Raw genomic sequence first — 144,179 nt, 5'->3', positions numbered from 1 at the left:
GCAGGAAAATGTGAATAACAATTGGTTTTTCTCCTCATTTTGAATATACTCTTCAGAATTTTATCCTGTAAACTCAGAACAACACATCTTCCAGTTGTGTCTTCTCTTGAACTCTTTAGGACATAATCACTGAATTCACAGAGTGATATCTTTCCATGTTGACCTCCCCCTGCCTCTCACACATGGCCACCAGCCAGGAGGATAGGGGACGGACCATGGACAGAGCAAGAAAAATGGTCTCGGTTGTGTAAAAATGTCCATTCCCACCTGCAGCAAGGCTTAAGACCAACTCTTGAGGACACGACTTCACCACATCGAGGGGAAGCAGAAGGGCCCGTGGTTGATGAGAAGCAACGGCCTCAAAAGCCTTTGAAAAGGGCGGTTGCCCCTGGAGGTTTGCCTCATGGGTGGCATGGAGCTTGCTGAGCAAGTGGGCAGCACAGAGGCTGGGGACACACACGGCAAAGGCCGCTTTCCTCCACCCCTCCTCTTGTGGTGCTGTAGACCTGAAGTGGTATCATGAAGGAAACACCGATGGGCCAGACCTCATGCGAGAGCTCAAACCTACAGCGCAAGCCCCAGGGTTGGTGATCGCCAATAAGCTAGCCCAGAACCCTGAGCTGGTGCTGTGTTCAGGTGAGAGGGGCACCCTGAGTAGGCATGTCAGCATGATCCCGACTGCCCAGTCCTGCACAAGAAATACCTTTCTACCCAGCGGGAAGTGGTCCATTGGTCATGCTGCCCTCCTCGACCTGATCTGACAGTAGAATCCCAAAATAATTCTATAGACTGGCGCCCCAGAGCTCTTCGTGGTGTCTGGTTGACTTCATTGGTGGCTGGGCTAGGGAATCAGAGAGTAGAACCTGGAAAGGGAGAAAGGACTATCCCTTTTACCAGGCTGGGAGTGTCTCTCCTGAAAAGCACTGGTGGGAGGAGGGTATGAAAAATTTTGAGGAAGGCACTCCAAAGTGCAGCAGTGTCTGGGTACTGGACCTAGTTCAAGAAGAAATAAAACAACCCCCCCCCCAAAAAAAACAAAAAACAAACCACAGCTTTTTCCCAAGTGGTAACAGGAAGGAGTTGAGCCAAGCCTAATTGCATATTCTCCCCAGTTTTGCCTATTTATTAAATTGTCCCATGTCCTCTGGGCAGAGTGGGGGGTAAGGAAAGAATCCAGGAGAATTTAGGGAAAATCTCTCCTCATGGAAACACAAAATATGTGGGAAAATGTTGGTCCTTAACAGTAGAGATACTTACATTTTCCTTCAGTCACTGTTTTACTCCGTTTTGTGTTGCTGTAACAGAAATACCTGAGACTGGGTAATTTATAAGGAAAAGAGGTTTATTTGGCTTACGATTCTGGGACAGCTGCATCTGGCATGGGCCTCAGGCTGCTTCTACTCATGGTGGAAAGTGGCAGGCTGCCGGCGGGTACAAGCAGATCACATGGCAAGAGGAAGCAAGAGAGAGAAGCAAGAGAGAGAGAGAAGGTGCCAGGGTCTTTTTAAGCAACAAGCTCTCACGGGAACTAATAGAGTGAGAACTCACTCATTACTCCCCCCTCCCCCATTAATCCATTCATGAGGGATCTGCCCCATGACTCAATCAGTTTCCAACACTGCCACATTGGAGATCAAATTTCCACATGAGTTTTGGAGGGGACAACACATCCAAACTCCATCATTCTGCCCCTGGCCACCCAAAACTCATGTCACTGTCATATACAAAGTACAATCATTCTATCCCAACAGTCCCAGAAGTCTTAGATTGCTCTAGCACCAACTTAAAAGTCCAAAGTCCAAAGTCTCCTCTGAGGCCAAATGCAAACGTCCTTCCAGCTTTGAACCTGTAAAAGTCAAAACCAAATTTATCTACTGCCAAGATACAATGGTGGAACAGGCATTGGGTATACATTCCCATTCCAAAAGGTAAGAATAGACCAAAAGAAAGGAAAAACAGGTCCCAAACAAGTCTGAAACCCAGCAGGGCAGGCCTTAAATCTCAAGGCTGGTGAACCTTGATTCCATGTTCAACTGCCTCTGCACACTGGTGTGGGGGTTGGGTCCCAAGTCCTTGGGCAGCTCCGCTCCTATGGCTTTCCTGGTCTCGGGCCACACTTCACCTCCCCCAGGCTGGTGTTCCACTCTGGTAGCTTCACAGGTCTGGGGTCTCCATGGAGGTCCTGCTCCCACATCTCCACTAAGCATGGTGCTATTGGGGTTTCTCTGCTGCAACTCTGACCCCACTTTTCTGCTCTGTGTTGCTCTAGTAGATGGCCTCTGCAGTGGCTCCACCCCTGAGGCAGGTCTCTGCCTGGGTCCCCAGGCTTTTCTATACATCCTCTGGAATCTGGGTGGAGGCTGCCATGCCTCCACTGCTCTCACATCCTGCCAGCCTGCAGACTTAACACAACATGGATGCCACTGAGGTTTCGGGCCTCTACTCTCCAGGGCTGCTCTATGGACCACACTTTGGGCTACTCCAGCTGGAGCAGCTGGGATGCAGGGAGCAGGATCCCGAAGGCAGCTGCACCCCAGGTCTGTCCTCCAGGATAACTCAGTCCTTCTAGGCCTCAGGGTCTGTAATGGGAGGGCACCCTTCCAGGCTTCTCAAATGCCGGCAGGGCTTTCCTCTCATTTTCTTCGCTATTAGCATCTGGCTGCCTCACTGCCAAGATAATGTCTTTAGCAACCAGTTTATCTGCTTCGCCCTTGCATTGTTCGCCAGCTCTCTGCTTCTTTACTGCATGGCCAAACCTTACTGCAAATTTTCCAAACCTTTATGCTCTGCTTCCCTTTTAAATTCTGGCTTTACATCATGATTCTGCCACCATTAAGTCAGAGTAGGCTCTTAAAAGCAACCATGCAGCTTGCTTAATGCTTTGCTGCTTAGAAATTTCTTTGGCCACATGTTCTGGTTCACAGCTCTTAAGTTCCAACTTCCACAAAGTCCAAGAGCATAGACACAATGCGGCCAAATTCCTTGCTATGGTGTAGCAAGGGTGGTCTTCTGTCCAATTCCCAATATGTTCCTCATTTCTGTCTGAGACCTCATCATCCGCATGGCCTTTACTGTCCACATTTCTATCAGCATTCTGCTCGCCACCACATAAGTCTCTAAGACATTCCAAACTTTCCCTTGTCTTTTTCTCTTCTTCTAAGTCCTCCAAACTCCTCCAACCTTTGCTCATTACCCAGTTCCAAAGCTGCATCCACATTTTCAAGTATCTGTATAGCAACACCCCACTCCTTGGTACCAATTTTCTGTTTTAGTCCATTTTGTGTTGCTATAACAGAAATACCTGAGACTGGGTAATTTATAAGGAAAAGAGGTTTATTTGGCTTACGATTCTGGGACAGCTGCATCTGGCACAGGCCTCAGACTGCTTCTACTCATGGTGGAAAGTGGCAGGCAGCCAGCAGGTACAAGCAGATCACATGGCGAGAGGAAGCAAGAGAGAGAAGCAAGAGAGAGAGATAAGTTGCCAGGGTTCTTTTAAGCAATGAGCTCTCGCGAGAACTAATAGAGTGAGAACTCATTACTCTCCCCTCCCTCAGGGAGAAAATTAATCCATCCATGAGGGATCCGCTTCCATGACCCAATCAGTTTCCAACACTGCCACATTGGGGATCAAATCTCCACATGAGTTTTGGAGGGGACAACACATCCAAACTCCATCAGTCACCAAAATGAAATTTGGAAGTTCAAACACTTCTACTCCTTACCTGCAAACACCTTGGTTTCTATTATCCGAATCTCAAAGCAATATATATAGGATAGAAAGCGTTTCTTTTTCCTCCCATTTCTCAATTCTTATTTTCTTCCAACCATCTTATAAATAATGCCTAAGAAAACGGCTAATTTCAATGATAATTTTTGACTCCCTCACACCCTTGTGAAGGTACAAATACCTCAGCTGTGCACGTGCATCTCCCTCTGTCAACAGTGTGGCACTGCATATTAAAAGGTACCCAATTTAAAATCACCTGGAAAAGGCTAAAATTTACTTCTTTCCTGCTTTAACTGACCTCCATTTTATGACTCCTCATAGCCACAAACCTCCTGTGACTTGTGAGGGGAGAGTAGCCTTCAAACTCATGTTTGAAGCATTGTCATACATTTCTGAGGTAAAGCTCCCCACCCGTTTGGGATCTATGCCACAGAACCCATAAACAGGGATTTACACAAGGCTCTATTTTTGTCTAGGTAGTAAATTGTGACTGTAAAAGTGAAATACACAATTCCCAGTGCCATTTAAATATATAAATATGCACAGCAGCTCAGTGTGCTTTTCGCTGGATTAACAACATGCTGCTGCACCGTGATACTGCCAAAGGAGCTGATATTTCAAAGCAGGACACATTAGTGCTAGAAAAAGAGGAACAGCAGCTCTAGGGTATGTCCATAATCCCTCTGTGAGTATGTTGTCTGCTTCATCGCCTAAGGCAGAACAAAAGAACTTGGCCTTGGATCAGCCCAGCTTGGGTCCTCAGTCCCAACCTATGGCCTTTGGGATTCTGTTTCCTCATCTGCAAAGTGAATGCTGTTATTATTAACACCCAACACAATTCAGAGGATTGAATGAGGTTAATTAATTTAAAGCACTTAGGTCACAGCCTGGGCCATAACAGGATATCAATAAACACTTATCATTAGTGTTAGCAATCTTTTCATTTGAGTGATAGAATGACAGTATATTTATATCTTGCATATTTATAGGACTAATGTAAAGGAAACTATTTTTCATTAAATAGTCCAAGGTGATAAAAGAAATAGAAAATAAAATAGTAACATTGTAATTTCCTTTAACTTGTGTTTGTTTGACACCAGCCATCTGGACATTTCAGAGAGGTTAGTGCAGTAGTTCTCCAAGTGTGGTTTTCAGGCCACCAGCATCAGCATCACCTGGGGAATGAGTTAGAAATGTAAATTCTCAGGCCCATTGTGCTTAACATCATCTATAGGATAAAAAAAAGGAATCTAATATTGATACATACTTTCTTCATGTTTAAATGTTTCTTCTCATAGAAACCAGATCTGATTGGATTGTTAAAATGAAAGTTGTAAATTATTTTACGATATATTCTGTACTGTGTTCTATGCTTATGGAAATACTCGGAAATACTCACCCTGGAACCCAACTGTACACCACGGTCACCCTGTTTTCTGCCTATACCTCTCATACATCCCTCTTCTCATCTCCCTTCCCCTTTGACCCCTAGTCTCCTCCCCTGCTCTCTCAGAACTCTTTGGAGCCCTTAGCCTGTTCTTCTTTACCCTTCCATCTAAATATGCTAACCAACACAGTCAGCTTTTGCCTCTTCTCTGTACCCTGGAGCTTCCATTGCTGCATTGGAACCCAGAGAGGCTTCCCAATCCCATTATCCCAAAGATGAAGTCTATGGAATGCAAGATTCTCTATCCTAGTGGTCGTGGCTCTGTTTTCATGCTGTTCCTCCTGCCTAGAACAGTATTTTTTCATATTTTCACATCTCCACTCTATCTCTTCAGCAGATTCTTTGCTTAGGTATCACCTTCTCAGGAGGCCTTCTCTGACCACCTCACCAAAATGGTCACTCTCCCCCTGCTAGGAACTCTCCAACTCATTTTTCTGCTTTTTTCCTTTCTAAATTAATTATCTCCATCTTATATCATATGTAATTGTTGACTTCCTCTGCAAGTAGATTATAGGTAGGACCTTTGTTCCAAAATAGCAAATGCATATATTGGGCACACAATAAGCACCAGCATTTTGAGTTAAAATTTTGAAATGCCTTTTCTTGCAAAATAGTATATACATAGTGCTTACTTCAGTTCAACAAATATGTATTAAGTGCCTAATACCATCTAGGCATCAGACAAAGCAAGCAATGGGGTAGAAATAATAACAGTATTTTCTCCCTACACTGCAATAGTGTACACCCAAATAGGGGAGACAGATACATAACAGATCCTTACACATATGTCATAGGTGTAGCTGCAGAAGAGTATGCGCTGTGGTTTAGGAATACTAAGGCTGGCTTCTGAGTTCGGTAAAGGTTTTTAGGAGGAAATGATGATGAGCTGAATCTATTTTAAAACTGCTAAGTATGTTTTCAAAGGGCAATAAACATTCATATGTTCCATAAATATTATAAATAGCATTCTTACCCAAATTATCTCAGATCATGTTCTCAAAAGAAAAATAAATTTAAGTCTCACTTGTTCTTTCCTTCAAATAAAAAGTTAATTAAGTTAAAAGCATACCAAATACACCTTGCAGCCATCTTCTTGTTGGAGGCCCTTAATATCTTCATAGACTCCCAGCACAGAAATCAGTAAGCCGTTTTGACTGCTTCTTCTCCCTCCGTTTTCACATCCAAGCTATCCTTAAGTCATATCCATTGTATCTCCAAAGTTTACCAAATCCATTTTCTCCTTACAGCCCCATTGTCAGTGCCTTCTCTTTAGCTCTCACAATTTCTTTCTAGACAAATATAATGTCATAATTGCTTTCCCTGAATCTAGCTTTCATCTCCTCCAAACATCTGCAGGATAAAATCACAGTGCTCTTTAAAAAAAAAAAAAAATCAGGTAACATTTTTCTGTTGTTTAAGCCCTTTATCATCCCCCCTTACCAGAATGACCATTCATTCCAGTGTGTCCAAATGTAGACAGTCCAGTTTTATACCTGCTGACCTTGTATAATTATCAGTAGTGTCCCATTTCCCTCTAAGTGCCTGGTCTGAGTAGTAGGTTATATGGTTACCCTCTCATTGTCACTATTATTTAAATTCTATGATCTTACATACAAAGTCTTCATTCATAATATGAGTCCTCTAATCAAGAGATGCAAGTTTGATCTCACACCCTGCACTACTCTTGTTCAATCTAAGTGGATCAAAATCATGGATTGTGTCTTAAATGTATCTAGTATTCAACATCATGTCTGGCATTGAATATGCACATAATGATGATTATTGAATTTTTAATAGTTGTATTTAAAATGAAAGTTTTATTATTAATCATATTCCATATGAATCATCTTTAGATTATTGAATACAGCCATATAGTTTTTGGCATTCTTTTTAACATGTTTATTTACATAAAACTATCATTGACTACCTAATATGAGCAATGCCCTGGTGATGCTTGGACAAATGAAGCTGAGAAAACAAACATGTAACTAAATAAGGACACAAATCTCCCAAGAAGATGCTGGATGTGATTCAAGATATTTTGAGGACACAAAAGAGGAAGTGATCAACTCTCAGGGTGTGAAGGGGAAAGACCAGCTTCACACACAAAAAAAGGAGTTGGCCTGAGTCCTTGAGGATGAGCTGTTGTTTCTCTGACAGACAATTAGTTTCTCTGACAGACTTTCTTGCTCCAAGAAAGTCACCCTAACTCTGAGTGACTTTCTTGGAGCAAGCTCCAACTTAGCAAACGGATCTTTCCTTATGTGGAAGGCAGAAAGAAATGACTGTGTCTTTAAGTGAATTCTGGGGCAAGATATATAGTCTTAGCTGTTGGTGAATCTCTTCAAAAGGTGGGTGCTCGTGCTTTTTTTCCTCAGTTTTGGGTCTTTGAAAAAACTTTGGAAATTGGAGTATGTCATACTCAACAGCCCATTAAATAAATAATTATAAAATACTATATTCTATATAATTATTTTATCATAAGCTCTCTGCCCAGTAATGGCTAATTCCCGTGGGCCTGGAATTGTTGTGAGTTGTTTTGTTCACTGGAATTAGCAGTTATTGGACTGAGGATTTATAAAAAAATAATTTAGGAGGTTTAATCACTTTTATACTGCCTGGTCTAAAATTCTGACAGCAACAGTTGGTGACAATATTGAATTTAACCAGTAGTAACAATTTAGCTATTTTAAACATGTACATATGTTATCTAAAGCTTAATAATGTTTTCTGAGGAAGAAGGGGTTTGGAGATGGGAGAAGAGATACTTCCTGACTCTGACCCTGTGTGATGACATCTTCATGAAGGTCTTCAGCCAGGATGAAATTGGATTCCTGAGTAGTCTTACATGGAGTTAGTAATTTGGAGGAAAACTTTACCCACTTGAAATGTTACTCTTCTTCTTTTGTGAACATACTGTGTTTACCAAGGAGGTTGCTGGAAGTGATCTTTTATCATTTTGGTCACATAAAATCTACCTTTAAATCTAGCATTATAAACTCACTTCTACTTTTATAGATTAGCTTTTACCACTAGTTCCTCTGAATTCAGCATATTCCCTGGATAGAAACTATCTGGCACTTTGTTCTGTGGGAATTCCTCTTACTTTAAGTAAACACTGAGTGTTAATGCATGCCAACTCTCCTTTTGCCATTTTGAGATTTTTAACACCTTGCTAGCTTTGAAAGTTAAATCAGGTGAAAAACACTGCAACATTTTAAAAACTTGAATCTCAAAGATCTCAAAACATACTTCAAGATTTGAAAAAGTTAAATGTTTTCCCGATAAACAACTATCGATAATTTGTTGTTTTAAAGAACAACAAAAACAACAAAGAGTGTGTGACATAACTGAAGCATTCAGGCAATGGCTCTATTAGGTCCCTAAAATGAGTTTAAAGAAACATAAGAGCTACGTATTAATTTGCCTTACTGATAGAGTTTGGATGTGTTGTTCCCCAAAGATCATTTTGGAATCTGATCCCCCATGTGGCAGTGTTGGGAGCTGTTTGGGTCATGGGAGGAGATCCCTCATGAATGGATTAATCCCTCTCCCTGGAGGGGGGGGCCTGAGTGAGTTCTCACTCTATTAGTTCCTGTGAGAGCTGGTTGTTTAAAGGACCCTGGGCCCTGGCATCTCCCCCCACCTCTCTCTTGCTTCCTCTTTCCATGCATTTTCAGCCATGAGTAGAAGCAGCCTGAGGCCCACACCAGATGCAGCTGTCCCAGGATTGTAAGCCGAATATACCTCTGTTCTTTATAAATTACCCAGTCTCAGGTATTCTTTTATGGCAACACAAAAATGAACAAATACACTGACTGTTTCCAGAAAAGATATGAGTTAAAACTATTCTCACCAATTGGTCTTAAACAAAATGTTTGTTCAGACACAAAAGAGAAAATTTAATTGGTATTCTTAGTTAAAATCATAGTTTTGCATTATATGCCACTTAAAAATAAATGGGACTACTGTGAGATTAGCGATTTTAGAAACTAATGTAGGTGATAAAAATTGTGGCTGTTGAATTAAGTTGTATGAATTCCTACTGGTCAATGAGTTGAGCATAAGAACATATACATATATATGTATATACACATACACAATAAATGCTGTACACTACATGAATTTAAAAAAACTGCATTAGTGGGAAATTAGCTCTTAACTTTTCACAGATTTTAAATGCAAACCATTTGAGAAACGAATGAAGAGAAGCTAGAGGGGAAGAAGAAGCTGGAGAAGGAGAAGGGAGGAAGTAGGGATGGGGGGTGAGAAATACACCTTGGATAAACCAAGTGTGATAAATTGGTGCAATCTGGGGGTAAAAAAGCTATGTGCTAGAGAACCAACCCATATCAGCAACTAGGGATTTGACTTGTTATTTCATGCTCTTTCATGATTAAGCACTAACTAGGCTAATAAGGCATTATTAGAAGAAGCACAGGCATTGGAGGCAGGAGACCTGGGTTCAAATCCTGAACCTCCACTTAAAGCTCCCTAAGGACTCAGTTTCCTCATGTTCCCAGTAAAAAGGTGAAAGGAATATATGATTCTTACCTCAAAGGTTAATGTGGGTAATAAATTCTTGTGACGCAAGGTGCATATTGCCTGCTGCAAGTTAGTGCTCAAAAAGTGCTATCTCTTTCTTTTCTTTCTCCATATGAGAGGTGGTGGGTTCCTAATCTTTGTACATTTTCTTGTTTGTTTTACATACAGGTAGAAGAAATGCAAGACACTATGGAGTCATTTTAATCTATGATTTGGAGAAAAGGTGGTTTCAATCAAATTATCCTTGTCCACTGACTTTGCTGTACTAGATATTATGAGTGCTAGTTCACAGACTTGGTGCAACAACAATAAAATGCAATTCTATGTATCTACAAGTATAAGCAGGATTTCCACTGTGTAATTCTATAACATTCCTGTTGTTGTTCAGACCTTCCTAGTTCAAATTTTTTAAATCAGTTATTGAGGTAGAGACTAAAGTTTAATTTTTCTCACCTTACTTGCAAGAACTACAACAATAACATCAAAAACACTTACTAGAAATATTTTTGCACATTTGATTTTTAATAAGTTTCTTATCAATTATTTTAGGTATTAAATAAACTAATAGTCTAAAATCTTTGTTTTTTCAATATGTTTTTATGTTTTAAGATAAGCATTTTGTAAATTCTGTAATTTTATTTTCATTAATTCAGAATAGTCTTACCCATATTTTATACAAATCACTGAGTGTATCAGTAAAGTCTAAGAAAAACAGGAACAATAGTAGGTTTCAACACAGAGTATTTAATATGGGAATTCATTCAATTGTATTGAAGGGCTGCAAAAGGACATAATGGGGTAACACAAAGATTAATAAGCAGGGATTTCCCCTAAGACTGGGGCAGCAAAGCTTGGAGTCATCAGGACCCAAAAGGTTAAAGCAGGACTCCTATAGAGGTGGCTCACACTTCTAAGGGGAGTGTGCCACCAGGCTTGTGCTGGCCCCTCAGAAGCTCAAAAGAGAAGCCTTGCAGGGTTGCAGTCAGACCCATGAGACGAACACACTGCTTGGAGAGCTGGTGCTGATAACTCAGAAGCCCAGGGAAAGAGTTTCACAGTGCAGGGCTCAGACATCTGAGGAGAGGGCACTGCACTCCTTGTCCTGGAGTCCCTGAGGAGAGCAATAAGACTAATTCTGGAGATGGAGAAAGAAGCTACGATAGGCTGGAACCAGGTGCTGCTTTTAGAATGAAGGAAATGCCTGGAGTGGGTGACACTGACAATAATGACCATCAAATAAGAAAGATCATATCCCTTTTCCCCTGCTTTCCTCTATCCTTACAAGACCCTCAATAGGAAGAAACTTGTGGAAAGTCAGTTGGCAAAGAAACATCCTTTGTAGGTCCTAGCCCCAATGCCAGAAGGAAAAGAAAGGAAAGATACACTTGGACTAAAAGAGCAGTAACTTCGTAACTGGCATAGTGATGTTTCCTAAGTTCAGAAAATCTTTCTCATCATCACTTTTGTTTAGCAAATTCTCTTATTCAGGTATTAATGTGTTGGTTTCGTGATAGTCCATCAACAAAGAATTGAGTATTTGGTATTTATGGAAAGCAAATAAATATCTTAGTGTTATTATCAATTCAATATTAAATGTCGATTTAAATACAGAGAACTGTTGAATATCATCATCTGTCCAACTGACTATCTAAATATAACAATCTAATTGTAAAACTGGCATTAATTCTGATAATTATTACTTTTTATCAAAAATTTAAATATTCATTAGTAAGATACATCTTTTATTTCAGGACTCTATGAAAATGAATAATAAATGATTTATTATTATTATCTACTGTGCAACTACCCTGCTGTGATATTTATTTAAACAGCAGTATCTTGTAAGCTGAATCAGTCCAATGTTGAAATTAATCTCCTCTATTTACCGTGGTCAGTGGTGGAAAATGTGACTGTGATTTGATCTGGCTCGTAAATATTTGTTTTTAGTATTCAAAGGAGACTAGCTCTTCATGTTGCCAAAATCCTTCCTGCTCCTGTATTCATCTTTATTACTGGTTTTTTGTTGTTGTTGTTGTTGTTGTTTTAACACCTATAAAACTGTATTTAATTTAACGTTACATCTGAATCCCAATTTTGCCAATGAGTATATACACAGCAGGACACAAAGCATACTCTATCACAGTTGGAAGGACAGGAAATTTGAAAAGTATAGCATAAAACTAATGTAGTAGCCAGAGTCATCTAATTTTTCCTGGAGGATCCATGAATCTACACCGTAGTGGTTAGCTGCTCGCAAGTTTTCATTTTCTTTGCAATGTCCAAGAGTTCTGTCATTGAAAAGTTTCTGCCAGGATTGACAGGTTCTGAACAGAGTCTAGGAAATAAACAATCCAACATCGAAGTAAAAAGAATGGAGAAAGATGAGCAAGTTCTTCAAAATTATCTTTTCTTACTTTGACAAGTTGCTTTACCCTATACAAATAAATAATTCTATTTTCTGGATAAATTTGGTTTACTAATGGGAGAATAAGAATCATAACCAAGAAAGATATTCAGGATAAGAAAAGGGAAAGAATTAAAATGCCTGAGCCAAATTTATTCTCATGAAAATATCAAATAGTCAAACTAGAATGATGTAATAACATTTTGAATCAGTAGTCTTTTCAGGTATGAAGAAGTCTGCATTTAGGAAGACTTTGGAGCAAATTGCCAAGTTCTAAAGACAAGTACTGTCCAGACCAAAGCAGGCCCCTAGTCCTCACAGGGTCTCTTGGGTAAGTAGACACTTTCCTACAGTGAGAAACATTGGAACTGAAGGAGAGGCTGAGTACTATAAACTGAAGATCAGTAGGTAAAGAATCACTTGGGAACCTCCTGGGTGCTGGCTTTGAGCACTGGAGATGTAAAGAAATATGTGGCCCTCAGTTTTTTAATAAATAGCCATTAATATGAACTAGATATTTAGTAATACATCCATCCCCAATAGGAATTTCAAAGCCCAGAAAAAGACATTTCAAAGGCCAATCCTTTACAATATAGCAATATTCTCAGTTGCTTATGCCCTGTGTAGCAGTCAACATGTGCACTTTCTACTGAATTGTCTAGGTAGTTTAGAATGGAAAGTCCTACAGGGTAGGACAATCAAGAGCAGTGGATGATTTCGTTCATGCAGCTGGTTCTAAAAAGGGTGATAAAATCAGATAACTCATCCTTATGTTTTCAGGCCTGAACTTTGTTTACTATGCTGATGATTGTTGAAGTCAATCCCCCCACACCCTTCTTAGAGAGTGAAAACTAAAATGATAACAGATATAAGATATTGACAGGGCTGGTTTTAGAGCCTTGAATTCAAGCTTCAGAATGTTATTTTCAGTTGTGCATATTTATTTTAAAATATTCATAGTGCCAGCTTATGTTCTCTGCCCCCAGATTTTGTTCTCCACCCTCTCAAGCCTGCAGAGTACAAAACAAGCATTTATGAAGGAGACAATGGGATGTTGCTAATTCTATGTATTTTTGTTCCCTGGCATATTTGATTATGAGAGAATGGACAAAGGGATTTGTAGGTCTGATAAAAATATGGCCTCACACCATCCACCTGTGTGATACTGGCTGATTAATCTTGGACTAGTCATGTTGCTTCTACAAACTTTAGGTTCCCCAGACAAAAATGTATGTCATGCTCATCATGTGGCTATATAGTTTTTATTTGAAAATATAAATATTACGCAGTTGTATTGGTTTGCTAGGGCTGCCATAACAAGGTACCACAGACTGTGTGGTTTAAAAAACAGAAATTTAGTTTCTTACAATTCTGGAGGCTAGAAGTCTGTGATCAATGTACAAGCAGGGTTGGTTCCTTCTAAAGCATCTCTCCTTGGCTGTAGATGGATGTCTTCTTCCAGTGTTTGTATGTTGTCTTTACGCTGTGTGTGTCTGTTCTCATCTCCTCTTCTGATAAGGATATCAGTCATATTGGATTAAGGCCAACTCCAATAACCTCATCTAACCTTCATTTTCTCTTTTAAGATCCTATATCCAAATTCAGTCATATTCTGAGGTACTGAGGATTAAGACTTCAACATATAATTTGGGGGAACACAATTCAGTCCAGAATATTTGGGACATTAACTCTACTGACTATTAGTGCTTTGGTGAATGAATGTCAAGACCAACATTTTAAAAGAGAAAGTTTTATTGTTTTTTTCCCCTGAGTTATAGGAAAGGAGATCATGATAAATAAAAGGAAAAGACAGAAAGAGAGACAAAATAAGGTGAAAAAAGGAAGAAAAAAAATGGAGTGAGAGATGTTACCTCTGTTTTATCCTGGCTAAATGAGAAGGCTCCTAATTGTGTGAGGCTTCTAAATTCTATTCTCTGTGTATTCAGAGAGATTTCTGTATTACTCTCTACCTTCATTAAAGGTCTTCATATAATATGTCAATCAGAATATACAATTCTCAAGTGGTAAACTTTCTCCTAATGACTTCTTTAAATCCATAGGGATAAATAAATTTCCATATTTGGCAAATGTGCAAAAGCTCAACATCATTCCAACACTGACGAATAATTCCAAAGGATTTTAGATAAGACTTGTCATATTATTACTGGATCTAATTAGCACTTTAAAAGTATAACATTCTTTGTATGAAATCTGACTCTATTCTAAAGGGTGTTAAAGTCATTTTTTTGTTGGGGGGAATAGTTGTGAGAAAAATCATGAGAAGTAGTAATACTGTGATCATGAGGCTATGAGTCAGTCAATTAGACCAAATAACCAATGCTTTAATAGAGAAAAATGTCATATAAAAATAATTTCATGAATGGTGCTAACTATTTATTATGAGCAGAAATCAGTTGAATACATTTTCTGTAATTTTCTCTGGTCAGGTAGGAATTAAAGAGCACTCTTCTTTCTCTGACAGGGACATGGATCTCCACCTAGACATTTCTCTGTAAAGAGTCGTCTGTGAGATGCTGACCATCTCCACAACAGAGAGGAGCACGTGGCCTGTTTGTGCTTCTCTGCCATTCTGCTAGGCAGTTTTTAGGCTGTGGTAAGATAAGGTACCTGTGAGCCTCTACCACTGCAGATACAGGCTGCATTCTGCAGTGTGTAATACAGATAGAAGAGTCTCACCCCTTGCAATATTCTCAGTCAAGATTCTCAACTCGCTGGGAAAAAAAAGTGTACTTTACATACTCATGCCATCCAACTGTTCTAATTACATACAAATGCAGTCTTGTGCCACATAATGGCATTTCAGTCACCGATGGACCACATATATGACGGTGGCTAGGTTATGCTATCTAGTTTGTGTAAGTACACTCTATGATGTTCACACAATGATGAAATTGCCTAAAGATGCATTGCTCATAACATATATCCATTGTTAAGTGACACATGACTGTATAAAATTATTAATTAAATATTGTATATGAAAAGAAAGTTGAAAGCTCTTCAACTACTTCAATTGATGACTCCCCAATGCACCTGGCTATATTGATGCACTCTGATGGATTTTTGTTTGAAGCTATTCTAACAGAGATGCCATTTATGATAGAGAAGGGAAGAGCATTATTTTAAACAAGACTTTTTAATGTTTTCAAATACTTTCATCTCTGATTTAAATTTTGTCTCTTCCAGTTTGTTTCAAATTTTCACTCTTGCTTAGATTTCCAATTTAAAAGGTGATGGTGCAAATGGTTGGACTCTATCATCTTCATCTTCACATCCTGATGCCTATCACATCTTAAGAAGTTATAATTTTATAGACAACAAAACTGAATGGTTTTTAACAAATTATTTTGAAAAATTGGTAATAAATACAATGCACACTTGGGCCAATTCTCCTTTGCTTCTAGATAGAATCTTTTTAATGCTTCACCTTCGTTTTGGTGTTTTTCTGCCTAACTGGAAAAGCTTTTAGAATCCCAGTTTCTTTTCATTCAGTTAGTAACTCTTCTGTGTCCAGATTTAATCCATTCGTAACTTCCACAGGCATTATTTTGGCATTTGAATCTGTCTCAGTTAGGAAAGGGTGACAAAATGATTATCCTTCTTGTTTCATTCCTAAAATATACTTTTATAAGCTGCTGGGAAAATAGAATAATTTAATCAGGCCCCCCTCACCTTAGGTCTGGTTGGGGGTAGTACAGCACATTCTTTGTAAACAAGTTGTGTGTGGGTGGAATAAGTGCACATGTGTGGCGGCGCAACCTAGCTGGCATTTGCTGCCTTGGGTGTCCATCCTGTGTGGCCATGCTCTCAAACCTATGGCTTTCAAGTACCTTTTCACTGGTTACCCAGCTCATAGACTTGTGTGTGAGGGGTCTGGTGACCCAGCCTGGTGTGTGAGGGGTTTGGGGACCCAGCCTGGCATGTAAAGCGTTTGTGACCCAGTCTGGACAATGGGCTTGAGGGGTCTCTGAGATCCAGACCCAGCCCTAGCTCAATATAAGCTAAGTGAGGTCAGCTTTTACATACCATCATAATAATTATTTACATACATTAAATTAATCTGCTTTCACAAATTTGTGTGGTAGATTTAGTTAACCATCATCTCTTAAATAGCAGAGAGCAAGTAGAGAAAGATTAACTGCAAGAATTTGGAGCTATATTGTGTGCTGCTTAAGAAGAAAGAACATGGGAGTTCTGGTCAAGATAGCAGAGTAGACGGTTCCCAGCGTCACTCTCTCACACAAATCAATCAATTTACAACTATAAAAATGTAACAACAGCCAAGCTGGGGCTGCTGGAGCTCAGGGGAAGAGAAGAAAAGACTTATGGAGTTCATGAAGGAGGAGAAGCCACAATGAGAGAAAGAAAAATCTGCTCAGAGCATTTCATGCCAGGGCCGGTTTAATGCTGGAGCTGCTGAAGCTGCAGCTGTGCCCTTTGGATGGAATTGCTTGGAGGTGGGAGGGAAGAAGAGGGCCTTGGCGGACCCTGGGACAGCAAGACCACTAACAGATTTCCCATGGACCCACACAGGAGCGAGGAGCCACAACAGCTGAAAAAGGGAGCCATTCAGAGGCCAGCGAGTCATCGCAGGGGACTGGCACAGGGCCCATCCCATGGGAAATGTTTGGAGCACGGATGGTGGGGGAGAAGGGCCCACTTGGACACAGCAAGGACAGCCGACCCACCCCGCAATCAGCTCAGGACCACTCAGAGGAGACTGGTCAGGAATATAGAATTGCATGGGGTGCAGTTTGATGAAAAAACTCAGGCCTGGGTCAGAGTTTCTATACAACCCAGGTACACCTGGTGATGGAATTTGGATGTGTTGTCCCCTCCAAAACTCATGTGGTAATTTGATTCCCAATGTGGCAGTGTTGGAAACTGATTGAGTCATGGGGGCAGATCCCTCATGAATGGATTAGTGCTCTCCCTAGGTGGGGGGAGTAATGAGTGAGTTCTCACACTACTAATTCCCGTGAGAGCTGGTTGTTTATAGGACCCTGGCACCTCTTGCTTCTTCTCGCCATGTGATCTGTTTGTACCAACCGGCTGCCTGCCTCTCTCCACCATGAGTAGAAGCAGCCTGAGACCTGTGCCAAATGCAGCTGTCCCAGAATTGTAAGCCAAATAAACCTCTGTTCTTTATAAATTACCCAGTCTCAGGCATTTCTGTTATAGCAACACTAAAAGGACTAATACACCCGGTTTCTGGAGAGCCAGAAGTACCTATAAGGTCAGCCATTAAACCCTGAGCTGCACAAAAAGTCTTCCCTAGGGAAACAGCAGCAAAGCAGCAATTTAACTCAACCACAGAGCTCAAGTTCTGGCTCCCACAAGAAGTTTTCCTGTTTCAGAAGTAAGCAAAAGACAAAAAGTTGGTTCCAGCTCAGACACACCACCAATGCCTGGAGCCAGGGATAGAGCCACCTGTCTACAACCATGCATACCACCAGCACCTTGGGCCCACCCAGGGAACTGAGGCTTGGACACAGGGGCCAGACCCTCCACCCACATCCAGGTACACAGCCAACACCTTGGGGCCCTGCCTGGGGCATGGAGCTAAGGACGGGACCCTGCCTACATCCAGGCAAACTGTCAGCACCTCAGGGCCCACCTGGGGGCCTGGGGATATGGAGACGGGGACTGGAGCCCCACCCACATTGAGGCATACCATCAGCATGTCAGGACCCTGCCCAGGGTATGGAGACAGGGACCAGACCCCCCGCCCACATCCAGGCACACCACCAGTGCCTCAGGGCCTCACCCAGGGCATGGAGATGGAGACCGGACCTCCTGCCCACAACGAGGCACACTGCTAGCTCCAAGGAGCATGCCAAAAACATCACTTCCATGTGGGTGACCCACCACAGCCACCACAGTAACCATGGCTGCTGCAAAAGTGGCTAGATGTCACAACCATCATGCAGATGGTCCACCAACCACTAGAGTACAATAATATAAGGAGAGTCGCCAGCAGAAACCAAAGAAAAGAATAGGATGTCTCTCTCACAAAGCCCATTCCAGAGTGACAGAAGAAGCATCTGCTCTATAATAATATTGGAGGACCTGAACATACTTTTCAGCATTGGACAGATCATCTAGGCAACAAATCAACAGAATAACTATTACTCTTTCAGAGGGAGAGAAGAAATCTAGGGTTATCAGTGGTGGTGAGGGGAGAGAGAGGGGAATGGGGAGAGATTGGACAAGGGCCATAAAGAATAAGTACAAAAAATGTATATACTAGTAATATTGATTTGATCAATATATTGACATATTGATTTGATCAACATATTGACATATTGATTTGATCAACATTGAATCCCCAAAATATGTGTAATCAATTATGATTCAATAAATAAATGAATGAATGGATAGATAGATAGATAAATAAATAAGAAGAAAGAACATGGAGCCAACATACTTTGTCATTTACTAGTTGTATGACATTATATCACATAGAGAGAAAGTGGCCTTAGATAAGTACCTAATCAGAAATTTAACTTGGACAATTGCATTGGTAAAACTTTTTATGTATAAAGTTGTATAAAATGGCATAAAATACATTCATTTCATATATGACATTATTTTCTTAGGATACATTTATGATCACTGAGTCAAGATGCATATTGAATGATTTTTGATATATATTTTTAAAGGATCTTTTAGAAAACATAATTTTAATTGGAAACTCAAAAGGTTATCTCTTGCTGCTGGGTATACTGGTATTTTATTTGTTTTTTTTCCTTTTTCTTGTTTACATTTACTTATTTTTCCTTAATGAGCATATACTATGTGTTGTTTGCATGTACATGTATATTTCTGGAGTGTCATATCAGTTTGTCCTGTCATGGAAATCCACTTTGATTTTTAATTTATCTTGAGAGCATTATTTTAACTTTTTAAATACTCCCTGCAGGTAAAACCATAATCCAAGATGATTAAAGAGATTGAATTCTCATTTAATTGGTTATTGCCACAGATGCTCACACAGAGATAAACAAAGTCATTAAACACAGCTCTCTTTTACACTTGAAAAAAACTGGCAAATCATGTCACTACTGTTCTTTCTTTAGTGTACATAATGTATGCATGGTATGTATGTGTGTGTATTATATTCTTTTGTCTATAGCACACATTGAGTAACATCAGTGCGGTTTTTTTTTTTATGAATCAGTTTTTCCTTTTGAAGAACTACATTGTGAAAATGTTTGATTATTATTTTTTCTTCGTTATATGTATATTCAAAGATATATCTGTAAAACATCCAGCTAAACTTCCTGTAGGAATCAGAAATTTACATATGTAAACAGATCTATTCCTGCACTCTAAATTTTGATAAGTGAAATAAGAATTCACAACTTTATTTTTTAAACACTCTCAAGTGTTCAATAGCCACTACCATCAAAAAAGTCTCTGTGGTTAACCTGATTATCTGAAGTTTCTTTTTATTCTGATCTAACCCCTGCCCCCCACCACACACACACACACAACAACAACTTTAAGTCCAATATTTTAATGAGGAAAGTTAAGGGGAATTTAAATAGAAATGAACTCAGAAAAGAACCTGTGAGACTTAGAGTATGATCATTGAGAAGTTGATCTAAAAGAAACTTATTAATAATATTTAAATATAGATGAAGAATTATTAGACTGAGTGTATAGACAAACGATTACCCTACACTTGTGAAGACAAAAGAGAAATTAAATTCAACTGATGTACATACAAGATAAAACTAAAAATAAATTCAAAACAGATGATTGATTAAATACATGATACAATGTAATATTTTATAGACAAAATGATGTTACAAATCTATATTTATATGTTTTGATACTAAAGTATTTATTAAATAACCACTAAGAAATCATTTCTTTTCTGAATAATTTCCTTTTCTAAATATATTAATAATATATATTTCCAGTTTTATGTGGGATTACAAGCTTTCAAAATATTAATGGTGTTTAGTATTGAAGAAAATTTCTTAAATGTCACTTTTTCCTCTCAAATTATTTAAAGAGGAAAATATATCAGATACTTTTGGGTACTTTTGGTGTTGTATGAAACATGCTCATTTTATTTATTTGATGTGATTTCTCTATTTACAGAGGTATTATAACTTGAGTTCAAAACAATACACAAAACATTATAAATTCCCCTGAGATGTTTTTTCATCCATTTATTTTCTGCCTTTCTGAATACTAATGCTGTTGAAACGTAGATCTGTCCCTGTCTTATCAGTCTGTCAATTCTTCACTCACCTGGAATGTTAGCAGCTGAGTTTATCTCTGAGTTGCATGTTCATTCTGAAGCCTTTCAGAGCTGCTGGTGCAGAGTCTGGCCAGCTTGGAACACCATTTGCAGTACTGATTTATTTTTCTCCCTTGGCAAATCAACATAATTCATACAGAACTCTGCCACTGCCTCTTTAAAAGAACCAGGCTTGAAAATGTGAAAATGTCAATAAAGGAAGCAATTGTTAATTCTGCCACTATTATTATATTTCTTCAGGCTGCTAATGCAAACTTCAACGAGTGATGTTATTGTAACCCACACATTAGGGAGAGCAAGGAGATGTTTGGTGGATTTTTAATTAAATATACCTATCAGTACTCCTTGGTTTCTCCTGCACCATCTCCCCGCAACTTCTATCCCTAGTTGGAAATTTTTTACTTACCACAGTAGGTTGAAGTTATTGACGGGAGGTATCAGATACCTAAAGCATGTTGAAAGTGGAATAGAAGAATGGCGGGGGGGGAGGGGCTTAGAATAAGGTTGCAAACCACTGCAATGGAAAAAAAGTGTTTCCTGGGGCACCTCAAAACATGGGGCTAGGTAATAATAAAGGCTACTTGTATTGGGAGATTCCACTGTGCTTGCCTGGCTCTTTGCTAAGAACCATATTATTTATTCCTTACGGCAATCACACAAGACAAATAAAATATCATTCCCATTTTATAGAGGAGAAAACTAGAAATTAGAGAGATTAGAAACTTTCTCAGAGTCACTGCTAATGAGTAGTAGAACCTTGATAAGACACTGCATTTAAGCTGTACCTAGTACCTTGACTTTCAGAAGTCTACCATGTTCACCAGAGAGTTGAGTGCTTTCTTGGGCTCATCAATGTTTTTTTCCATCTAATACTGAAATCATTTGAACTTTCTAGATCCTAAAATATTTCAATATCTTCTCTATCTAGCTTTAAATTTCTTCTTTAATCTTGAAATCTTCCATGTCTTCATACTGTTAGGACCACAAAAACCACAGGGATATTTAAAATGATATCCAATCGGATTTTATATATTTCACACGGTATTTTTCTGTAGTAACAATTTGTAATCATTCTGCATTGCTGTCCATTATTTTTTGCTGCCTGTGGTATTATAGAAACAATATGAAGTCGTCCAGGGATCGAATTAGAGAATCCTCTTTGGACACTACACTCTCTCTTCACTGTTCTTCATATTTCTTTGTCGTAACCCTATTGTCCTGTCTCAAGCTCACCACCGATCCAAAAGCATGCACAACGTCATCCCAGCTGTAAGCACTAAGCCTTACCTCCTCTGCCTACTATGAAATTCCAAGTAAAGTCTGTCGAGATCTCACAACTTCATATCTCTCATATAGAAATGAGAGGACAATGCAGATAGAGAATAAGAAGCAGATGACCCAAGGATTAACATTACATTGCCCTTGTGTTCACAACAAATAGGAAATATTATCCCCAAATAGTAAAGATTGTATTTTCCCCACCTAAACACATGAAATCAGTTCATTTCCTCTCTTTAATCACTTGGTCATGGGCAGCTTCCTAATTTTCATTGATATCCACTCTACCATCTTTGCTACAGCACAAACTTACCACATAGTATACCTAAAAATTCAGTTAGACTATAGCAAAAACAAAAAAAGTCTAGGTTAAGCATGCATTTCATAAATGTTAATCTATACCTAAATTGATGAATTAAACCCAGATAAAACATCTTGTTAAGAAGTGGTAAAATATTTAGATTTCATTTATCAAAGAGAAGCCAAACACATCTGTGGTAGTTATTAACAAAACGTCACATCACTAATGCTTTCCAGTAGGTTATTCTTCCGTATTCCTTATGAGAATAAGGAATTAGGAACAAGCTATTCAATTAGTTTAAGTTTAGAGTTATATTCAGAGAGGCTAAAGATTTACTCAAGGCTATACTGTCAATCAATGATGAAAAAAAGAAAGAAGGGAAAAAAAAACTCGATTAACCTCTAGCTCCCTTCTTTGTCTTTGATTAACTCTACCTCCTTAAAAATACAGAGCTAAGAGACTATAGATAGAGCATAAGCAATATCGCTACTGAAACTACCTGTAAGGAAAAGTTCACTGAATGCTTACTGTGTTCAAGGCACTTTGAGGAGAGAAAAGAGTAAAACATAGAATTATAATTATAAATCAAAATGGCAAAAAATTATTTTACAATTTCCTTTTTGTATGTGTGTGAGTGGTGAGAAATCATCTCCCCCTACTGAAGAGTACTAACATAGAAAAGACAAAATTTCAAATATAAATGTACCATTTTATAATATAATATAAATTCTTGATTGCCATTGTCATATCCAAATTCAAAGGTTATTTCTAACACAGCTGAGTCCCACCTTTTTCTCTCTACCCTATACCACACTCAGTCTGTGAGGCTTCAGAGAATAACTACCAATTAAGGAGACAATTGTGCCTTCCAGAGCAGTCCCTGCTAGATTATCTCAGCTCTGCCACTTAGGAGCTAAGTGATCTCAGCCTATCACCACTATCACCAAAACTCTGAGCCTCAGATTTCCTGTCTATAAAAGGTACATAAAATTTAACTTACCTGCTTTATTGTGATTAATGACACTGTATATTAGTCTTTCATCAAACCAAACATAAAGTACCATATAAAGGTGTGAAATCACGCTATGTTATAAGAAGCACAACCATCCCCAAATAATTCTCTCATTAGTCAAATATGTCACATGAAGGACTATATTCAATAGTTATCATAAAAGTCTATCAAGGTACCTAGTTCTGAGGGGCCACAGTAGAAAACATTTATTATTGGCAGTAATAAAAAGAGAAGATAAAAAACAATAAAAAGAAATAAATGACTGATTCATGCAACGACATGAATGACACTCAAAAATACTATGCTGAGTAAAAGAAATCAGACAGATCCAAACAAAGTTCATAGTACATAATTCCATTTCTGTGAAGTTCTAGAATATGCACAACTAAGAAAGTTACAATGGAACTTTCTGGGGTGATGAACATGTTCTGTGTCTTCAAAATAGTGTGAGTTACACTAATGAATGGATTTTTCAAAACTGATTTAAAGGGAAACTTAAGATCTGAGCATTTTAATGTATGTTAATATCTAACACTATTGGGGCTATTTTTTAATAGTTTTATTTTATGGATGCATGCTGAAATGTTTACAGGTGAAAATGTATATGTAAAGCTTGAATTTACTAAAAATTAGGGGTTGGTAGTGATAAAGTGGATGGGCTTGTAGATGAGACATGATTAAGCCATGCAGTGAAAAATTGTGAAAGCTGAGTGATATTCATATGAGAGCCCTTTATTCTCTCTAAGTTTGTATATGTTTGAACATTTTCCATAATAAAAAAAATGAAAAGAGAGATCATTTGGGTTTGCCTCCTTATTTACAAAAGAGGAAACTGGAAACAGAAGGAGAACATCATATGTTTAAGGTATCAAGGCAGACAGCAAGCTAGTTCCCAAGTCCAACCTTCTTTCTCTCATCCCAAGGAAACACAAAATACGAGTTACTGCATTATAGAAAGGTTGCTTTTGGAAAAGGCAGACTCAAAGTTCCAGGATGTGTTTAAGCAATAAACATTTGTGACCTCATATTGCACACAGGTATTGATATTCTACTCTGTACCCCACAGATATATGCAATCAACTGTGTTACCATAAAAAATATAAATAAAATACCAGTGACTTTACTTCTTTCACACTCTTCTTTTTTCTACTGAACACATGTGAAGGTATATATATGTCTTACATGTATCTTATATACATCTTTTATCTTTCGTACATCTTTTATATATAATTATTTCTTTCCTGTCCCTTGTGGTTTCAAACGGTTTTTTTGAAGATTTAAATTGCACTTTACCCAAATTTTAGAACCACAATACGTGCAAGGATCAGAGAATGCATTTTTTTTCCTACAAAAATAAAAGCAAAGCAAAATAAAAAGCATAGAGCAAAACTTGTTTTGTTTCGTTTTGTTTTTCTTTTCCAGTACTAAACTCATCTTTATCCAGGCAAAGAGAGGAGAGACATTCTGCTACAGGAAGGAGCTTCGTTCTCCATTTGGTGGAGCCAGGAACAGTTGTGTTCCCCCCAGCTCTGAAAGAGGTGAAAAATGTGTTAAACGATGCAAAAATTGTCTTGAAGTTCACAAGTGTATGTCTGTGTGTGTGGTGGAAAGGAGATGGGGGGGGGGGGGTGTCAGATTCAAGGGCAACGTGACTCGGAAGTCAGAAAGGTGAGTGATGTATAGAATCTACCTTTGAGAAGGGGTGAAGAAGAAATTGGCTGGGATGGTCCCGGAGGGTAAATCAGGCTGGATTTGTCTCCTAGATCATGCATGCACTTGGGTCTGGAAAGTAAGTTTCCTTTGGAGAGCGAGACGCCTTGTGACTGCTTGTTTTCGACGGCTGGGGACTATTTATTCCTTGTTTCACTGATAGGAAAATCAGCGTCTGGCAGCCACCGATTGGTGGAAAAGAAAATGGTGATAGTGGGGTGGGAAGAGGATTTGCTGAACCTCCTCCTGTCTCCTCAACCCGTAACTCTTCCTTAGTAGTCTCCTCTCCACCCGCAGGGCTGTTTCGGGCTCATCCAAGATTAAGAGCAAACGAAAATCTTGAGGGTGTTTGAACAAAAGCGACCCTTAACGTTGTGCCCCACGATCGTTCATCAAATTTCAGTGATCCGAGGGAAACGTGCTCTTGGCGGTGCAGATGTGAGCACGCTTCCCGAGCTCCCTGTCTCCTCCAGCAGCTCCCCAAGAGACAGGCTGCTCCGTAGGCGGTCGACCCCTCAGTCCCCCGGCTCTCCTGGGTTGACTCGAGGAGGGGGTCCCCTTGTGGAAGAGAGGGAAGGCGGAGACACGGAAGGAGGGGGATGGGAAAGAGGGAGCGACAGCCCAAGCCTAACCGCTCCTGACAGCTGCAAGAGTCCCCGTGGCCCTGAACTTGAGGTGAAGCGCTGCACATCCCACCTGCCGCCTCCCGGGACCAGGCGGGCGGCTGGAGTTGCAGGCCCTCCCCGCCCCCACCCCATCCCCATCCAAGAAAAGGAGCCAAGTGCACGCGGCAGGGTAAGCGGCGAGCGCGGGGAGAGGGGCGGGGAGAGGCGCTGACAAATCAGCTGTGGGGGCGGCGAGCCGAGCAGAAGGCGGAGGCAGAGGAGGAGGAGGAGGAGGAGGAAGGCCGCCACGACCAGGAGGGCCCAAGGGAGGGGGCGAGCGACCGAGCGCGGCGACGCGGGACCGAGGTGTGTGCAGGCTTCCGAGCAGACCCGGGCACGGGCGCCGCCTGAGCAGCCTTCGCGCGCTCTCCCTGCCTTCCCTCTCGACCCCCTCTCTCTTTCTCTCGGATCCTCCTGGGCGGGGGACGGGGAGTGGCACTTCGACAACAGGTCCTCGGGGTTGCCTCCCACGCCCCCAGCCTCCCGTCGTCGTCCTGTGCTGGCTGCAGCCTCCTCAGGGAACCGTCCCTCTCCTGGAGCCGCCTCCGCCCTTCCAGTGCGCTCCTTTCCCCCTCTCTTACCATTTAAATAGTATTTGGGAATTGTTTAAATGTTTTAAAAAAAAAAAATAGGGAGGCCGGAATCGGAGTTGTGGAGAAGCAGAGGGACTCAGGTAAGTACCTGCGGATCTCAACGGGCATCTTTGGAAACCCTGGAGGAAAGCTGGAGGGAGCGCAGTCGCCATGGACGGCTGGGGCGGGGGAGGGTGGTGCACGAGGACCCGCTGTCGCGAGTCTCTCGGCGAACGGTCCTGGTGCCTTTGGTGAGCTTCAGGAAATTAAGCCGACCTGGCTTTCCTCCTGCTTCGCGTATTCCCCTCTTCTCCTCTCAAAGGCTGAGAGGTCATGCTGCTTCTCCAGGTACGCTTGTTCTTGGAGATGAGGAAGGATGCTCGGTGGAGCGTGGGCATCCAACTTTTACTTCTCTCTTACCTTAAACCCCCCTCCTCCCCACCCCCGACCGCTTCCTCGATTTTCTCTGTAAAGTAAGCAAACTGCGCTTGGCAATTAAATGGAAGCGCAGGAAGGGCAAGTTAACAGGTGGTAAGGGGTTAACACGTGGGTGCCCGGGATCTGCTAGTTGGCTCTGGCTGAGAACGCCCCCTCGGGTGGCGGGCGCCGGCCTGGAGACGGCCGTGGCTGTGGACCGCGCCTGCTCAGGGCAGATAGCTGAGGGCGGGGGTGGATGGTCTGGTGGATTAGAACAAGCGCCCTTTGCAGTCGCTCTCTCCCCTCCCCTCCACGATCAACCCGTTAGCCCTCTTGCGGATTCTTTTTAACGATGCCCCTGACCCTAAGCCTCCAGCTACCTTTCTTTTCCTGTGACCTTTCTTCCCAACATGCTTCTGACATATACTGTCACCATTTGGACCCTGGGAAGTTGAAAGAGGGTTCCATCTTTTCATGCAACTACACTTCTGAAATGCAGTAAGAACAGCTCAGATGATTCATCCTAGTCCCTGTTTAGAATGGACTAGACTAGACTTTTACTAGCCAAGATGGACGGGAAATGCTAAATTCTGAATGCAAAATCGGTGTGTGGGGGGGTAGGCTGCTTTGTCCAATGGTTGAAATGAGGACACACTTTAAAAAGTCTCACGCTTTGGGGGGTTTCTATTGAGTTTTTAGTGGTTTTTATCTTGGGTGGCTTTAATTATTTTGTGTGTGTGTGTGTGTGTGTGTGTGTGTGTGTGTGTGTGTGTGTGTGTGTGTTTTACCCAAAAGTTCTCATTCAAAGTGTATTTTATGTTTTCCAGTGTGGTGTAAAGGAATTCATTAGCCATGGATGTTTTCATGAAAGGACTTTCAAAGGCCAAGGAGGGAGTAGTGGCTGCTGCTGAAAAAACCAAACAAGGTGTGGCAGAAGCAGCAGGAAAGACAAAAGAGGGTGTTCTCTATGTAGGTAGGTAAACCCCAAATGTCATTTTGATATTTCTTCATGACTGATGGTTTAGGATGATCGATACGCTAAATGCTGGTATTTCTCACTTGATTCATTTTTGCATCATCACTTGTCAAAAGGATGGACTGAGTCATAGGTTTGTGTAGGTAGGTGAATGTGAATGTGTATATTTGAGCTAATAGTAAAAACTGGGGCTAATCTTTTGTTCTTCCAGATCATTTAAGTTTGTGATAATACTCAGGGCTTTCTTTCTTTCTTTTTTTAATGAATATTTCTGTGCATAAGTGACTATATTTCAGAGGACAGTTTTTAAAACTCAGAGTCTTTTTAAAAATAGTCAAGACTATTCCCAAGAATCAAAATCATTCATGGAATTTTGATTTCTCTTATCATCATGAATAATAGTTTCTAATTTTAATGTATCCTGATTTTAAAATAAGACTTTGGGCTGGCTGGTTAGCTCAGTTGATTAGAATTCAGGGTTGTAATATCAAGGTCAAGGGTTTGGATCTCCATACCAGCTAGCCACCAAAAACAAAAACAAAGAACAACAACAAAAAAAAAAAAAGAAAGAAAGAAAGAAAGAAAGAAAAGAAAAAAATGAAATAAGACTTTGTTATGGCACTGTGATGTATAGAAAGAGACCTAGTGTGGCCCTAAAATGGAAAGGACAGATTAGTCTTTGATGGAGTACCTTCTTGTGATCACTTGGTCACTGTGAACACTGGGGACTAAGTGCTCAAGAGAGTGCTTTAGGGCTGCTACTAATCTCAGAAACATTTACACAGTTCATTTATCAAATGAAACAAATAATAAATAATAAGGAGATTGATGCTTACCACCCTACTTTTTCCTATATTCCTGCTATGGACACTAAAACTCTGACTCTCTTTTTTGTATCTTGAACTGTGTTAAATTAGGTGTTATTTCACAAATCACTTCAAATTCTTTGGGGAACGAATACACACACACACACACACACACACACACAGATACATACACTGCCCATTCTTCCTTTCTTCTTTCTCCTCTGCTTCTCTGAGCTCTTCCAAATTCTCTGGTGGCAACTATAGCAGCAGGAGTCACAGGATGAGCAGGCAGGTGGAGGATAAGCATATTGGTTGGCGTAGAAGATACAGGTGCTACACCTGTGTCCTTGGAGTAAAAGAGAGCTACACTCTCTCCCCAACTAGATCAACAGGAAAAAATTCATACTTGGCTAATTTTTTATGAATGCTTCTCATCAAGTTTTCAGCAGATTGTGTTTTTTTCTCAATTTTCACAGACTTTATCTTGACTTGATTGTCCCACAGATCTTCAGCTAAATTACACTTTTTTTCTCTACTTTACAACACATTTTCAGGAAATCATTGAAATAAAGAGTGTTATAGGATGAAAAAAAGTATGAGTTAATTTCAAGTTTTTTGTGAAATATAAATTATATCTTTTTAGATGGAATTTGGAATAATGAGTCAGTGACTTAAAGATAATCGATGTTTTTGTGTTTGTCCTTAGTTTTCCAAGTTCTGCAAGTACAAGCTGGCAACTATTCTTTGCCTTCAGTGACTTTATAACTTAGTAAATTTAAAGATTTTTTAGGTTGCTAATACATGCTCCATTACCTTGTAGCAAATCCAGAAACTATTGAATATTAATTTAATACATTGTTCTTTTCTAGACAATGAACAGGTTGTATCATCTGAAACACTTATTTGTTTTCATTGCCCAAACTATGAGTTTGGGCAAATAAAATGACTTTAATTTTTTTATTTGGTCTGAGATGATTATATATAATTGTAATTTGTTCATGAGTCACATATTTAAAAAGTTATTTTCAGAGCCTATCATGGTTTTCAACACACAGTATATTCTATAAATTATTTATTGTTCTGAAGTTTAATTGAAAGTTGAACTTTTACACGGGATTTAGGATTAAAAATGACCATTTGAAGATACAGTATATAGTTCAGGGGTTGGCAAACTTTTTTTGGTAAAGAACCAGATAGTAAATATTTTAGATTGTGAGATCTCTGTCTCATCTATTCAAATCTGCTGTTGAAGTCTGAAAGCAACAATAACTAGTGTGGCTGTGCTCCAGTAAAACTATTTACCAAAACAAATGGTGGGCTGGAATTGACCTCTTGGCTGTGGTTTTCTGACTCTGGCAAAGTGGAAAGAACATGGACTTGATGTCACACAAACCTAAGTTTTAGTCCAGGCTACATCACTTACTACCTTTTGGGTCTTGGGTCTTTGGTGCTGCAAAAACACCTCATGTTAAAGGAGCTATCAGAGATACCTAATGACACTAAAAGTGCAAAGGGTAACATCTCTAATCATCATTTTCCTCATTTGTAAAAATATGATTTAGAAAAATGCAACTACCTTGCAGAGTTTTTGTGAGAATGTCACAATAAAACAACATATGAGTAATTGAACACACTTTCACATATAGAAATCCTGGTTATTATTATCAAATAAACTCTCCAACAGGAAAATTACTTTGCCAACATGTTTTCTTTTTATCTTTTCATCCTTCATTACAAAAAGTATTATCTATCAATAACTAGTTTGAAAGATTAGAAGTGACCAAAGAATTTCACTTACGGCTGAAGAAGTTTGGCAGAAGCCTCATAAAAAAAGTAATCTCATTCCTTAATAAGAATATATTTTTGGGGCCGAGCCCGTGGCGCACTCGGTAGAGTGCTGCGCTGGGAGCGCAGCGACGCTCCCGCCGCGGGTTCGGATCCTATATAGGAATGACCGGTACACTCACTGGCTGAGTGCCGGTCACGAAAAAACGACAAAAAAAAAAAAAAAGAATATATTTTTGCAACTACCTTTTAACTAATTGAAGAACTACCATAATTATCAGTGCTTTTAAAATGTTTTTTCCTCTTTTTATGATGTCTGTGTACACAAATTTTCAGTCAACATGCTTCAATTTAGTAGACATAAGTTTCCTCAATCAAATTACTCAGAGGTAAAGGGACACGAAAATCATCTACATTGTATATTGATCAATTTTTTTAAAAAAGCAGAAAAATGTAATTATCTTTATATAAAGCCAAGTATAACAACAATAAATGCAAGAACATGATGTTCTTAAAAACTCTTCCAATGCCACTCTGCTCAATAAGCAGCAGTGGTCTTCAGTGTGATTGATATCAGACTCTCAAGTCACAATATGCTTCTCTTCGCCAAGTTGAGAAAGTCAACATAATACGCACAACACAGTAGAGCTGAGTTCTTGCAGCTCCCAGGCATTACGTCTGACCTTTCCACTCTGCATCCTTGTGAGATCATGCAAGACGATACAGTGGCTGTTGGCCACCTCAGCTCAGAGCAGCCAGCACCTATGGTGTCCCTCCAGCTTTTAGTCTTGCTAGTCTCATAACTACTTGGCACTTATTTTGTAGCTATATCTTATCAATTACACTTATCAGATCATTCATGCATTATAAATCGTCAATTACAGATTACAATAAAAAATTATGTCAGCAAAGAATAGGTGATTGGTTTGATACATAACAACCTAATCAGGACCTTCATTTGTCTCTGATTCTAGATACATTCCATGATTTAACCAAAGGTCAAATTCTCAGGTACTACTGAAGCAGAGAAGAAAGACCATAGACCAGCCATTAAACATTTCTTTCTACTAGTCATTTTTTAAAAAATATGGGGTGGAGTGGGTAGGGTGAGGGATAGAGATGGGAAATATTATGTTAAATACAAGCCACTATTATTATGCATGTTTCCAGTATACACAAATTCCAGTTACCACAGCTAATTAAATAACACCAGTACCCTAACAACATAATTCAAATTTCTGTTACCACAGTATGTAAACTAAAAGTAATTGCATAAATTACAAATTTTACTGCTAGCTATTCAGCCCCCAAACCATTACGTAAATAACAGAAACCCATTATAATTTAAGACCAAATTATGTCACTTCTTTCACAGTTCATTGGTGATTGGTCACTTCACATCTGTTAGTTCATACAGACAGCAACTCCCATATTTGTGATGCCTCTTTGTCTCTCAGCGGTAAACCCACGTGATATTTTACTAAAATGCATAATTGAAAGAGGAAACTGGCCAACAAAGATGAAAGTGCAGCAAAGAAATGAAGTGAAATGTGCTGGAAGCAAAGTTTCAATCAAACGTAAATTGATTTATAGAAGAAATAGCCGACTGTGAGGATGTTGTCACTGCTGCAATTCAAGAGCCTCTAGATATGCAGCCAAAGGAACTTGTGGGAAATAAATGTAAGAACGTAAATGGGAAAGTGGTTGTGAACATAGGGTGAAAGTGTCCCAGAGGAAGTGGTGCTGCAAAAACACCTCATGTTAAAGGAGCTATCCAAGATATCTCATGACACTGAAAGTGCAAAAGGTAACATTTTGGAAGCTAATCTAAACTTAGAAAGGAGAATGACAATTCTGTAAGACATATAAAAGATGCCCACTCCATGTGGGAAGTTATGCAGTGAGGAAAAGGCAAAACAGTGTTTAAACTACTCGATAAGTTTCTTGAAAAGAAATAAAACACTCTAATTCTTAATATTTTAAATTATAGTACTGTATCCTAAATAAACATTAGTTTTGGTATTTTTTAAATTTCCTCATATATTTATAAATGACTAAGAATTTTTTAAGTTTTGACAAAAAATTTTAAAGGTCATGAAACAATCATAATTTTTACCACTGATGAGTCATAATTTTTCTCATTGATTATTAAGATTACTTACCACAGCTTCAGCTCAGCTTGCACAGTCATTTTATAATCCCACAGTATCATGCAAAGTAAGCTTTGCCTGTAAAATACACACACATACATATATATATATATAAAATACTATCCTGTGTCCTTGAACATATTTAACAAGTGCACAATTTCATCTAGATGACTTTTATAATTTGGTTATTTGTCTTGTGCTTTAAGCTGCAAATCTCTTTACAAATATTGTATGTGAATAACAGTAATTATAGTTATCACTTATGAAGTATTTGCTATGTACAAAAGAGTTTTAAGAACTTTGTATAAATTATTTTCCTTGATCTTCATATTGACCCAATAACATATATTTGATTATTTTACAGTGAAGTGAAGATTTAAACCCTGACACTCTGAACCCAGAACCTACATTCTTAACTACAAAGCTATAGTTTATTGCATGTTTTATTTTTATTGGAAGTCCTTAAATATATTTAAGTGGAAAGTTCTTAAACATTTTAGAATCATTTTCTTAAAAGAGAAAACTCTTCTTGGCTGTTTTGTACTGTACAGGTTTAAATATGGTGCATGCAAATTTCACTTAATGTCAAATTTATGTATGTTTATGAAAATATTCAATGAACATTTTCAATAAGATCTTGTATTTTTATTTAGATCATGTTATTGATCAACTTATTATTGAGATCATAAAAATGTACTTCTAAATTTGAACAAATTTGGACCCAGAGACTACCTCAGTTCAGTATTTCTCAAAATTTGATCCATGAACTACCTGCATTAGGTCACGAGAGTTGTTAAAAATGCAAATATCTGCTCTTTATATTGGCTGAATATTTGGAGCTCTGACTCTGGTCAGTATTTTTACTAGCACTCCCACCCAAGTGATTATTCTATACTTTACGGTTTTAAAAACCAGTTTCTTTGAGAATAATTAATTAATCTTATCTATTAATTTTACTGAAAAGGAAACTGAGGCTCCCTTACATTTTTTTCCTTGGTTTTAAAAGGTGTTTACAGTTAATCCTTGTATAGTTAGTAAGGAGATTTTAAAACTTAGTGCATTTTAAAACTGAAGGTTTTTAACTATCTTAACATTCACATATAGGTTTAAATCATTCTCAGTTTTCATGTTCTCATGTCCTTATACTTTGCTATGTCTTGATACAACTACATTATTTGAGTTAAAGGGTAATTTTCAAATGAATCTCCAATCTATTGTTGTTATTTTCTTCAAAAACATTTTACTGTAATTAAAAACTTGTGTGAATTACACTAAAAATACAACATTAGAGAGGATATGAATGAAATTGTTAAACTTAGTTTTAATAATACATGTAATAATTATTTGTATACAAGTTTAGTAATGGTCAAAGTTTGGAGAAAATTCTTACCTTGCATAGAGACCTAGTTTGTCGTTTTTTTTTTTTTTCTTTCGTGACCGGCACTCAGCCAGTGAGTGCACCGGTCATTCCTATATAGGATCCGAACCCGCGGTGGGAGCGTTGCCTCGCTCCCAGCGCAGCACTCTACCGAGTGCGCCACGGGCTCGGCCCTAGAGACCTAGTTTGAATGTGCTTATAGCCTGTTATTACATGTGTAACACTAGGCAAATCACTTAACTCTGATTTTTAATTTCTTCATATGTAATGAGCATAATACACTTACATTAAATGGATGTTATAAAGATTAAATGAGATAAGATGTAAAATGTTTTTTACATAATAGGTGTTTAACAAATGTTAATACCTTCTTTCCCTCTCCCTTCTATTTGTGTTTCATGGGTTAACTAATCTCTCTGTTGTGCTATACTTTTAAAGCTTCTACAGTTTTGAATCCAAAATAATCTTCTCACTGAGCTGTAGTGTTATCTCACTTTTTTCCTCTTCTGTAAGTTAATATGTTAAGTGGGAAGCAAGGGGATAAAAGTCATCATTTTGTGCTAAAATTTTAATTGAAGAGAATCTCCTGTTAACTTCGCTTTCTTGTATTTGTTGTAGTGGTTAAGGGATATCTTCATTTAAATTTTTTTTCTTTTTGCCTCCTGAGGATATTATTATATATGGGCTCCTGAACACTGAGATTTTTTAATGTGTTGTACTTAAACTAGCAAATAAGCAATATAAGTCCAGTTTGAGAATTATGTTTTGAATTTGTTTCTGTTTGTAGGTTCCAAAACCAAGGAGGGAGTGGTTCATGGTGTGACAACAGGTAAGCTCCATGAGGCTTACATCCAGGGATGATGTTCAAAATGTCTAGTAATCAGGATGGCCCCAGCATTGGTCATTCAGAATGCAATTTAAAATAACCTTTGTGCCTATAGAGGAGCATTTTAGGGGAATATCAGCCTTGTTTAACCTTAATTATTTATAAAGTATTTTTGAAAATGTAGGTATTTATTATACATAAATAGAACATATTTAATTGCCAAGAATGATGACTTTGAATTGACCCACTGTATTTAATTTATAGTAGTTTGGTATTTGAGTATTCTGACCTACAATGTACTGGCAAACTACTAGCATAAGGAAAAGATAAAGATTGTCACTTTTCAAAGGATTAAAGTAAAATTTTCTCTAGAGTATAATAAAATGTTCTGACCCTAAACTATATTGATTATAATATTTTCTTGATGATTCAGAGTACATTTTAGGGAATACCCTTGGGGTGATCAATAAATTATTTATTGTATTTATCTTTATTTGACTTAATTTTACCAAGAATTTGAATAGGTATATAAGAAGATTTACAATAAAGAAATAGCAAAAATAATGAAAATGATGATAATGATGATGATGAGAAAGATAAGCATGACAGTGATGGAAACAGAAAAATCAAAGAAGAATTAAAATGTAACAAATTATGTATCCATAGTCTTGCTATAGTTGAGTTTCATGTTGTACATACTTCATTCTTCCTTATAGGTGTGGTAAAACAAGAGATACAATCAGAAATAAAATTCACATGATCAGAATGCATTAGACATAATACAGCCTCATAAAAATAACATGTTCCTACCACCAAATTATAAAATAAAAATGGGGAAAATGAAATGGGAAATCTTAATACAGTCTTGTGGATCAGACCATGAATGCTAGAGTCAGACCTCCTTGGCTCAAATTTCTGCTTACCCTTTATTAGCTGTATGATTTTCTGCAAGATTCTTAACCTCTACGTGATTTAGTTTCCTTATCTGTAAAAGAATTGAGTGAATTAATGTACACAAAGCACCTAGAAAACTGAAAGCAAATAGTATGTATTATATAGCTGTTACTTATTGCTTTACAGTGGACCTTTCTTAGGCAACATTCTTACAGCTAACGGAGAAAAGTATTTTATATGACTTTTTTAATGCATACTTTTGATAAAAAATGAGAGTGTAAAAATAAAACAAAATCCTTTGAAACTGATTCTGTTAGAAGCTAATTATGCAGCTTTCGTTTGCTCTGTTGCAATCCAAAATGTAATGCAGAGAACTAGGCAAGCAAATGGACTGTGTTGCCTTCTAGGGACCTTCTATCAGTATGATGATATAAAGCATGATTTTCATAAGAATTGGATAGCAGACAGTTGAAAACTGTAGTATCTAAAGAAGGCCAACCTAGATTAACGGGGTTCTGTTTTGATAGTTGAGGGAGAACCCGTGTGGTTTAGAAAGTAGGTGAGCAAGTGCAAGGTTCTGAGCCTGTGTAAAAATTAAACAGCCCAGCTAATACCGTCATCTAATGGAAGCCACTGAGATGAGCTGCAAAGAGTTTAAGTGTGTGTGTGTGTGTGTGTGTGTGTGTGTGTGTGTGTGAGGGAGAGACAGAGAGAGAGAGAGACTGAAGTTTGTATAATAAAGCAACATTTTACAAAACATTTTCTGAAGGACAGTAGCCCACAAGCTTGTGTTCCCATGGTTTTATAATGTTGGGAAACTTTGCATACTGTATCTTCACTTTAGCATATTAAAGAATCTGAGATGTCCTACAGTGAAGAAATTTGTATAACCTAGTTTAACCCAGGGGTTTTCAAGCTTATTTAACTATTGTAAACTTCTTGCAAAAGTTGCTAGGATCAAATCAAACTAGTGTTCCATGGAAAACTATGGGAAATGGTGCTAAGCCCCAAGAACGTGATGATTTTGGCATGGGCGATGTTTACAGCCATTGCATCAGTTAACCACCCTGGCAGTAGTAAAGTATCAAAAATGTTATCAAAACTAGTCTGGCTATGAGAAACATTGGGAGAAATCAACTGCAATAAGTACTATTCTTCTACCATGTTAGAGGAATGAATTACTTAATTTGTTGAGTAGGATTATTTAATATAAAATTCTATATTTCAATTATGAGGACAAAACGTTTGAGATTATTAGATGGTTAAGGAGAGGGAGAAATGATTGCTTATTATGCTTGGTCTAAAATGTTTATTATGGGTATGTGATAAGTGCTAAATAAATGTTATTTATTAGTGTTATTAATCTTAACACAGGGAAGCAAGAACCTATTATATAATATATAATATTATCTGCTAATGATAAAAGAACAATTTCCCCAAGATTCAGCCCATTAGCTGTTTTTGCAGAGTGTAGTTTCCAGTAAATTTATGCCAGGAGATTTCTACCTACAAAATCCAAGGAAAATAAGTTCTCCTAGGTAGATAATCTCAAGGTAAATTCCAGAAAATTCTGCCTTAAATCCTGGCATTTTGATCTCCAGAAATTATTATTTCAGTTGTCAACTTGATACATCATGTTTATGAAAATGTAATTGGACTTACTGAATGACATGTCTTCAAAGGTGCTTTCAAACATAAATTATGATATAAACTTACTTGTTTGTTTTTCATACAAGCATAGTGTAAAAAAAATCCTAATATTGGAGATTTTCTGAAGGTTTTGATTCTTATAGATAGAAATTTATTACATCATCATGAACAAAACTAATTTTCAACATATCATAAATTAAATATCCTTTGTAGATTGTTTGAATTTTATTTTCCTCAAATCCATCATTTGTATACCAATTCAAAGGTACATCTTTTTAATTTTATAATTTTGTTTAATATCAAAATTTAGATTTACTTTATCTATTCTAAAAGCTGTTGCCACATTTCCTTTTTGGAATTTTATTTTTAACTTAGTTAAAATCAAATATAAATCTAATTATTGAAGTTAATGTATACATTAAAGATAGACAAAATTACTTTTAGTGTATTCTGAATTATTCATTGAGTATCTACTATGAAATAATATAAAGAAAATAAAGCAAGATCCCTGATTTTAAAGAACTCAAAATGGGGTGGTGGAGGTGGGCAGACATATTGGTAAATGAATAATTAAGGCCCATGTAAAAAGTTTGATAGCAGAAATATATCTAAAATTTTATAGGCTCACAGGAGGAGGAACAAAGGCCCTTGTTGGGAGGAGAGGTTTTTAACATGCAATGTTACATTTGAGTTGGCTTTTAACAAAAGAATTGAGTTTGCTAAGTAAATAGGAGTGAGATTTCTGGCCAGACAAGAGCTGTATGAACCAAAATGGGAAAGACTGACATACTGGGGAAAACATACGTGGGTTCAAAATATAGTGTCAATTGGTTGGGAGGAAAGTATCCTTTTTGATCCTGGTTATAAGGTCTTTTTCCCTTAAAAATAAATACTATTTATTAGATCCAAAATGTACTAAGTTGAGTGTCTCCTTTACTTTTGTTTTGTCACCCTTTGTTTGGAATGTCAGTGAAGAGAGAAACAGTTTAAAAGGCCTTAGATGGGGAAAACAGGGTCCCAAGGTCAGTGGAGAGACTACTACAGAAATCTTTTTAAATGTGTTTATTATTGCTACCTGTACACTCTGTAATTTTTTAATGTAACTAATTTATTATAATAATAAAACCTAATGAAATTATGATAATGTACGAAGTAAACTTTACTGTGCAGTAAAGCAATACATTAAAATTTATACCTATATAAAGGAATTTCTAGATACTGTAAAATTCATGGCTGGCAAAAAAACTACGAGTCTATAAAAAAATCAAAACCTATTTTGATCTTGCTTTGAGATTTTATAACAAGAAAATGTTCATTTCAAGAAAAATTTCTTATTCATGTTCTTGGAGAAGAAGAAAATGGCAACTTGAAGCACATGATTCATTCTTTTTAAAGGATCAACATTACAGAAATGTTCGAGGACACAGAATTTCCAGTATAGCTTTTCACTTGCATTTAAATTGAACTTTGAATTGTGAATAGCCGTTTCTCTTTAGGAGGCATGGGAGCTAGTAGGTAAACCTACAAAATTCTAGCCTGAAAGACAGACATAGGATAACATCTGCTGTGGACTCTTTCTGGTTTTAGGCTGTATAGCCACCTCAGGCTTTTCCACTTTGCCTGGAATAAAGAGTAAGCTTCTTGTCCTTATAGACTACTTTAGCTTCCATGACTTAAATTGTCTTTTTGAAAACGATTGTTTGATTATTAGATCTCCAAGTGGTGACATGAAATCTGTACGATATTTATGTGAATAGCACATATTTCTGACATGGTGTAACTCCTTGGGTTGCTCAGACTGAGACTTAACTAGAAAGTATAAAGCATAACAAAAAATGTATATCTTCATTTGCACCTAAGGGAGAATATCTCTCAAAATCCAAAATTACTGCAACTTGAAAAAAAAAGAATGAGTTTGTGGGGCAAAATAAATAGATAAGAGATGCGAGACCTGATGTTTTGTGGCCACAGATGTTTTAGAGGTTTAAATGAACAGTATTGTTTTATTTCTGTACTGACCTTGGAATTATTGAAACAGCAGAATCTCTTATCTTTGCTGCTTTTTCATAGAACTCTTCAGTTAATTTAAATAAATTTTTTTTATTGGAGTTTCTTTTATGTGATTGTATGGATATAATACAGAAAAATCGATTCAGCAGTTAGATATAGTTATAGGATGTTTTGGAGAATTTTTGATGTGAAATTACATCTGTTTATAAATCCAATCCAAACTATTTACATTATCTTCTCTAAATTTTTACACCTATTTAAAAAAATCTACTGAATCATCATATATTTTGTTTTATGAAAAGAAATTGTGTGATCACTACTTTCATACTGTACTTAAAGCCTAGCTCCTTTGTTCTCATTAAAGTTACTGAAAATCAATTTTATTATTAAGAATCTTTCAGTTAAACTACCTGAAATTTTATAAAAGGATCAAAGTTCCTTCATAACCATCCCTTATACTATTGTTTATTTCTGGTAGTAACATGGTGAACACGTAGATAAGCAGCATGTCTTGTGTTATTCAGAAAGCATGCTGAAAATGAAGTTGCTAAGTGAGATCAAAGAATCAGCACTGAAATTGAAATAAAGAAATGCATTTCACGCTGAGTCCAATTTAACTATAACTTCACCTGCAACCCTTGCTTTCTGTAAAGTTTTCTTAATATAAACCAAACCTAAATTGCTCACAGCTCTACATTCATGATCATTAAACTTGAAGCACCTTTTAACATCTGCCTGATTACAACAAAATATCTTAGCAAAAGTTCAATGTTTGACTGAACCACGCTCACTTAGAAATCTTGGTATCGTTTATTTCTTCTGACCCCTCAGTTGTCCATGGTGTGTGTAAATATAGGTATGTAGAAGTTGACGGCTAGTGGAAGTGGAATTATTGTAAATTGCCATCATTCCACGACCTTTAATCGGTTGTGTTGTTCTTCATTTATCCCAGTGGCTGAGAAGACCAAAGAGCAAGTGACAAATGTTGGAGGGGCGGTGGTGACTGGTGTGACAGCAGTAGCCCAGAAGACTGTGGAGGGAGCAGGGAGCATTGCAGCCGCCACTGGCTTTGGCAAAAAGGACCAGCTGGGCAAGGTATGGTTGAGTGGGTTTTATGTTATACTTACATTCTTGCGAGATCACGGTTCATGCTCGAGTGGGGGAGGGCTGTGTGATCCTACCCTCGAAAAAAAAAAAAGAAAAAATACTGCTTTAATATGGGTCTTGTTTTTGAGTTATTAACCCATACAAATGCCATGCAAACTGTACAATAATCACGATTGTTTCAATTTCTGGGAAAAAAAAAAGTCAATGAAATGAACAATGTAGTAAATGACTAAAAGGAACAGTGACATTTCTGAAAGAATGGGTGCTTTCATGTTAACTACGAATCTTGGAATTCCTCTTTGATGGAATAATAAATCTCTTTGTGCCTATTCTTAAATTTCCAAAATGAAGATCTTTTACTTGATTTCTTTATAGTGACATCATCTCCTCTTGAATGGAATGTTTGCATATCACATAACAGTTTCATTACCAAAAATACATTTTTGGGAACAGAGAGACTTAAAATGTAAGCCAACTAGAGATCATGGTTTTGGATGATTTAAAATTCTCGGAATTTTGACTTAGCCTTACTTGACAAGTATGGGACTCTAATAAGATTATACAAAAGACCCTACGACTTTCATTTTAAACATGAAAGTAATAGAATTTGAGGTGTCAACTGGAAGATGAAAGTTTACAAATTTCATGACCACAACAACAGGATGATTTTTGCCTTTTCCCTTCCACATGCCTTGCACATTCCACAAAGGTATGCTTTCCCTTCCACATTCCATGCATTCCACAAAGGTATGCTTGATTCGTTCAAGGAATACATTGAATGAATCAAGCATACCTTTGTCCTATCTCCTCCCTGTCCCTGGAAACCTCTTCCTCAAGACCATGTACTTGGCTTCCCCTCTTTCCTTCTCAGGTCTTTGTTAATGACCTCTTGTTGAGGCCTGCCCTGACCAATGTGAAATTGGAACCATTCCCCTCACTTCTGGTATTCCCAATCTCCTACCCTTCTACCCTTTTTCTTTTTTCTTTTTTTTCCCTTTTTTGCCAAAGTGTTTATCACTCTTAAAACTAACACATAAGTTACTTATTTTTACATATATTGTTTATTTTATTTCTTTCTTCTAGAGTGTAAACACCATGAGGGTGGAATATATTTATTCTATTCACTGATATTTCCCAAGTGTCTAGGAGAGTTCCCAACACATATAGACAATTAACAAATATTTATTAAATGAAGGATAGAAGGAAGAAATGAAATAAGTGAATAAGCAGAATGACTTTTATTTCTGGGTCTCTTAAAATCATATGTATAATATAAGAACAGTGGCTATTCAGTCATCCAAACGTGATCATTGAAATGGTTTTGGAATGGATATCCTAAAAATTGAGAAAGGAGCTTTATTTGCTTGCATATTACTCTTGGTTGTCTCCACCTCATGTAATCCTAAGTAGCAGCCTACCTTGATGGCCCATTAAAACATTGATGATAAAAAGGCAAGACTAAAAATCTGTGATATGTTTAGGTTTACCATGTGTAGTTACATTGTCTGGTGCAATTGATGCTAATTATGGAAAATCTAGAATGGGCTTCTAATGAACTCTTTAGCTAACACTTGAATGTACCATGTGCAGAATGTGCTTTTCAAATAATCTTATTTTTACTAAAAATTGTACTAATTCTTATTTTCCATCTGAAATGATAATTATATTTATAGCTATCTTACATTTCAAAAGTTAGGAGGGACCTCAAATATTATCACAGAGGCAATTAACCTGTTTTGTGTCCCAGACCCTTTTGACAATCTAATAGAAGCTACGAATCCTCTCCCCAGAAAAATCCATACTCACCTACACAGACCAAAGGGCTTAATGGGAAGTCCATCAACAGACCCCATGGTGAGAGCCCATGATTTAAATCAATCCCCTGATTGTACAAATGAGGAAACAGAAATCCACAGATGAGAAATAAGTAGTCCAAGGTCACACAACAAGTTGGAATAGATTGGATACCAGTAGTGCTTTTCACTTCTCCTAATACTTCCTTGAAACCTACCTACCTTTGGGTCTTAATAAATTGAATTATGGACAACCAGATATTAAGTGGAGCATTTTATTGCTTCAGAACATTGAGGAACTAAGGAAACATGTATCATCTTCTATTTGCCCCCATTTAAGGCATACAACATAAATTGTAAATGGATCATGAAAGTGTTCACCTTTTACAAAATTAAGCTTGCTTTTTACCCTTCTAAAAAATACTGCTACATATTTTAATGCTTAAAAGCAGAAATCTAAATGATTTGACCAAATTAGGCATTTGGAGATATTTCTTTAATGTGTATTCCATATTACAAATTTCTAATATAAAAATAAAACCATAAAACTAGAAATTGCAGCATAGCTGTGGAGAGAAACATTGGACGTGGAGTTAAAATGGCTGGTCTTCATCTCTTCTCTATCACTAACCTCCTGGATGACCTTTTGCAGATCTTCTAAGATCCTTTCTTATAGAATGAGGGACCTCTACCAAAAAATTGTTAAAGCCCAATTTAGCAATAAAATTCTGAATTTCTGTAATTCAAGGAATATTCTAATAAATGCCTGTAATTATGGCCATATCTATGGGATGCCAAAAAATCTACAGTTTAAATAAAATCATTGAATTTACTCATTATGAAATTTGAAATAACTTGACTTTTCAGACTCTGATCAACATGATCCTGGTGAATAGAAATAAGCTATTTCTTTTGTTGTTGTTGTTTTGTTGTCTTTATTTTTTTGCTTTAGCTGCTTGTTAGTGACCCCCTTGAACTGTCCATTCATCATTCAAGAAATAATGATTGCTCACCATGTGCCAGAAACCTTGGGGAAGAGGAATGTGACAAGTAGGGCCATTAGATATCTAGCTTGTAAAAGTGGATTAATGGCTACGCCATTCTCCTGGTGGCTGGTGCCTCTTTTTAAGATCAGGAATACTGCAGGAGGAGTGACGGCATTGGTTTTCACCCTTCATGCCCTTTGAGGGTATTTGGCCCACCACTCCCTGGTTGATGAAGAGGCAAACTTCCCTCCCTCCCTTTCTTCCTCCCTCCCTCCCTTCCTCCTTTCCTTCCTTCCTTTCTTCCTTCCCTCCTTCTGGCTCTTTTATGTTTTCTTATTTTCTTTTATTTTGTTTGAAACCAAGAGCTCTAGTAGCTCATTTTTATTATTTCTAAATTGATCCCTTTGGGACATGCTTGCTTTGGTGTACTCTAACTACCTTTGATGTTAAAAGAGAACTATTACCACAGATAAATAAATGGTTTTATTTCCAGCTTTACTGTGGTGTGATAAATAAAAAAATACATATTTGTGGTGTGCACATGATGCTTTAGTGTATGTATACATTGTAAAATGATTACAATAATCAAGATAATTAACATATCCATCACCTGACATAGTTATCTTTTTTCTTTTTGTAGTGACAACATTTAAGAGCTACCCAGCAAATTTCAAGTATATAACACAGTATTATTAACTGCAGTCACCAGGCTGTACATTAGATCTCCAGAACTTATTCATCCTACTTAACTGAAACTTTGTGCACTTTGACCAATATCTCTTCATTCCTTCCTTTCCCCAAGCCCCTGGTAACCACCATTCTACTCTCTGTTTCTATGAATTTGACTTTTTGAGATTCCACATAGAAATGAGATCATGCAGTATTCGTCTTTTTGTGCCTGGCTTATTGCGCCTTGCTCAAGGTGAAAATAATCTCCTCAAGTTTCATCTACATTATGGCAAGTGCAATGATATCCTTATTTTTTAAAGCTAAATAGTATTCGCTTGTGTACACACACACACACACACACACACACACGTATCACATTTTCTTTATCCATTCACTCATTTATGGGCACTTTGGTTTGTTCCATATCTTGGCTATTATGAATAATGCTGCAGTAAACATAAGAGTGCAGCTCTCGTTGACATACTGATTTAATTTCTTTTGGATATATACCCAGAAGTGAGATTGCTGGACAATATGGTAGTTCTGTTCTTAGTTTCTAGGAACCTCAACACTGTTTACCATAGTGGCTATACTAATTTACATTCCTACCAGCAGTGCACAAGAGTTCTCTTTTCTCCACAACCTCGTCAATACTTGTTATGTTTTGTCTTTTTGATAATACCCATTCTTACAGGTGTGAGGTGATATCTCATTTGATGGTTTTGATTTGCATTCACTGATGATTAGTGATATATCTTTTCATATACCTGTTGGCCATTTGTATGTCTTCTTTTGAGAGAGGTTTATTCAGGGCTTTTGCCCATTTTTTTAATTGATTATTTGTTTTCTTGCTATTTAGTTGCCTGCGTTCCTTATATATTTTAGACATTAACCCCTTATCAGATGTATGGTTTGCAAATATTTTATCCCATTTCATAGTTTGTCTTCTCACTCTGTTTGATTGTTTCTTTTGCTGCACAGAAGCTTTCTAGTTTGATGTAATCTCATTTGTCTATTTTTGCTTTTGTTGCTTGTGCTTTGGATGTCACATCCAAAAAATTGCTGAGGCTAGTATCAAGAAGCTTTTATCCTATGTTTTCTTTTAGTAATTTTACAGTTTCAGGTGTTATATTTAAGTCTTTAATCCATTTTGAGTTGATTTTTGCATATGGTGAGAAATAAGAGTCCGATTTTATTTTTCTGTATGTGGATAACCAGTTTTTCCAACACCATTGACTGAAGACTATTGTTTCCCCGTTGTGTGTTCTTGGCATCTTTGTTGATCAATTGTCAGTGTGTGGATTTATTTCTGGGGTCTCTATTCCCTTCCACTGGCCTATATGTCTTTTTTTTATGCCAGTACCATGCTATTTTGATTACTATAGCTTTGTAGTATATTTTTGAAATCAGGTAGTGTGATGCCTCCAGCTTTGATTACTATAGCTTCACTATGACTTTTTGTTCAAGATTGTTTTGGCTATTCAGTGTCTTTTGTTTTGGCTATCTGGAGTTCCATATGAATTTAAGGATTTTTTTTTTTTCTATTTTTGTAAAAAGGCCATTGGAATTTTGATAGAGATTGCATTGAATATGTAGAATGCTTTTGATACTGTGGACCTTCTGACAATATTAATTCTTTCAATTCATGAACATGGGATATCCTCCCATTTCTATCTTTTTCCTTCAGTTTCTTTCTAATGTTTTATAGTTTTCAGTATACAAATTTTTCACCTCCTTGCTTAAATTTATTTCTAAGTATTTTATTTATTTTTTATGATATTGTAAATGGGATTATTGATTTCTCTTTTGGATAGTTTATTGTTAGTATATAAAAATACTACTGATTTTTTTTAACTAATTTTATGTCCTGTGGCTTTTCTGAGTTTGTTTATTAGTTCTAACAGCTTCTTGGTAGTTTTTAGGGTTTTATTTATATAAGATTATGCATCTGCAAATGAGACAATTTTACTTCTTCCTTTATAATTTAGAGATTTTTTTTTCTTTTTCTTGCCTAATTTCTCTGGGTAGTACTTCCAGTACTGTATTGAAATTAAGTGGCAAGAGTGGGCATCCTTGTCTTGTTCATGATCGTAGAGGGAAAGTTTTCAGCTTTTCACCATTGATTATGATGTTTGCTGTGGGCTTGTCATATATTGTCTTTATTATGTTGATGTACATTGTCTCTATACTTAACTTGTTGAGAGTCTTTATCAGGAAAGGATGTTGGATTTCATCAAATGTATCTTCTGCATCTATTGAGATGATTGTATGATGGCAGTAGTAAGTCTTCACCTAGTAATAATTACTTTAAATATAAATGGATTATTCAGTCAAAAGACATTGAGTAGCTGAATGAGTAAAATAACAAGATCCAACTATATGCTGTCTACAAGAGACTCACTTTAGTTTTAAGGACACACACAGGCTGAAAATGAAGAAATGGAAGAAAATATATTCTGTGAAAATGGTAACCAGAAGTAAGCAGGAGTGGCTAGACTTATATCAAACAAAATAGACTTCAAGTCAAAAACTGTCACCAGAGGCAAAGGTTATTATATAATGATAAAGTGGTCAATTCATCAATAGAATATAACAATTTTAAATATGCGGACTCTCATCATCAGAGTACCTAAACATATAGAGCAAACAGTAACAGAATTGAAGAGAGAAATAGACAGCAATGCAATGGAAGCAGACTTCAATACCCCACTTTCAACAATGGATAGATGATGTAAACAAAATGGCAATATGGAAACAGCAAACTCAAACAACACTATACACCATATGGATCTAACTGACATGTATGGAACATTCCATCCAACAGCAGCAGAATACATATTCTTTTCAAGAGCACATGAAATATTTTCCAGGATAGATTACATGTTGGGCCACAAGTCTTAACAAATTTAAAAAAATTGAAATCATATCAAGTTTTTTTTCTGACCATAGTGGTATGACACTAGAAATCAAAAACAGGAGGAAATTGGAAAATTAGCAAATGTATAGACATTAAACAACATGTATGTGAACAACCAATAGGTCAAGAACTCAAAGGGATACCTAAGTGTGTTTGTGAATTTGATCATATGAATGAAGCCACCCTTAGTAATAATTTCTAATTATAAGATGTTAGATTAAAAGACAAATAGGATGTCTTGAATTTTAAGAATTTGTTTTCTCAAGCATTATTAGTGTCCGCATTTAATGCATCAGAATAATAGATCTTTTCACCTATATTTTTACCTGTGTGTGCACAAGATGTTATCAGTCATGCAATTCACTTTCTGAAGCTCATTCATTCCATTGGCATAGTAGAAACAAGCTAAAAATACATTGGCAGAAATTTTAAGTTCAAACCAACAGTGATGTCATATAGATAAATTTATGTTTCCCACTTCTATTGACAAAGAAAGATCTGCATGTCCCAAGAATATTGTACAAAAGAAGTAACTCAAGTCAGAGTTGTTCTGTAGTACCATTAGGTTTATAATGCAGAGCTAGTCACTAGAACGTTTGGTTTATCCCAACCCCTCAACAGTGCCTTGCATGTGGCTACTGATCAAATAAATCCTTGCTGAACAAATAAGCATCTCCTTAATGTTGTCTGAAATGTTCTAGAGGAGTTGGATTCTGAGGTTTTTACATTTTTGTAATTTTCTGGATTTTTAGAGAATGCAAGTCCTGAACAAATTGTGAAGCCACTGCCTGACAAATAGTACAGCACACAGCTTCATTATTATATCACATTTAGCACTGACCTACCTAAATGGAGAAGAATAGCTTTCATGCAAGAAACAAGCTTGAAATATCTGTAGCCTCAGATACTTGAAATACCCAGGTTTTGTGGTGTTACTTATTTTTCTTCATCAAAATAAAGTTCCTAAACAATGCCATTTTTGAAAAATTTGATCAGTAAGCATAAACGATTTTTGAAATCTTGGTTTCAAGTAGGTTAAAGTATGTATGTTTTGTAATTCTGCCTTAATCCATAAGAGTGTAGCTAACTAAGGGTGTGCCAGATGAATAAAACAGGCAGAATGAAAAATGACAGGTTTGACATTATGATCTATAACATTTAAGTATCCTTCTACTTATTTCCTTTGACTTACCAGGGCTGTCATGTTTAGCTTCATGCAAAATGTATTTTTAAACACTTGAGTGTTATGGACTCTCTGATTAAATGATTAATCAGATGATGTATGCTGCCATCAGATGAATTATTTAGTTTTGATTTCGCAAACAAGGCACAGGTTAGAGCCAACTGTTCAGATTTCTGTGAAGAAGGACACACAGATCATAGGCATAATCTTAATATCATTTATAAGAAGATAGTAATAAAAGATATCAAGATTAGTGAAATATTTTAATTTATAGTAAACTTTCTCCTCAAATGTTTAATAATGATTGATAAAATACATTGTCTGAAATAATTAGAAGTTTGATTGCTGTCTTTGTGCTTGACCACAGAAGATAACCAACATGACTGTTAGGTATATTTAAACAAATTAAAAGATTTGTGGCATAATGAATTGCCCAATTTATCTTTGTGATAAAAGCAGCGTATACTATTAACAGTATTGTAATGTTAGATTAAAGCATAATATGGTAAAGAAAAAAAACATGATTGACCCAACTGATTTGTTTCAAAAGATGTATAATCAGAAACATTTTGCAATGTGGTATGTACAAATGGATATTTCATACCTATATGAGAGTCTACTAATGGTACGAAAACTGTCCCCATTTAAAAATTATTATGGCGTCTCTTTGTATTTGACAATATTTCACTGGGTCTGAGATGAATGAATCATAAATCCTCATGACCCTTAATGCTGTAAGGCTCTAAATGAGAAAGTACACTGTAATTATGTGTAAACTTGTAAGGAAAATAGGCTTACTGTTTAATGTTTTCATTAAAATTGAATACTATTCAATCATTTACTAAGTACATTATACGTGCTTGATATTCAGCTGGTCACTTTGGAGAATAAAAAGTGAATCACACATGAATGGCTCCTGTCTTCAAGAAATGTACAGTCCAGGCAGAGAGACCAACATGTTTACCCCTGGGAAAAAAGGAGCATCCCTGCTCTCTGTGAACAATATGTATCTTAACAGTGTATGAGTATCCATTATAGAAAAAAAATTTTTTTTTGTTAGAAATGAGAACAACCTTTCCTCTCAAAAATATTGTACTCAATAAATATTACACTTTAAATTGTGTTTTTGTTAGCAGATTGTGAAATTACCTCACACACATGAGGTAATAGCAACAATATTTTAGCTGTTTAGACATAAGGCCATAAAAATACTTCCACCTGAGTCCTAGGAAAAGTGGTTAACAATCCGAAAGCGTTAGAACCCCATGACATACACATGATGACAAATCCAATTTCAGTCTTCAAAGAACTGATTGTGATAACTTTGTTAGAGAAATGTATAGAAATGTGTTATAGGATGAGTGTGATGGAACTGCCTCGAAGCACACAACAAACAGGTTTATATCATATTTGTGCAATTGGCTTATTCCTTAATAAGAACTTAACATAGATTAAAATTCTGGTGAATGCAATGTGAAGGTGAAGACCATACTTTTATGAACCCATCTTTATTATGCTAACATCTGTTGTTAATGTCCCTTCACAGGCAAGGCTGGCTTCATATTTTTAATAGTGTTTCATTAATCAGATGATATTATATGTAGGATGATTTCAAACTTAGGTGATTTTTAAAATTTATTTTTTATTATACATATTTAAGGTGTACAACATGACGTTTTGATATATTTATCTTGATGTACACGTACATAGTGAAATGATTTCTACAGTCAAGCAAATTAACATACCCATCACCTCATATAGTTACCCTTCTTGTTTATTTCTTTCATTTTTTTTTTTTGTGTGGCAAGAGTACCTAAAATCTACTATCTTGGCAAATTACCAGCATACAAAATAATATTATTAACTATAGTCCTCATGTTGTATATTAGATCTCTAGACTTACCCATCTTTCATAACTTAGGTGGTTTGTTTTTACCTCTGTTACCATCTGAGCCATATGTCCTCTTTGTAATTCAATGGTAAAGCTGAAATGTAAACTTTGAAACATCAGGGTAATGACATTGGTACCTCCTCTCCCACTGAACATCTCAAACTGCTTTTTCTTTTCCCCTTTTAAGTACACAGCCTGGAACAGACAATGGAACACCAGATTGAGTCCTAAGAGTCATATTGTTGTCCTGTTATGAATACTTTTGTGAGCTTGGACAACTTATCTACCCAAGTCTCCTATTTTTAATCTCTAAAATGGGAAGCCTCAACCAGTTAGTGATCATTAATTGCTTTTGGATCACGGGATCATTTTAAAAATCCTGTAAAAGCTGTGGACTCTGGCTCCCCAAAACACACGTTTCACATATGCAGATTTTACTTATCATTTTATGGAGTTAATGAGTGAGCTCCAGATGGTCTAGAAATGACTGTTGAACCCTCCCCTCTCTGAAATCTATGGAACGAGAAGACCATAATATATACCCCAGAGGCAGAAAAATGTAGTGGCTAATGAATGGTCTGTAGGAAGTTCTCCAAGGCAAATGTCCGTTTTGCCAACAAATTAATCGAAACGGGGAAAAAAGAGTGAGGTGGAAGGGGAACCTGAAGGTTAAAAGAGATTCAAGTAACAAGTCAACTAATTGCATTGTGTAGTTCTTTTCCAAGAAGAAATATCAAAAGAGGTTCTATGATTCCAAAGTATTCAAAATATTAAAAAGTCTGGGATAAAATACATTTATTTGATATTCGAGAGAAGAGAAATAAGGCAAATGAGATGCCAGTTGTGTTTGCATGCAAACACATAATTATGGGAACTAGAGTTGGCTGATACAACTCATCAACCTAATTGTTCTCCTACAAGGGGAAAAGAAATGGTTTGCAAACTCATGTATGAGGTACTTCTTTTATAAAAAACTTTATTAAAACTTTTACCAACATTCAATTTTGAAGTTACAATTTAAATATCCCTCTCTACCGGATGATTCTGGAATCACTATACAGACATTTATTAAAACTCCAAAAATAGTATTTAATTCTTTATAAAACTACAGTGTATATTTAATACAAATAACATTGAGCCAGAAATTATTTGTTGAATAAATAAATGATTTGATGAATAAAAGAAAAAAATAGAAAGAAGTAAAATATTTTTTATCTTCCTGATTAAAGATGGAAATCGCGTTACCTTTCTTTAGTGTTCTTCGTACTAACACACTGTGATAAATCTATTTGGAACTCAATTCATATGAATGAATTCAGTTGCAGTTTTATGGGTTGTGAGGAATACTGTGAACTTTTAATTTAAGGAAATTAAATAGATTTTAACTATCTATGCTTGCAAGGAATGATATAAATCTGATTATCTGTAATAGCAAACATCTTCAATTCACATGTACAAGGTACTTCAAAAAGTATGTGGGAAAACTGAAAGATAATATGAATCTTTCCATGAACTTTTTGAAGTACCCTTGTGTACACACTTTTTCCTATTCGATTATTGGGAATTCTCACAAAAATGAAAAATTACCCTGAAAAACGTATGTTATGCTATTTCATGCCACATAGATTTTCTGAGGATGTACATACTGTTTTGCCTTGAGGCTCTAATTATTGCTGTGAATTGTGTATTATTTACTATCTCTAAGGGAACTGGAGAAGGCATGTGCTTCCTACATATGTCACTGAGCTTTGGAGTTAATATAATTGTCATGCAAAGCATCAAATAACATTAAAAATACTTTATCTTTAATCTCAAATATTACAATATATGTGATGTAGGCACCTTTACAGAGTAATCTCTACTACGTACTAATGACTGCTTGTAGTGGTCATCCTTCTTCCATGGTATTCTTCCTGCAAAGGGAAACTAACATTTATGAGTTTGAAACAAAGGCAGTTCGCAAGTGTCTGACTAAAGCTGCTCCGTATCTGTCGTTTGATCACTGTGGTGGGCAGCTGGCCTTTCTCTTCTTAGAGGGCTCCTGATTTACTGGCACCATTTGACCTGGTCATACCTAGGGAAAGCATGGCTTGGTGTAGAGGACATGAGCTTTACGTCAGAACCCATGGAGTTGGTCTTGTCTCTCTCACTGAGCTGGTAGATGCCATCTCACCTTTCTGAGCATGGGTTTTCTCACCTATGAAATTAAAATGTTGAATTAAATGAGTTCAAAATGTTTTGAGTCTGTGTTTAATAGCTTGAATTTTAGGCCAGTTTATTCAGTTATGCATTTCCAGACCCCTGGCAACTCATATAACCTTTCTAAACCAAAACTACTTATCTGTAACAGGCCAGCCAGCCAAGTGCACAGGGATGGAGTGTGAGTGAAATGAGATTATGCAGACAAAAGAAAACAGTAAACTGTAATGTATTATCTAGTTATAACATTTTGCTAAGAAGAGCTTGCATTTTATCTAAAAGGCATATTAGATATGTGATTATAGAAGATTTTTTCCTTATTTATTTATAGTTTGATGATAACTGAACATGCCACTTTATTTACCTAAATAAAATAAAGTCACAGGAATATTACTTTATCGTCAGATTTCCCCAGAGTCATGTCATTCCATTGAATATTACACATATGGTATAAATAGAAAGAATTCTCTCTGCTCAAATAATTTTGGGAAACACTACAGTAAACAAAGTTAAAACTGAGTAAAATTTTAAATGGAAGAAAATCTCAGAGTCCTTAGCAGTGTATTTTAGAGGTATAGTTGTTGTCTTTACTAATGTCTCTCTCGTGCCAAACTCATGGAATAGTTCTGGGTGTTCAATGGAACACAGATTTAAGATGACTGGGGTTAACCGAAACTATCCCCTTGCCCCCTTTTCCTCCTTTTCTTAATAATGGCTGGTTTTGGGTTCAGGATTAAAGGCATTTAGAGAGATTATCAGGACTCAGCATCCAATCTTTTATAACCATTTTCTGTAAAATTCCTTGGGACAAATCCAAAGAAGCTACCCTTTTCATTCATGAGGCTTTCGTACTAAATCCCTGATCCCTAAGACCCAGATGGGGCAACTCTAAGTATATTGTGGCTGTGAATATTGGCTGATGCATCTTCTTGGCCTCTTTTCTTCACACTCAAAGGCAGGGAAGCCCATTAAAAGGAAGGAGGGCAGATGGTTTCTCCTTAAGCTAATTTCCTATGCCAGAACTTTCTAGAATGGGAGCAGCTCCAGAGGGGGAACAACTTCAAGTAGGAGTTCAAAGTCCCTCTCCCCAAGTTCACTTGAAAGTGGAATGGCGTATCTGCAAAGGGGGAAAGGAGGAGGGATAGGAACAGGAATACCCTTGCTGTTGATGTGGTCTGGTTTTTATCCCACACTCCTACCGCACAGCTGCTGGTATCTTGTGGTGACTTTCCTATACATTACATCTTATAGTCTAAGTGTGCTTTGCTGGTCCTCTCCTAACCTCAGGTGTCTACGAGGCATAGCATGATCTCCTATCACTCACTGAATCTGTCCTCCACATTTCGTCCAGCCAGGTCCTGCCTACACTTCTTCCCAAGGCCCGATCTGAGCCCATAGGAAATCTGGGAGTCCCTACCACATCAGCCTCGGCTCTCAGGAACCAGGGTGTGTGGGGGTGAGGGGAGTGAACTTACATTCTCTACTTGGTATGTCGGCCCCCATGTCCATATGGCTGTTAGCTCAAACTCTGTCACAACTGGGAAAGATCTGCAGGTCTTGCTCCTCAGATCTGGCCTCCCACCAGGGAATGAGACACAGGTTGTCCCTGCCTTCAGATAACACCATATCTCATGAGTTTCTACTTCTTTCCACAGAGAAAGGATCAGGGGAGAAGCTAAACTCTAATATTTCACTAGTACTTTCCTTCAAATCTCTTTCCCTGAGAACCTCTCTTCCTTTTTCTTTTTATACTTTAGTGATGGAAAAATAATAAAAGGGAAAATAATGAAAGGGTCTGGTATTTGGATTCTAGAATTGAGTTACATGGCTTTCAACTGCAGTCTTATTCCACAGTGATTCTTGTACTTTCTACTTAGATGTGGGATGGGGATGGGACCAGCCAATTCCCAGGGCCACAGTGCCCTCAGCTGGTGTTTCACACATTTTCAGCAACTGTATGTTAGAGATGTCCATCCATCACTAACAAGAGGTTGGGGAATAAATTGGTACAAATCATTCTTGAGGATATGATAGAAATCTATATGAAAAGCATTGAAATTATGCGTACTCTTTGACTCAGCAATTTCACATCTAAGAATTTAAATTATCATAATTTTTTAAATATAAGGGTGTTCATCACATAAGTGATTATAATACAGAATTAAAAAATGCTATCAGTCTGACCATAGGGACTTCATTAAGTGCATTTTGATAGATTCATAGAGTGGTATGCTGAATGGCCATTAAAATGTTGGTGTAGAATACTTAATAGCAAGGAAGTGTGTTTGTTCTTGCTGCATTAAGTGAAAAGAACAGATTACAAAACAATATGAACAGTTCATATAGAATAACATTTTTATTTTTAAGAAAATCTGTATGTGGTATATGTATGTGCAAAGACCTGAAATAAATGCACCAGGCACTCAGTTTTTCTCAATGAAGCACACTTTGTGTTTTGGGCTGGATAATTCTTTGCTATGGGAAACTGTCTCATTCACTGTAGGATGTTTGCAAGTTCTGGGCCTTACGTGTTAAATCCCAGTAGTGCTCCCCAGGCATTGCGACAACCACAAAAAGGCCTCCCACATTGTCCTTGAGGAAACGCTGAAACAGAGTGACTATTTCTGGGTCATGAATTACAGTCATGTAATTCTTTTCTTGCTTATATATTCTCCAATTTCCTTTAGTAAGTATGTTTTAGATTCATAACAAAAGCATAATAAATGGTGTTTATACTATTCTACACTATTCAAAATTAATGTGACTGAGCATTCGGCTGCTTTAGCCTCAGTTAGATCTTAAACATGTTAGTTTTCCTTTTTAGTGTCCCAGTTCCTACTTACATTTATTCAGCTGAATCAAAATAGTCATCTTAGTTTCATAGGTGCTTAAAAGTACAGTTATAGTATTTGCTATTTATCCATTCACTTATTCATTTATCCATCCTTCCATCTAATCCATATTCATCCTTCCGTCTAATCTATATTTGTTGATGTGTGCTATGTGTAAAATATTTGCCAAGTATCATCAGAAATATAGTGATATCTAAAACTGATTTCTAGTGCTCTGGGCATTGACATATAGCTGTCAATCATAATGACTATGTATAGGAATCCGTTCATCTATTAATATTACAGACTTTACTTGAAGACTTCTTCCCTCGTCTCCATCTCTTCCTCTCAAGTCGGAAGTAAGATTTTCTCTGAGTGAAGTGTTGTAGCACCTTTAGTCCCATTTTTCAAAAAATTATGGTTATAGTATACTTCTTTCATTTATTCCTCTGATCCCAGTTATCAAACCAATCTAAAATACCATTTTGGCAATTCTCTGCTTTGCTATCTAATAATACTGGGTACCACAAACAAATTTCAAGATATATTTTAACAAAAATTTTCCAGGACTAATGGGTTGTACTGCCCGAGTAAATTGAATAATACATTTGCTTTTTGGCAAATGTGGTTTTATTTTTGATCATTTGGGGCCTTACTCCCTACTTGACTTTGCAAATTCTTACAAATCTTTGGGGCTCTGAGAAAGCTGTTGTCTTAGTCTGTTTGTGCTGCTGTAACAAATACATGAGACTGGGTAATATATAAACAACAGAAATTTACTTCTCACAGTTCTGGAGGCTGGGAAGTCCCAGATCAAGGCACTGGCAGGTTCAATGTCAGTGAGGGCTGGGTCTCGGCTTCCAAAATGATGCCTTGTTGCTGTATCCTTCAGAGGGGAGGAATGCTACATTCATACATGGTGGAAGTACAGAAGGGGTGACTCATCCCCTCAAGCCCTTTTACAAGGTCACTAATCCCATTCATAAGGGCTCTGTTCTTATGATTTAACCTCCAAAAGTACCATCAATTAATACTATCACATTGACAATTAAGTTTCAACACATGAATTTGGGGGGACATTCAGATCATAGCAGCTGTCATCCTCTTATTTTCATAAAACTTTGCCTTTGTCTTTTTAATATATTTTATCCAAAGCAGGCCAAAATCCCTCAGCTTACAAATAACCTTCCAATGTTTTTGTTAAGTTGTCTTATAACACAAAGGGTATTCAAAAAATTCATAGAAAGATTTGTATTATCTTTTAATTCCATTTTCTGCAAACTTTTTAAAGCACCCTTGTATATAGGAAGTTGTAAAAGTATATATATATATTTTTCAATAGCCTTTTTACTGTAGTCAGTTTATTTCTACTGTAGTTAGATAACCCCATCCGTGGTGTATGGATTTATATTACGTATGAACAAAGATTTTGTACATAGACTGGCATGACATTTTTTTTTCTTTAGTCCTTCCCTCATAACCTCTGAATATCATCTTGTTAGTAAGTACTGCTTTTTGTTAATAGTAACTAGCATGTCTTATCATCACAAATGTCTAGGTTCACGTTTAAAATAAGTTATATATTTCGACCTAACAGTTCACTGAAATGTAACAAGGACTGAACCGTTGATATGTATATTTGGAAGTCAACTTTAAACAGAAATTTAGTTTTCCAGATTTAAAAAATATATAGTCAACTATGCATTGAAAAATGAAGGTTTTAGGGAAAAAACTTCCCAAAGTGCCTATTTTTTGTGTGATAAATATCCTACAATTATTTGAGAAAAACAATGTGTATTTCCTATATTTAACGAATATTTGTTTTTATTCTTTATTGGGAAAATGAAATTCCTTCTCTTCTTTACACATTTCTCTTTCTCATTAGAAACTAATTGGTGCCCTTATAAAAAGAAACTGCAAAAGACTGACTTTTTTTGGGTAGTTGTTTATGTTGTGACAGGGAGTTTAGTGTTGCATGTGTGTATATATGACTGTCTGTGTGTGGGGGTGTATGGTGTGTGTATGTGTGTGTAATGGAATTCGTTGTAGTGTTTTCCTCAGCAATCTGCTTGGTCTTCTCAGAGTTTGTTCATTTTATAAATGTGCCTGCATGGTTCTCTATCTTTGGAATCCAGGAAATATGTCTTTTTTTTTTTTTTTTTTTTTGTCTTTTTGTGACCGGCCGTACCGCGCTCAGCCAGTGAGCGCACCGGCCATCCTTATATAGGATCCGAACCCGTGGCGGGAGCACTGCTGCGCTCCCAGTGCCGCACTCTCCCGAGTACGCCACGGGGTCAGCCCCAGGAAATGTCTTTTGACAGTACTTCCTATAATATAGTGTGCAGGAAATTTGGAAGTTATTAGCCAGAGCCAGTGGTTTTTCACTACCTATAGAATCAAGGCAAGGCCCTGTTTATCTGGTCTCTCTCTTTTTTCAAACATATATCGCACAATTTCTCAACAAAACTCTTCACTCTGGGTAGAAAAGTATCTTCAAAATACCTCCCAATTACCTCATGCAATATGCAACTTTAACTCTGTCTAACCTCTGAGAAGGCTATTATGCCTCCTTTCTCAATTTCATCTATGCTAGAAAGTTCAGCTCAAGCCTCCAGAACTTCATAAAGCTTCCTCTAACTGCTGGCTTACTTTGATCTTGTACTTTTGCAGATATACTATACACATCTTTGATTCTTTTCTTTTCATACCCTTCATCCAGTCCTTTAGCTAATTATTTTACCTGTATTTAAAAAAATATAATCTTACTTAATCTTACCACATCTCCTCTCCCCACTGCTCCCACCCAAGCCAGGCCTTTGTCCGTTCTCCCCCAGACTCCTTCCCTAGCCTCTTAACTCATCTCCCTGCTTCCACTTGTACATCCCAGCTAGTCTATTCTTGACCAGAATAACTCTGTTAAAAGATAAAGTAGATCATGTGTCTCCCCTCTTCTCAACTATCCACAAGCCATACATAGAGTGAAATCCAAATCTTTACTGTGGTTTGAAGGCCTTACATCATCTGGCCCTCATTAGATCCTTATTTCTGGTTCCCTTTCTCCTTGCACTCTGTCCTCCAGCTCTACTGCCCTCCTCCCTGTTCTTCAGACCTGCAATACTCAATAAATACGTAGAAGATGAGTTATGAGTTAAATGTGGACTGTTTCCTTCTGAAAGCAAAGACAAATAATATAATCTCTTTCCTCAAAAACTGCCCAGAATTCCTGATCTTAATTTTAAAAAGACAAAGTGCCGGAATGTGGAAAATAATAAAGATATTGTCTACATCCAAGTTCCATGTGATTTCATTGCATATTAGTAATTTGGTATATTATAGAATGTCAGCCTATTCTAATGAACTTAACTGTTCATTTTATACTCATCACAAAAGCTCTTGCTTTTCCATGCTTTTATAGCAACTCTAGATATTGTACATGGATGCATGAAATTAATTTTCTCCTTAAGAAGAAAGCAATCATTTCACTCATAAGATAAATCATGGAGATTTTAAAACTGCTTGTAACTATATATTATTCATATTCCATTAAATATTTTCTTAGTAAATCACACAACTTAGAATGACTATTGGACAGATGGGCAGAACCACATGCATCCAATATCAGGCAGTTGGTGAGCATAAGATGCCAGAAAGAAGATTAGGAATATCAAGGCAGAGAGCTTCTGATTGTTCTTGAAAAGGTTGATCCTCTACTCCTGACTCTCCAGTATGTGTTTCTTTTGAAAAGCAATGCCTTCCATAACAATTCTCCATGTTTTATATCCAGATATACTCAATGCTTTTTCACGGTAATTGGTATGTAAATAATAAAATGAAATGTTTAGGCCTATCGAAAGAGGAATAAATCTCTCCCTCTGCCTATTATGCCAGGATGACAGCTATTAAATGCACATTTCCTCTGTACGGGATGTAACTGTTCAGTTGCAAGAAGGTGCAAGGGAGAGAAAGGTTGCACTCTGAGGAATAGTGTGTCATTTGTCTCTGCCTGGACTCATCAGCTTTGTGGCTCTCTGAGAGGCACTGGCTGAAACACCAGGCTCCTCTATTTATTTCTTTGGAATACGTCATCAATAAAGATGACATTAGAAGCAAAGAAAAACGTTAAAAACTTGTTAGCTTTTCTGATGCCAAGTAGTCATCTCTGAATATTGATCAAGATAGTGATCAATATTGAATCAAGAGAAATATTCAATATTGAATATTGATCAAGAGGAAGGGTTTGTAATTTCTTCTATCCATAGGCTATACTGATTTATCTAAAAAAAAAATTTAACTTCAGGAGGAATCTTTGGGTATGGCAGATCTTCTTTATAATAAATGAAGAATTTATTCAAAACTGCAAATAATTATGTCTATTATAATGTTTGGTCTGGTTGAAACCACTTTAGTTTAACAATTCCTCCTTTGCTGGAGAGAACCAATTGATATTCTATAGCAAAATTATCCTACAGCTTTACTTCCAGTGCAAATTTTGAGTAAATTTACTCACTCTTTCTTAATCCAAACTATATCTACCAGATCTAGATGCCAGTGAAAATTGTATGAGCAAATGGCTTGAGGGACACAGCTGTTTTCATTTCCTATTCCTGGACCTCTTCTAATTGATGCATTAAAATTAGAAGGGCCCAAGAGCAGTCCATTGTGGCCCTCACCATTGCCACAGTGATGTATGAGCAAATGGCTTGAGGGCCACAGCTCTTTTCATTTCCTATTCCTGAACCTCTTCTAATTGATGCATTAAAATTAGAAGAGCCTGAGAGCAGTCCATTGTGGCCCTCATGACAGCCGCAATGATGTGAGCTTCCTCGCTTTTTGCTTCCCAGACAAATTTGGATATTTGCTTGGAATTAATACTTTCTACCACATTAAAAATATTAGGAAATTGGTTATGTGAAACTGTATGCCAAATTTTGCTTGATTTATTTTTTGTATTGTGGGTGGAATTATTTCTGTTCCAAAATTTCACCTAGTTGTTGTCTCCCCAAACTTTTATTTTTTTTATTTTATTTTATTTTTTGCACAGCATATTTCTAGAATTTATTCATCTTCCATAACTAAAACTATGCACCTGCTGAATAGCAACTCCCCATAGCCTGTTCCCCCTGCCCTGCCCCAGTCCATGGCAATCACCATTGTACTCTCTGCTTGTATGAGTTTGACTATTTCGGATACCTTGTATAAATGAAATCATGCAGTTTTGTCCTTCTGTGTCTGGCTAACTTCACTTAGCATAGTGTTCTTCAGGTTCGTCCATGTTGTCCCATATAGCAGGAGTTCCTTCTTTTTAAGACTGAATAATATTCCATTGTATGTATATACCACATTTTCCTTATCCAGTCATCCAAAAAATGGATATCTAGATTGGCTACAGTTAATAATGCTGCAATTAACATGGAATGCAAATATTTCTTCCACATTCTGATTTCAATTCCCAGAAGTGGGATTGCTAGATCATACTGTAATACCATTAAAAAAATATTTTTTTATTAACCTCCATACTGTTTTTCATATTGACTGCACCATTTCATATTTCCACCAACAGTGTACAGAGGTTCCAATTTCTCCACATCCTTGCCAACCATTGTTATCTTTTTATTATTATTATTATTGCCATCCTAACAGATGTGAGGTGGTTTCTAATTGTAGTTTTGACTTACATTTCTCGTATGATTAGTGATACTGAACATTTTTCATATACCTGTTGGTCATTCATATGTCTTTTTTTGGAGTAATATCTATTCAAATTCTCTGCACGTTTAAAAATGAGGGTTTTTCTTTTTCTTTTGTTATTGAGTTATAAGTATTCCTTTTATATTCCTTCTCAGTTATATGGTTTGCAAATATTTTCTCTCGTTCCATAGGTCGTATTTTTACTTTAATTGTTTCCTTTGAAGTGCAGACCCTTTTTGTTTAATGTGATCCCACTTGTTTATTTTTGTTTTTGTTGCCTGTTCTTTTGGTATTATATCCCATAAATCATCCACAAAACCAATGTAATGAAGTTTCCCCCCATGTTTTCTTTCCTCTATGTATTAGACCTTACATTTATGTCTTTAATCCATTTTGAGTTGATTTTTGTGTATGGTATAAGATAAGGGAATAGTTGTTTTGTTTTGTTATTCGCATGTAGATATGTACTTCTCCTAACACCATTTGTTGAAGAGATTATCCCTTTTTCATTGTGTATTCTTAGCATCCTTGTCAAATATCAGTTGACCATATACGTGGGGGGTTATTTCTTGGGTCTCTATTCTGTTTCATTGGTTATGTGTCTGGCCTTCTGCCAGTACCATACTGTTTTCATTACTGTATCTTTGTAATATATTTTGAAATCAGGATGTGTTAGCCTGCCAGCCTTTTTGTTCTTTTTTGTCAAGACTGTTTTTGCTGTTTGGGGTTCTTTATGGGTTACATGAATCTTAGGATGAGTTTTCTACTTCTGCAAAAAATGTTAGTAGGATTATGATACAAATTGCATTGAATCTGTAGATAACTGAACCCAAATCAGACAGACAAACAAACATGGCTTTTGCTGCCATCAAAGTTAATTCTTTTTTGAAGTTAATTTTTTAAGAATGTGATAAAATATGCCTTTGCAAATGTGTATGTATGTAGTGTTTTTCATGCACATTCCCACCTTTTCCTTTAATTGTATGTCTATATTTTTCTTGTTGAAATCAATTTTAAAACTAACTTTTACATTAGTTCCTGTGAACTTGTCTCTTTATTCTAAATATGTCTTTTAAAATTGTTTTTCTATATGTTCCTTTTTGCATTATTAAATGAATGTTTATTCGTTTTTTAATAATTATATTTGTTACCTTAGGAAATGTCTTTTAAAATATTTTAAATGGAATCCCCAGTTAAGACAGCATTAGAGTTTTTCCTGTGAGAGATATGCATTTCACTGTAAGAGATGTTAGTATGATACTGTTAAAATATATTTGGCTGATATTGACTATTCTAAGGGCATTGTTTCCAAGAATGCCATCATTTGGTTTCATTCAGGCACATTTCCCACAAGCCCAGAGTCAATACTTTTTTTCAGGACTTATTGTTGCATAGGTTCAACACTAATACATTATTGCCATCTTTTATCTGCTCATCCAGGTCCTTTATGTGAGCTAAGCTAGAAATGCACTTACACTTTCAGTTTTTATTCTTTTTAAACATTGCATTTTGAGTGCGGGTGGAAGGTGATCCCTAGATAGCAACCAGTAATTACTCTAACAGCAAAACTATCTAAAAAGCAACCTCATAGGCAAATACAGAACATAAGTGAGCCCACAAAAATTATATTAGGTCCTATTTACATTACTAACTCCTTTCACATACAAAATTTGACTTTTAATGAATTTCTGTGCAATGCCATGCAATATGATAGATTCTAGAATTTAAGAATGAATAACAAATGTTCTTAGATCTTAGGAAAAAAGAACACAGCATCTCTGTATAACAGTTATTCCAACTCCTCTTTTCTGCCTCATTCTGATATTAAATCTCTGAAAAGCTAAAGAGAGAGTTTTCCCAGATCTGTTTTAGACTCTAGACACTTAAGCCAATATCTTTTTCTCCCTATCAGACTGGAATCATTCCAAGCCTCTTAACTTCTGGGCAACCATGAAGATGAGACAAAGAGGATACTAAATCTGCCACAAATTTATTTTGATTTTCTATCCAGTCTTACTTGTTAGAATTGAAGGTCACAAATAGGATGAAGTGGTTGTTGTGGTTTTTTTCTTTTTTCTTTTTCTTTTTTTTTTTGAAAGAAGAAAAAAATAAAACAACACTAGGAACAGAGCCAGTGTCTAAAATTTATTCTTTAGTAAATAGGAATCCTGCCCTTAAAGATCTCCATGCAAAAAGATCTTACATTGCAGCACCATAAATAAGCTATGGGTTAATATATTGTATGTAGTATGGTTTAAATCCTAGAAATCTGAATTGTAGAAATGACTTCTGCAGTTAAGGGTATCTAATGTTTATTCTCCAGTTTTCTATGAAGAATGGAATTACTCTGTCTTCATTGGGTGTGTGACCATAAACGAATTGCTTCATGTTTAGTGACATCATCTGTATGAAGTGAGAATAGTAAAATCCACATCTTAGAGGGGTGGTGGAGATTACATGGGATAAAGATGGTTCCAGAGCCTAGAACAAAAGAGTTTAACATTATAGTCTTCTCCTGTTCATCTCCAGTTCTGTAAGGGAAATTTGTTGTACCACATCTTTAGCACTAATCAAATTGTGCTGTCAGTTTCATGGTTCCTTTGCCAAATTGTAAATTCTTTGGGATAAGGACCATCACTGATACGACTTTACATTTTACACAGTGCTTTATGATCTTCAAATTGTTTGCATAATTTCAGATACACAGAATAGTTATGAAGTGCTTATTATTATTATCATTATTGTTGTTGTCAATGTTATTAACTATAACAGCTTCACAATAAGGTGGGCAGAAAAAAATAATATAATTTACATTTTACGAACGCACCTTTGAGGCTTACAGAAGTCAAGTGAACCAAAGTCACATGATTAGTGACTGACCCAGGAGAAACAAACTGAAATCCACTGACTCCAAGCTCAGTGCTTGTGCTACTGCATCATAGAGACTATTTATTACACATCCCAAGAAAGTTTCAAATGTTATACCACATGCTTCTCATCGATATAGTCATACCTACCAGAAACAGTGTCCTGCTACTCAAAATTGCTAACAATTAACAGGTATTGACAGTCGTGAGTGCTTTAATCTTTACCACATGAAACTGATACCAATGCAAGAATGGACAGTGAAAGGTTTATCTCCTATGTTTGTCACAGGTCAACATTTTTTCAATCATTCAATATTAGTTTAACTGTTAGGAAATTCTTTATATTCAGCACATGACCTTTCTGAAGTCTCAACACATTTCCTCATCACTTCAATAGAAAAGCAGAACCTCTGGTTCTCTATTCTTTTCTTGGTGCTTTGCCAGTACATAACAGTTGTCAAACTATAAAGCTCACTACACACCTATTAGAATAACTAAAATCCAAAACACTAACAGCACCAATGCTGGCAGGGGTGTGGAGTAACAGAAACTCTCACACACTGCTCATGGGAATGCAAAGCAGTACAGTCCCTTTAGGAGACAGTTTGGCAGTTTCCATCAAAGTTAAACCTAGACTTACCATATGATCCAGCAATCACACTCCTTTGCACTTACCCAAATGAGTTAAAAACTCATGTCCTTTCAAAAACCTGAACATGGATGTTTATAGCAGCTTCATTTATAATTGCCAAAACCTGGAAGCAACCAAGATGTTCTTCAGTGTGGATGGATAAACTGTGGCACATCCACTCAATGATATATTGTTCAGTGATAAAAAGAAATGAACTATTAAGCCACAAATACACATGGAGGAATCTTAGGTGCATAATTCTAGGTGAAATAAGCCAGTCTGAAAAGTCTACATATTATGTTTCCACCTATGTGATATTCTGTAAAAGACAAAACTGTGGAGACAATAAAAAGATCAGTGGTTGCCCGGGGCCCTGGGAAAGGGTGGAGGGATGAACAAGTGGAGCAAAAGGCAAGTTGAAGGCAGCAAAACTATTCTTCACGATACTGTGAATACATGACAGTATACATTTGTTAAAACTCATATGACTGCACAACACAGAGAGTGAATCCTAATGTATACTAGGGATTTTAGCTACATAATGTATCAATATTGGTTCATCAATTTTAATAATGTACCACACTAATACAAGATGATAATAATAGGGAAATATGGGGAGGGGGCATTGGAGTATATGCGAACTCTGTTCTTCCTGTCCAATTATTCTATAACCTAAAACTTCTCTAAAAAATAAAATCTATTAAGAAAGATAAAAAGCCCAGGTTAGATACAGTACCAGAATAGTAAGAAATTTATTTCACATTATTTCACCTTTCCTACGTTTTATGGTTGTGTTCCACTTTAATAAGACTCTATACAAATATCTGAATTTACGATTTATGGAGAAATTATTTACATTTCAAAATAATCTTTAATGTGCTCCTTTTAAAGTAAGCATGAATAGAGTGGTTAATGTTTTATTAATCACAGAAGACTGATGTACACAAGATACACCAGGAATACAATTAGAAATTGGGAAAAGTGTGTTATGCTGATTGCTTCCACGTAGCACTGTGAGGAATTGAGTGGGGTTTTTTTTCCTCCTTCCTTCAAATTTCATTTAACTACACATTCAATGAATATTTATTGTGGGCCCATTATGTGGTCCCTCACTAGGCACTGAACGGATTGATTCTCTTTGTGATGTTAGTGAACTTAACATCCAAATTTCACTTTCACCTACAGTCTTACTTGTTTTTCTGTGCCTTTGGAGATTGTAAATTCTTCCTCCGATTAAGACGTCTTATCTTTGTAACTTCCACAGTATATAGCACAATCAATGCCTTCAAAGACAATAGGCCCCAAGAGTTTATTGACTCTATGAGTGACTGCATGACTAAATTAATAAACAAATACCCATTTCTACTTTCCTGCTTATTTATAAGGTGTGATGACAAAATATGAAACAGGTGCACGGTACTTATAGAGTCTGTCTCATTTTGTTACTATCTCAATACTTCTTTCTTGAGTATAGATTGCTGACTTGCCACTCTTTATAATAACTTTATATTCCCATTTCACATAAGAGTAATATGGGTGAGGAAACATTTTCAGTGATCTTATTATTCACAGCTAGCCTTCACTGAGCAAATCAAGGTTTAAAAATAAATATAGGTGTCAGTTGGTGATTACTATAAAGCTGTGTGCACAAAACATTCCAGTGATTGGGTCTAATATAGAGAAAACATCTCAATAACTATTTGGTATTTTGCTTTTCTGTAAATATTTTGGTATGTTCTTACCCTGTATCAATTACAATTCCTGCAGGAAACTAATGGTGCACACAAATTAGGTAATTTGAAGAGACTCTATAAAGGGAATAATTATAAAGGTTTGGGTAGGATTATAAAAAATACAAGGAATAGTGCAGTACTTTAGGATGGTAACAGTGGGCACCATTACAACCATTAGGCCTAAATGGGCCAAATGGGCAGGGGAGATTACCATATGCCAGATGATAGAGAAAGAAAGAGAAAGAAAAAAGGGGAGAGAGATTAGCAAGCAAGGGTTGTGTATTGGTGGCTACCTGACAGGAGCTGTGAGTTTTGGAGCAACGCAGCCTGTCTGCACTGGCCTTGCAGAGAGCAAATAGTGAATGTTGGGGAAACAGATCACCTGACACTACTTTCCTCCCTCCCTGTGCCTTCTTTCTGGTGCTCATTGGCTAAATCCACATGGTAGCCAAAAGGCAAAGGAGTATATTGGTATAGCAGTGGTTCTAGAAAAGGGACAGGTTTACTCCCAGGGATATTTTTGGTTGTCAAAGATCAGGGGACAGGGGCCGACCCCGTGGCGCACTCGGGAGAGTGCAGCGCTCACACCGGCGCTCCCGCCGCGGGTTCGGATCCTATATAGGAATGGCCGGTGCGCTCACTGGGAAAAAGACAAAAAAAAAAAAAAAAAAAAAAAGATCAGGGGACAGAAGTGCTACTAGCATTCAATGGAGAGAGCCTAGGGATTCTTCTAAACATCCTGCAATGCTCAGGACATCCTCCCACAATGAAGTATTCTGTTCAGAATGTCACTGGTGCTAAGGTTGGAAAACCTTATGTAGTTTATACAGGTCATCTTCCGAGGGTACAGAACAAAAGTAGGGTGGAGAGAGTTTCTGAAGGGGAAAAAGGAAGAAACCTGAATACCTCACAAAAGAAATCAATGAAAATAGCAGAAATGGGAAAAAACAGCACTGAAAATACAAAACTCTCAAAAATATATCTGGTAGTGTTTTATGGAATTTATTAAAATTCAACTTGAAGTGCATAATATTTGGCAAGCCAGGTTTATCTTTAGAGAAATCCTTGTGGGATTTATACAAGGATTTATTAATAAAGGGCACACATACTCATAGTACAGGCAGTCATGTTATGTAAAATATGGATGAGAATGTATTAGAATAATGTGATGTATGCACAAAGGATTTCATAACTACACAGATCCTCTTTTTGCTTTCACTTATGCACTGTTAAAGGCTATAGTTTGCATAGTGATATAGCCATGTAGGATAGTAAACTTGACATTATGCATGGCCTTTTTACCTAGTTGATATTTGATTCTTTTTTTCATCTCCAGTTTATTCCCCAGAGCATTCTCCACAAAAACCGCTTCTCACATTTTTACAACTTAAGCATTTAATCCACTGTATAGATTCCTGAATCATTCTCCAAGTTTTTCTGTTTTTCCCTCAACAATGTCATATATTCTCATGAGTGTTTATCCCTTTGTCTACATTTCTAGCCGTATTTCTTATCTAATATACACTCTCATATTTCTCTTTGTCTGCTGCACATTTTTACTTGGATGTCATGTGATCATTTCTATGTCAACAGGTCTCAGAGTTGAACTAAATCTTCGCCCTAGACAAGGAGTCCCTCCACATCAGTTAGCACCAAAGTTTTCCCTATGCCCACAACATAAACCAGTGATCCTTTCTCTCATGTTTAACCATAAGATGACTCTGGGTCCTTATCTTATCCAGTCTCTGCCCCATCTCTTCCACTATGAAGGTTTGGATAGGACTATCATCAACTCAGGCCTAGATTAGTGCAATAGACTGAGCTTGTTTAGTTATGCTTTACTTTTTAACTGCCATATATATCTCTTCCCACATCATTTCCTATTCAAACATATTTAACTAGTTTTTCATTCATTAGAAGCTAGAGTTTGTCATTAGACTATATTTTAAAGTTTTCTCATTTTTTCTCCATCCTTGTTCTAATGTATGACTTTGGTCATTTGTTCATCCATACACTTAAGAGTTAGCTAACCATCGAACACCCAGAAATTTCAATATCTGTCACATGAACTCTCTGATGCTGGTTTATTCATTGTTGCCAGAACATTTCAGGCTTTTGCTACTTCTTGTATGTGTTTGTCATGTATTTTATGCCTAAAGCTCTTTTGAAAATCTCAAATATCTAAGAAACACTTGTCTAAGATCACAATAATCCCTGCCATAAATTGTTATGGAAACTGTTGCCTATATTGCTCCGGCTGAACTTCTCAAAGATGGCTTTTTTTCCTCTTGGTTACACAATTTCTTGCATATGATAAGTACTCAATCAATGTTTACTATTGATATCTACACTTGTACTGTCCAGTATGGTAGCCACGAGACACAAGTTGCTATTAAGCACTTGAAAAGTAGTTAGCCTGAATTAGGATATAAGTGTAAAATACACATTGGATTTCAAAGACTTACTTGAAAAAAAATAGCATAAAATGTCTTGTTAATTTTTATATATATTTCATATAGAAACTATAACATTTTGAATAAGTTGTATTAAATAAAATATAAAATTTACCTGTTTCATTTTAGTTCTTTTCATGTGGTGACTATAACATTTAAAATTACATATGTGGCTCACATAATAATTACAGTGCTGTTCTAGGTAGTAATACATGAGTGTTTAACATGTACTACAAGCAATGTGATCATATAAAATATTTAATATTGTTTGATGGTACGTTATTCTCAAAGTTGATTACAATTGCTCTGTATACAGTTTAACAATGATAATGGAAGAGAATAAGTTAATTACAGGTGTTCATCTTTTGACTAACTTGTTAGGCCACATGAGAGGACCCAAGATATTTGAATTCACTTGCAGATAATTTGTACTCACTTGCAGAATTCCAAGGATGTTTATAAACCTTCAGATTGCTTTCAATTTTCTCTCTCGGTGAAAATTTTCCTTAAAATGAGTACTCAGTATTTGAATTTCTCCTTGTTTTCTATGACTATCTTTTCATAGCACTGTGGTTTCCAGGAACATTTTACTACATGTAACTGTTGCACAATTTGATCTCATGTAGTAAGGGCTCATTATTCTTATATTTCAAACCCCTGGCATGTTTGTTTGAGTTTGGTACACCTTGTATCTCAGATTCTATTGTCTTTAACCTAAATATTCAATAGTTGGATTAAATGTTATGGAATCTCTAAATGGCTCAATAAAAATAGCTTTCCTTCCCATGAAGGGCAATCCAGTGCAGGAGTTAAGCCTACAGGATCTAGAGTTGGAGAACCTGTCCTGCCTGACTGTGCAAAGTTACTCACGCGTCACTCACACGCTGCCCTTCTGTTGCTCCATCTGTAAAGTGGTGATAATGAGTAAATTCCGGAGAGTTTTTATGTGAACTAAATGGAACTAAGCCCTTAGAATACAAATGGCACATAGTAAGCTCTCAAAAAATATTAAGCATTACTATTCTTATCACAATCCTTTAGAATTCTTAGTTTCTTCTCATCAGTAAAGCTAAAGTTAATACTAAAGATAAAACATGTAGATAAACAATATAAAGATATCAAGTGGATTGAATATTTTCTATTTCTAAATATTGCTTTATAACTTAAAAGAAAAACAGAATTTGACATTCGACCTTTTATTTAGGAAGTATCAAATTATTTATAAAAAACTTCATGTGAAGTTGTACAAGGTAAAATTACAGTGGGTAAAATTTTCTTATAACATTCTAAATCTATTGGTCAATGCCAACAGGGACACTCTCTGATTCCTTTTATTATTAATTTTATTATTTATTAATACTTTGGTCTTTCATTATATTATTATTATTATTAATCTCTTTGCTTACTTTATTACTCAAACTAGTTAATTAAGCATTTACAATAATAACTTTCAAAACCTAAAAGTCTGAAAAAAATAAAATTTAAAATATCCATGAAAAGTATATTTTGGAAATGCTGGGGACCTCCATACCCACTGTAATCTAATTAACAATTATAGAACACTCCACCCCAAATAAGAATAATACATATTCTCTTCAAAAGTACATAGAGAATTGATCAAGAGAGAACACATTCTAGACCACAAGACAATTCTTAATTTATTTAATAGGGCTGAAATTATTTAAGTATTTTCTCTGACCACAACAGAATTAAACTAGAATCAATAACACAAAGATGTTTGAAAAGTCTCCAAATAGGAATTAAACAATAAGCTTCTTAAAAACCAAAGGGACATAAGAAATAATTTTCAACTGAGTGAAAAACCTTAAAAAGTTGTAGGATGCAGCCAAAGCAATGCTTAGAGGAGGTTTATAGCTTTAAATGCTTACATTAGAAAAGAAGAATAGTGCAAAATTATTGGTCTAAGCTTCTACCTCAATAAGCAAGGGGGGAAAAAAAGAAAAAAATTAAAGCTGAAGTAAGCAAATAAGGAAATAATAGCAATAACAGCAGAGTTTACTGTAATAGAGCATAAAATATAACTAGAAAAAAAATTTTAAAGTTCAAAATTGGTTCTTTGAAAGGATCAAAAGTATTGATGGACCCCGGTTGACTGATCAAGAAAGTGTGTGCACAAATTACTAATGTTAGAAATTTAAGAATGGATATTTCTACAGATTCTACAGACTTTAAAGGGATAATAAGGAAATGTCTTGAGCAACCTCATGTACATAAATTCAACAACTTAGATGAAATAGACAAATTTTTTAATAAGTACAACTTAACACAACTGGCATAAGATAAAAAAATCTGACTAACCCCTATCTGTTGAAGAAATTATGTTAAGTATCTAAAACCATTCCGTGAAGAAGATTGCTGGATAATATGGTCTCACTGATAAATTACATAAAATATTTATAAAAGAAAAAACACCAGTATTAAACAAACTTTCAGAAAATAGAGAATTAGGAAACATTTCTCAGTGTATTCTATAAGGCCAGAATACCTGAAAAGCACAATGCAAAAAAGAAATTTACAGACAAATATTCTTTATGACTATAGAACTAAATTTCTTAACAAAATTTTAGTAAATTGAATCCAGCAATATTTTTAAAAGATAAAATGTCATGAACAAGTGGGGATTCTCCTATGAATAGGAGGTTGAACAAACATTTCAAAACCAATCGATATAACTAATCATTTGATTATTTAAATAGATGCAAAAAAAAGTATTTGACAAAACACAACACCCTTTCCTAATTAAAAAAAGAAAAAGTCAGCAAGTTAGGAATAGATGGAACTTCCTCAGGCTGATAAAGGGCAATGATCAAAAACCTAATCTCATATTTAAAAATAAGATACTAAACACTTTCTTCTTAAGATAGAAAATAAGGCAAAGATGGACACTGTCATCTTTCTATTTGAAGGGAATATTGTTAATAACTTTATACCAATACATTCAATAATGTTATTGTGGGTGCATATCGTAGGTCCTAGCCAATACAGTACAGAAAGAAAAGAAAATTAAGAGAATAAAAATTGAGACAGGAGAACTAAAAATTTATCTATTCACTAATGACTTGATTATATATTTGATCATCCTAAGGACTCAATAAAACAAATAATAGGAATTGTTCAAAGTTGCAAGATATAAAATACAAGATCAATATGCAAAATCAATTGAATTTTTATATATTAGGAAAAAACAGTTGGGAAATGAAATTTCTTTAAATGCCATTTTCAGTAGTGTCAAATAATAAACTACTTAAGGGATCAATTTAACAAAAGACATACTGATAAGTCAGAAAATTACAGCTGGGTTTTTCTATAGATGTTGACAAACTAAATTTTTAATATGTAAGGTTACTCAAAGGACCTGGAACAGCCGAAACAATTTTGAAATGAACAAATTTGGAAGAGTTTTGTTAATAATTTCAAGATTATCCTAAAGCTACAGCAATCAAGAGAGTGTAGTATTGACTTAAGGATAGACATATAAATCAATTAAACAGAACACAGTGCAGAAGTAGTCCTGCTCATATATAATTTATTTTTTAACAAATGTGCCAAGGTGATTCAATGGAGAAAGGAAAGTCTTTTTGATATACAGTGCTGAAACAACTGGTTATACATATGGATAAGAAAAAAATGAACTTCTTTTTTCCCTTATACCATATGCAAAAATTAACTCTGCAGGTCACAGTTCTAAACATAAAAACCAAAACAATACAACTTGTAGGAAAAAACACATAGGAAAATTTCTTTGAGAACTTGAGTTAAGAAAATATTTCTTAGATAAGACACATACTTTTTTTTTTTCAAAAAAAGAGAGTAATTATCAAAATTAAATCTTCTGATCTCCAATAGACACCATTAAGAAATTTAAAAGCCAAGATATAGTTATAGAGAGAAAATAATCATAATACATACTTATGTCAAAGAACTTGTTTGAAGAATATAGAAATAACTTCCAATTAAATGGAAAAAAATATTTTTAATGGGCAAAAGAAGATACATAATACTCAACATCTTTAGTCATTAGGAAAAAGCAAGTTAAAGCCACAATTAGATACCACTATATACCCATTATCATGGATGATGGAAACCTCAAGAAACTAGATTGACAGTATACACTAGTTACAGAGTCATGACTGGGGAATTAGCAATGAGAGTAAATGAACTATACCAGAAATAATCCAAGGCAATTGTATTAATTTGTGAAGGAATTTGGTAGGCACTGCATCACTAGGTTTATATCAGGGAGAAACTGACCAGGGTGGCCCTAATAACCCTTTTCTACCACTAGCTATGGCTCAGGCAGGTCACTGGGACTTGTATAACCTGTCTCCCCATTTGTAAATATGAGGATTTGTAAATAACAGGATCTCTGAGGATCTTTGCAGCTATAAAATTATATAACTCTCCATTGCCTCCACATTGGGAATTTCCTATTCCATTACAAATATTCTAAATGTATGAGGCATCAGAAATACTCATTTAAAAAACAGAATGCAAAGAATAAGCATTCTAGAAATAAACACAGATAATGCTTAGATTCCATATATCTTTATTTGTCTTCAGAAGCACTCACAAAACAAACCACCCAGAGGTTAAAAAAAAAAAAAAAAAAAAAATGTTGTGATGTTATTAGTACAAACTGAAAAGATTTATTTTCCTGAAATGGGAAGGCCATTTTCAATTTGGAGTTGTTTTCATTTTTTCAAGTGAAAGCAATTTGGAGGGGTCAATATCCATGTTTGAAGGTTGCCAGGTCAAAATTACTTTTATGCAGGACATTTTTACCTGTAGGGACCATTGCCATATAACATAGAAGCAAGAAATTCAGTAGTAGATATATTTACAAAAATCTAGACAATTGTAATCAGCATGATTTTGAGGCAACAGTACACCATCACCTTGTAAAGCGGTTGGGGTTAAGAACATTTCACCAGGCTAAATGGGGGTGATGGAGAGGGAGGCAAGCAGAGGAGTTACACTGTGTTTGCTCTGTGAACAGAGAAACACATTCTTCATTTTTGTCACATACTACATCACAGCTATGCAGAATTTATTAATTTATTCTTCTGAGATGTGGAAAAAGCCACCAAAGGAAATCAGCAATTTGCTCTCCTCACACTCGGAGAACAGAACAGTATTTGAGACCTATACATCATTAACTTTAGCTTTGGCCTGAGAAGTCTTCTTAAGAAAAACAAATTACGTCAGCGACTATCCTACTTAACACTTGACTTTTATTTTATAAGAGACTTTTCCACAGGACCTACCGAGCTATCTCACTTAGGTCAGTTTTGCCTCCTGAGATAGAGTGAGAGGTGACCACAATGTTTTTTTTTTTTTTGCGACCGCGCTCAGCCAGTGAGCGCACCGGCCAGCCCTATATAGGATCCGAACCCGTGGCGGGAGCGCCACTGCGCTCCCAGCGCTGCACTCTCCCGAGTGAGCCACGGGGTCGGCCCAACCACAATGTTATACAGCACACAACTCTTTAATCGTAGCTGCCCACCAAACATTATGTATAGTACAATTAGTTCTCATCAACATCAGAGAGCATGCTATAAAACACTGAATTCAGGCAGTTAAAGATATTAAATAATAACTGTTATTTTGAACTAGTTTGCAATGTTACAATTAGTCTATTAGATTGATACTTGACGAATATAGGAATATGTCTATATACGTGTATCATGGCAGAGATGATTTTCCCAAGACAAGGATTCTATTACTTAGATATAGGCGGCTGCTGGAACGGTCCTTTGGCCCTGGTTCCAAACTCCCTAATCATTCCTCCTACCTCTTCCCACTCTTCTTCCACCATCACTTTTGCTACCAAAGCTGTGGTATCTTCCCTAACAATTGCTGCTAGAGACCTAGGCCACAAAGGTTTAGGCAGCATTCACTACAGGTAGTGCTCAGGGTTGCTGATGAAGACTCAGTCCCTTTCTGTAGCACCCCCTATTTTTGCCTAGGAACCCCTCTCCCCTGCCTAGAGCCTTGGGACTTCTTATCTTACTGTTAATAACTAGGAAGCCCTGCTGCTAAAAACTAGTATAACTAGTATAACTAGAACTAGTAGAGAAACTAGGGCGTTGAGGATGCACTTTTAGGATTTCTTGGTTAGAGATATAGTATTAATAATAGTGTTATTGTTTCGTGACATCATGAATAAAAAAACTGTTTTGGACTTACTTTGGGAACTAAAAAAAAAATCCTTAATGTAATTTCTACAGTGGAAATAAGTTCTCTGTTCAGGCAAAAGATTTACAAATACGTATGGGAGGGAAACACATTCATAATTGAGGAGACAGTGCCCTAGGTAACAATGTTCTCTTCCTGTTATAATTTTAAATCATGATTTGTTTTCTTACACATCCTCAGTTGTATTTGTTCTTTTTAGCCCAATTTATTATTACAGATATTAAAGAAAACCTTACTTTTCCATTAATTTATCAAAGTACTTGTTAAAATTTTGTACATGAAACATTACTCAAGATATTTTTATAAGATTATTTAACATAATGAATAGATGTTGAAATTATTTAAAATCTAAATTATTATGTACTCAATAAGATATTGCTAATCAGTCCTGTATTTATTCATGTGTGATCATTTTTGGCAAGCTATTGCAAATATTCAAGGAAGGGAATGTATTTTTAGCCAGAATCTACTACTTCCTACATATAAATGAAGCATTTACTGAAACATCTATGAGACAAAATGTTTCTGAATATGTATTGTACACTTCTTATAAACCTCTTTTCTTCTGTAGCTATATTTCAGAGAAAAGCTTTGCTTTGACAAAAAAAGATTATGTTGGCTTACACATATATAAATAAGTAAGCAGTGTTTGGTTTGTGGTAAAGGATATGAAAAGATAAAAATGTTAAACACCCATAAATAAGGTCCTGCTGGTAACCTGAGTTATGCTACTGGAGAACTGAAAGGAACATTTACTGTTCTCACGTGGCCTTTAGAATGTCTCAAGCCTAGGAAGATATTTTACAACCAAGAGAACAAGAGAAGATTTAGATTTCAATCTGCAGGAAGAATTCCGCTTTGTGTGCCTGATCCTGCTAGTTAGGCAGGTAGCAAAATGATTCTGGTCAGCAAAGAGAATTATGAGTTTAGGCAGCTGACTCTGATTTCTCAGCCCTCTTAGTAATTTTTTAAAACCCAGACAGAATTTTGAGTGAATTGTAAATGTCCACATTAGGTAGCCTCTGGGCGTGTTTTTACTACTGACTTTCAAAAGCATTACTTGCTGGCATTTCCTTTCATGTAGCATTATATTAAAAATGAATTCATTCATCCATCTTCCCTTGCCCTTCCCATTTCACCTTCCTTTTTTCCATTTTTCTCCCCTCTTGGTATGGACTCATGCAAACACTGATGCCTGCTGTCTGAGCAAGCCCGGTGATGAGGGAGGGGATGCCAAGTAAAGGTCAACGCAGTGTGCCCAGCAGCCACAGAAATGCAAGGGGAAAGAGAGGGACGCAGAGATGGGGGGTGAAGGAGGCAGCCAGAGAGCTTGGGAGATCTGCTGCACTGAACAAATAAAGAGGAAACAATAAGCATGTGATAATTTTAACATTCTCTGGCTCAGATGGCAAGTGTTGTGTAGGTGTTAACTTCCCGGGTGTGGGAGCTACATAGTGCCTGTGTAGAAGAGTCTCCTTGCTTTGGGGAGGTCTATTGTGGAGGATTTAGAATTAATGTACCATAATTCAAAAAAAAAAATATGTACACATACGCACACACATATGGTAGACAAGGAGAGAAAGTGAGGTAAAATGTTAATAATTAGGGATTCTGGATGAAGAGGATATGGGGACTCTTTGTACTGTTATTGAAACTTTTCTGGAGGTTTGAATATATTTCAAATTTTTGAAGAAGTCAAACTACAAAAAAAGAAAAGAATGAATTCATTCAGTGAATATCTACTGAACATCTGCATATTAAATACCATAGGGTGAACTTCTATAAAAATGCTTAAACACAATAAAAGTTTATTTTTCATTCATATAGGTCCAAAGTAGGTGTTTTTGGCAAGTGAGTGAATTTCCTCTTTAGGGTTATTGAGTGACCCAAACCTCTCCCATGATGCAGCCCCCCACCATTTTCTAGGGGGATGCACCCATCGCTAGTTTGAGGTCACATACGTTATTTCCTTTCTCACTCTGTTGGATACTGGCCATGGTTAATTCAAGGTAGACTGGAAAATGTAATGTATAACCACATGCCCTGACAAAGAAGAGAGAACATAGTTTGGTGGACAGCTAGCAAATTCCAATACAACCTGTCATCGGGCATTCTGTTGTATGCATAGATATAACTAGGAGATTCTCCTCTCTTCAGCAAACATATGCTGAACACCTTTTCTTTGACTGAAATTGAGCTAGGTAATGGGGATATAGAAATTTTATAAGAAGACGTAGTAAATTTTGTCAGTGAGCTCACAAAGGATGAATATGTGGAATAAAATTATACCTACATAAGGCTTGTGCCATGTAAGTAAATGAAACATTCATGAGTACAATTTAGCAATAAATTTCTGTAGGTTTGTTAAATGTCATCTTTGAATGTTATTGTGTCAAGGATAGGAAGAAGATGTTTTGGATTGAGGAGCTAACAATTATAGTGAAAAACAGTTCTTAATTTTTTTTTTAAGTCTTATTTTTCTACATTTAAGCATATTTATACTTGCTAACATTCAGGGGGTAAAGACTGTGTTTTTACAACCATGACAAGAATAGAACATCTTAGTAATGCAAATGCTACACTTTCACAACAAACTAATCATGGTGATGGCTTTGCATGGAATTGGTCATTGAGATTGATCTGGCCAAGTGTGCTTTCATGGACAAAATGTGGACAAGCTTGTCTGTGTTGCAGATTTCCTTATCCATTCTTATCCAGATGCTTCTTGGATTTTTATTAGTGGATGTATTTTGGAGGTCAGATAGCTTCTTGGCCAGATCATCACTCTTATAACAAATCTATATGCTATTCTCACTGAAATATATTTAGACGTTGCCATACTGGGAATTTTTTCAAGTAATTAATGTACAGATTGTGTTCTAGCTTGAACTTGACTCCTTGGAAATAGTTGACTCTTAGCAGCATTTAATGCCAGAAGAGCATTTGAAGCCTCTGCGGATATTAGCTCAGAGCTTTCTTTCATGTATTATCTCTGGGTTATCTTTTTATTTGCCATTCCTCTTTGGCTTCCCTAAAGGAACCTGAAGTATTATTTCAGTAATTAAAGTTTATTTATGGGGAAAAATCCATTGAAGCATTAACTTTGGCTTATCCATAACTTTTTAATAAACTTAACTTTAAGCTCTGTTTAACTCATTTAGTTGTTATATGAATAAGACATTCTGCATTTACAGATTTTAGTTTCTACTGCAGCATCATTCAACACTGTGCTTCTGACGGAGATAAATAATTTGAAAAGATATTTAATATGAAGTATATTAACTAACATTTGGTACCTTTGGCAGCATAACAACTTGCTGCTTGGCTTTGCTATAATCTATTTAGCTATGCATTCTCTCCCTCTTTTAATTTAAAAGAATAATGATTTTAATCACAATTATGCACAAACCCATACAAGTATGCAACAAACATCTGGGCACACCACCAGTCCTACAGTTAGAGTATGGATAAAGAGTGTCCTGGTGGAAAGGGTTCTATATCTGGAAACAACATAGATTTGAGTCCCAAATCTGCTCCTAACTACTGTTGTGCCTATGATCAAGTCATGTGGCCTCTCTAGTCTCAGTTTACTTGGGAATAAAATGCCATCCACTTGTTTTTTAACACTGAATTTTTCTGTAATTTACAAATTAAAAATAATGTTTTAACAAACATCATTACATTTAAATCTTTACTTACATCTTCATCAGTTTCTTAGGAAAGGTTGGAGAAGTAAATATTAGAGATGCATATATGCCATTAAAAATACTAAAAACTCCTTATGTACAATAAGTGCATTATATTTAGTAAATATTTCTCTCTTTTAAATATATTCACCTTCTTTTTTTGCAAAAGTTTCCTGAACAAATGCATATAAGATCATTAAGAAGTTAGCAGAATTTTATAAAATCGTACAACTATATGTAATCTTTTGATGTTAATGGAGCCAGCTGATCTTATAGAAATAATTTAGGAATTATAATTAGTAGCACATAATTTAAGAGCTCTGTGACCTTATTCATATAATTGACCTTCTCTGAATCTTATGTAAAATAATAGGGTATTGTGTAGATTATATATACATTTGTACATGTATATATGTGTACGTGCTTATGTATAATGGCAGGGTTTTGTGAGAGTCAAATAGAAACACATGTGAAAGTACATTATAAATGGTAAAACACTACACATTTATTATTATTATTAATTTTTGGTAAATAATATGGTCAAATTCATTAATGATCTTTAGTTTCAATTTCAGGTTTTTTCTCTAATATTTTTTAAGATAAGTGAATACAGTATTTCTCCTAATAAATATATTGGCCACTGTCTTTTAATTGAACATATTAGTTATATTTTTATAGTAATGTAACACATGGTGAAAATTTGAAGCTCTTTATAGCGGATAGTTTTAGGAGCTAGATTAAAAGAAATAAAATGAACAAATGGACTTATATGATGCATCCCCAAAAACATTTCATCTGAAAGATAGGCTTCCAGAAAAATCTAACTTGTTTTTCATAGATATTTCAAAATAAACCTAGCTCATATGGTACAGTTTTAAAGAAGAAAGAAAAAAAAAGAAAAGAAAAACCATCTGAGAATTTCTGGAATCCTGCCAACAGTCTAGCTTGGCATTTTATTTCATCTTCTGGATGCAATTGATTGACAGCTGTGATGTGATGCCAGAGGTAGAGTGGGACTAGAAGGAGAAAACCAGAAAATTCAGTGTTCTTGCTCCTGAAGAATAGCTAGTTTCTTCAAAAACAGTAAGATTTTGCCATCCCACCCCAAATCTGTATTATATGATTTGTGGGATCCATTCCTTTTATGTTAGACTTTTTCATTCTCTTTATACACTATCTTAGAAGAATAAACATTGGCTTGATAAATATTGGTTGATAGCCCCATTCTATGTTTCTAAAACAGAGCTACTCTAAGGTTGATTCATGCATATAGATTAAAATAAATAAATAATCATTCAGATATTTCAAATAAAACACATTTCTATTAAAACAGGAAAAAGACTGGGTTTTTAAGTTTTATAGCCAAGTAGAATGGTATCAATTCTAAATGAGTTGCTAAGATTTTCTCAGTTTTCACTATCTTCTCTTCACACACGGCAGCATTAGATTTAGAAAATACTACCATAGATTTTTTACAGATGCATGTTGAATTCCTGATACTCTTGGGAAGCTTTGAAAATGCCATCGCAGTTTCCAGATGTAATTGTGGCCATAGAGCTACCAGTCTTGGTGTTGGAAAGGACCACTGTAAGGCTTTATCTGCACCACTAGAGTATTACTTTCCCCAGTGCTATAGTCTTATTATGAAGTCTTCTATGTTCTGAAAGTATCAAAGACCCTCTCTGCTGGTCATGTCCCTTTTTAAATTTTTTAAAAATCTATTTCATATTTTTAAGCAATGGAAATATAACCTCCCCACTCCCATCCCCAACCCATCCTGGAAGGAACAATATATATATTTTTTAATTTATGGTCATACTCTCTCCTTTATCTGCAAGATGTGTGATAGTGATGACATCCAATATAAGTGTTTCCTTTCACTCCAAAGCAAGATTTCTCTGTTCATTAGTAAAAATATTATACATTATCAAGTGGACATAAATTTTCTTCAACAAGGAACTTTCAAGGTCTCTTTTCCTCCCCTTATAACAACCTGAGCTTCATGATCCCATGTTCTCCTGGTATCTTGGTTAAGTCTGTTTCTTCATGGGTGAAGGAAGTATGTTGCATGGCATTTTCTAAGAGACTTGGACTGCTTACCCACAATGACAAAAAGAGTCCCCAGGCACAAGCATTCATCCATTTATTCATCCATTCATCTATTCATCAATTCCTTCAGCTGATAATTAATGACGTCTATTGACTTACCCTTGGATTGGTTTCTGTCATTCTGCCATGGGGACAAATGGGGAGAAGCCACAACATACTCTTTCTCCCCTTTTTCTTCCTTTTTTTTAGTATATGTATTTGTTTCTAACTTGTCTAGCCCTGATCCTGACCTCTTTGTTATACTTTAGGTTTCTTATTATTTGAAGTTATTTCTGCATCATAGATCAATATCTTGGTCACTCTGTTTCTTCACTTATACAAATTAACTCAGAAAAATGACCCAAAATCCCTATTGTAAGTCACACACCATCAGGTATAATACTGTCCATTGCATTATAGTATAATGTTATTTATAGATAAAGTGTTTTAAATACAGGTATTGAAAAAGGATATAGATCTCATATAAATATTATAAATGGTCTTTATTACCCCCCTCTCTATTCTCCAGGTGAGCATTTTTTTTAAAAAATCTTTAAGTTTTACACCCTGGAAAAAGTCCATCATTGTAAATGGGTTTCTCCATACAGTACATGAACCCACAGTTAAGAATATGGTCTCCTAAGCATCCATTTAGCTGTTATACTTTTAAGATTTAATGGCAAATATTATGTTTTGCTTCTTCAAAAGAAATACTTAAAATTTTTAGTAAGGGCAGTTAATGAAGCTAGAAATACTAAAATGTTTAAATCCTATGTTTATCTCACATGTGAACAAAAAATGATGAAAAATTTTTCCCTTAATGTAGGCTTAACTATACTTGAATTTGAGCTCAAGAGAGTAGAAGATATCTTTTCTATCATTCAAAAGCCATGTCTGTAGATTAATGGTAAAAATGGGTATGAAAGCAAAATTTGTTTGGCTTGACTGCAATGGCTCATTCATTTGACCACAGGAACAACAGTAGGTAACAACAGGGAATGACATGAGATTGCCTAGCTCAAGTAAGAGAGTATAATCCATCAAAAATATACAGTCTGGGCCGACCCCGTGGCTCACTCGGGAGAGTGCGATGCTGGGAGCGCAGCAGCGCTCCAGCCGCGGGTTCGGATCCTATGTAGGGATTGCTGGCGCGGTGCAGCCGGTCACAAAAAAAAAGACAAAAAAAAAAAAAAGAAAGAAAAAAAATATACAGTCAGCCTTCCGTATCCATTGGTTCTGTATCCATGGATTCAACCAATAGAGGCTCAAAAATATTCAGGAAAAATAAATAAAATGAAATATAACAATGCAACAATAAAAAGTAATACAAATTTTTAAAAAATACAGCAGTACAACATAATAATGATTTATATAGCATGTACATTTATTATGCATTATGAATAATCTAGAGATGGTTTAAAGTAGCAGGATATGCAAAGGTTATGTGAAAATACTACACCATTTTGTACTGGGGACTTGAGCATCAGTGGATTTTGGTATTCGAGGCGGGTCCCAGGACCAACCCCCTGCATATACTGAAGGACAACCATAATATACGTCAAAATTAAGACATAATGTGGATTTTCTCCAGTCACCTCTGTAAAAAATTAAATAGGGGAATAGAAGTTTGATCTTGAAAATACATTGCAGACCCAATCTGTTTATCTTTCCTGTTACCTGGTGGAATGTACCAAATAACTGGAACCTGGAACTGCAATTCCCATTCTTAAAAATCTTTCTTGATATTCTGTCTGTTGTTAACTGGAACAAGCATAATTTTTTGTCTTACCCAATTTTTCCAACCTTCAAGTAGCCTTTGGTCAGAAGATAAATAGTAACTTAACCACTGATGGAAGTCCATATTAGAATTAGGCTTGGAATTCTAAGGAATAAAATAATTCTAGAAAAATTTGTATTTATGGCATTAGTATGGCAAAACATGTTTGCCTGTCCATGCAGAAACAACTAATTCCATTTGAATGCTTCCATTCACAAAGGATTAAATACCCAGGATCCCCCTTTTGCTCCAGAGACAACTAGTAGCAAGAGTACTTTCCCAAATGTATAAAAAGATTTTTTTGAAAAAATATAAGTGTTGGTTCAGCTAAAGCAGGGCAGTTTCAACTGGTAATGGCTTTTAAAAATTAAATTGAGTTCAGCATGTAGGTCATTAACCTTGTGTATGTTCTTTGCTGTTAGGACTATTAACTATCTGTTCTCAAATCTGAAGATTTTTCGTTTTCTAGATCATACTCATTCTCACATTACTGAAATGATTTTGCCATATTTAAAGACAAGAAAACTGTAAAAGTAACACCTTTCACATTATTATTTTTAATGAAGCATTCCTAATGAAATACTTCCCTCTAAGAGAGAGAAAAAAACCAAATGATGTTTATGCTACTTAACTTCCTTTTACACCTGTTCTAAGTGGTATCTGGCTGTTTAAAAAAAGACACATATCTGGAAGAAAAATAGCAAAAGTCAGATGTTTGTTTATATATAATTTGAGAATTATATTTATAACATAAATGTTAAGAAATGTTTTCCATTTATGTCCTTATTTAGAAACAAACTATCAAGGATTTTAGAAATATCTAAGGCCAGTATACAGTCTTAAAGCAAAGAGAAGTTGAGTGCCACTGCTAAGTAAAATACTGCATTATCGTCTTACTATAGACTCCCTTAACTGAGGATTCAAGAAAAGGGCATCTTTTTTAAGGTTAAATGTGAGCTACAATCAGGATTCTTCACTTAAGTGGCACATAATTTTCTTTTTCCGTGAATGATGCTGAATGGTACTGAGATATCTACCTGTCTGTGACCATAGCTTGTGTTGTGATGCACTTAGCCAGATTTAGAGATATTCTCTAAGCCTGTGTGTAAAAGAGGTGATATCCCTGTGTGAAGCTATCAGTGGGTCTATAAAGACTTTGACTTTGCATAGCTCAAATTAGGAAGCTACAAGACCTCTAGTTGCATGTTTATAGATTAAATGAAATATATTTCACACTTTTCCCTCAAGATATTATTTATGTAAACTTTGTTACAAAGTATAGCCAGTTGATTAATCAATCAACTGATTGGTAGTTGACTCTTGTATTTTATGTAAGGGCATGTATGAGGCCCTATATGGGAGGTTCTGTGTATAAAGAAGTGTAATTCAACCCAGCAATCACTTACTGGACCTTTACTCAATTGCCCTCAAGGCTTTATAATCTAGTTGATAAAGGGAGAGTAATTGATTAATCAATTAATTATAATAACAGATCACTTAATAATAAAACACTTTAATGAATAATCAAATCATATACTAAATTAAAATTAATGCATTAATAAGTAAAATAAACACTATATGGGTTTTATAGACAATAATTTTGGAGAAGAATAAATAGTTGCAGTAAAGGGGTGATTGGGATCTAGTCATATAATAGTGGGGTTTAATCAGATCCTTGAAAAACATGAGTGAAAGAAATAACATGATGAAATTGAAGCTTTCAAGTAATTAATGTGATGACAATATGTAGAATGCTTTTAAGAGAGAAGAGGTTAGAGGTAGGAAAAACAATTTGAAGGCCATAGTAGATTCATCTCAAAATCTCAAGATTTTGGAGTGATTTTTTTTTAATATATTCTAACTGGCAGTTAAATATTTAAATGGTAGTTTCTTTAAGATAAAATACTCTGCTAATGGCCCAAATGTAATAATTTTAAAAATAAAAATGAATTTGTCCTATCTTATGCAATGGATTTAGAAAGACCTTTGAAAAATAATTTACATTGCTAATCAATGGGTTTTCGCAAGCTGGTGTAGTGTGTGTCCCCAGTACAAAAAACAAGTGAAATATTTGTTATTGGTTCTGAGGTATTGACCACAAACAATTCTGAGACTTTCAGATGTTTTCTGGAAAGTCTATAGAATATTTGTCATATTTAGTATTTGTTATCTTTGTTTGGATTTGGCTTAAGGATGTACATCTCATAACAGGGCAGGTAGAAGAACCAGCATCCAAGATGTATAGCATGGGTCACAAAAAACCAGTGCCACCAGAGCTTCACATTGAGGTGGCAAAGCACATGAATGGAGTTCTATGGAAGGTCTTCCTCGGGAGTACAGTAGAAACCAAACACACACATGCACACCCACACATGCATAAACACACAGTGGTAGGCATCTGTGAGGTAGGGAGGGGAGTCCATACAAGCATCCTAGATGGCCATAACAGTTCCAGTTCCACAGGAACATGGCATGGACCCAACCTAAGTGAGTACAGGTACTTGGCACTAAGGAGAAGGATTCCAAGTAGGATTTTAGGTGTACAAATTGAGGCACCTGAGTCAGGGAATGAGATCTCTGGAATATAGGCTTTAAACACCCCTCTCAGGACAGGGCTTTGTAGGTCATCCAGGGATTCATATGTGTGTTGTGGGACACAGATGGCAAGGAGATGATTCTATAAGCCAGAATGTTATCACTAGCCTGTAAACAGATCAACATCAAGGGAGACTTAGCTAAAAAGGCAGGTACCCAGTGATCAGTTTTTGGGTATTTCCTTGGGGAACCTAACAGAAATGTAACTTGGTGTCTATTGTGTCCCAGGTCTGACTACCAATGAGAGGCCGATTACAGACAGAGAAATAGGGGCAAAGACCCATTACAATGCTGATAGGCATTTGAAGCCCCTTAAGTACCTAGAGACAAGTCAGGCTGGTTCTGAAATTGAGAGGGGGCTCAGTCTCATGGGGAAACAGCCAGTCCAGCAATTACAGCAATTTCAGAAATGCTGTGGGGTAGCTTGTTGTTTATCATAACTAATCTCACAATAGTTTGAGACCCCAAATATTAAATTTGGGGGAATGTGGTTTTTTTATTTTAATCTTTTTGCCTCTAATTTTTAAAAAATCATTTACAAGATTCAACACAGTTTACAAAGAGAGTTTTTGACCACAAATTGTTTTATAATGATCTGCTTGTCTGTACCATCAGTTATACTATGAGCTCACTGAGAGCGCTGGCTGCCTTCGTATCCTCAGCACCATGCTGAGGGCACGAGAAGGAATAGCAGAGGGGAAGCTGCAGTTAGTTGTGCCATATAGTAAATGACTCTTTATGTCATGCTAGTTTGAACTCTGTAGCCAATCAGCAAGGTGAACACTTTGACAGTTTTTCAACAGGGGACTAGTGAGATCACATTTGGGTTTTGGAAAGAAAACTCTGATGATGTGCATAGAATTAAGAAGAGAGATTAGAAATGGGAATTCAGGTAAGAAATTTCAGAACAACTATAAGTGAGAGATTGTTGAATGTCTCAACCAGAAATGTGAGACTGGAGCAAAAAGTTAACAATTTTGGTGTGAGAGGGGTGAGGGAGAGAGGTGTGAAGAATGACTAAGTGTGGATCCATTTTAAGGAATGGATGAAAATTTGAATATTTGAGCTAATCAGGCTTGATACTCACTTTTGAACAAAGCAAAACTCTTGCAACTTATTATTTCAACTGTGGACTAAAAAAATGAAAAAAAATATAAATCCTCACTTTACAACCTCTTTCAAACATCTTATTTGACAAAGGAGTTCAGCTCCATTGCCTCCAAATTCCATTGCAATCCTGGACCAGCAAAAACAAGTGAATTCTGTTTAACCCTGGTATCCTATATGAAAAGCTTATTGCCCTTTTTTCCTATCTTGTGTCTAAGTGTGGGTAGAACTTTTACCTATGTTTTAATAAATTTTTAGTATAGTCATTTATCTTTATAAATGTTTCAAGTAAACAAATTGTTTTCATAACTTGAAAAATCTGTAACAGGGTAAAGGTATTTTTCCCCATAAAAACATTAAAATGCTACGATAATAAATTTTGAATTAATTAAAAATTTTAAAATAGTTCGATCACTTAAAAAGTCATATGATTACAAAAATATTTATACTTGACTAGTTATTTCTAATTATGCTGTTATATAATTTCATATTTTTATTCTGATCTTTTCTCCACACCTTGATAAAGCAGACTTCTGTGCTCTCCTCACCACCACATGGGAATCCACATTTACTTCTGAATGAACTGTTAGTTTAATGCTATTGCTAATGTAGTTGTAAGAATATGCATGAATTTCACTCTTGAGTAAAAGATTTTATTATATTTAATGTGCATTCATACAAGTATAAAGTTAATTTTCAAGCCTTTAGGATGCTGATAAAGGAAATTGTCAGAAGACTGAGTTGATTAGCACAAATGTCTTATCGGTGACTTAGTGCTGTTGTATAGGACAACCATGGATAACAAGAATTGAGGCTGGCTACAGTAATCAGAGGGGCAAAGGACATGGAACTATGTATGATCTAGCAAAACACTCAATGTCTGTGATAAACTATTGAGTTTGCCTGGAATGTTAAAAGACAAAAAAAAAAAAGAACTTGGGGAGCACTAGATATTTATAGTTGTTAAGTCTTAAAGCATAAAAATATGAATGGTCAGAGTGCTAGTACCTTGTCCACTGCAGGGCTGTCTCTGTCTGAGAGATGGAGATTTACCTTTCTTTGGTCCTTTTTCTCTTCAGACCTCACTTTTTCCCCCTTTCCAGTTTAATATCTCTAAGTCTGAAGCCTGAGAAAAGGTGCTGATCTTATTTTTCTTTCTCCTTCGCAACCTATCAGAAGTTACATTAGGGAACTATTACTTTTCTCCAGACTTTGACCATGTCTATTTGTGTGAATCAGCTTCCTTCATTTTCTTTCACTCCACAAATATTTTTGAACTGTCACTCAGTATCAGCTGCTGTAAACTTGCAGGCGTGTTTTACAGGTCTTTTTCCTAAAGCTCACAATTAAACACAATTCCATATGAGAATTATAAGTACATTTATTTAATCATCAAACATTCACTGAACAGCTTTAGTTGGCCAAGGACTGTATTAACATACGATGTTCAAAGATGAACAAGAAAAACCTCATGCTTAAAGAAATTTACATGATAAGTTCTGTAAGAGAAGTAGGTTCAGGGATCTTGGGAGCACAAAAGCAGGATGAGTTTACACAGGAGCTGCACCGTGCCCTAACTTGGTTTTATTCCCTCAAAGCAGAGTCTGACATGTAGTGTAGAGTGCAGGTAGTTTATGTGGGTAGTAATCCCAGGGAACAGGAGAGAGTGTAACAAGTGAAGAGAAAAAGCCTATATAAAGGTATATTGTACTTGAAGGCAATGGAGGCTCTAATTCTCTGCACCTCTCAGAAATTATGAGACAGTTTCCCTGAATTATCTGCCTGAAGAACAAGAGGAAGAAAGGCTTACCCATCAGCTCCCATCTCCTATTGACTTAAAGCTGCCACTAGGATATTAACTCCCTGCAGTTCTGCAGAGATCCCATCTTACCTTTGACTCTACAGGTGCCCCTAAGCAGAAAGCAGGAAGGCACAGCATACTAAAGGTAAGATGCTGGCACAAAATGAACGGAAGCCCATGACAAACTGTGCAGCCAGCACTGGCTGGAATCTGAGGGATTCGCAAGGGATTGTAAGGAGTAGTACCTTTGATGTCCCTGCTGACCCAAAATATAGTTCTTCTTGTACACAGGTGAGTAAAGGCAGGCTGGACAAAGAGACTCATGTGCAAAAGCATGGGGGCAAAGAGCACATACTAAGTTTAGGAAAAGACAAAATGTGCTGCCCTGTCTGACACTGAGTCTGTTGAAAAGAAGATGCCTGTGTAAGAGTGGCAGGAGTTGAGCTAAGAGAGTCAGGTGGGTGCTCTCATGCTAGAGAGAGGTAGCTTTATCCCCCAGGTGATGAGAAGCTCCTGAAGGATCAACGATATTGAGCTCCGACTTAAGGGCAACAAAACAAAAGACAGGAAGACTATTTCGGTGATCAATGATGCGGTATGAGAATAATGTCATCTTGAACCAGAGCATGAAACTACTTATGATGCGTAATCAAGAGAATTCAACTGATTGGACTGTGAAAAGAGAGGGAGAAAAAAAGAACTCGTTTTTGTTTGTTCTTTTTTTCCAGGTTATCCCCTCCTACTTGGTGTGGATGAGCTCTGTGAACATTTATACTAAAAGATTCTGGGCATTCATGCTTGTCTCTTTGATGAAACAAATAAACAGATATATTTATAAATGTGTAAACAGATTTAAATACTAAGAAAATTTTTAAAATATAAAGCACATTTCCTGGAGGAGGAAAAGCCTAGTTCAGTTTTGGCTGGCAATATGCTTTGTGATTTTTGTACATGATATCTGTATCTACACTCAAATTTTGCTATTTGGAAAATGTTTCTCTTTTTAATTAATGCTACCATTATTATATGGTTTATTGTTTACCATTTACAACCTTTGAAATCTATGATTCATCCAAATAATCCTCTGTGGCAATTTAAAAAATTTTTAGGCTTTCAGTCCACATGGCCACTGTGTAGTAGCACAAGAAAGAAAATGCCATCATATTTGAGAAAAATCTACAATTTATCCCCCCCATAAATACAGTTCTAGCTCAGGAGATGGTAGCTATTTATATTTTTCAGAGTTAAAATTCTCTAAATGAATACAGAGTAAGAGTTATCAGTAAAGTATCTTTGAAACAACAGTCAGCTCTCAAATACAAAGGTCAGCCCAATAAAAGTTTCTCAGCTTTCATTGCCTCAATCTAAAAGTTGGCCTTTTCTATAATAGATGAAGGTAAAATAACTGAAAAGGATCAGTTGTAATTTTGAAATATCTTGAAAATATATTGGGGTGAAGCCATCTTCCCTTAAATAAGAGACAATTTGCTGGTTGTTTTCTCTCTAGGCAGATGAGAGTGGTGTCCTTTCTTTCTTGTTCGTCTCAGCACCTCATTTGTTACTATGTATCAGAAAAGCAGGACACCATAAATGGAGATACTATTGAGGTAATATGATATAGGACTGGTAGACAATGGGAAGACTGGTGTGGATACAGGTGGCTTGGGGGTGGGAGGATGATTTGGAATCTGAGAAATAATAATTAGCAGAACCCAGTGTGCATGTGTGTATTTGTTGCAGCAGAATGCAAGAACAGAAACATGCAGACTTCTATCTCCAAATGTTAGTCTTTGGTGAAATTCTGGATCTCATAATTTCAGGGATAAATAAATCCCTGATCATTTCATGTAACATATCAGCCACTTGGAGATATAATATAAACATAAATATAAACTATATGTTAATTTAAAGCCAACAAACAAAAAAAGAATTGCCTAGAGAATTACAACAGAAGATAACCCAGTGATTTTTAGAATATTAATAGGTATTTAAAATTTACTTTTACTTTCAACTGTTTGAATATCATCAAAAAGTTGAGGGCATTATACATTCTGATTTAAAATTATATCACAAAGCTATAGTGATCAAAACAGTATGGTACTGGCATAAAAAGTCACATAGACCAGTGGAACAGAATAGAGAGCCCAGAAATAAATTCAAACATATATGGTCAACTGATTTTCAAAGAGGCCACCAAGAAGACACAATAGGCTGTAAACTGGGAAAACTGGATTTGCACATGAAAAAGAATGAACTTAGATCCTCATCTTGCACCATACAAAAAAATCAAATAAAAATGGATAAAATACTCAAGCATAAGATCTGAAATAATGAAACTTCTAGAAGAAAATCTAGGGGAAAACTCCTTGCCTTGGCAATGATTTCTTGTGTATCACACCAAAACCTCAGACTACAAAAGCAAAAATAAAAAAATGGGACTACATCAAATTATAAAGCTTCTGCCTAGCAAAGGAAGCAATCAACAAAATGAAAGGCAACCTACAGATTGGTAAAAAGTATTTGCAAACCATATTGCATCTGATAAGGGGTTAATATACAAAATTTGTAAAGAACTCATATAACTCAATCACAAAAAGCATACAACCCAGTTTTAGAAATGGGCAAAGGATCTGAATTTCTCCAAAGATGACATAGATGGCCATTTCTATGTGAATCATATGAGATATATAAAAGGTGCTCAACATCACAAATCATAAGGGAAATGCAAATCCAAACTACTATGAGCTATCACCTCAAACCTGTTGACATAGCTGAAGAGATAACAAGTGTTGGTGAAGGTGTGGAGAAAGGGAACTCTTGTACACTGTTGGTGGGAATGTAGATTGGTGCCATCATTATGGAAAACAGTGTGGAGGTTCCTAAACAAGTTAAAAATATAATTACCATATGACCCAGCAATCCCTCTTCTGTACATATACCCAAGGGAAATGAAATCACCACCTTGTAAAGATATCTTCACTCCCATCTTATTGAAGCATTGTTCACAATAGCCAAGATATGGAAATAGCCTAGGTGTCCATCAATAGATGAATGGATAAAGAAACTAATACACACACACACACACACACACACACACACACACACACACACACAATGAAATATTATTCTGCCTTAAAAAAGGGAGGAGATCTTGCCATTTGCCACAATGTGGATTGACCTGGAGGACATTATACTAAGTGAATTAAGTAAGACATAAAGAGAAAAATATTTGCATGATCTCACTTATATGTGGAATCTAAAAAAAACAAAAACAAAACAACAACAAAAAAGGTCAAACATACAAAGAGAATAAAACAGTGGTTACTAGGGGCAAGGTAGGAGGAGGAAATAGGGTCAAATGTAGATCAAAGTATAGAAAGAGCTAATGTACACAATAAAAACACTACATCATTTAAATACCAGGCCATATTTATTATATTTAAAATTTTAGGAGAAATTAAAGACAGTAATAGATAAACTTATAATTTAAGTCATAAGTAAGGTATGGAACAGTTGTTCTAAGTACAGAGAAAAAATAAGCAAAGATTATAGAAATTCAGCTACATAGTTTCACCGTGATGTGAAATGATACACGTAACTCTTAATTAAATTGCACTAATTATACATTAAAGGAAAATGCTTCATTTTATTGTCATTTAGAAACCAAGGAAAGAAAAAACCATTTTTATGTAGTGTTAAAGGAATTGATATCAGTAGTAAGTGTAGAAAAGAAGCAATGTATCTTTTATGCATTTGTCCTGCACATTATAGAAATAAAATTCAACTTCCTTTTACTTTTTGTAAAGAATAAAAGTCTCAGTCTAAGGAAACTTTAAGGTTTGATTTTAAGTGATCCTCTATTTTAGAAGTTTAATATTTTGCTTAAAATATTTATGCTGTGTCTCCCACCAAGTCTAGTTTTAGAAACAAAACAAAACAAACAATAACAACAAAAAACCTTTACCAACTTTGACTTTAAGGTGCAAGAAACCAATTAAATGGTATGGAAACATCACATTTTCTTCCCTGTCTTTTTATTTTTAATTCGGAAACAGAAATTGTATGGATTTAGTTTGTCTTGGGATCTCACAAGTGTCAGTATTTCATTCTCCTCCATGTCTTGATAGCAACCTGAAATAGGATCTCAGTAGCTCAAGCAAAATTGGTCTCTGAAATTTGGTTAAAAATTTTTTGGCTGGGCACCTGTTGCTGAGGAAAGAGGTAACTAATCTTGAGCATATTTTTGGAGCCAAATGCTAAATTGTTTGTGCTTAGCATCACAGGACCAGGCTTACCCTTCTTCACAATGATTCTAGACCAAACGCCAGAAATGTTTTGGTTCTGGCTAGAGAATTCTGTTCACAAGTGACAGGAAGCAAGAGGCAGCATCACAATAATATATGACCTTTCTTGCTTTCAGAATAAAGATCCTTTGTTTCTTATGCAATAGTTAGAAAACCATTCTGGTTTCATTACATTTCATAGTTTTTAAGATGATTACTTCAATAAATGCTCTATATATGTATATGTGTGTATGTGTATTTTTTAACACTGAAAATAGTACAAACCTTGTAAAATATTGTGGAAGAAAAGGAATTTAAAACATTCTTTCCTTATACTGTCCTACTTAGTTGTTGCCATTTTAAAAGTGTTCTGTTGTTAACACTCAATTTGGTGATAGTAGCTGTTGCCAAGGCAACTCTATAACTCCACCCAGATAAATATGAATCTTGAAGATGAGTTTCTGCACCTCCGAGAAAATATAATGTATGTAAATAGTAGAAGATTAGAGAAGCTTAAAGGTGTCTAAACTTTCAATTTGTATCAGTTTTATAGATACACATTTATAAATTTATAGCTATACATTTTATTGTTAATTTAGGTAAATAACTTTATAAAGCATTTGCTTCTTCATGTAAATATCAAGTATATTCTCAATAGACTGAGAGACTTTTTAAGGTCACTTTTGTAGCCAGCTATTTGTCTACCTAATTTCTTTCTTAATCTCATTATACGATATTTTTCAGTTTAAATCTTTCAGCAAATATTAAATCTTTGTAACATCAGCCTTATCCTGTGGAGACATTGGTACTGAAAAAAAATCCATATTTCAACCTAAGATAAAATAGAAACAAAATGCAGTTGCTCATGGAGGAGAAGAATCTACTTTTGTATTTAAAATAACTCATTTTGTTCAGTATTTTCAAATCGCTCTCTCAATCAATTGTAAGCATTTAGAATATAATTTATATAGCTAAGGATAAATAATACAGTAACAATGATAACTGAAAATAGGGTATCTACAGTGAATTAAATGAGTTACAGTAAGTTCTCATTCCTTTCAAAAATAGCTCCACACATTTTTCTTTTCCTCAGATTTTGTTAGAGTAATATCCAACAAGAATTTAGTTCAGTGAACACTTCAAATATCAAGATTCTTTCCCACATGGGCAACAGTAATCTAAGTGACAATTTTGCATCTTAGGTCTGTGCTTAGTAGAAGGGGTCACATGGCTCATCGGGACAAACACTGCTTGGCCATTCACTTCCCTGACACTGGGGATATTCTTAGATCAGCAACTCCTTCCCTCCACATACCCATCTGTGGCTCATGGTGATTGCAGGAGGCAGGGCATTTGTGACTGGGAGCAATACCCTTTTCATGTAAGGAATTAACATGTCACCACATTAAAGTGAGAAAGACCTTCAGTGTCTTCAAGACCAAGGGAATCACATGATTTGCAAAAATCATAAAATTGTCATCTACCAGTGCAATGACTAGGCACTTTCTTTGAACTTAAGCACGCAACAAAAGAATTCTTCAAACTAGTCCCTCCCTCCTCCATATTATTTCCATTCCTTGGATCCCCAACTATTTCTGCAGGCAACACCTATGCTGCAAGAATGTCTTAATGTATTTGTTACCTCTACTAGCTTCCAGATCCTGCAGGTCAGGGTCACATCTCACTCTTCTCTGAATAGCCCACACCTCTCACTATGTGTTGTTTGCTGAAGTGTTGAATAAGAATATGCACAAGGGACAGAATCAGCATTGTTGGGGGAGATAGAACAAGATAGGGTAAAGGAAAGCTTTGGAGGGTAATCCTCAGAGCAACCAATAATATCGCCTCCTCTCTTGGTTCGTTGGCCTTAGATTTCAGCCATTGAATCAAACATATAACATAACACTATTCTCTGTTCTCGAATCTAATATCCAATACTAAAATATACAGTAAATTTAATATCTTTGGAAGGAATTGGGAAGACAGACAGGGAGGGAGAATATACATACTAAGTTTGAAATTGTATCTCAATATCAGAAACCAAAAAAATACGGGAAAATGCATGTCATTTAGTCAAAGAAACACAGTATTTTAAGCTACTGAGTTAACTAACTTGATTATAGTTATAATTACATAATTATCATTATCATTACAATTGCTGACATACATTGAGCACTTAATATGTGCCAAGCACTGGGTTATGTCCTTGACATGCATTGTTTCATTTAATCTTCATGATAACCTATGATGGAGGCATTTTAAGAAGTTAAATAACTTGGTCTTGATCAAAGACCTAGTAATTGGGATTTACAGACACGCCCAGCTCCAACACCAATGCTTTTCATTATTGTTATGTTCCCTACATTAGCTCCCAAATTTATTTGCAATTCAAATATTAAAAACAAGTCATAAACTTAGTTTCACCAATGTATCCACTTACTAAGTTTTATTTTTTTAAGTGGTGGTTTTATCCCAGTTTAGTGAACATGGCGTATTTTACTTCACATTTTCACATTATGTAATAAGTACTTACAGACATTCAAGGGCATGGTTACAGATATGTCTGTTTCCTGTGCTTCTTCCTAATGGTGCAACCTAGCAGCAAATGAAACTGTCAGTTTGCAGATACCCACAGGCCTGTGGCATCTGAGTAGAAATAAACACACCTACCACAGAGAGAGAAAGCATGTGAAGTATTCCAGTGGACAAGGGCCATTCATTCAGTCACAGACTCTCGGGAAATCAACAGTTTTTCGTTTTGTTTTTTTTAATTAAATAAAATTTCTCATGCAAAGTTCATAAAAAGTTCACTTTGTTTAAGCAAACTATGTTCTACAGCTACTTAAAGTCCTGTGAAATAATGGATTTTTTTTTTGTTGTTAGATTTCTAACGTGGGACACTTTTAATTTGCTCTTAGTTCTTAGTGAGGCATGTAATAAACACTAATAGTCCTGGGTGGTGTTGCTGGTGTTAGTTGGCATTCCCACTTGCCAGCTGTGCCATCTTAGGCAAGTCACTTTGCCTGTCTCCCACGTCTCTCCAATGGAGGACAACAGGAACACTTGCCTCACATAAACACATGCCTGGCACATAGTGAGCACTCAATAAGTATTGGATTTCTCTTTGGAAATGGAGGGTGGAATTACCAAAGTTATGTGTTCCTAAAATCCTCTTAAGTGGCAGAAATGGAGAAATGACTGGTCTGTTTAAGAGAGGTTTTTTGGAGTCTTGGCATATGTTTTTAGGACAAGACAGTTCAACTTCAGCTTCAAATGAGAGAGCATATCCGAGTCCTTACTCCTGAGTGCCCAGCTTCTCACCCTTATCTTGAGATAAAGAAGTTTTGATGGAGAAAAGGCAGCTTCTTTTATTTGGCTCCAAAAACTTTCCTGAAGGAGGTAAACACTCTCCACCTGCAGTCTTGACAGGCATCTGTGGCCACTGTGGGTGCCTAGCTAAGTACAAGCGATGGCCCCTGCTAAGTAATCTACATGCTTATAACTTGTAGAGGTATTTTTAAGTCCAAGGAATTTTGTATGTGGTAGATTTTTATTATATAGGCCTGTACTTCCTACAAATAAAATGTTTTAAGTCAGGAACCAGAGTCAAAGACACAACCTCAGTGCAGCACCTTGAGAAGTTCATTTGTATTTCATGTGCATACTCAAGTGGTGAGTCCCTCACCACTTTGGTAAAGGGACTCGAAAATCAACTACATTGTATACTGATAAATTAAATAAATAAATAAATAAATAAACCCTCACTGCTGCTACCAGATTCTCATTCATCATTAAACAGCTATCCACGAAGCCCCTACTGTGTGCCCGGTCTCTGTGCCAGTCCCTGGCCTCATCTGCCTTTTTTCATACTGTCTTCTGCTCCCCCAACTCCCCAAATCATAAAAATTAAAGTCTTTTTGTCTTCTCTTCAAAAAAATTTTTTTCCAAAAAACAAGCTATATTTTCTTCCAAAATACATATTTCATCCTAATAAAATTACTTCTAAACATTTTGGGTATACCTTTCCAGACATTTTTCTCTGAGTGTACATAGATATGTATAGTCACATGCACATGTTTTTGGTTTTCTTGTACCGATTTTTTGCACCCATACTATTTTGCTGCTCACCTGATCCCTTGCTGTTGCCTTAACCTAGTTGAGCATAGCTTATAGGACTCTGGTGTCCTCTCGGGCTACCTTTCTGTTATGAAGCATGGTTTGTCATGGGATTTCACAAGTAGCTCTAAGAAAGATGCATTTTAAAATTAGCCTTTCTGATGAAGGGGTGGAGGTAAAGAGTTATGACACCTATTTTATTTTTGCATCTAAGGAACTGTCTTCAATACCACATGATTTTAATTATACAGTGTTTATATGTGTGTGTATGAATAAGTTATGGATTCCCTTAAGTTACAGAAACATAACCATGATAATTAGTCCTTTGAATTTGGTAAACATCCATAGTATGCTGAATGTTGCTTTGGTGCAAGGAGGAGCTTTCCTTGGAAATATGAAGAACCAAGTAAATCCTATTTTGGACCTGAAACAAGTCTGCCAATGGCTAAAATATATAGGTATATATACACAGGCAGGCACACAGCCTACCTGTTCAGTTACAGCCTGGCGGCCTCAGGCTTCAACATTTTCTTTCCTGTTTCTGTGATCCAGATATGCTAGCAGTTCTATTGCCTGGAAGCAGCCACTGGGAGGGCTCAGTTCAGGCTGCAAGTGGGACTGAGAGCAGGATCAGAAGAAAACCACTCTTCTAGCACAGCTATAGTGTAGTCATAATGTGTCTGAAATGTAGTAGTCAACAGTTGTCACCCTCTCATCTCCGCCAATCAATCATAGGGGCCCAGAGATTTCATTTTCCAGGTATTTTATGATTCTGTCCCTCCTCTCAAGCTTGCCACTATTAACCTAGTTCAGGACATCCTCATCTTTCCTCTAGTCCCTGTTAGATCTCTCCACAGTGCAATACTGCACATTCCCCGCTACAACCCTTCAGTGATTTTCCAACCCATGCAAAATAAAGTCTAAACCTCTTAGGAACACATTCAGGTACTCTATGACCTGCCTCCATCCTCTTCTGCAGACTAGTTTTCCAGCAATTAACTTCCAATGCAAGTGAAAGTATCATGACTGGATGATGGATGAATTTGGAGCTAAAGAGCCCAAATGCAAAGACCATGTTATGAAACTGAACAGGTAGTTTATGTGAATGAACAGGTAGGCAGCATGTCTGCTTGTGTATATATGTATATCTTAGTCATTGACAGACTTGTTTCAAATAATATCATTCACAAATGCTTCAAAAATAGGATTTAAAAAATAGGTTATAAATTTATAGTAATAACACAATTATATACCTTACAGTATAGTCTTTGAAAGCTCAATCTTTACTGTTAGACAGACTGTTTGCCAGCTGTGAGACCTTGGGCAAGATGCCTTTACTTTTATGTGCCTTGATTTCTTCAATTGTGGGATGAGAATAAAAATTACTGCTATTTCATAGGATTATAAAAAACTGTTTAGCACAGTACCCCACCATAACAATTGCAATTCAGTGGTGGTTATTATTGCAAAGGGAAAACGATTGACTTTATTTTCATGTTTAACATATTCTGATAGACATAGATACATAGCTTTAAAATAGAGAGAGGTTAGAGAATGACCTGGAAAGAATTGGCCACAGAATTATTGAAGATGGGGATGGAAGAATAAAAGATGACTGTAAACCTGCAATAGCAGGAAGAATGAAGTCACTGATCTTACGGAAACTTGTATAGAGGCAAGACAGATCAAAAAAGCTATTCATAGGTTTTGGCCTCTTTTGCCAAAATGGAAATGAGAAATTTAGGACTAAAAATTAGGGCAATTATAACGTCTTATTTCCACATAATTCTGATTCTGAAAAAGAATCTATAAGAAAACCAAAAAAAATAAATAAATAGAGGCAGCCATGGTAACACTGAATTTCAAAACATCTTTTAATTATTAAAATTATAGTTTAAGTTTCCAAAATGAACATAAAGTTTGCAACTTAAAGGAAATGGGCACCAAATTTGTGACAGGTAACACAGGATAAGCCTACTAAGAAATGAATTTCATCCCTTTAGAAATCTAGAACATGATTGTTTTTTATTGAAATGTATTGATTATACATATTTGTGGGGTACAGACATATTTCAACACGTGTATAAAATCAGTGATGATCAAATCAGGGTAACTATCATATTCATCACTGAAAAACTTAATCATTTCTTTGTGATTAGGACATTTTGTCCAATCAAGCCTTTAGCTAGTACATTTAAACTGATCATAATTTCAAAATGTTACTTGATGATGCCAGTTAACCATACAATACCTCTGGATATCACACAGCCCTAAAATGATGTGTGTGATTTGATTGTCAGTAAACCTGAGCTACAGGGAGTGTTCCTCTTCTATGTGAATTTATACAGAAATGGAATATCAATGAAAAAGTATCTGTTGGGATTAAAAATAAGTGAAATTTTCATATCTTTCTGTTTCTTTTTTCCCCCGTCAACAGGAAGCGCTGCATAGTAAGGTTTGTAAAAATATTCTTTAGCTAAGGTTAAAAGAGATAACATACTGGTTCCAGCATAGCTACTAAAATAAATTGGTTTGTGGTTAGGCAGCAATTATATTACTAACCATAGCTTTGGACCTTTTTATTATTTTCTATTTGATATTACACAGTGGGATTTTTGGAAGTCGACTGTCTTTGTTATCTATAAACTTTACTGAAAGATGTATTCATTTGTTTAGGTCTGCTGATTTTTGTAATCATTTTATTCTTATAGATTTCTTATAGGAGTATTACATATGATTTATATTGCACTAAATTTTGTCGTACATATTAATGGGCTTTTACTTATGGAAAGCAAGTATTCATCTGCATTTCCTTAAGGTTAATAAAAAAGTGTTATACAACTTTAAATTTTGTAGAATTTATATTTTAAAAGTTACATGTTAGAAAAGCTCATGTAACTTAAAAGTTACATGTTAGAAAAAGTTGTCTGGGTATATTAGAAGTTACAGATAATTCCCTATCAACTATATAACTCTCCAAGAGCCACCTATTTTTAATGAACAATATCAAATTTAGTGGTGAAAATATATCAATGTGCTAAACCTAGATAATTCAGCTAAGACATTACCTCTAAACCCATTTTAAATTCAATATTATTTTCCATTCAGCCTTCACTTATTCATTCATTGAACAAATATTCGTTGAGTGCCTACATTTTATAAAATGTGCCTACATTGTACTCAGCCTAAGCTGTGTAAGTTATTATATAGGTTTATCATTTTTAATATTTTTGAGGATACTAAGAAAAGACAGAAGAGAAAAAGTCTAAGGAAAAACAAAGTGTTAATTCATTAAAAAATAATATTTGAGGACTATTTTTTTCACAAGGCATAAAGTTTTCCACCTTTCTTAAGAGCAGACATTTCAGATTTAGGATATGAGACTACAGTTCCAATAAAGCTCATTGGGCAGCTGCTATGGTGATTAAACTGCTGCATGAACTCCTGAGAAATGTCTCATAGTAGCTGCATTCTTCAGCTTTCATGATGGGTAATTCCTTCCATTCTCATTAGCGATTTTCTGAGCTTTGGGATTTCCTATAGTGCCTAGGGTATAAGGCATATTTATCCAAATGAAAAACAAAGAATTAGATGTAGTAAGTGTGCATGTAATATGAATGGCTTTGTCACTTTGTTGTGGCAGAAACTAAAGCTGATGCTAGAACATAAAACTGCTTGTTAGCTGGAAAATATTTCAGGTTTTATGTACTTCAGAGTTGAGAAAGAAATGGAATTTATTTTTTATGCGCTGTCATCCCTTTTCTTGGAAGAGCTCTGTTATGAATGAATGCTATGTAAATATAGGAGAAATGTGTATGGGTTTTCCTGACCCAGTCCCTAAATAATAGATGTTATTTTAGGAGTGCCACTAATACTTGGCCGTTCTCTCCAAGCCATATCTAGGCACACATCCAGTCTACTTTCCACTGCCATTTCTAGCCACCACGACAATACCATTCAGATAAAACATCTAGTCTTCTATTCATGCATCTCATACCAACTGGGCCTTGTGATAGTGACTGGCTATGCCTACACAGGTTCATGTTGTTTGTCCATTGTAAGAAAAGGCAAAACTTCTAGGTAAAGTGCCATGAAGAAGAAAAGCCCACCAGGCAATCAACTGACTCATTCATTTGCCCTCTCTTCACAATGGCCCTCCTGAACCTGCAGCCAGCACAGATCAAAATCCAGTTTAGAAGGCCTGTGGTTCTCTGCAAACCACTACCTTTACTGGCATAAAAGATTTTGATATCTCTTAAATATTTCCTGTCTAATTCTGGTTGTCTGATTGTATTTACATGTTTTGTTAATGACAATAAATATAATTATACCCAAAACATTAGCAAATAAATAAAATAGGGTTAAAAGGATAAATTAAATAGGAAATGTATGGAACTATAAATAATGTAAATAATGATAGTACATGTATCCTGTTATAGAAGAGAGGAACTGTATTATAAATGAAAGCATTTTTTAAAACAATGAGTTCAGTCACAGGTCTGGAAACACATGAATAAATGTGTTGGTAATTTAGATTGCTCTTTCTGTGTAGATATAAACTTTGTCTTTTTCTTCTCATAAAAAGAATGCCAAAGTAAATAATGTGCCTTTTTTCTATGAACATAAGGATTCCAAAAAAGGACCATTGATTAGATTTTCTGGCTTCATGAGAATGTATAAAGAGTCCCAGTTAATTCAGCCTGAATTATTTCCAGGGGTGCTAACTGTTGGGAGTCATTCTCAATGTAAATTGCTCCAAAGTTCACAAGACCAAAACCATTGTGGAAATGTAGGTGGGGATGCTAATGTAGCCAGTGAAGCTTTTGCCCACTTGTTTGTGATTACAGAAGCACAAGTAGACAAATGTGTAATGTATTCCTAAAAATTCTGTAGCAGGAACTTCTTGTCACATACTATGTTATAAAAGACTAGATGTCAAGCAGATTAAATGATGGAAAGAAGTCGAGTGAATACCTTTGACTATGCACTTGAGCATCACCCATTTTTCACCACGAATCTGTTTCATGTGTTGTTCAATTGTGCTGAATTCATTTTGGATTCTGGTGGCTAGATAATATCCTTTTTCTGGGATAAATTTTTGTCCTCTCATATGGTGTTACTAGTGGTGCACAGAACAGCATTGAACAGTGATTGTTTTCTATTCTATGGCTTCCCAATACGTCTTTCATAATCATTTTTTTTTTCTTATTTTTTTGACGGTAAGGGGATCGCAACCCTCTGCATGGTGTCGTCCGCACCATGCTCAGCCAGTGAGCGCACAGGCCATCCCTATATAGGATCCAAACCAGAGCCTTGGCGCAACTGGCGCCGCACTCTCCTGAGTGAGCCATGGGGCCAGCCCTTTCATAATCATTTTTGAATGTTTTAAAGATCATTCTTAAAGTACAGCCAAAGACCAACTATGGGAGCTCAGGAAGGCAAAATTTAAAAGGAGTTTTAATTGAAGGTCATTTTATTGTCCTCAGATAATGGTAATCAGATTGAAAACAAACCTGTCACTGAGTAGAACTCAAAACAGCAGAGCCATTTACCAAATGTGATCTTTTTAAATAGGAATACTGGCAATTGAGATGAGTGTTCTGTCACACATGAGAGAATCCCGGGTCTCTGATGATTTATATGAATGCTTAGCTATTATCGAGCCATCTCCTCATAGATGTCTGGTTTTGCACCTGATAATGACTTACAAGTTAATCTCCTCTTGCTCCCCATTACACACACATACACATATACACTCTGTTCACAAATAGCTCATAAGATGAAAGAAAGACTTTGATTTCTTACTGTGTAACTGATAACATTATACAGACTGCCTACTCATCTTTTGCCAGTCACAGTGGCAGAATTTACAGTTTTAAAGACAATGAAAAGAGTTCATACATTAGAAAATAAGCAATTTTTTGAAATAACTTTTATTGCAGTTTATAAATTTCTTAACATTTATTTTTACCGCATGTTTTATAGCATCTATTAGAACTGATAACTTGATTTTGAACTCAACTCTTTAGAATAACTACTATAGCAACCCCTTAATGCCTAAATTTCAAATCTTCCACTCCTCCCGTGAATATCTTGACTATAAAGTAGTATGGTCATCTCCAACAAAGTCCATGTCAGGACTCACTGCATTGATACACAGACATTGTCTTAAGGCTATTTCAAGCCAGCACCGTCAGTTGTGAGTCAAGTGCACCTTGAAAAATGACACAGAACAATGAAGTTCAACCTCTCAAAACACTCACACACGTATTATTTTTATTTAACGATGACATTGTTCTTTCTTGATTTATTACATTCTGCATGTACTCCTTACAATCAGAGAATTTTTATGAACTGTTTCAGCATCTCTAAAATAAACATCTATATTTTAAACTTTCATTCCATCAAAAATGTCTTATATAGAGATATTGATGCAAGTGTTTATACTTGTGCTTAAGAGACTAAGGGTGAAGAGAAATAATAAACCAAACCTGCCGTGTAAATGTGTGTGATGTTTTTAAGGACTGGAGGTTAAAATAGTTCCATCAAAGAAATATATTTGTCCAGTTGAGATCGCCTTAACCCCTTATTTTGTTGAATGACTACCTGCCTCTCCCTATTGTATACACAGATTTTATATTTCTGATAATCTTTGTAAATGGTACCTAAGAGATAGTTGAAGAATAAATGACTAGCAACAAGAACAAATATCTATACAAAGGCACCCTTTATTTGGGTGTAATTCACTACTTTGAGTTGTTAATAGCCTCTAAGTATGACAGAGCAGCAATTAGTTGAATAAACCATTAGGTCTATTATTAGAACACTAGACAGTTTGTAAGTCCAAATAATGCATAAAATACCTATCTCAAGTCCCATGAGCATTTAGAAAGATATTTAAACATAAATTATTTTAAAGCTGTTATTTTCAGGACAAAATAACATTGCATGTTTTGGGGTCATATGTTTTTGGGATTAGAAACTATTAGTATTGGTAAAATAAGATTTTAATTTTTATTTAATATATTTACTAATTTAAAACTATTAAATATGCTACATAATATACTTAATGAGTTCACACTTTTCCCATGCTAATAATAAGAAAAAAATCTCACCCAGTAGGCATATAGAGTATTTTTGTGGAGTTTCTTTTGTGTGTGTGTACATATACAAAAATTCATGTATTTGCTTTACTCAGTAAAACTGATGAAATGAAGATATAGTATTAAAAAATATATTCTGTTATTATACATATGAATTTTATGATAATTACATTTAAAACAAGCCTTCAAAATTTTCCAATTAATTTGTTTTCATATATTTATGCATTTTTATTTTCGAAATAGGTACTTTTTAGTTCCACTGCATAATTTTTAACATGGGTCAACAAAAGCATCTTTTTTGAAATTTGTCATCATAACCCCAAACTGAAGTTGCCTGAGCTCCAACTGGAGTCTAAATGGATGACTGAGCCTTACTATTCTACACCCCCCACTGCCACACAATATGGACCTGTCTGATTCAGTCTCAGTGCCATAAATATTCTAATGACTTTATTGGAATCTGGAATTAGAGCATCCACAGATGATGCCTCTTCCTTTGAATCTTATTAATATCGCCTTTATAAATTAACTTAAAAAAACTTAGATGTTAAATTAGCACTTGATGAAACCTTATAAAGCCTTGATATATTGATTCTGTGAGTGATTAAAAGTACTTGCAGAAATTAAAATCTTGATCATGTTCAGGAATACCCACAAGATATCAAATACATTTTTAAAGTTTAAAAACATTTACTAATCATTATAAAACATGTTACATGCAATTTAAATATAAATTATTATTTGCTTTTTCTCATTTCCAGATTGAAAAGTAAATGTTTACCTATTGTTTTATATGGCAATCCTCATGATTAAAACAGCATGTTATGTTTTAGTTAAAAATAATCTCTATTATCAGTTATAGAACATATATAGTTTCTTAATTGACTAAGGTAATCTTTCAACTAGGTAAATTTACTTTTTAAAAAAATTGTGCTCATACTCTGTTTAATTTCCATGCAAGCTAATTTGTTTGATGTTCGGAAAAAATCTAACCACTGACCACAAGTGCATAGCCACCTGCCTCACAAGTGCATCCTATTGGGTCCATAGGGGACTGAAAAAGATGAAAGATGGTTTGTGATAGTCCATCAACATCACAGGAAAAAAAACAGATACTGAAAGCACATGCCATACTGACAGCATCGTATGATCATGTGCATGTGAGTGACAGCATATTCATATTCCAGATCAGTTGCAATTTTTCACGGTTGAGAGTCAAATGAAATGCTTAAATGTATGAGTCATTGGAATTAAAGATAATTACAGCCAGATTCATGGCTGTGCTAAAATAAAGCTAGTTAGAAAACAGACTAAATTCCCTGACAATACCCAGTCTGACTAATGATTCACCTTAAATTTGGGAGCAACATTTATCCTCACTTCTTTATCTGTCTATTTGACAGCTTGCCTATATCTGTTAAGTAGCTATACGGAAAGGGAGAAGCACAGTGTGGGTGCATGACAAGAAACTGAGATTGATTTGTGGCTTTTGATAATTCCTGGATGCTGTAATCTGTTTTGATATAGAGATGGATCTGTAACTGCTAATAATCACTGACTATTACCATCCCAGGGGTCACTTACTTAACCCAAGTGTCTTCAGACCTAACAGTCTGAGGGTAAACATGATTTCCCTCCATTGCAAATTCCATCCGCAGAGCCTAAGCCTCCCTCTACATCTCGCCAGTGTTTTATTGGAACCTCCAAGGGTATCTCACAGGTGCTAAAGAACAAATCTGCTCACTTTTATCTGCTTTGCTTTCTTTGTTGAAATTTGCTGCCTTCAGGCTACTGAGGGAGGAATCATGCCCTCCACCCTTGCCAGTGACCTTGCTTCTTGTGCCCTGAGTGTTCCAATTACTTCAATCCAAACAGCACTATCAGAAGTTACTACCGTGCTACTGTGCTCACTCTCTGTGGGCATCAGATCCAGTCCCTTGAGCCAGGCTGGGGCACAGACACAATTTCCCCTCTCGCACCTCTACACCATTGCTTCTGTTCTCCAAAGAACCCCACCCCTGTTATTTTCCCAAGCAAAGCGTCATGACATAAATAGAAGCATAGAGAGTATGCAATGGAAAGAAAAACCCATTAGCCATTTGGATTCAGTCAGACAAGCCAGCTTATAGAAAGTTTATACAGGCAGGTCGCATTTAAGTTGAGAACAGCCATGCAGTGAAAGAGAGAATGTCTGGGGGTGGAGTTATTGGAATGTGGGACAGAAATATCCAAGGCAGAACAAACTCACATGTAAAGGCTTTCAGGACATGAAAATCTGGTGTTTTTAAAGAAATAAAAGAGACCAGAGTAGCTAGAACATAGGGAGTGCGAGAAGAGATGAAGGCTGCAGGTAGGACAAACTATAGGAAAAAGTTTGGATTTTATGTATAGACTTGTGTGAAGACATTGAGTTTTATAAGGGATTAACATTGTCCTGTTATGTATGATTTAAAATCAAAAATTTGCCAGAAACAAACCGAAAGAAGAACAACAACGGAACTGTGGTGATGGTTTTGGTCACAAAATACATATACATTTTCACAATGTAAAAATCTTTCATTATTTTAAATTTTAATATAAATTTGGATATGCTGAGTTTATGAATATTAAAGTCTATTGGCAAACATTGTTAAACATAATGTGCATTACATGACTGCAACTTACGAGGGGCATACCTACTGAGTTAACGAAGGTATGTCTTTTATCTTCCTGTAACCTATGGGAAGAAATTGTTAGACAATGTCTATGAAACACTTTCAAGTAACTCTATAAATAGAAAGATTGCAACTGGTAGGTCTTGACAGCTTCCAAGTCATCACTCAAAAGTAAATGTGGAATCTACTTATTGAAGTGGACTTAGAATCGGTTCTCAAAAACATTGGCTTTCATAGATTTCTTAAGAAAGTAAGGAGTCTTGAATCTAAACTGTCAAATGTCTACCTCAGAGTAGAGAGATTTTAAAATTTGACTGTATTTTGCTTTCAAAAACACTACATTTATAACTATAATATATGATTATTTATGCTATACTTAAAAATAATCTCATTCTATTTGAGCCTTTCTAAGTATGGGTCTGCTTGCAGCATCACAACTATTTGTTGCCAATCCTTAGCACCTCAGAGCGTGAGTTCACTTTATGTAAACCTCTGAAGATAACAGACATCACAAATACAGCAGACACGCAGTACAAAATTTCATTGTTTTGCTTTCATCACAAATAATTTCTTTTGGCTTTAAGCAATAACGTCCAATGGTTTTGTTTTGTTTTGTTTCCTCTCTCAAACCATCTCTTTCTCCCTCCTTAAGTTTTATATTTATTCACAAAGGAATATTCCAACATCGGATGCTATTGTCTGTGTTTCTTCCTGGAACAAGTGTTAATTAATCTCTTCGGGTTTGTATGTAGAGTAGGGGCCGGGGGGGATTGAGGAAAGGTGAACAGTTGTCTAGGGAGTTACTTCAGCTCTGTAGGAGAGCAGACACTGCAAATGAAAAGCTTTTGAAAAAGGAAACGGAGCTGCCACTTCCCAAGGTTTCCCCAGTGGTCACACTCCTTCTTTGCTTTAGATCTCTGACTTTTGTCCTTCAGAGGCCACTTGATTGGATGGAGAGCCATTGTTCTTGTTCTTTTTGCACACTTATCTGTACTCTTCAGAAAAGATGCTTGGGATAAGTGACATGCTTTCTCCAAAATCACCAATGTGTGTAATGCATTGCAAACTGAAAAAATGGAAAAGACAATATGATTTATAAAAATAACTTACAGGGCCGAGCCCGTGGCACACTCGGGAGAGTGCAGCGCTGGGAGCGCAGCAACGCTCCCACCGTGGGTTCGGATCCTGTATAGGAATGGCCGGTGCACTCACTGGCTGAGTGCTGGTCACGAAAAAGACAAAAAAAAAAAAAAACTTACAGCAACACCACATGGGATATGTAATTTTTTAAAAAAATCCACCTAATCTCTTCCTTGAGCTCCTACTAAGGAGTCATTATATGAATATGGCTTGGAGATCTGGAAAATAGTTTCTACCTTTTTAATGTATTTCCATTGTTTTCAAGGAAAGTTTTCAAGGAAGTTTACTTACCTAATTTAGATAACAGATTGTATTACTCAGAAAGTCTATAAATGTGAGCACAAAAATTTTTCTGAGTGTTTAAATAATTTAAAATTGTATAGAATGTTAAAACTAAAAGAGGAAAAAGTGATTTAACAATGCGACAGTTGAACATAGCAAGTGGTTTTTCTACAGTATACTAAAGTATAGTTTTTGAAAAGTAAAGAACATGGCTTTTATAAAATATGAAATGAACACATGTCAAGATTTTATTCAACTAATTAATTAATATTGGATTCAGTAAGCTGGTAAGACTGGATTAAAGGAAAATCTGAGAAATAAAGATGTATAGAAACAGTGAGTCAAAGAAATTCTGAAATGAATTGGCTAATAGATACAAAACAGGTTAATGTTTTTCCTGGCAGTAAGCTATAAACTTTGAAATTATGTTTCCTACTGAACAGATATCTACAAGTTAATACACAACTTCAAGATGTTGGGGCTCTACTCAAATAGTTAATGGCAAAGTCAAACTATTAAATTAGATAATTTAATAATCATTGAGTAAGCCAGTTAAAAAATAACATTTAAAGGATACATAGTCTTTCTCTTTCTTTGTTTCCATGTTTTCAATAATTTTTCTTTTTAAAATTTTATTTATATTTATTTTTGTGGGGTACAGTGTGTTGTTTCAATACATGCGTATACTGCACAGTAATTTACTTAGGGTAGAATAGCATAGTTTTGTACCCTTTAGTCCACCACTTATACCCCCCACCCCACTCCTTTCTCATGAGGACAAATGCTAAGAAATTTTTAAATGATAACAATAGAAACATCACATAGGCACCCAAACTACTTCCAAGAAAACATTCTAGTCACCTCTAAGAAAGCATATATATATATATATATATATATATACATACAATGAGAGACATAAATGTGTGTGAATTTACACATATATTGTATATACGTATATTTTTAACTGAACAAAACATAGCGAGAGTGAGAGTGTTATTAACTGATACTGGAGGAGATGGTATGCTCTGGTATACTCTATCGAGAGAGAGAATGGGAGAATAAGACAGTATTATAATAATCATTTGCATTTGTATTCAATCTTTTTACCTTTTCTGAATCTTTAACAGAAGTCACCTAGAAAGTTTTAGTTTCTGAGAAATGTGGTAAGATTTAAAATCAAATTCAGAGAGAACTAGAAACTTATCAGTAAATGTTAAATGGAGAAAGTGTTTTATCTTCATATGTAAACTTCAATATTTCTTATACTTGTGTTCAAATCCTATGGTTAAAAGTTCCCACCTGGCTGTTATATTTTAAAAGTACTGCTAAAACACACAGAAGTACAGACTGTCAATGAATTCCACTAAACTTTTAAAGGTTTAGAAGTTACAAATGTTTTCTCGTTTTCCTGGAACTCCATCCATTAAGGTAAACATAGCTAAACTGTTTCAACAGAAATATGGTATATGCATATATGTCACTGGTATATGCATATATGCCTAAGCACGTACCCATGCACAGACAGACATCTTCGGAGAGGCAGTGTGGTCTGGTAGTTCAGACTATAGCTTGTGCAGCCAAGTTCCCTGGTTCCATTTCCTGTAAACTGAGAGCATTGATGTAACTAGGTATATAAGAGTACTTCAAAAAGTTTGTGGAAAATAGAATTAAAAGATAATACAAATCTTTCCATGAACTTTTGAAGTACCCTCATATCTGTAAGCAGATCTAATTCTATTGCAGGGGTACCCATCTCCTAAGGTTATGGTAAAGCTCTAATGAATATCTACGTAAATATCTACGTAACAATCTTCAGAAAAACATTAGCTACCATTATCATCTAGCCTACAGTTTCACTTTATAGTCAAGACACTTTCAATTTAAATGTTTTCTATATTCATTCTTTTTTTTGTAGTTCTGAAAGACCACTCTTTTTTTTTATTAAGTACTTTAAGTTTTATGCTTTCCTTCCTTTATCCAGATTCCTAAGCTGCTGTGAGAGTCCCTTTGATAACACCAGGAATAGAAAATTGGACCACCTGTGATGGGATCTGAGAGCCCCTTTTGCAAGACAATAGAGGCTAGGAGGTGAAGGGTATTGTCACTGCTTCACTGATAAGAGTCACTTGGATTGGGGCTTTGCTACAAGTGTGCACTCTCAGAGAAAGTTGATTACCTTCTTTTTATTTTCCCCAGAGAAGAGCCTTTTTGTCATAAAAAGGAGATTTGCCTTGTAACACATAGATAAAATTCTGAAAAGCAGATAAAAAAAGTCACTATTAATCTCTACAAAGAGATGGGTTACAATAATCCTCAAGTGTTCCTCTTTACATTTCTTTGTTAGGTATTAAAGCAATTATTCTTAGATATATAACGATCACTCTAAGATCTTGTTTATAAAATTCAGATTTCTGTTGGTTCACCCCCAAAGATTCTGATTTAGTAGTTAAAGAACAAACCCTAGGAATTTGCAATTGTTATAAATACCTCAGGTGATACCCACACATGCTTTTCTCAATGCACTATAACTATCTATACATAAAAGGGAGATAAACTTTTTTAAAAACTTGAAATGTGATATCCAAATTTAACACCAAACAATATACATTTTTGTCCATTATACAACAAATTTTGCCATCTTCCTGGGGCAGTAGTATCTTATTTGGATCTGGATCCTAATTTCAGCTATAAATGACTGAGGGTTTCCTATTTAAAAACAATTAAATTGAGTCAGATTTTTAGTAATTCATGGTTTTCTGTTTTGTCCATTGGTGTCTTGTATACATTTATTCCTTTTTTTTTTTTTTTTTTTCATTTTTTACTTGGCATTATTTGCTAGGCACTGGGCAAAGAACTGTAGGAGATAAAGATAAATGTGGCATCCTTGCTCTTAGGTTCTCACAAGAGTAGAAGACATTCGCCTACACCAACAATCTCAAAACATGGCAGTTTATGCTGAACTAGACCAACAGGGAAAGCACTAAGGGAGCACATAGGAAAGAAAGTAACTCTGTTGGAGGAAAATCAAGGAAGAATTCACAGAAAAGGCTAAATCTGTCATTGAATATTTGCTCCGCACTTACTAGATGCATGCGTGTTCTTGGATCTAAGGGTGAGGAGATAAAGAACGCTTTTAGATTGCTCCCCTCTGATCCCTTCTCTTCCAGCAGGCATGTGGGCTGGTTTAGAAAAAGGCAATTAGGGAAATTGATGAGGAAACTGAAGCAGTTATCCCTCGGTTGCTTACTTCTGTTTGTATTTTTCCTTTAAATCAGCGCAAAGTAATAAGGCATCCCCCCGAGCCTGCAGTGGGTACACTTTAGCTGACGTTCCTGTAGCTGGGAGCCAGGTACTCCCATCACTACATTAACCAGGGAAGGCCCCCTCTTGGTTGATTCCTAGTGCTGTCTGGCTAATCAATTATCAATTTACTATTTTTTTTTTCAAAATCCTTATTGCTTTTATTTACTTTTTTCTTTTTTAAAAAAATTTTTGTTTATACATATTTATGGGATATAGAGTTGACCATCAGTATTTGTATACAGTATGTGATGATCAAATCAATGTTATTAGCATGTTCATCATTACAAATCAAAATTACTTTTTGTGTCCCTTACCCAGTTATTCCCTATCCTCCTTCCCCCTCCACCTTTCCCACTTCTAGTAACTATAGGTCTGTTCTCTCCTTCTGAAATTTCAACATTTTATTATGCTCTTTCTTTGTTTCTTAGCTCCCACTTATGAGTGAGGACATGCAGTGTTTCTCTTTTTGTGTCTGGCTTATTTCACTTAATAAAATTTTCTCCAAGCTCATCCATGTTGCTGGAAATGGCAGAATATCATTCTTTTTTATGGCTGAGTAGTATTCCATTGTGTCACCGCACTGGAGGGACACCTGCACTCCCATATGCATTGCAACTCTATTTACAATAGTCAAGATATGGAACCAAACTAAATGTCTGTCAGTTTACTTCTTGTCTCACTAAGATGTCACACCTTACAGTTGTGACATAGTGTAAATATAACTTTTAGCATCTTGATCACAGCAAGTGCCTGATTCATTTCTTTACTAGCTCCGATAAAATCAGATCAGAGAAGTAAATTACAGGCCATAAAATATATGCAAATTTCTTAATGACCTCCTTTAAAAAATGTGCAGAAATAAGATTAAGTCATATTCCTGAGGGTTTGATTTTTTTTTTTTTTTACAATATCTGTGTATCAGAAAATTTGGCTGAGAAGCAGTATTTCTCCTAATGCTTTCTCATTTCCTCTTCTGAAAATAAAAGACTAAAAATACTTAAAGATGCAGAGCAGCAACCTGTCCCCAGTGAGGCTCTCTTAATTAATGTGGTGATCTATGTAGAGAAAAGGGACAATTTTAAGAGTCCCTCAATAATTACCTAGCCAAGGGCTTCAGTTAATTACAGCAGAAAGATTTTTAAGACACAAAACACCCTGCAAAATTTGACCTCTCATTTTGATTCAGGCCTTTTATCTTTAAAATCTTATCTTTCATGTTGATATTTATGCTTGATAAAGTCAGCCTAAAGCTAAGTGAATCCCTAGAACTCAAAACATTACCAAATTCACAGTTGGAGAATTTCAGTTCAATAAACCAGCTTTTAAAAATCCTATTATAAGAATAAGAGGACTCAATAAAATTAAGACAAGTCAAGTAGAAATGAATAGAGAAATGTGGAATAGAATAGTAAAACATATTCAAAATAAATGTATTAACTATTGTCAAAGAAAAAAATTGGTATCAGACAATGATATGTTCCATTTGTAATGATGATTATTAATTAGTGGTCTTGCAGTGGAGAGCATTGGAGGAAACTTGCTGAACCACCACATTCATGAATATTAAAACAACCTATTAGCAAAATTTCCTTTTTACTTAACTTCACTATTGATAGTCCAAATTACATTTCGTTTTCTTCCATTGCAATAAAAAATAAAAGCTTTAGCCTTCAGGTGAATCTCTGTATTTTATATCCAATCAGTCAGAAGCTACATAAAAATATTTTGTTTTTGTTAAAAGCCAGCTTGCCTTCATGATCTTCCTAAAAATCTTCCATCAGCCCTCTTTCTGACTTGAGTTATGGGAGTGCTTTCTATAAAAGGGAAACTGTCTCCTTGGTATGCCTCAAGATAGAGTGTATAAACCCTCCTGAGAGACTGAGCTTTCAATTCTAAATTGTCCTTCCTGAGAGCTAGCAAGAACACTTTGCTGCGTATTAAGTGGTGACAGTATTAAGTATAGCCACAGGCAACACTATATTTTCTACATACCTTATATTCTTTTTATGACTGATGTAAATTAGACTTTAAGTAGACAAATGCATATCTGTTGTATTTCAGCACCCCATCTTTTTTTCCTCAGTTATTTCTCTGATTTTTACAGCCTTTTCTCTCAGGTGTCTTGTGCTCTAGGGTGGTGCGTGTTCACACTCACCGAGGCACTCCTCTTAACCTGCCAGAAATAGCTGTGACATTTAAAGAGAGAGCCAGTGGAAAGCACACTGTTTGACACCTAAGGCTGAAGAGCTAATAGTGAAATTGGGGCATCAGCTACAGCCCCTAGCAATGAATGTGGAGGTTCATCTGTAAATATGTTATGAAAATAATTTTTCTTCTGAATATGTCTAAAACTAACCCATGAAACCCTTCTGTTTCGTTAATCTATTAACTCATTCAGTGCATATTCTGTTAGGCCATGAAGAATATAAAACTGAAGTTCTAGGCTTTCCCATTCGGATGCTCACTGATTACTTGTTCTATAACACCTGTGTGTAACTGGTGGGAGTATGTGTTTTTGAAAGTCCCTATTTTACAGGTATGCAGATGATGTACTGGGACATTAGATACTTTGTCAAATAATTTATCAGAGGTGAATAAAAGCAGCCTCAAGTTTCTCAGTCAGTGATACTCCATTATATCATGCTGCCTTTTCTGATGTAATATGTTTATATCTTCCATTTCATGGAAACATTTACTTAGTTCATCTGTGATTTTCATACTGGCTCCAAGGTACCCTATTAATTCCTTTGATGTTCCTAAGACCTCTACCCCAGGGGGAAGGGGAATGATGGGCAGGAACCATTTTTATCTATTTACACAGAGTTTTACTTTTTAATTTATTTTAAAAATATAATTTTTATACTTAATAATGATTATGCTATGATGATGATGATGATAATTATGACTATGATGATGATACAAAGTTTTGAAATGATTAGATTGTCAGATCTGGGCAGAAATTGTTATACTGTAAAGACATTTGATCAGAGAGAAGCTCCAACTTGCTTATTTTCTGGGAATAAGCACAGGAGAACCCCAGCACAGCTCCACAACCTGGCTGTTGTTTTGTTTTGCTTGGAACCTTCAGTGATGTTCAAATATTTCTTTTGCCTAGGAAAATTCAACAGAGGCAGACATTCTTTCCCAGATTAAATTTGCTGAGTCGGCTAGGAAAGTAAATTGTGTTCACTGGCTCTTCCGCTCTAGTGGACTTTCTAATAAAATCATCTTTGTGCTGCCTACGTCTTGGTTTCCATAGAGATGGAATGCATGGGTACTCCACACCAAATTATAGATTGAAATGTAAAAAATGGGATAGGAAAGGCACAGCTCAACGAAATCAAGATAAAACAAACAAAAAAACAACACAACAAAAAAAAACATTGGAAAATACAGAGCTAGAATAATTGAATCATTTCCTAGACTTAAAATTCAGAGATATCATAATTAAACAAAAATAAGAAGAATATAAAAAAAGAGTAAGCAAAACAATAAACGTTTGTGCAGAGAGTACAAAACAAATAGAATATTTGTTCAGAAAAATTATGTAAGAATCAATTTATATTAAATTGGTTTTAATCTCAAAGATCAAGTTTCAGTTTTTTATCTCATTTTAAAATGTGTTAAGCACAAGCAATCTTCTTTATGTCAGTTTGATGTCAAAGTGATTTTTTTCTTGTTCCCAAATATTTGGAATTATTTTTAAAAGTATAATTGTATGACTTAGGAGTTTAATTAGAAATTTGTTACGAGGTTGTTTTGCATATGAATGTTATTATATGTGTGCTTTAGACTTGGCTTTTAGTTGATGTAACATACAACAGTTCCACCTGAATTATTTGTTTATAGACTGGCTGGAAAGTCACCCTGGAGGAGAAACTGGCAAGGCAGTGATAGTTTTTGTTATCTATTGAGTTGGATACTATTGCATCATTGCTATAAAACAGTTAACAATGAACTCAGTCAATGTGAAAGATTCAAAACATACACTAAATCCTTTACCTGTTAAAGAAAAATCAGGATATTGAGCTAGTTTGGTTTAACTAAAAAAAGTGATGATACCCATATGCCACTTGTCACTCACTGCTTCTCTGAAGTTTTACTTCTTTCTAATTCATAGTTTAGCTTATAAAACTTTTCTACTTCCCTCAAGATCACACCTCCACCACAGCAAGTAAAAGCTTATGCTTTGGGGCTGAGCCCGTGGCGCACTTGGTAGTGTGCTGCGCTAGCAGCGCGGCGACGCTCCCGCCGCTGCGGGTTCAGATCCTATATATGGATGAGCGGTGCACTCCCTGGCTGAGCGCCGGTCACGAAAAAAAAAAAAAAAAAAAGCTTATGCTTTGGCATAAGACGGATACGGTTTTGAACCCAGCTTTGATTTTATAGAGACAATCCATCACAGCTCCTTTAGTCTCTAGACTTTTCACCTAGAGGCTTTTTGTATGTTAATGTCTTCCACCTTTCCCAAAGTAAACATCTTTTACCTCTCTTGTGAAATCTTAATCTGTCAACCAACCCCTCTCTGCCTTGTACTGTGAAACCCTACTTTTACTAAGTCATTAAGTCTCTCTGTTTCTTTAAAAAGGCAAACAAAACAGATAAAGAACAAAAATAGAAAACCTATTTAAATCCCAAATACTGTTGTTCTCAAAATTAATTGTTCCAATGCCAACTTTGTCTGTTCATAACTTCTCAAAATTTTGTCTACTATCACAGCCTCCAATGGTATTGCTTATTCCTTTATTTCCTCAAATCCGGTTTCTTCCTCCATCTTTTTCTTGACTATTCAACAAACATAAAGCAATAAACACTTATTAAACATGTATGTATCCCCCATGCATAAAATTCATAGTACTGAAAGTCCACATGAATGGTTCTTTTTCTCATTTTTTTTTTCAGGGCCTGAATATGACAAGTAGCAGTACCTATCCCTTAGTAAAAGGTCTTTTCATTTAGCTTCTGATATTGTTTTTTCCTGCTCTTTGTCTTCCCTCTCTGACTATACCTTCGATTTTCCTTTTATGTGTTACTTTGCTTACTAACTGAGGAAGTTCTTCATGTGGTGCCATATTGCTTTTCTTCACTTGCCTCTTTTTCTCTCCTCAGTTTTATAAACTCTGATGACTTCCTCAATTACCTCTGTGGAGTAAATACTCAAAATAGGGCTGGCCAGTTAGCTCAGTTGGTTACAGTGTGGTGTTATAATACCAAGGTCAAGGGTTCCCATCCCTGGACAGCCACCTCCCCCACAAAAAAAACCCCTCAAAATATATCTGCATTTCTGGAGTCTTTCAACTCTAGTCTCATATTTTCAACATATAGTCATATTTATGAAGGCATCTCAGATTTCAAAAAATGACTTTTGTCTGCCCCTAAAACCTACTTTGTTCTTTTTTTCTCTACTGTCAATAACAATCCCATCTTCCTAGTCAGTCAAGCTCAAAAACCTAATCATTTTTACCCCTTGTCCATGTGTCATCTGCCCACATTCAAACACTTTTGGAGATCAAGGATCTCACATTTCTGCACATTTTACAATCAAGGCACTGACTGCCTTTTGTTTGGGGCTATATTTTTGTATAGTGAACAGAGTTGGAAGATAGAAATAGTTTCTTACTCCGAAGCAAAAGGCAGGTGTGCTTGGAGCCTTGTTTGGAGATACTGTCTCTGTTTGGAGCAAAGAAACATGTTTACTGCATTATAAAAGATTCAGGTTCCTAACCTCTGAGTTTCTCTTCTGTAATGCAACCCATTGGGTGTGTAGGTGTCACCTGAACTTTGCTGTAGGAATTGGAGATTGGGGAAACAGTACATGAAAATGATGATACTCTGGCTACTGCCATTACTGTGAGTAATAACGTCACTTATCTCTGATGCAGTACTATTGTGTCTTTGCCCAGCATCCATAAAACTGTAGCAGGCTAACTGGTTAGCATGCAAATCGGAGAAAATCTTAGACTCTTCACAGTTCTTAAACAACAGTTGCTAAATTCTATCCTTTTGATGTCCATAATATCTCACAAAGCCAATCTGTTTGTTCCATTTCCACTCCCATTACTCTAGTCACCTCTTCCCCTCTTCATGGATCATTGCTGTAGTCCCCTTCATGACCCATCGATCTCTGTGTCTCTTCTTTCCCAACTATTCTGTATATCATTGCCATATTATTTTTCCTAAAACAAAATTTGCACCATATAACTTCACGTAAAACACAAAATGATTCTTGAGTGTTCCAACTCTATTGACTAGCTTTCAGGGTGCTCATCTATCCACAGGCCCTATTCTCCAGATGCTGTGCCTTGGTCCGTGATGCACCTTCTCTCTGAAGTTCCCTGTCATACCCAGTTAGATGTTTTCTCTAGCTAGAACTAATCTCTCCCCACTGTGAACATTTTTTTTTTTGCCTCCCTTATGCCCTGTATCACATTTATGACCTTATGTTTTATGAGCTTTTATATATCTCCTATTTATCTTTCAAGACTTGAAGCTGCTTGAGGTAAAGGGACTATGTCATGTACATCATGATATGTTCTACAATTCTTGAAATAATGCAGTATGCATAATAAGTATGTTTAGATTTATGATTTGTCTTTTTTTTACTAATTACTCTTTCTTTTGATTCATCAGGTTAGGTTGATAATGGCAATAAGATTGCATATTTGGAAGTAAAATAACACAAAATATTTAGATTCCCATCTCTGAATTAGACTGCAGAGAAACAACATTTTTTTCTTTAATTTTTAAAAAAATAATTTGGAGATATTTATTAATAATGTCACAAAAATCATAATTATTAGTTCAATTCTTACTATAAACCAATTTTAATTCTAAATTTGCCTGGCAAAATCTTATAGCCCCTTAAACACAAATGTATTGCACATTTTTAAAAGCAAGTCACAATGCTACCAGTTACTGTGACATATTGTCATAAATACTAATAGTACATTATTGGTATTTGCCATTTCTAAGGTCTCAATACTCTACATTGTTTTCTGTATTATGCTTCTTATGTCAAGATTATAGTTGACTGATAAGACAGTCTAGAATTTCACAGGTCCAGTACTGATCTTTTTGTGAGGTTGAGCCAAGAGACTAGAAAGGAGAGGTCACAGCTTTTAACATATGCCTTGTTTTGCTTCAATTAGGAGAAGCTATTATTGCAAGGATAAGAGATGCCTCCTTACCAGAATTATAGATATCAATAAAAATATATTTGCCTTCAAGTACTGATGCTGTGACTATTTTTCACCCTCAGTGTGGTCTAAATCTGACACTAACTCACTGCTTCTGCTAAGGAGTCTTCAGTTAAAAACAATGAAGATACTGTGCTTGTAGCATTTGCACTAATGGCTCTGTAGCATTTGCTCCCTGTCTTTTCACTAGGATGCACCCGGTATAGAACAGGCCTATTTATCATCTACTATTCATGTTTTCAGCTGTACTCCTAGGCAGCCATAAGAAAGGGAGTAAAGAGAAGGACCTATGCACCACTTGAGAAAGGAACACTGAGGTTCATTGTAGACTCGAATGTAGCTAGTCAACAAAATAAGCAAAAAGTTCCATTTTTAAAATAGATTTTTTGTTTCAATCTTTTCCAAGAGCAGTTTTTTAAAAACTAAAATTAGCAATAAAATGAAAATATCTCAACCATGTAATCTTTATTGAGACAATATGTGATTTACATTTATAACAAAAATAAAGTGTTTAAACAGTCTAGCATATAGTCGATGCTCAGTAAATATCTGATATTGTTATGACTGTGCTCTGGTCATTATAGACTACTTTACATACGTCATCTCATTTAATACAACAACACTGTGAAAAAGGTTTTATTATCAACATCTTCTATTTGGGATATCTACATTCTTCAAGTACTGTCTGCCACTACGTCAATCTGCCACCAAATCCCGGGCTTTTAAACAGGTATTTTCTCCTGGGCTTCTAAACAACAAATAGTATATACAGTTATTGGAGGGAGGAGTCTGTGATATACAATTTTCAGAGTGATTGCATAATCAGTTCCAGTTTCTCAACAAAGTGATAGAATAAGGAATCATCCACAATATTTATTTTCTAACACACACACACACACACATGCATACTTGCACACACCCCACCTTCCTCTTGGATAGTTGCAGCATTTAAATACAGAATATTCTGTGTGTTGTTTGTTTTTTCTCCTTCTAATACAGAAATCAGGAGTTCACACTCAGTGAACAACAAAGATAGATATAAATGAACCAGATTAAAGAAGGGAGAATTAAATACAGAACCATGTATTGATTATTTGAGAATTCAATAATGTAATCCAGAAATAATGGGTGCTTTAAAAGTAATTAGAAGAACACAAACATTTAGTGCCTACTTAAAAAAAGAGAAAAAGCATCATTAGACAAAGCGAAGGATATTCATTTGTTGTGATGAGGAAATAATCTTTTATGCCTTTTCAAATTCTCTGTGGAATAAGGCAGAATTATAAATAAATAAATATCTTGACTAAGTGTAACATCTGCCACAAGGACTTAATGGATCATTACGTTTCATTGTGATAATCAAAATGAACTTGTTGCAGGGACTTGGAAGGAATTAACTATGTTTAGTATAAAGTAAAAAAAGATAAGTAAAAAAAGGTAAGTTCTGTGACTCAGGCAAAAGCTTTTTTGGTTGGTCAAAAAGAGTGAAATAAGAAACTCAAGTGATGATATTTCAAACCAGTCTAAAAAAACCATAGTGTCTGTGCCACATATTTAGGGAACAAAATGAATGATTTATTTCTGACAACTTTACTGTCTTTATTCTGTTAGAACACACTCTAATGAAAAGGTCTAAATTAACCAGAAAATGCTATGCATTGAATTCATAATGTTATTTTCCCTGTAACAAAAAGTTGATAAACTAAGTGTTTGAAGATTTAATAACCATGTAGTAAAAATTGTATCTGTCTGGTTTTTGCCCTTGTAAAAATATCACTGTATGTGTATGGATGTTGTGTGCATATATGTATAAAATTCCTTTAGCCTCCTATTTTTTCTGATAAAATGATGACAAACTCTAAATAGTACTAGAGAGAGCTCAGATATTAAATCATAAAATATTTTACATTGCATTTTGAGAGAATTAATTTTTTGAAAATTACTTTTACCTTGTTTAAGCATCCCACCTTAATGTAAGGAGTCTTTTTTCAAGAAGCTTGACAAATAATATTGCATAACAGTTAAGAGTGTGGGCTTTGTATCCAGACTTTCTGTCTCTGTTCATTCATTGATAAAATGGAGTTAATTAGTAGTAATTTCCTCATAGGGTTGTTTTTTAAGATCAAATAATACCTGTAAAACTCATGGAATGGCACCAAATACAGGGAGAGCACTAAATAAACATTAGCTATTATTGTTATTCCCTGTCAAAGTGAGATGAAAAAGTAAACATTTAACAATGTTTAATTTGAATGAACTTTTAAGGATACACTTAGCCCATTATCTTTCTTGATAACCTTGTAAAAAGATTTTTTTTTTATCTGATCTGTTGAGGCATGGAAAGAAGTTTTCAGAGGAAACTTTATCTAAGTAAACAAAAGAAAGTAGCAGCCACAGCCCCTGTGACAAAACTTAACAAAAAGAATTTACGGGATAGAGTAATTGCAACCCCTTTTGAAATTGACTGCTGTGGTCTGTGGGGCATCCTTTCCTCAGTGCCTTCTGGGATAAATGCAAAGATATTCCAACTTGAAGGCTGAGATCCACTTGAAGAGTTCTCCTTCCAGATCTTGAGGGCCCCTCAAACTTAACTTGGCATATGTTTCCAGTGGTATGCAGACTACTGAACATCAGGGTATCACAAGCACCTGACCATAGTGTCTTACTGCTCTGGCTGTCTTAAAGCCTTCCTAGTCTTTAATTTCGTAGATAAGGAGGGCACATCCTTATCTTACTCTTTTAAGTTTCTTCTGGATTTCATATCCACTGATCTTAAAGCTATTGCCTTCATTCTCTGCTTCAGAGCCCTGTGAATCCTATCTGCCCTTTTGTATATGAGCAGTTTGTTTTGCCTGAAGTACTTTTCTCCCAGTCAGATATTAAGACCAGTTTTCCATCTATTTTTGAAAGCAAACACCTGGGCCTTGGCTTACGAAGATCTTGATAGCATATTTCCACCTTCATAGCGCTTTTCTGCATTCTCTTGGTGTCCCTAAAATATGGATGCAAACTCCTCATCTTTTACTTTGGCAAAGCCTACACTCCCCACTGATTCCTCACCCAGTCGCTAGTTTTAAGACTTGCCTCCAAATATCAGTGCATCTGCAAGGATGAAATGACTGGCCAACTCTGAGCTCACACAAGAGCAGAATTTTCTCAGCTTGACCCCCTTTCCCTCTGTTGATGCCTTGTTCAATCACCACCTGAGGAGCTGAGCTTCCAGATGCCAATACATGCAAGCTTAAAAAAATAAAACAAATTTAAATATATTTTTAAGCATACATAATAACATCTTTTCTTTCATTAATAGGAGAATGAACTTTTAGACATGAAAAGTGAAAACAGTTTATTCCCATACTTCCCATTGTCTTTTAGTGTTTACAACCAGGTCTATATCTAACAGGGAAAAATGCTGGCAATTATTGCTGAGCTGTGATGCCTTATTAAGTGAGTCAGCTAATTACATGGCACTGTCATGAAAACGGCAGGCACTGTTATGCTTGCCAAGGATGGTGAGGATTTAAGATAGGATACTACCTCTTTGCTATATAATGAAAATTTCTTTTTAAACATGATTTACACTGATTCCTGATTTACATACTAATTATTTCATAATTTATGGCTGAATTATTTAAACTGGATTCAGGGATAATACTGATAAATAGTATCCAAAAATAACCTCCAAATATATTTAAGGTGTTAGTTTGACCCTCTCGTCCACTCCCAAACCTTTTAAAAACAGAAAAATAAACTAGTTTTCAATTCATTTGTTCCTTTTATCTTTCTCTCCCTCTGAGGAGATTGCCAAGACTAAAGAAAGAGCTAGAAGGGCAAATGGCAAGAATATGAGTAATACACTAACAGATTGTCCAAAGTAGAGCATGAATGGCTTCTGAATACATATTATTTCTGTGTAAGACTGGATTCTCTAAAAATCTCATTTAATTAAAATAGATTTGCATTCTTAATCTGAAAAGGCTCCCTGTAGGTATGAACTATGTATAATGTGTTTACTATATGACTTACAGTGTTCACCAATTTGACTATTCCCAAGTGGCCCAGATGGTTGATGTCATAGTAATTTGCAAATTTGCTGAGACACAATCTGAGTAGGTGTATAACAGCTGAGGGAGAGTAAGACAGTTTGCCAATAAGAAAGCCTAGCATATGACCCAGAAGCCACATCTTCACTCAGTTCCTAGGTTTTACATGTTGTGGCATATGCAATTTATGATAAAGATCATATGCTATATATAGTTGCACTTTTTAATTAGGAGATTCAAGATGATCTCAGGAATTAGCACCAGAGATAATAATAAGTGGTCCACTGTAATCTGTGTGTGTGTTCCCATATCCTAAAGTATGTTTTATACAAGTAGAAAATGTTGATAGAAAAGTATAGACTAACACCTGAAACACAATAGGACACTACAGTATTAAAACTTGAAATTTTTTATATTGTTCTAAAGTCAGGCTCACAGAATGTAAGATACTGCTACCTTAAAACAATAGTGCAAAATATTCAAAATACTATATGATTATAGATGTCTATATGACTGTACCAGGATGTCTTGCCCTTCCATCTACTCATATTCTTTTACATTATCTCACTAGATGTAATGTTGTAAATTATATTAATATTAAGCTATAATATATTATATATTTTATAGTATATTTAAACATTATAATTAATATTGCAACTCCTCGCCTTTTGTCTACATAATTGCCTTGGAAAGAACAGATTAGTCCTATGGATTTCAATGACAAGGCCGCTAGTGGCAGATAGCTATTAGTGCTGGGCCTGCCATTTTTTATGTATTCCTAAAGATACAAGAGCATTGAATGGACCAAGTCCATTGCCTTAGATCTAAATCATAACTGTACTTTCCCCAAAAATAAAATTTGAATTTTAACTTAACTGTATATATTTGGAAAAGGAGGTAGGGTTCAGTGTCTCTTTAGCATGCTTATTATTCTTCAGGTGTTGGTTACACCAGAACACGCCAATTTTCATTGTTTTCCACATCATAGCATATAATTACTAGAATGCATTTAAAAACTTTATAGTATGTAAACAATAAATATGATCATTACATTATTTTTTTATTGTTCTGTCCTATACATAATATTAAGACTAGAAATATAGTGGTATTTCTGAACTACATTGTGTGGTTTTGGTTCTGATGATGAAATAACATTGTCCAAATGTTTTGTTTGTTTGTTTTTTAATTCAATTTCTTGTGTTTGTAAAATTCCTTAGCTGTTTTGTAAAACACAAAAATTGAGATTAATCTGGTTTTGGATCAGATGCCCTCTGTTCCCCACCCTGAAATGGTATGATGAGAACACTAAGAATTGTCAGCAGAAAGTTGAACATATGGAATATATCTTAACCTTACTTTTTAACAAGATTTTAATACCTGCCTACTTCATTATTGAGTGTTTCAGTAAAATACATGGTAATTCTCTCAGTGAAATACATTACACCACTTACACGTAGACTCCCCTGTTTAAGATGAGGAGTATATAAGATACACATTTTTAAAAAGTCTATGCTATTTTCACTTAAATAGGAGTTCTGAGTTCAGAAACACTGGATTATTTAAGACAAGTGCTTAAGTTGAAGCTTTTTTCCTCTTATCTTTATGGTTACTATTATTCTCCTCTATCCCCATGGTTTAAGCTATTGAGCAAAAGTGTTAATTCCATTATTTGAGGCTGATTAACATTGTTCAACAACGTAGCAAAATAATTTTTCCACCCAAAATACCTCATGATGTAAAAGAGGGGGAAAGAGTGCTTCTGCTGCTTTGAATGTTTAAGGCATAGACACCAGATAATTGATGAAGTGTCACCATTGTAAATATATTCATAATATATTTACTATATATTGCTTCCCACTGTCTTTAGAAAACCCTGACCATTTGCCGGCCTTTATAGACTTCAAAATGGAGGACATCTTCTTTTGTTTCTTGTATTCACTCTGACAGCAAATACTAAGTGACATCAGAGTTGACACACAGCTGGTGATGGGCTGTGGTTTCCAAGGAACATATCTAACAAGACATTCACAAGGCCCTACAAACCTGCATTTTTAACAAGGGCCCCAGAGAATTCTAGGTTTTACTTAAGAGTGTGGTTTGGGGAAGCAATTTTTATTTAACCTATCATTGTATGTCAGGTTAACATACGATAAAATTAAACTGTACATCATGGAATTGGAAAAAAATAATTTCTTTACAGAAAGCATTATAGAATCTAAATGCAATATGATTTAAAACATGAAATAAAATTAAATATCATATATACAGTTGTATTCATAAAGATAAATATGCTAACCAAAAGCTATACAAAAATGTGAAATATTAATGGCAGATACAAATATAAGCAAAGTTAATTAAATTTGATTTGCCTTTTGAATCAGAGCTTGGTCAAGGAAACAAACTCCACTTTGCATACCAAATATGCAAATTTTTAATACAGAGAGTTATCCCCACACAGCCAATAGGAAGACTGTGGGAGATACTGAGGGTCTGAGGAGCTGCCACCAATTTACTCAGCATGCAGCAGCAAGCTGGTGGCTCTCAGGCTCTTGCCCTGAAGTGAGCTCAGTGATCAGCTTTCTCTCCCAACTGCTGAAATGTCTTCCCACTTCTTGTCTCACTTCTCTTTTCCTTCACTTTCACTTCTCTGGACTTGCACTTCCCAATGAAGTATTAGAAGTTAAGCATCGCTTCATGATCTGTCCTAACCATGGTCATTGGTTAGATATCAGCTCTTTGACACAACAGGCTCATTTAGAAAGAACTTGAGTGTGTTTTTAGGGTGGGAGACGGGAGAGGTCAGTCACAGCCATTTCTGCTCCCTGCTAAACGTGCAGCTTTTAAATCCTTCCTTTTATCAATAGAGGGCCATTCCACTGTATTTTTTTTTATAACCATTTTTCTTTCCATGGGTTGAATGCAGAGGTAAGACACTGAATTTATTCAATTTCACTTGAAACCTCTCTTGAAAGAGGAGACCACAAATTTTCCAGAGATAGGGCCTATCAGAGAGGGGAAGCAAAGGTATTCTGTTATTATATCTATATACTTTATAGATTCTCTTCCTAAACATGCAGGCATATACTGAATCCAGACATTTTTCTCATGTATTTCATTGCCCTAACATATTCTAGCTTAATATAATATCATAATCCAAACTTGGGACAAAAATAGCTTTTTTCAAAGGTTTTTTTTTTAACATTTGTTATATTGGTATTTTTATTTTCTTTGTGGTAAAAATGAGTGGAAGGTGCATTTCATATTTTCAAATATGATTACATTTTGAAAACAAGTCCTCAATATTCATAAGATTCAAAGTTTTATTGCTCTTTTTTGTAACAATGAAAGTATAATTAGGCACAGTTCTAACTTGGACTTGAAACTGAAATTTATTATAATAATTCTTTATAGATAACAGTGTTTTTAGAGATAGGCTTATAAAACAATAAATATAAAGGTATAGGAATAAAATTGTATCTGCTGATCATATAAAGTATTTGTTGTTATATTCTCTATTTTAGTATGCTTGAAAATCTATTAAGATTATGGAGTCAACAAATTTTGATTACATAATTATATTCAGAGAAAGATATTAGAATTAGAGAAATAACCACTGAAATGAGCATATACATGTTTTAAAACTTATTATGAAAAATTACAGACTCTTGTTTTTTCTCTACCCAAGCTTGGATAGTTTTAAAGCAAATTCCTAGACATCTTTTTTGATTTGTAAACATCTGATTATTTAGTTACTAAAAGTTAAGAACTCTTTTTAAAGCAAAACTCCATTATCATACCTAAACAAAAAAACAATAACTCTTTAATTAAATATCCAGTGAGTGTTCAGATTTTCCCAACTGTCTCATATTTGTTTTCCATTTGCTTAAATCAGGATCTAAAGACTGAAATAAGGTTCTTTTTCTTCTTTTTTTTTTTTTTCTTTTTTAGGAACCATGCTAATCTTCTCTCTATCATTCCACTTTTTAGTATGCGTGCTGCTGAAGCAAGCACGAAATAAGGTTATTAAATAGCAATTTGCTGATGTGCTCAAGTGAGCTTTAATCTTTAGGTTTCCAATAATTTTTGTTTTCCTTGCAATTTACTTTTTGAAGTAGCTGTGTGATTTGTCCTGTACAGTTTCCCACAGTCCAAAATTTGATTGCATCTAATGATGTGAACATGTTCTTCAGCCCCTTGTATTTGCTGTAAGTTGTCACTGATAGATGTGAATCAAATTCATATTTTGGCAAGAATGTCTTATAGATGGTGATGTGTACTTCCATCAGGGGCCACATAACAGGTGGTTATATCCCTTCATGTCATGTTAGCAGCCACTGATGATCACTGCCCAGATCCACTGTGAAAAAGGTGATATTCTAATTCTCTCTCTCCCGCCTCAGATAGATGTTTATAAAAACAAAAAAACCCTGCACTCATCAACTCCTTGCTTACCCTAGGGTATAATCTGTACAGGAAAGGCAAGATATGTGCTTGATAGTTTTCCCAGGATTACATTTCTCCTGGTCCACTGTGGCCCTAATTTCTTGCTTCTGTGAAATAATCCACCATTTACCTATACTGTACTTTTCCCATCCTGCAGCATCCTATACCGAACACTGTGTGGCAAACTTCTTGAAGATTTAGGGACAGCAAAGCTATGTGTGAGCGGCAGGGTGGGATGGTGCTATTGCAGCATAGGACTGGATAAAAAAGAGGAGATTGAATATTAGATATCCTTGTTCTTAAAGGATTTTGGCTACTTTGGTTGCAGGAATTATCACTGAGGTAGGGCTATCTTTCACATTGCCACTTCATTCCCACTAGTTCTTCAACTCTTACTAGTTCCTCCGACCTTGCCCTCAGGCTGGTCTTTCTACGTACAATCAGTGACTCATCAGAGTGTTTTATAATCAAAGACAATTCTCACCTGTACAATTCTCACCTGTGCTTGAATTAATTTTTCTTTTTTTTCCTTCTGGGAATATTTTTAGACTGAGAAAGATATAGTGGCCCCATAGAGCATATAATGTTTGTGGATAAACCGATAGACATAGGTTCATGATTATTTCTTCATTGATGGGCTTCAGCAATCAAATGAAAAGATCATTTCTTTTACCTCCAATATACTCTTAATTAGGTCAGAAAGTAATAGGTGTAGTCAAGGACACAATAGAATGTACCGTAAGGAAAGCATTTTGAATGTCAAAACTCTTTTGGGAAAAAGGCTCAGGATAGTCAAGAACACAGAGGCTGATGTCACCTCTGCCAGTGTGACTGGGCAAATTACTAAACCTCACTGAAACCATGTATGGTGCCATAGCTAATGTCTGGAATCCTGTAGATATCGCCAGTTGTGGAGCTACTTATCCTGTTTGTGACACCACTCACAGACTGGGCCACAAACCCTTCACATGCCAGGCTGGGTCACGCAGGTCTGTGAGTTAGGTAACCAGCCAAAAGGTCCTTGGAGCCATAGGTTAGAAAGCATGGCTGTACAGGGCGGACGCCCAAGGCAGACACCTGCCCGCCTGCTTCACTAAAACTCTTCTCTTCTCTTCTCTTCTCTTCTCTTCTCTTCTCTTCTCTTCTCTTCTCTTCTCTTCTCTTCTCTTCTCTTCTCTTCTCTTCTCTTCTCTTCTCTTCTCTTCTCTTCTCTTCTCTTCTCTTCTCTTCTCTTCTCTTCTCTTCTCTCTCTCTCTCTCTCTCTCTCTCTCTCTCTCTCTCTCTCTCTCTCACTCAAGAACACAAGAATAACAACAAAACAAAAAAGAAACATTGGCACACATGTGCACTAACTCCACCCCCACACAGACAATGTTTACTGAACCACCCCCAACCAGCCCTGAGGCAAGGAGAGCCTAATTAAATTATTCTATTTTCCCAACAATCCACCCCTTCAGGGTCCCTCGCTGTACAATCTATGCTGTACAATCTATGCATTCAGAATCTTCTACAATGTTCCCTTGGCGAGGATAAATGATCCTTACATCTACATAACCTATTGTCTGTTCAGTATGCCTTAAGGCTTGCAGTTCTGTCCTTTTAACTGTCCGCCGCATATGTCCGGTTAGTAGTCACCATTGGTGTGATCCTACATGAAAATCCTGTAGTCATACTGATGGGAAGTTCAGTGCATATTCAGCATGCCAACACATTGATCACACCACTCTGGTGCAGTTCCTGCAGCCAGAACACTATGGGCGAATAGACAGAAGAGTTATTGGTACCAAAAGGGGAAGTTCTCGCCCCTCTGGTAAGATACATGCCAGTTTGCCATCCTGAGAAAGGATGGTTGCAGGAATAGGTATCTTACCTGGCTTATGATACCATGCTTTATCTGCTAACACTGTTGGATCTATGGGTTCTACATGTAACAGTATAGGGGAACTCATAATTGGCCATAATGACAATTCAAATGTGCCCTTTGGAATAGAGTGCTCATCTGTTCCAGGCCATGTCACTTTGACTCAAGGAGGCCAGGTACTTGTCACCCAAGGTGAAACTTGCAAGCCTTCCTCTAATCCTTTTCCCCAAGGCCCTATTAAACCTAGCCAGCATATATGGGGGACTTTTATTCTCCAAGACCAATCCCATTGTACTGTCTGTCCCTGTTGCAAACAGGTTGGGGCTGGTAAGAGAATATTTCCATTCTTGCCATGTCCTGTCTCCACTAGACTTTTCCTCAGTGGGGGTTCTCTGTGGGGGCTCTGACCCCTCTTTTCTGCTCCAAATTGCTCCATAGATGACCTCCACAGCAGCTCCACCCCTGCAACAGGTCTCCTCCTGAGTCCCCGAACTTTTTCATACGTCTTCCGAAGTCTAGGTGGAGGCTGCCAGGCCTCCACTGCTCTCACATACTGCCGGCCTGCAAATTTAACACAACGTGAACACCACTACACCACTGAGGTTTTCAGTTTTTTTTCTTCAGAGGTACTGAAGCAGGATTGCTCTAGCCAAAGCAGCTGGGATGCAGGGAGCAGTTTGCTGAGGGCAATGACACCTCAGGTCTGCCCTGCAGGACAACTCAGTTCTCCTAGGATGGGAGGGGCACTCTCCCAAACTTCTCAAATGCCCTCTGGGCCTGTGATGGGTGGGGCACCCATCCAGACTTCTCAAATGCATTTAGGGCTTTTTTCCCCATTGTCTTGGCTCTTAGCATCTGGCTGCCTCACCTCCAAGATAATGTCTTTAGCAAACAGTTTATCTGCTTCACCGTTGCGTTTTTCTCCTGCTCTCCACTTCTCTACTGCATGGCCAGGCTGCAAATTTTCCAAATCTTTATGCTCTGCTTCTCTTTTACATCCTGGCTTTTGAATTACTTCAATCAGCTCACCTTACACTGGCCATTCACTCAGTCTCAGGCAGTTTTGAAGCATTCTCCCACATTCAAACAGCTGCATTCGCCCAGTCCATCAAGGAGTGACTTCCCTGCCTCTGTGCACATCCGCAACCATTCTGCAGCGGCTGCCTCAGAGACAGGCATGTAGTAATGGAGACCAACTTTCCCACCTTTTCACCAAGCAAAAACATACTTGAAATTCTGTAGGGGCACCTGTCCTCGGGTCATCTGCCCATCTGCATGGGGCACTCTTTTCACGGGTTTTACGGCACCCAGCTGGCCATCAGGTTTAAGTGGCACTCTCTGAGCCTTTTGCCTTCAGACAAATGCAACATGCGTTTACTACATATTCTCTACAGCGTGTTACACCATCCACCCTTAGGTCTCATAGCTGCAGCAGCCGAGCAGCCAGGGGCTCTCCCTGTCTCTACTGCTTTACTGTCTCCATTTCTCATGCACAACAGGTCATGCCTGGAGACACATGGTCTCCCCACTTCACCACTGGGTTGGTCATCTTCCCTGGTGTGAGAGGCAGGAGTGGCCAGTCGCTACGTGTCATCCCCTAGGACATTTATCCATGCTTCCAAGGACTCTGTTTTCTGCCACAAATGTCGATCAGTTTGCAGCAGAGTGAGCAGGAGCCAGGCTCCAGTCAGCAGAAAGGTGGCCACTGGGCACCACATGCTCAAGGGTAGCCACATTTCCTCCCTATCCCAAGGGGTTTTGCATTGTAGTACCTGCTCTATGCTGCCTTTCAGGACAGTGTGCAGCAACCAGATCCCAGTCAATAGGAAGGTGGCCATAGGGCAGAGCATATTCACAAGTAGCCACATTTCCTCTTTCTTCCAAGGGCTTTCAGCTCCTGTACCTATTCAGAATCCTGCCACAGACTACGCCAATTGTGGAGTAATCCTGCTGATGATGCCAATTTGTCTGGCTACTGCTAAGCTACTTTTAATGTCTTTAATCCTGTTGACACCACCAATTGTGGAGCTACTTATCCTGTTTGTGATGCCAATTGTAAAGCTACTTGACCACAACTGTGCCAGTTGTGGTGCTCTTTTACCTGCTGGTAATCCTGCACCAACTGGGCTGATTGTCAAGCTAAAGCTGGGTCTGGAGCCCACAGACCCCTCAAGCCCTTTCACAGACTGGGCCACAAACCCTTCACATGCCAGGCTGGGTCCTCAGACCCCTCACATGCCAGGCTAGGTCACCAGACCCCTTCATGCAGGTCTATGAGCTAGGTAACCAGCCAAAAGGTCCTTGGAGCCATAGGTTGGAAAGCATGGCTGCACAGGGTAGACGCCCAAGGCAGAGGCCTGCCTGCCTGCTCCACTAAAACTCCCCTCTCCTCTTTCTCTCTCTCTCTCTGAAGAAAACAAGAATAGCAACAAAACTAAAAAGATACATTGGCGCACATGCGCACTAACTCCACCCCCCCCACACACACAATGTTTACTGAACCACCCCTAACTGGCCCTGAAGCAAGGGGAGCCTGATTAAATTATTCTATTTTCCCAACACCATGTTTCCTTGGGAAAATGTGGCTATGTACAGACTCCTCATAGGAGTTCTGTGAGCTATTTCCACTTCATGTATGCAATACAGTTATTTATGACCTTTGCAGTTGTTAATCATAATTGATTAATAAAATATTAATTCAGCTTTATTTCAACACGATCAATAATCTCATTCTCCAGTGGTATAATATTTAAACATCCAGTGATAAGATTTGTGAAAGCAACATATATTATTCCTTGAGCAAGTAAATGTTTCTGAAAGTACAGGCCTGTTCTTGTGATCTCTTGATAGTTATTAAACATCCTAGGGTTATATTTCATTATTCACCCTTCTTTATTCATTTCCCTCCCTTTCTTCCACTTATCTATGTGTCTTCATTCTTGCAGCTTGCATTCTGTCTTATCACTTATTTGATCTCTTTTTTAATATTGTGTTCATATTTCCTCTATTCTCAAATCCTTGCCCACAATTAAACCGATTTTATAATTCTTTAAACTTTTACACTCTTGATTAAGACAATTTCTCAAGAACTTATAAAGTATGAGGGGTCTTCAAAAAGTTCATGAAAAGATTCGTATTATTTTTTAATTACCTCTTTTCCGTGTACTTTTTGAAATACCCTTGAACAGTGGTTACCTAAATGAAAACACATAAAAAAGAACAATTTTTATGACCTGTATTCAGTTGAAAATAAGTGGCACATATTTTATTTTATAACCTGTAGGTATTTGGAGTGCAATTTTAAAAGGATTAGGTAAATGTGTGCTCAGAAATGCATATGCTTTTTAAAATAAGCAGTCATCACGTACTTGCAACTTAAGTGAAGCAATATTTAAAATTAACAAGATGGGTTTCAGTTGATTACAGTACCTGATCAATCTAGCCAAAGAATTCATAAGAACACCCAAAATTACTTGGCTGAACTTTGAAGGACACACAAAGACAACCCCAATACACACACACACATATCCAGTAACGTTCACCAGTCTTCGTTGTATAGTAGCAACTCATTTGTGACAGTCAAATAACAAACCGGCCAGGTCTGTCGTATTTGCTTGTTCAGTCCTCATCAAAATTGTCTGACAAATTACATTAGAAAGTTAAATCTCTACTTGTGTAGTGTTTTAAAATGCATGGGAACATTTTAAAATTAGGCATTTAAAATTGCCTTATTTTCCTCATACTTGACTATCATTAATAGTTATCTAAATATTAATGAGATGGTTAATGATGTCACTTGCCTCTCCTAGTTATAAAGATATTGCTCCTCCATTTTTATCACTAAGGCTTATTGATGCTTAGAAAAGCATAAGAAACTTGCCCAACATAACAAAAGGCCTGAAATCTAGAGATGCTAGGATTTGAGCTTAAGTCCTGTGACACTGCAGTCCTGTGCCCAACTACCATACAACAGAACCTATGTTCTTGACTCACACTGAGAGGTGAAATACTATAAAAACAATATCTTTACTCTACATTTAGAAGTGAGGTAGTTTGGGATGGTTTATATTTTATTTAATGTATAAATAACTTGGACTTTCTGGTTTATAAAATGGGGTTGGCCAGGGGACAATGATCTATAAGCTTCTCTGCCCAGCTACCATAAGCATGATTTAGTTTGACCTTTTCTCACTGCCAGCCGTTTCCTTATCCCTCTGCCTACCTGTCACTCACTTCTGTGATGGAGACACAGGGAAGCATTATTTACATCAGACATGTCACTAGACATAAGCTACATTGGCTGAGGGACTATTTGATCTCTTCCAGTAAATTCATTCAGGCTCACATTGTCTCTCTGCTTTTTCAATTTTTAATGAACTTCATCTTTTTATAGTTACTTTTCTGGAATAAATGCAAAATAACAAAAGTATGTAATGAAAAATACTAATAAAGCCATGATCATTTCAGACTGAATTTTGTAGTCTGTATTTCTAAGAAGAGATACCTGGAAAAATTGTCTGACCATGTATTTGATTTTCTTCCACCAAAGTTATATAGTCTTGATCTTCAGATTTCAGACAGGAATTTGTTTATTTGCCATCATTTAAAAATAAATTATGAAATAGTTATGCTTTTATACTATAAATTTTTAAATAAATTAAAAATTTAGAACACAATAAAAATAACATACATAACCGTCCAACAAATCTTCAAATATTTTGTCATGTTTTCTTCCAGTCTTTTTATCTTTGCATCTGAATTCTACATACGTTGTTCCCTACTACATATAACACGTTATATCCTGCTAGACATTATACCACAAATAAATGTCATGGTAATATGTATCTCCATAATAATCTACACAGTAGTTGAATAATAATATTCTTAACTCTGCATCATCCATTAAACGTTTAAGTTAAGTTCTTTACTGCTGCCACTGATCTTGTGAAAAACACCTTGGGCTATAGCTTTGGCCTATCTCCTGGGTAGTGAATTACTTGGACAAAAACTTGTACATTTTTTGAGTTAGTAACCTATTTTACCACATGATTTTTCCAATGCATTGTATAGTTTAAAATGGCAGCATTGAGTGACATTTTTACAACATTGCTGCCAACATCCCTATATATATTTACAAAAGATTTTTTTCAAAATATGTTCACGATTTTAAACAGTGAAAAGGGGTACCTTCTCATGTCCTTTTTGTGCTTCCTACTTTAAAATATTAGAGTGAAGAAGGAGCCCCACAGGAAGGAATTCTGGAAGATATGCCCGTGGATCCGGACAATGAAGCTTATGAAATGCCTTCCGAGGTAAAAGTTTATACACATAAAACTCTAAAAATAAATCTTAGGAATTCCTGGGCAAAGATGGCTTCACTAGTGAATTCTTCTGAACATTTAAAGAACAAAAATACCAATTAATTCCTATTAATAACAATTAATTCCTCTTACAAAAAATAGGAGAGAAAATTTCCCAACTAATTCTAGGAGACCACTGTTCCCCTAATATCAAAACCAAACAAAGGTGTCACAAGAAGAGAAAATGTATTACTGCTCCATTAAAAAGAGTGTTGTAGTGATGTGTTATTCTTCATGCATTAAAAGGCACGTTGATAATAATTCCATTTATAGAAATTGAGTTTAAATTGTGTGTCTAATAAGATTTTACCAATATCTTTAGTTCTCTTTATGCAAGGCACAATGCTAAACACTACAGAAAATGAAAAGAAGAGTAATTGATAGTACCAGGATACAAGGAATTTGCACACTAGTAGGTTTTATATTTAAAAAAATAAAAATTCATTTCTTCATTTATTCATCATAATTCCTTTCACAAATATTATTGACTGTGCTCAATGTACCAGCCATCACAGGGGCAAAATTATACAAGACACACTGAAAGGTGTAACATTTTAAAAGATCTGCTTAGATCAATCAGAAGTTTTATTGAGGTAGTGTTGATCTGGATGGAAGAGGATAGGAGATATGATAGGTTAAAATAAAGGGAGGACATTCTAGCACAAGAGCATATCAGAAGCAAAGGTAGGTATGTCTGAAAATGCATGTAGATATGTCTGAGGAACAGTGAGGAATTATGATTCAAGCTTAGGCAACAGAGAGATAGCAATAGATTAAGGTTGCTGAGATGGGTCAAAGACAAGTTGTAGAGCAATAGCACAATTTTGCCATTTAACTTTGTACTTTACTCAGGAAGCAGCTTGGGTTGTTGAAGGTATTCCTGATATTATTAGAGTTGTTCTTTTGGAGGACTAATCTGTCTCCTTTAGTTGAGGTCATTAATATTTTTATTGTGGATGTTATCCAGATACTGTATTGGGGGCTTGGGCTTTGGAATAAAAGTAATAATTAAAGCCATGGATAAAGGTGAAATATCCAATTGGGAGAGTGAAAGGAGAGAAAATGTATCTTGCCTTTAAATGTCTTAATTTCCTTCTAAGAATTAGAGCATCGTAGTCCTGGAAGAGGCTTTATAGGCCCCTTGATTTGGTTCTTACATTTTACAGTTGAAGAAACTGAGAGTCAGGTAGGCCAGCTAATGTGTCCTACAGAACTAGATCATGTGATTGTTAAATGGCATATCTGGAAGTAGAACCCAGATACCCTAACTCTAACTAGGACACTACCATAATTCACATTTATATCTGATAGGTAGGATGAAACTATTAAAAATAAGAGTAGGTCTGCTTGTAGCAGAATAGTTCCAGAATTATTGTGAATTTTACTCAAAGTATCAAGCAATGTCCTATCTCATTTGCTCTATATCCTTGATTAATGATCACTTATACTAACAATGTATATTGTCTTTTTGATTTTCCTAATGTTAGGAAGGGTATCAAGACTATGAACCTGAAGCCTAAGAAATACCTTTGCTCCCAGTTTCTTGAGATCTGCTGACAGACGTTCCATGCTGTACAAGTGCTCAGTCCCAGTGTGCCCAGTCATGACATTTTCTCAAAGTTTGCAGTGTATTTTGAAGTCTTCCATCAGCAGTGATTGAAGTATCTGTACCTTCCCCCACTCAGCATTTCGGTGCTTCCCTCTCACTGAAGTGAATATATGATAGCAGGATCTTTGTGTGCTGTGGGTATTGTGGCTTCTAATCCAAAATGCTAAAACAAATTAAAACACCTAAGTGACTACCACTTATTTCTAAACCTTCACTGTTTTTTCGTTGCTGTTGATAAGTTGTGAATGATTTACTATCATATATAAGATTTGTAGGTGTCTTTTAATGATTCTTTCTGTCTAAGAATAATGATGTATTGTGAAATTTGTTAATATATACAATACTTAAAAACATGTGAGCATGAAGCTATGCACCTATAAATATTAATTATGAAATTTTACTGTTTTGTGATGTGTTTTATTAACTTGTGTTTGTACATAAATGGTGAAAAAATAAAATGCTATCTCATTACAAAAATATTTTATTTTTTTCCCATCTATTTATTTATTTAATAATAAAATCATGCTTATAAACAATATCAGATGAGACCTGACACAGTAAACTTAAATATAAAGTTCTTAACAGCTGTTAAAAGAAGGAGAAATTTTAGAGGCATTAGAGGAGATGGAACATTAACCCTACACTTTGGGAATGTGCAAAGGTTTTTCTCTTTAGGGAAGATCCATTAACTCCTTATGGGTACTGACAATGAACTGGACTATGAAAAGCCTTATATAAATTATTTGAAAAATTATTCAATTTATCTTTTTAATTATTCAGGAGAAAAATGGCATAGTCACTTTTAAAAGTCACTAGTGGAAAGTATAATTACGAGAAAGAACATTCTAGATGTGTTAACAGCGTACATGCAATCATGAGCATTTTGATGTATATTGGGCATTGGCAAGGAGAAAGGAGGAATGAGTGACTATAAGGATGGTCACCATAGAAACTTCCTTTTCTGTCTAATTAGAAAGAGACTACTATAGAGTGTTAAGCTGCTTGTGTAACTTTACACTGTAGTGAAGTGTAAGTCTCTTGTTTTAAGTTATGTTTAAGCCAGTAAAGTATTCATTACTGAACAGTATATTTCAAGGTGGGTTAGAGAATGGTGGTTAGGGTATGTTAAATCTACCTAGAACACCATATTTTAAAAAATAAAAAGTATTAGCATTAAAATAAAAAATAGAGAACAGAATTAGATTGACAGCAGTGATTGAGAACAGTTTAAGGTTAGAAAAGTTGTGAACATGAACTTAAGGATTTACACTGGTAGAAATTCTACTCTGAAGTGTTCCTTCCCTTAAAAGTTATCTGACAGTTATTTGTGAGCAGAAAATTACTTTGTATGTCTTAATAGTTTATTTTGCACCAAGCACTTAAAAAGTTTTTTAAGTCCCGCAAGCCTTTTCAGGAAGCTTGTGTCACATTCACTCCTGAGATATTTGCCTGACAAGTGGCCTGAGGAGCAGTAGTCTGGTCCTAGGTTTATTTCACAGGTGTACATTCCCCCAAGTCTAAGCTATTCAGCCTCTCTAAGGAGATTCAGAACAACAGTTCGTGGTGGGCTTTGGCACATGGCAGCAGAACAGGCTAATGCGTGGCCTGGCATTCCAAGCTGGATCTTTTAAAAAATCTCTCCACCAGTGTGAGATGCAAATATATTTCCTCATCCTTCTGGCTTATCCAGTAGGTAGCTATTTGTGACATAATAAATATATATATATATATTTGGTTTTGGCCTCCAGTGTCTGGCAAAGAGTTCCTAAAACCCTTGTAATCTCCTAAGCAATAGAGGTGCTAGGGTCATATTTTATTCTAATATTTGGTCTTTGATCCTGGGTTCCTGACACAGGGCTTCTAAATCTCTTGGAATTTCCTGAGTGATAGAAGAGCTGTTCTAATGAGGTGACTCTTGGAGGGCTGCTGAATAGAGGCTGGTCTCCACAAAGGCTAAGCTGTGATAAGATTCAAACTTTTACCCCTAACCTCCGTCCTCCAGGGAGGGGAGGGAAGAGGAGTTGGAGACTGAGTTAACAATCAATTACACTTACAGGGTAAAGGCTCTATAAAAATCCCTAAAAGACAGGGTTCAGAGAGCTTAGGTGAAAACTTGGAGGTGCTGGGACGGGGCACCAGAGAGGACATGGACGCTCTGCACCGCTCCTCATACCTTGCCGTAGGCATCTCTTCCATCTGGCTGTTCCTGAGTTATTTCCTTTTATAATAGACTGGGAATCTAGAGCTTTCCTGAGTTCTGTGAGCCACTCTAGTAAATTATCACACCTGACGAGAGGGTGGTGGAAACCTCAAATGTGTAGCCAAGCCAGACGGAAGTTGTGGGTAACCTGAGAATTCACCACTTGCGATTGGCACCTTAAGTGGAGGTAGTCTTGTAGGACCAAGCCCTCACCTGTGGATCTACACTAACACCAGGGAGATAGTGTCAGATTTGAATTATAGGACACCCAGTTGGTGTCTGCAGAGAACTAGAGAATTGCTTGATGTGGGAAAAAAGAACCCACATATCTGGTGTCAGAAGAGAAGCGTTCTGGAAATACCGAGTGTTGTGAGTGAGAATACAGAAGGAGAAACAATTGGTTTTTCTTTTTTACTACTGGATTACACACACACACACACACACACACACACACACACACACACACATACACACACACCCCTCAAAGACAAAGACAACCATTAATTCTCACAGATAGTGCTGTCTAAATCCACACTAAGGAAGAAAAACTCGTTTTTCTAACTGCAACCTTGACAGACGGCCTCTGTCCAGCACACTAACAGCACGCTGTGCTTTCATCTGGGATGAGTTCATCCCACTTTGTTCTTCCTGCCTCAGGCAGGGCAGGAGTGCCACAGGACTGGTGTTTTCATGTGAGCTCAGTCCTGGAATTGGATATACCTTATGTAAAAAATTATTGTGTGTCAAATATAGATGATTTATCAATACTAAGTCATTTAATTGTCAAAACAACCCTGAGAGGTTTTGAGACAGTATAGGAAGAGGACTCGGCCCCTTGACTTGGCTCCTCACCCCTAGCCACAAAGAATCCAGCACACCCAGCTAAGCTATTTTCACAAACTAAGATAAGCAACTTTTTTAATGACAAACTTACTCCAGGCAGCTAGCCTGACTCCCACATGAGCACAAAGCTTCAAGGTGACCGCTACAACAACCCTCCTGGGATGGGTAGTGAGCAACACCAGCGCCATCTTGGACCTACTGAGCGAGGATTGAAGCCCTAATTAAGCATGAGCGCATGACACAGCCAGAAGAATAGGATGTATTGCTTCCAGAGGCACAGAACCCCTTGCCCTATAAAAGACTCTGAATGGCTCCCTTCAGGGACCTCCCTTCCATGCTGTCTCCCTTGTGCTTGAGCATAAGACCTAATAAACCTTTGCCTGCGACATTTGTTAGTTTCTGTTGTATAGAGAGCCCAAAGGCCCTGAACAGTTTCTTTATTATTCTAATTTTATGCATGAACAAACGGAGACACCTATAGGCTAAGCAACTTTCTCAAGGCCACACAGCTATTAAGTGGCAGAGCCAGGGGTCCTAATCAATATACCACCATAGTCTGTGCTCACAGTCCCTAGGCCACATTGTCTCTCAGAGGGAGGACATGCAACTATGTAAGAGAACCTTCCAGAGGTCTAGGGAATGGAGTAGTAGCCTCAGTTTTCTAGATGTAATTAGTAGAATATTTCTATTTTTCTTCAAGTGTCTATGTCTGGTATACTGATGCTTACATACATGGAGAAATATTTCTAATTCTAGGAGAAATTAGCCAGCCCCTGATAGATATTTCCTTGTAATTAAACTAATGGAACCAAGTTATTTATTTCCAGTAGAAGAAAAAAAGTTTGATATGATAAGAGCAGTCTACAGCAATGCAGGCATTTTCCTTGTTGAATCATGGATACTTGGCTTCTGTCAAATGGCCAAAGAAAAATATAAATTAAGGTAAAATTAGGATTTTCAAAGATATATATTTAGTAATGGAATGACTGAATTTATAAATGAATTAAGCAGAAAAGGGCATGAATTAAGAATTTGCATATGTAAATAATATTAGCACCTTAATATTTTATGATGAACTTTGACTTTCTAGGTGTATTTTTTGATATAGTAATGCTATATTTTATTTGAGTAAGCCTAAAATTGAAGAACCCAAAATGTAATAGAGTAGATACAACGGTAAAACTATTTCTAAATATAATTTTAGTCTCAATATTTCTTATACAATTATCTAAGATTTCGTTTAATGTTTCTTTGCTGTTATTACAGTATCTTTAATTATTTTAAATCCTATATTGGAAGAAGTTAAACATATTCCTTAAAAATCTATAGTTTGAGCCTCTAGTAAGTTTTGCTAATATAGTTCTAAAATCAGCTAGAATTACATGGGGGATTTCCAAATATTGATCCTACAACTACAGGTTAACGTACTGGGATGGCTTCTCTTACGAACTTGATGAACATGTATCCTCAGATTCCCTCAAAGGTCAGTGACCAAAAATTCCCACTGTTTCTATGGCAACACAGCAAGATACGGTGCCTTGGAAATATGCTGCATTTTAATTAGGTTCCTCTAGGGCTTCCTAACTGTCTTTTGCAGGTAAACTAAATACCAGGTTGCCTTATATCTTGCAGTGAGATGAAAGCTAACCTGTGTCTGTAAATGTCAAAGATAAGCTGGGCTCCAGTAAAGTCAAACCTAAACAAATATAATAGGAGTCTATGTATTTATCTTAGAAAAGAATACAATACTCTTTTTTAAAATTTGTCAATATATAATGTAGTTGATTTTCATGTCCCTTTACCAATTCCTCTTTCCTTCCTCCCTCTCCGCCTACCCCCCACAACAGCATATCTGTTCACCTGTCTTAAAAAGTTCAATGAATTGTTGTGATTGTTGTGTCTTTTTTTATCCTGCCCCCATTTACTTCTTAGTATATTTATTTATTTATTTTTATTAGCTCTCACAAACAAGTGAGAATATGCAGTATTTCTTTCTGTGCCTAGCTTATTTCATTTAATATAATTTTCTCTAAGTCCATCCATGTTGCTGCGAACGGTAATATTTCATTTTTTTTATAGCAGACTAGTATTCCATTGTGTAGATATACAACATTTTCCTTATCTACTCATCTGATGATGGACATTCAGGCTGATTCCAACTCTTGGCTATTGTGAATAGCACTGCAATAAACATGGGAGTACAGGTATTCCCTCAACATGATGATTTCCATTCCTCTGGGTATATTTCCAACAGTGGGATAGCTGGGTCGTATGGTAGATCTATCTGCAATTGTTTGAGGAACCTCCATACCATTTTCCATAAAGGCTGCACCATTTTTCAGTCCCACCAACAGTGTAGGAGGGTACCCTTTTCTCCACATCCTTACCAACATTTGTCATTCTCACTCTTTTGGATATTAGCCATCCCAATTGGAGTGAGATGGTATCTCAAACTGGTTTTGATTTGCATTTCCTGAATGCTGAGTGATGTTGAGCATTTTTCATATGTCTGTTGGCCATTTGTATGTCTTCCTTTGAGAAATGCCTATTCAGCTCCTTTGCCCATTTTTTAATTGGGTTACTTGTTTTTTTGCTGTTAAGTTGCTTGAGTTCCTTTTATATTCTGGATATTAATCCTTTGTCAGATGTATATTTTGCAAAATTTTCTCACACTCTGTTGGTAGTCTTTTCACTCTTTTAATTGTTTCTTTTGCTGTGCAGAAGCTTTTTAGTTTGATATAATCCCATTTGTTTATTTTTCCTTTGGTTGCCTGTACTTTTCAATAATAACTCAATATAAAATAATTAAATTTCCTGCTCAAAAGACACAGACTGACTGACTGGGTTAAAAAGATGGACCCAACCATATGCTGCCTTCAACAGATTCACCTCACCTGTAAAGACACACACAGACTAAGAGTGAAAGGATGGAAAAAGATATACCATGCAAATAGAAATGAAAAATGGGCTGGAGTAGCTATTCTTATATCAGATAAAATAGACTTTAAACCAAAAACCATAAAAAAAGATAAAGAAGGACACTATATAATGATAAAAGGATCTGTCCAACAAGAAGACATAATAATCATAAATATATATTCACCCAACATCAGAGCAGCCAGATTTATAAAGCAGACATTATTAGACCTAAAGAAAGAGATACACACTAATACTGTAATAGTAGGAGACCTGAACACCTCACTCTCAATATTGGACAGATCATCTAGGCAAAGAATCAGCAAAGAAACACAAGATTTAAACAACACTTTAGACCAATTGGACTTGGCAGGTATCTAGAGAACATTTCATCTGACAACCTCAGAATATTCATTCTTCTCATGAGCACATGGAACATTCTCCAGGATAGGTCACAAATCAAGTCTCAACAAATTCAAAAAAATTGGAATTATTCCATGTATTTTCTTAGACCTCAATGGATTAAAACTAGAAAACAATAACAAACAAAACTCTGGAAACTATACAAATACATGGAAATTAAACAGCATTCTACTTAATGACACACAGGTCCAGAAGAAATTAAACAGGAAATCAAAAAATGTATTGAGACTAATGAAAATAATCACACATCATACCAAAACTTGTGGGATACTGCAAAAGCAGTACTAAGGGGGAAATTTATCACATTAACTGCTTACTTCAGAAGAATGGAAAGATGGCAAGTAAACAACCTAACACTTCACCTTAAAGAACTAGAAAAACAAGAACAATCCCAACCCAAAGTTAGTAGACAGAAAGAAGTGATTAAGATCAGAGCAGAACTAAATGAAATAGAAACCCCAAAAATGAAACAAAGATTGATGAAACAAAAATTTGGTTTTTTGAGAAGATAAATAAAATTGACAAGCCATTAGCAAGGCTAACTAAAAAAAAAGAAGAGAGAAGACCCAGATAACAAAAATTAGAAATGAAAAAGGTGATATTACAACTGATACCTCAGGAATACAAGGAATCATTAGAGACTACTATAAACAACTATACTTCAAGAAATTTGAAAATCTGAAGGAAATGGATAAATTTCTGGACACACACAAACTACCAAGACTGAGTCAAGAAGATGCAGAAAATCTGAACAGATCAAGAACAATCAAAGAGATTGAAGCTGTTATCAGCAGTCTCCCTAAGAAACTCTTTATCAAGGTATCCTTGCCCAATGAGCCTGGAAGAAGCAGTGGTGAAGATCCTGGACTCGGAGACTATGTAGGTTTGACTTCAAGTTTTGTCACTTATTACCCGTGTTACTTTGAGTAAGCTATTTAGTGTCTCATGCCTTTGTTTCCTTATCTGTAAAAATGCAGATGATAACAGCATCTCATAGCATTGTTGTATGGATTGAATGAGATAATGTAAGTAGATTTCTTAGAACTGTGCCTGGCCTTTAGTAAGTGATCAATGAGTCAATGTTGCTATTAGTAGTTGTAGTACTAGTAGTAGTAGCAGTAGTAGAGAATGTTGTATTTTTGAAGGTAGATAAGAACAAATCTTTAAAATGTTCAGATACATTCGTTCATATCTTCTCTTAATAGAAAGCAATAATTAAATTGGAGTGATGGTGGAGACACTTTAGAGACTAGAGACAGAGGCTATTTACTAATAGCTATGGGAGCATTTTAATAGTTTAAAAACTAATAAGGCTATATTTGTGTGTATTTAGTGGAATATCACTTAGCACCAAAAAAAAAAAAAAAATGAGAAAGCATAACTTACTAAAGAGTGAATATGTACCAAATCTATAAACACTATCTTTATGGGACACATCTATTTTTAGACTCAGCTATACTCATGAAGTCACATATATTTTCATCCAAGTGAGACTGTTTGATGTGTGTGTGTATAGTATATCCATATATTCACAGATTATGTTTCTGATCACACAGAAAAAAAGGAAAAAGGACAAGCATATATAAGTAAACTCACTGATTAAAACAAATTATCATCAACTACAAGGGAAAGAACCAGCCACTTGAACCTCCATCCATTTCCCAAATCTCATTCATTTCCCACTATCTTTCTCCATTTGGTTAAATCTCATTTTTGACCCAAAAGGAGGTAATGTCCAACAACTTTGACATTACACTAGAAACAACAGAGATACCAGCAATTTACAATGTTTCCAGGAAAAGTTTTGTTTGTTTTCTCTTTATTTTTGGTGAGTCCCCGGGAATCAGGATCAAAAAAGAGTACATGAGCTGGTGAGATGCTTGCTGTGGTCACACTGTCAATCAGTAAGACAAAGCACAGTTGTCTTTTTACCCTCTGGACACTTTGTCATAGCCTAAGGAGCTAAGTTAAAGTGGCAGAAAATTATTATTTAAAATACTATATTTCCTAACAAAGAGTAAGTCTTGTAAAAATAACCAAAGACGAAATACAGACAGATGAACATCTAGAACACACGATGTACTTACTGTATAAGGCCTCCCCCAAATCTCTATGGAAATAGCCCCAGTGCGTCCTCCAAATGTGTGTGATTCAGCAGGACTGAATCCTGCTGTTGAAGGTGGAGTGCCATGATGAATGATGAGAAATTTGGCTGGTCTTGGCAAACTTCCCGGGCATTAGGCCTTGGACACTCTTAGTGGCTTGTGCCATGCTTTCAGGTAGACCATTTGCCTGAGAATGATGAGCAAAAGGGGAATAGCTAAGACAATGAACATTTCTGCAATTTTCTTAATCTCAATTAAACTAGAAGACATAATCTAGAGCAAATGTAAATTATGTATTTTTAAATACCTATTTCTGAGCTCTGATTATCACAGCAGTGTTTGGAGGTGAAATACTGGTAGATACTTAGTGCCATTCTGAAAACCAGTGTAGCACAACCCAAAGTCAGGCCTACGAACAGCTCTGTAAGTCAACATTACGGAGTTCTGATGGTTGTTTTGTCACTGCCCATGGTGAGAATAAACATTCAAATGCGAGCCTCTGCCAGTTTTTTGCTATCAGACCTAGATCCTGGCCATGAGACATAGCTTTTAGTCATCATTTTCACACCAATAATTTCTGTATGTGCTAGAAACAGTTTGCTCAGAGTAATTCTTTCTGGAAGAGCAATGATTTCCACATAATAAGCCCCTTTTTATAGATGATAACTCCCATTGACAATGAGTAATTGACTTGAATTCCTCAAATAGTTTCTTTCCTGACAACCCTCCCTGTCCTACTCCCACGCATGCCCATCACTAGCTTAAGACAGACCAATCTGTCATCTTGCATATTTAACTATGGATTGTGTTCAATATGAAAATATTGATGTCTGATCTTTAACACATAGGACTGGCCTGTTAGCTCAGTTGTCCAGAGCATGGTGTTACAACACCAAGGTCAAGGGTTCATATCCCTGTACCAGCCAGCCACCAAAAACAAACAAACAAACAACAACACTTAATATCTGTATAACGCTTCTGACTTCTGAAGGCATTTTTTGTTTATATCCAACTTATCTCCAACTGAGACCAGGCTTACAATAAAACAAACAAGAAAACCAGCAAACAAACAAAAAAACTTTACATTGAACTATAAAATAAAGATGAAATTTAAAAACAGTATATGAGAAATTATTTACAGATAGTGGAGAAATAAGACTACTGAGAATATGGCATGGAATATAATACATTTAGACCCTGTATTTAGATCTAAGTTTCTTGGTGGCCAAAGC

The 144,179-nt window shown here is 36.1% G+C and overlaps 1 protein-coding gene and 1 non-coding gene across 2 annotated transcripts; one reads left to right on the top strand and one right to left on the bottom strand.

Annotated features, from left to right (window-relative positions):
• Positions 1 to 25,626: 25,626 nt before the first annotated feature.
• Positions 25,627 to 134,371, top strand: SNCA (synuclein alpha). The gene is made up of 6 exons (XM_063108742.1): positions 25,627 to 25,691; positions 27,202 to 27,347; positions 34,257 to 34,298; positions 39,802 to 39,944; positions 132,720 to 132,803; positions 134,339 to 134,371. Exons 2-6 carry the CDS (start codon positions 27,227 to 27,229, stop codon positions 134,369 to 134,371), a joined length of 423 nt encoding a protein of 140 aa, XP_062964812.1. The 5' UTR covers positions 25,627 to 25,691; positions 27,202 to 27,226.
• Positions 125,092 to 125,198, bottom strand: LOC134386693 (U6 spliceosomal RNA). The gene has a single exon (XR_010024521.1). It is a non-coding gene; the product is annotated as a U6 spliceosomal RNA (small nuclear RNA).
• Positions 134,372 to 144,179: the final 9,808 nt, after the last annotated feature.

This window comes from Cynocephalus volans, chromosome 9 (genome assembly GCF_027409185.1).
Source record: "Cynocephalus volans isolate mCynVol1 chromosome 9, mCynVol1.pri, whole genome shotgun sequence".
Taxonomy (NCBI): domain Eukaryota; kingdom Metazoa; phylum Chordata; class Mammalia; order Dermoptera; family Cynocephalidae; genus Cynocephalus; species Cynocephalus volans.
This window is presented reverse-complemented; position numbering and strand designations above follow the sequence as displayed.

Bases quoted from the DNA above. Each gene is read 5' to 3' on its own strand.
- SNCA (XM_063108742.1), top strand. From the start codon at position 27,227: ATGGATGTTTTCATGAAAGGACTTTCAAAGGCCAAGGAGGGAGTAGTG. The intron at 39,945-132,719 runs GTATGGTTGAGT...TTAAAATATTAG, and splicing joins AAAAGGACCAGCTGGGCAAG to AGTGAAGAAGGAGCCCCACA. The intron at 132,804-134,338 runs GTAAAAGTTTAT...TCCTAATGTTAG, and splicing joins CTTATGAAATGCCTTCCGAG to GAAGGGTATCAAGACTATGA.